This window comes from Pholis gunnellus (genome assembly GCF_910591455.1).
Source record: "Pholis gunnellus genome assembly, chromosome: 16".
Classification (NCBI taxonomy): Eukaryota; Metazoa; Chordata; class Actinopteri; order Perciformes; family Pholidae; genus Pholis; species Pholis gunnellus.
This window is the reverse complement of record NC_136543.1, coordinates 19,825,340-19,969,518: the sequence shown is the minus strand read 5'-3', so window position 1 is coordinate 19,969,518 and position 144,179 is coordinate 19,825,340. Positions and strand designations below refer to the sequence as shown.

The following is a 144,179-nucleotide window of genomic DNA, read 5'->3' as shown; positions in this document are numbered from 1 at the left end:
AGAGAAGAACCAAAGAATGATGGACACAGAGACAAGACGGGCTCAGACAGTTACCTCACCGCTGAGCCGGAGCAGCCAAATTCAGATGCACAGCATGCTGAGGTGGCGGATGGAGGCTGATGCAGAGCAGCTCAGAGTTTCCCACTGATTACATATTGTTGTTTTTTATTAATAATCAGCCCTGAGGCTACTGGGAAACACTGATGTAACACTAGTTGTGACCGGTGAATACAAAAAGGTTGAAATTATAAAACGTTTTTATTTTACCCTTTTATTCAAACAGGAAAGGTGACTTCACAGCTATTGGTCTACAAGAGCGTCTGAAAGTCGGGTGCTTTGTCCAAGGACAATTGGACATCAAGTGTTCTGGGAAAAAAGATAATTATTTATTAGCTTTCTCCTCCCAGCTCCCTCAGCCCATCAGGCAATGCATAAACCAGTGACCTTCTGGTGTGCTGACTCCTTATCAGCATTATATTAGTTTCCAATAAACGTAGGTGCTATAAAGAAATGTAGACATGTATCTTTTATAGAAAACAGCGGTACTAAAAACCACCTGAGCATCAGTCCCCAGTGCAGTTGTGAGCCCTAACCATACGATGGCACTCCCTGGCAGAGAGGCATTAAGGGAGGGAGGGGTGAAGGGCGTGATACTGAGCCGCTCCGATCCTTCCGGCATGCAGAGAGTCAGGAGCCGGAACCCTGAACTTGTGTGTCGCAGGGAGTTCTGATGGGATTAAAACAACTCAAAGGGCCAATAGGATTCATTAGAATGGATTACCTGTTGGGGACAAGGCACACTTCAGCTCAGGTTGATGTTTACATACTGAGAATATTCACCTTTCTTGTCACATCTTGTTATAGATGAACTGTATCAGATGGACAGTCAGAGCTCAGCACAGTTGAGGTTGGGCAGTGAGTTTTGCCGAAACTTTTTGCCGCGGCAACACAAGGATTTTTGTTCATACCCTTTCAAAACAGGCTAAAAGTTGCTAAGGTTTAGCCTAGCTCAAGACCGCTTACATTTCAGAGTTGTTAAGGGGATTCAAAGAAGTCTGCTGTTGTGTTCACTGTCAGCTGTTTATTCCATTTGGAGACCAAACAGCTTTGTTAGCAGGATTAAGGGGACGTTATACTCCTATACCTATATGTACCTAGCTAGTTCTATGAAAAAATAGCAACAGAAAAATATAAAGCATCTGTATATGCTTTCTGTAAGTTGGCTGATACACTTTTATATTATATTATACACACGATAAATGCGTGGTTTCGACTCAAGACACTACTACCTAGCTGCCAAAAATATCTGAGGGATGTCTGAGAGATAAATATCTGGCCATCTTGCAGTCAGAAAGTGGCTAATTGCTGTTGAACAACCTTTAGGAATTTATCATTTTGGAAGGCCCAAAGGGCATTTCAGTATTTCCATCGTCGCGCTAGGTATTGTTTATTGGATGTGTTTTGTTACAACATGTTTCGGTTTTACAGGATGGAAGACTTGAATGATGAGGACCAAGTGGTTGATTGTCTATCAGAAGTATTCTGGACTCCCACCCAAGCAGGATGAGAAAGTCCCAAACAGATTCGTAGTAGTTTTACAACCCACAAATGCAAAGAAATTGCATTAATTGCATCAGTATCTGTCGTCTTTCATTATGGTTTTAATGTATCTGTTTTTTTGCTTTTGCTTTTTTACTATAAATTATACATACAAATAGTACAATAATTCAAATATGATACTCACAGCTTTCATGGAAATGTTTGAGGGCGACAAAAGATCAGTTAGCTTGGTGTAAGTGGGATTGGTATATTTGATATATGTATTCATGTATTTCCGAAGAAGTTATATGATTGTGTTTCTACAATGAGAGCAGAGCTGTGTCAGCTACTTTCCTTGTGCCTTTCTGATTAAGTTAAGGCAGTAGCTGATGCAGAGAGAAAAGGAGATTGCCATCAAAGGGCAGAATTGGAGAAAAGCGGAAAGATATTAAAAAGTTTGGAAAGCAGAAAAGGAAAGCTTTTGAAGAAACAGACGGAGATGATGGCAGCCTGCTGGTGCGTCTAATCAAGCTCATCTCTTCTTCCGGATCCGTCTCTCTCATAATGTACAGACGTTGGCAGATGCACACAAACACAGAGACAAACCTTTTAGTTCTTTCTGTTGTTTCTTTGTTTTCTCTCCGACCCTGTTATTCATCCGCTCACTCCCTCCAACAGCAGCTCTCCTCTGTCTTTAGTTGTTGTTGCATGAAAGACCATTAGACATAATTATCCTCCTGCGTCAGCAATGACCTGCAGGTCGCGGTCCAAATAACCATATGTAAAAAGTGTTCCAGTGTATTCGTGATGTAGTTATTATGGCGGAATACAGCTCAGCCAAAGGGAGCATTCTTCTGAGAATGCAATTCAAAAATGTCTCTCTAAACACACAGTAGATATAAAGGTGTCAAATTGTAGAGCATCTTCAAATTAAGCTCCATTAGCCTCGTTGTGAATACCAGTACTTCAAAAGTCTTGAAATAAAATGCTTCTAAACCTTTGATTGGCCGTTATTTGGCACAAAAAAATCAAGTCATATTTTGAAAAGACTGAGAAGTAAGCTGGACAATACTAGTGGATCTAAAAGAACCAACTACTGAGGACATGATACATCAGCTTATGAGATACTTGAAGAATTATTCCTCAAGTCTTTTTAGCTTGACTGTAGCGCTGACGTAGATCCATTTGCACTGGTCTTTGCAAAACATATTTTATTTTATTTCTGGCAAAATATCGTGTCCTGACCTACAACATCCCATTCCAGTCTCACCAAATGGTGTATTAATGACACAACAATTTGGAAGTGATTCAGTGTGCACGAACAACGTGGTTTCCTTGTCATTTCATGGCATAAAAGGGAACAAACACAGGACATTCACCCAGTAGACCAGTGTTAGTGACCCACTGTGTTATTGAACTTTTTCAAAGTTACTTTAATGACGTTTGTTACGGGTTTTCCGTACCTACGTTGTTAACGTTTTACTTAGTTTTCATACTTTAAAAGCTTAAATTGTGTCAATGTGATAATGTCTTGTCGTGAATATCTTGCTATTTGTACTCTTTCCCATGAGATCAGGTTGATTATCCACTTGTAGTGACTACACTATTATTAAAGTTCTTATTGACACTTGCTTAAGGTTAGGGAAAGATCATTAAAGTCTGCATATTCCAGCGAGTATTTACTTTAATCACCACTTGAATTTGGGGAATTTAGTTATACTGTATATAAACACAATTTCTTGGAGTCAGGGTTGGTCTTTGCATGTCCATTTCCCAAGCTGAATATAATAAGTGGTAGGTTTTTGTTTTGTTAATGTTTTTATTTCGACATTGCGTAAGATATTTTAGGACACAATTAAATCGATTTAAATCAACATTAACGTCAGCATAAACCATTCAACCATCTGACCAGATGTAATCAGAATTTAATTGTCTATCTTTTTTTTTTAATGGGGACTTTGAAATGTCCACCTTGAAAAACATGATGGCAGCTAGTGATGTCATTTTATTACTAGTGACATCATTGTCCACCTGCTGGGCTATTTTAATTTTTGGTAGATTTAGTACAAGCTTTTCCACAACAGTCACAACTTCAGCCAGATTTTAAACTTTCATTTACCTGCTTTGTTTTCTCTGGAACACACTAGCTCTTCCCGTAATGTAGGATCAACACACTCCCTCTTGCCCTGCACCCATTACTGCCATTCCCGTCACCTGAATAAGCTCCTCCCACTTACTCAGCTGCTCCACATTTCCCTAATTAGTCAAGTAGAATAAATACCTGTTCATCTCCACTGTCCTATCCTAACCTGTCGGCTTCTGAGTCTTGTTTTGGGTTGAAATTAGTTTCCGAGCCGTTACAACCAAAACTACAATTCAAATATGTTGTTTGTGTTCTTTTTCTTTTCCTGCATTTTGTCAATAATAGAGAGCTATACCACTGATATTTGATATTTTGGTTTGCCACTAAATCATTATACAGCTGATTAAAAAGGTAGGTGATTCTTGCCTATTCCTGTCATTCACCAATATTTGACGGCTTCTATGACGTCAACCCGTGTTGTTGATTTGTGCAAATGCAAATTTGAAATGTCAATTTAAGAACAAAAAAAACGTTTTTGACAAGAAAAGTCCTCCCAACACACGACATTGATGCCTTTGGTTTGCGAGAAGCAACAGGAACGCAAAAACGGTTGCTTGGTTTTATGCAAATGTCTTGTTCATAAACATGTCCTGTTTGGGAATACAAAAAGGACATGTGTTTTTGTGCAAGGCTGAAAAAAAAATGTGAAGAGCAGAAACGAGATGCAAACCATTATTATGGTGACAGCTGGTTTTTAAAGGCAACAAAATATTTTTTTATTTCAAATCGCTTAAATCAGACATTTATACTCCAAAACTGAGTATCTCCCACTTAATTAAAGGCTGAACCTTTGCAGGTTACATGAGGCCATTTGTAATAGCGACGCACTTTGTGTGAGCTGTCAAACGTTTCTTCAAATAATAAAGTTTCCTATTCCACAGTTAACAGAAATGTTCAAATGTATTCATAGTTGCATTCCTGTGTGGTTGTGTTTAAAATGTGCTTATCTCGCTCTGGAAACTATAATGTGGATGTCAGTCTTGCACTGACTGAAATGCTTTTACCACATGAAGAGCTTTGTTTCGTTCTGGCATGAATACATTTGGGGATAAAGTAATTTCCTGACGTCTATCATTCAACAGCACTAGAAAAGAAGGGAGCTGGTCTGTAAAAATAGCTTCATTTTGCAAAGCAGGGACTCAAAAGTACCTGTTGTCTGTTGAGAGCCATTGTGATTATTAATGCTTAAGTCTCTACATGAGCAATCTACCACCCACAAGAATCATGTAATTTATACATGCGCATGAAAAGCAAGACTAGGATTGTTGAAAACTAGAATTGTATTGTATTTTTCCCTTGGTTCAGTTTAGAGTGTTAGAGCCACTAAATCAGGATTGGCTCCATATGTTAACTTCTTTTAAATGCAGCAGATTTTGGCCTGTACCTCTATCCAATGAGTAATGTTGTTACAGAACGATGATCATTGGTTTAAATTAAACAATAAAAAAATGGCAATGTAAGCAGAAGGGCTTTTTTTTCAGTAAAAACACACTTTTATTTTATTCCATTTTTTGTTTTTTTTGCAGTGACCCTACTGAAATATAAAATATGAAACTCATTCTCAGGTTCAACTCCATGACCGAGCCAGGACTCCTTCATCCTGATACATAAAGAAACGATACAATGTTGCCTCTTGCTGGAAGTGCATGAGCACTTTTACTGAAGTTGTTGGGGTTAATGACTTTAGGAGGTTACACTTTTACATTTGAACAAATTTTGTCCAACTAGTTATAGTGGACAGTCACTAACCTGTAGCATGACAAATTGATTGTCAATGGATTTTTGCCATCCCCCTCCCCTCGAACCCACCCTGAGTGGGTTATATTCTGTGTGTAATGCCACTGATGGGCTTATAAGGCAGGTACATGAAAGCCTGGTGCGTCACTATCTATCAGACACCGAGGGCCGTGACAAAGTGTTGGTATTTGACGCCCTGGGAATGAAAACAGGCTGAAATAAGGTATTATATGTTTGAATGTGTGGATGTACAGGGATACTCTACAACTCAAGGAATAAAAGTGAGATACTGAGTGGAGTGGAATCATTTTTCATGCTCAGTACGTAAGCCCACAAAAACACTCATATATATACTATTCGTCATTTGAGTAGAACATTTAAAAAATATATATTTTATATTATTATTAAGATTTTTACTTTTACTGTACAAGACAACTTTTTAAGTAGTTCCTTAATGCCTGTTTTATTCTTTAAATTTCTTGTTTTTAACGGTAACTTACACAGGTACGCCAGTAATTTACTGTGTTTTTACGGTGAACCAAACGTAATTTACTTTTACGGTATCTTGCCGTATACTGGATAGTTGTCAAATGTTATCTACTGAGTTGCTATAATACACAATACCAGGCAAAACTTAATGAACCTAGGTTTGCCTCTATTCATCATAAGACAACATGTATATTGTATTTGGATCTGGTGAGGCAACAGCTGGTTTTTAATAACCTGCCAAACAGTTAACACATAACCACTAACAATCCGTTTGTTTTTTTACTACCGTCTGGCGTATTTTTAGCATTTTTCTGTATGAAGAACAATCCATAGCAGACTTTACCGTGATGACCTCATCTGCAGGTTGCAATGAAAACAGTTAAGTGGCTGGCTGGCTGTCACTGTGCAGAACAACAGGGATCAGAGAGGAGGAAAGGAACTAGATTTAGCCTGCCCCGGGGTTAGCAGGCCAGCCTCAAACAGACTTATGAAACATGCTTAGGCACAGGAAAAGGTGGAGACCTGCATGTAAGCTGTGAAGTTTACTGGTCACCTCGACCGGACTCATGGATTACAATCACTAATTCACTAATAGATATCACCATGACACTTCCCCAATTGATTACCTTCATCAAGACAATTATTTCATTTTTTACAAGTTTTCTACAATGTTATGTTTAAATATGCAAATTCACTTATTAAACGTTTGCTAATTTGCATATATTTCCAGAACAGAAATCTTAACATTGGATAAACATTTGAATCACTTATAAAATATTTGCAAAGATAAACAGACGAGCAGGAGTTTACCTTCAAGTTTCAGGAGTGAAAAAAGAAAAGCCGTGTGAGTAATGTCTGTTCTCCCTGATCATCAGAAATTAATAAACATGCTGAATTAAAACTTAAAGGTTTTGTACATGTTATTGATGGATCTCTGCTTAAAGTCTGTTTAACTTTTAATATCTTCTAAAATGCTAATTTGTGTAATTAGTATTATAAATGGTCATGTCCAAGAGAAATAGAGCCTTTTTCAATTCATTTTTATTGGAGCTTAAAAGGGAAAGAACGTTATAATATCTACTGATGTGCATATCTGAGTACATTTAGAGCTTCATGGTGGTGCAAAGATGTTTCCAGTTATTTGAATGGAGTTTAATGTCAGTATTAAAACTCAATATTTTGTGTTTTTAAATCAAAAGCATAGTAAATGTCAAATAGGAAACAATGTCTTCGTCCTACAACCAATATAGATGTCCAGGGAGAAACGCAGAAAGATCTTTCTACTCCCACATGCAGTTGCAGAAAATAGAGCAGACTGCAATGCAGACACAAGACCAGTGTTTTGTGTAGTTCTCACTTTTTTTTTCTCGACTGAAACTGCCGTAACTTTCACACTCTCGTTCTTACTACCAACTACCACTCTCCACCTACATGTGAAACCCACAGCTGAATGTGACACATTTAAAGCCTGTCCTGTTACAAAGGAGTTAGTTAGTGCTTCAGAAGTGCAAAAGGCAGATACAGACGACCGTTAGTTCACACTATAGCTGCACAATATGACAAATTAATAAAGAATTAGCACTGAATCGCCCTTTTTGTGAGAGCCCGAGTCTGTTTCTGTCTTCCTCCATGGTGTTGGATTAGAGCTGAGCAGAGACGGTCCTCCCAAAATGGCACAAGCTTGTGTTTAAGTAATTATAACTGGAGCAAAGGATGAAGACAGGTGACGTTGTTATGGAGCCACAAAGTCAGTGTAAGAAGGAAATCGGGGTGGATGAATGTTTCGACAAAATATCAGACTTTAACCACGCCGTTTTTTTTTTTTTGCCCTTTACGACTGAAAGTCAACTGTTCTTATCTTATTTAATTCACACGGGTCTTCTGGTTTTTGTGTTCTCAAGTTTGAAAAGACATTGAAACTGTTTGTCATTCAGATCCAGAACCTGAGCAGTTCTGTCCCACCAGACCTCAGTTTCCAGGCCGTCCCCCTAAAACACATTCTCACTCCCAACTCGTCGAACGCCGACACTCAGTCAGAGGGACCACATACTCCAGCAAAAATACATATTTCAAATATTGGACTGAACTGTCCCTTTTTAATAAATATTCTTATACAATTACAACTGAACTGACAGAAACACCAACTGCTGCATAAGTTCACTTAAATCATGTGAACTGTGATGGCATCATTAGGAGTAGGTCTGTCAAAAGGCCAATTGGGTAAGTGGAACTTATCCAGTCCGGATCTAATGCCACGAACTGTAATTAAGTGGGCGTGGTTAAGAACCCTGTGGGCGTGGTCAAGGCTAGAGCCTCATTCTAATCTTTAATTAAAAGGACTACAGATGCCAAAGTGATTGGAGTGAATTCAAGAACAGTTTGAAGCAGCTCTGAGATCTCACTGCAAAATGTGAAATGTGTTTACAGAGTTACAACATGATTGTAAAAATATTAGATAGTATTTGACATTTGGTGATTTTCCAATCTTAAAACCTACTCTTGCTTCTTTTTGGTTTTGGTTTCCTTCTCATGAAACATATCAAAGTCATGGATGTAACACTTTTCTTCACAGAGTCTCTGAACGGGAGACACTACATGTGAATATGGCAACAAAACTAAAATATATATATATATATAATAATAGATATCGCCATCAACTTCCCCAGTTGATTACTTAAATTAAGACAACAATTGTATTCAAATGTTATGTTTGAATATGCAAATGACACAGCGTATTATTAAATATGTGCTAATTTGCATACATTTCCAGAACAGAAGTCTACAGATCAAACAGAAAAAGTAATAAAATAAACAACTAATCGTCTAATAGTCTGAAAGAAGACATGTTATGGAAGCAAGATAGTCCAAAATCTCAAAATTGACCAGTTCATGAAAAATGTCGTTTTGGTCTGTAGTGACTCATTTGTTGTATTAAGACATATTCACAACTCACACACAGAAGTGAAAAAACCTGACACAAAATGGCAGTTATGAGCTGTGGTCTGAGCAAACATACAGTAAAGAGGTGTGTGTGTGTGTGTGTGTGTGTGTGTGTGTGTGTGTGTGTGTGTGTGTGTGTGTGTGTGTGTGTGTGTGTGTGTGTGTGTGTCAGTGTGTGAGAGAGAGAGAGAGAGAGAGAGAGAATTATCCACCTAAAGCCAATCCTCCTCAAGCTGATCAGTGCGCTGAATGGACTAACCTGCTCGGGGACTTCTTCACACTTGCAGGCAGGTAAGAAACTTTAAGTTTCTTTTTCACAAAGTTATTTTTTATTTCCTTAAAAGCAAACCTCTCTTTAACCTTTTAAACATGTTAAACTGTAAATGCTCTTGTTTGAGCTGCGCCACACAAAGTATTGCTGGAACACAAAGTTAGCTGAACTCTTCAGGCAGTTTGTTTACAGTGATGTAAATAATTATTCTGCAGACCTCAGACTTCAAACCATCTGCACTTTTTAAACGTGTTTTTCTCTTATTCAATATTGTAAATATAAGATGTGATTGATTTAGTCATGTAATGCATGTAGGATGTTCTCAAGGGCACAGAATTGACAGTTGACCATAAGCTGTAAGCTTATGTGCTATATGTACATACTGCACATACAGCACAGCAGCAATGATCTCGTTATCTGCCAGAAATACATCTGAACCCACTCTGAAATATAAAACGGCCTTAAAATCAATGAATGAGGACAGAACAGATTGTAAGAAAAAGGTTATTTTGCTTGATTGCGTTGTATTTTTCCTCTATGATTCTCCATAAAAGTAATACAATTTGCATTTTAATCTTTAGATTTTACTTAAGCAATCAGTAAATTGTAGCAGATACAGAAGTGAGTATGATTTGTTCTAAGTGTGTTTAGTGTGTGTTTTGGTCCTCGGTGGACGACCCAAACGGGTGCAAACCTTTTCTCTTTTTTTTTCGTGTTGATATTTTCAAATGAACATGTCACCTCATCCCCCGTATCCCCACGCCACACTTTCAGTCTCGTCTTCTATTCGGTGGCGTTGTGATGAGCTTTACCTCACGTACGGCTGAGATCTTGAGGCGTTTGAAACCTCATCTTCAGCCTTCATGCAATTGCCTTACGCGTTTGATCAGCTGGAGTTCACGAGAACAAATACATCCCGTTAAATCATATTTAAATTGTATAAGCGAAGACACTCAGACAGTAATGTGGTAGCTGTATCTTATTTGGAAATGCTCTGCTATCATTCCATTAGCATTGGTTTTGTTCAGCATGTCACATTTGTCTCGTAATTAACATCTGTTTGACATTGGAACTGTTGAAATCAGCCATCATCAAACAAACATGTGATAGAGGGGCTTCTTTTGTTGTGGTGGCCTTTTGCTTCTCTTCCCGTGCATCCTGAGACCTTGGTCGGACTCGTCTTCACTAGACGCAGCGAGGCCAGAGACGGCTTGTAGGAGCCCAACACAATGTGAGGAGATCCATCACCGCTCAGATCACAAATCCACCTTATGACAGGCGTGACGCCGGCTCGCAATCAATCACAGACGGCCAGGAATTAAGATAAACGATGATATTGTCTCAAAGATTGAACAGGGACTCAAACCCTAGGGTGATAGGGAGATAGACAACCTTACGGTGGAAACATATTACCTTCAGTTCTTCATTCAGTGAGTCAGGAGATCCAGGCTGTAAGAGGGAGACGTTTGACTTTTAACTTTGCCATCAGTCATGAAATGATGCGGATAAACTTTCTAATTGTGAGTGTGCAGAGGAAACTGTGTTTCTATGTTTTAATGTCTATTGTATACATTAAGCCGCTTTTACACCCAAAATGTTATTTGTGGTTTGACGGACAAAAGAAAATCCAAACAGCACAGACTATATATAGGTCTCAATTTCACAGCAAAGTGCCAGTTGTGTTCGGTTGTGTTCTCGTCATCCAGACGAGTTAAAACGCTTTAAAGATTGAATTAAAACAGTTGGTTGATGGTTGTTCGGTTGTCAGAATCGATATTCCAACAGTGACTCGAGTTCTGCAGAATTCAGACCGGACCGTGTTTCAGTTATCCGAGTGACCGTGTTAACTGGTGACTTTCAGCCCAATGCGTACAGTACGTGGTTGCTCGTAATAATTTACGGAAAAATGTTTGGCATAGATAATGAACACAGGTGAGTAAGTATATCAAATCGAATGGAAGACGATTACGAGGACACCTCCATGTTCTGGTGGTGTTTTCAACAGCCGCTCTCACGATGAGCAACCAACCAGTTAGCCGAAACACCGGCAGCGTCTACGGCTGCGAGCTATTCAACGTGTTGACAACACACTGCTGGCCTGTTGTTGGATCATCCAGTGACTTAAAGTCTCATAATGTCTCGCTGATGAGACGTTCCCGCTAGGTTTCTCCCCCAATTTCATGTTTATATCCGTCCACTTAATATTGGGCCACTTGCTAATGAATTCTACACGCTACTGCTGCTTTTCTGTTGCCAAACTGCATGTGCACACGTCCGTACGTCATCATTGCTTACGAACTGTAAAAGGAATCTGTAGACAGTCCAGAGCTTTTGTTGAGAAACCTGAGCTCCCAGCCAGTATATTGTCCGTCACATTGGTAGGTTAATGTTTTCACTCTCACTTGAGCCGGAGAGCTTTTTTACAGCATCACAAGTATTCCCCGCTGACCTCTGACTCACCCAAAGGAGCAGCACGGGGCAGCCTAAGTTTCTTTCCCCTCTTAATGTTGTTGTGGGAAACATAAATTCGTCATGATTGCTTGACTGCAAAAAACATTGATCGCCCAACCTTGTGCTTCCAGAGTAGTTTTTTGAGTAACAGGTACTGTATTACCTTGAGGGTGGTCTGATTTGTGTTCTGTATACATGTGAAGATGCCAGAATATTACTAAGACACTTATTTCATACAGCATCTCTATATTTCTATTGGCCTTTTAGTACAATTTTGTGAAATTGGTTCAAACTCGATGAAGCAGAATCCCTATTGTGAACATGAATTACTGGACATTATCACATGAAATTGGTTGGTACAGTGGTAATGTTTGAGGTTAGACTTTGTTTCACTCTGTGCTCATTTCATGTAACGTCGGGATGTCATTTATAGATAGATGACCTTTGTCTAGTAGGACTATGGTAAAAAAAAAAAAAGCAAAAAGAGGAGATATTTGAGCATTTGCTCTCAGCGTTAGACACCAGCTCTCGTTGCTTTTGGAGACACAAGCTTTTCAGGGTAATGGATGCAGTTTGAAGTGAAGTGAAGTGAACGACTACGCTTTTGGGAAAAATATAAAAGACTAAACCACTGACATCAAAATGTGCTAAAAATTAAAAAGCACAAAGGTGCAGTGCAGCCACTCAGCACATTGGGCACTTAGCGGCTCAAGAGTAGAAGGCTGTTGACCCGGGCAGCTCGAAAGTGTAATTACTTTTAGCTGCGGGGTGCGAGGAATCAGTTACTCGTCTTTGGCCCTTTTCAGTTGATTTTAATTGAGCTGATTCCTGTTTTGCACTGACGGGAAGATATAATAGATGGATCTTTGTCTCGTATGAAGTGTTGGTGTGTGAGTGGCCATATCCGCACACAGGTTGTTGTTTAGAAGAAGCTGATAGTGTTTGTGTGTCTGTTAGCTGATCATAAACTCTTATCAGAGATAGCAGGGAAATGTAACAGTATGTTCACGAGGTCAAGAGGCCAGTTTAACTCTAACTTAGACTGATACAGTGATCTCTGGCAACAGGAATCATTTTGAAATATACTGAATTGTATTTGTTTAGGTGCCAAAACACTGTGAAAGAAACAAATAGTTGCAACAGTAGTAGTAGTTATATTGAGGTTAAATCAAGGTTTGTTCTGAAACATTATAGTTGTGTTTTTTCCACAGTAGGAGAAGGAGGACACCAATGTAAAGCAGAACTTTGACACCAAGTCATAAATGATCACGCTGCATTAAACTGGTGCATATGGACTTTTTAAATGAGGTCATATTTCATCAGCCTCCTCACTTTGATGGTGATTAGTGGTAATGACCTATGACAAGAGACAAGAGGAGACATTTGCAGGAGATTTTTTTAAGTTGATAAATGGCTGAACAATAATAAGACATTTCCAATGTAGTGTCCCATCAAAAAGTATAATTATCACAGAGAGAAGGATGACAGGGTGGCTTTGAGTGTTCTAACAACTAAAAGTGCTCACAACTAGAATTCATAACAGAAAGTCGGGACAACCAAATCCAAAACATTACAACTAAAAGTCCTCAGCATGAAAAAGCCTCCAGAAGAAAAGTCCTCACAGTTAAAAGTCATCACAACAAAATCCCTTCAAAACTCAAAGTTCTTACAACAAAAATCAAACAACTAAACACAACTGAAAGTACTCAGAACTAAAAGTACGCACATTTTAAAGTCCTCTCAAGTTTCTTCAAAGCAGAATATCTCACAAAAAGATGTCTGCATGAGTCTTTATATAAATATGTTAAACCATGATAAGTCTTCACAACTAAAAAGTGTGAGAAAACATTTCATGACAAAAATTCCTCAAAGTAAAAGTCCCAAAATGAATTTATAAATGATTCTCTCCAAGAGATATAATGTAAATGTGTGTAAGTATAGACATTACTGTGACTGCAGCTAGTTTATAATGCAGAGGTCTACAGACATGAGAGGATACGAGAGTGACCGTCACTGTATTTTAATGCCTCAGACGTTCCCATTAATACACTGTGATGCATTTCTTTTGCATAAATTACTGAGAAAGAAAGTTTTGACAATTAAACTCATCACAATATAAAAGAGCATGCTTTCAGTAATGGCTTTATGCTAATGGAGTCTCATATTGAACTAAAAGGATTCCAATTAAGATTAAGTTCAAGTTTGATTTAATGTACAGCAGATTTTAAACTAGAAAAGGCTTTTTACTGATAAAGATGTATGTAAATATGTAATGTAATGTGAATTAGAGTGGCGCTAAGAGTTTGCCAAAAATGAAGAACTTTTTCTTTTATGTGTTCTCTTGATGAATATTAAGCTTCTCTGGGAAAACTCTATTATTACTACTATTATTATGAAAGTCTAAATATTTTAAATTTCTCTTGAGGAGGAAATATGGATGGAGCAGCTGTTTCCAAATGATAAAGTTTACTTTCATACTAAGTTTTTATTGTTACACATTGTTTCATCACAGAAATCTGAGAACAAGCATTTTCTAACCGGTGCTTTATTAAGAAACATTTTAGTTGCTGATTTTATTTATCAGACAAATCTCAAAACGCGGTCAACAATTGCTACACAATGTCTCAAATGACTCCTGCGATTTGTTGCATCAAGTAAGGAGGTGACCTCAGGATGTGAACAGGAGGAGGAGGAGGAGGAGCGGCTTTAAGCTGCAGGGAGGGTAAGGCCAGGAGGTGGGACGTGTATCCAGTGAACCTGGGTGGCTGATCCGCACAAGGGGCCGGGATTGGCTTGAGAAGCTGAACGTGCACATGTCGGGAAACAAAGTGTTTATTGATACCGGGTATTTAAACATAATGAAGTAGTGAGGAAATACAGCAAACTTGTCACAGACATCTTCTTCTTCTGCAGTGACACGTGTGACAACAATGGCTTGACTTTGTGTGGTTTGGGGGGGGGGGGGAAATTGGACCCTGTAGCCAATCCCCTCGTTAAATAGCATTAAATAGCATTAAATCCAAGCAATCCTATTAGTCTGTCACTCTGGGGAGGAAGAGGTGGAGCAGGGAGACGTGTTCCTTGCAGTCTGCTCTGCCTCCGCTGAGGGAAACATAAGCAGATGGACCTGATGTACTGCTCCTCCAAGGGCCACTATACATACACTACACTGGTTATAGTGAAAATTACAGAAAAGAAACATTTACATTGTTTTATTGTCATCCAGAAAAGACAATTGGAGAAAATGAGAGAAAATAAATAAAAAACAAAAAGTGTAAAATATATCAATATAGTGTGATAGGCTATTATTTTAATTATATAGGCTGTTTATTAGTATTTTCCACACAGACACAAATGATATAACATATGGAATTTCAATGCAATACTAAGGATATGGTCATATTTTAGTATATCATTTTTTGCTATAGGTCTATATGTAGTAGCTACTGTAGCAACCAAAGGTGCACAACTGCTGAACCGTTTTATGGTTGTTTAAGCCACACAAGCGGTCATCATATTTCTCTCAAAAAAAGGGGGAAATAGCAATACTCAACGCCCTTGACGATGCTCTTTGGGCTCATGTGTGACGCCTCGTGCCTCAGTGAAGTATCATGGCACCTAAATCTCCACTAATGTTGTCTTTAAGTATCAGACAGCGGGGCTCACTGTCAGATTAAGGCCTTTATCTATTGGCTGCAGGCATCGCCTCATTAAACTGCACTCAGCGAGAAACACCTAAGAAATAGTCCGGCACAGAAGTGCCCATGAAATCACAGCTTGTTGTTTTTAAAAATGTTTGTACAGATCAAACAAACAACATCTAAGATTTGGATTGGTAACATTTAGCGGCGCTTGTAGTTGGATTTTGTTGCCTTTGTACAGAGTCGGACTAGCTACTTCCCCTTGAATCCAGTCTTCCTGCAGAGCTAAGCTAATGGGTCGCTGGCTGCAGCTTCATATTTTAGTTAACCATGCAATTAGAATAGATGTAGAATGGGTATTGAACTGTTTCCATTCGACTAGCACAGAAGAAAATCACGATTGCTGTTGTTAGGGTGACAACAGGCATCAGTGGGGTCGGACACAGCTGCGGAGATGGATGGATGGCTAGCTAGTTAGCTAGGTAGTGAGTCCTTCTCCCGAGTGGTGGGGAGCGAGGTAGAGGAACCATTAGACCCACCAGCCCCCTGTTCTGCTCATTTCCTGTAACCCCTAGCATTAAAGCATGGTGGAATTCTAGCTAGCTAGCTAACTAGCGGACAGCTGGCTAGGTGGCTATTCAGCCATTCTTTAATGCTCATCAGACTCATCAGGCGATAGTGATGTGCTTTCCTACGCTGTGACAAGAGTGTGTGGATGAAGCATTCATTTGTTATTCTAATTTACGCTTTGTAACATTACTACGTCGATGCTTGTTTCAGTCGTGCAAAACTTCATCTCAGTGAGTCCGCCACTTGCCATAAGTCGGTTTAGTTTATACAGAAGTTAGCCCTCTACAACGGTCACAATGGCAACGGTACACATCAAAATGGCTGCCGCTCTGACCATCCTGCTACTTGAAAGGGAATGTCTGTTCTACTCCTGTTGTATTTCTATGTGTTAAACATACAGAAGCGCAAGTGTTTTCAATCCTTCTACGTTACACTTATTTGGTTACTCCAAGAGTATTTCTCAAAATGTCAAACTATTGATTTAACTCTAAACATAAACATGTAGACTCATAGTTTACACATATAACCATCGTTGTCATTTTTCCAAGAAGAACGGTGTCACGGAGAGTGCAGTGCCTGAGACTCAGCAGTTTGAACTGGTGATGTAGATAAGGAGCTTAGAAGAAACAGTGTCTTGTGTGTTCCACTTGGCTTTTGCATCTTTCTCTCTGGCTGACCCAACAAGCATTTGGAAGACTCGCCACATGCTGCCACATCTGTTCCCCTCACAAATGTATGCAACAAGCAACAGCAAAAATGTAATACGTAGAATATGTTTCTACCAGTTTATGCTGCGTATATTCAGGAAACTTTCATCGATTAGGCAGAATTATGTGATTATGTTCGGAATAATAGGATTGTGAGAAATACACCTTGCAAGCAAGAATGTTTAAAATGAGGATGTGCAAATGGTCTTGGAAGCTGTTTTGAACTCACCTATGTACGACTTATAATCTTCCCTTAGCGCTGTCGACTTCCTGCTGCCGTCAGTGAACTTGTACCATAGTCTGCTGGCTCAGTGCTGGCAGGAAATGCTGACGGACTGAAGGAGCGATTTAATAATGAATTTGATGAATTTTTTATGATGCAGATCACATTTCACGAATGCATTTTCTTCCTGTTGGCTATCTAAACAATATTTAAAACTATTACATCTGTTGAATTCAGTCGTGACCCAGGTTGCCTTTGTTTGAATCGCATTCTGTCCCTTCACTCTTTGACATCTTTGCATTTATTCATCTAACTCGGACAATTTTTACTTTGTTGTTCTAATATTGCAATGTAAATTATTCATGCTTCAAACTGGAACATACACTCAATAAATTAATATTATTTATCTATTGGTTTATTTGGTAGGGACAGTGCACATTAATAAAACATTAATGTGCCAGAGTTAGCCAAGAGGCTATTTATCATCTGTTGTCCCAGGACTTTTTGAGATAAAGTCATTCAAAAGTTCCAGTTCAGTCATTTATTATCCAATCTATCTCCGTTTTTCTTGACTTCTTGATATCTTTGCTGCCCTACAGGTAAGAGCAGACTGGGATCAGATGAGTGGTTAGAAGCCAAAGTTGAAAGGATTACTCTTGGCTGTCGAACACAGGAGGTACTTGGAGCCAAAAGAGATCATTTGGCTGGCGGCAGCCCAACACCTCCTCCCAGAGACCGCATGACCTATCAAGCCCAGCTCTCACGGCTTGTTAACTAGCCATGGAGCCGAGAAATCGTGGGTGATACCGCACGGTTGTCTCGAAGGCAAACAGCTGAACAGCTGCCTTTGAGTTGGCGCCGCTAAAGGAATTAATGCTGTCTGGGAGATTTCATCTGTGATTTCGCTGTTGACATGTGTTGCACCACTACGTCTCAATCCAACGCGTATGACCTCCATTCATGGTGTTCGTCACAACAGAGCTAAGGCCCGGGAGGACGTTGGTCATTTGTCGAGGAATAACTTGGACTCAGGCCAAATATGGCCAGAGACGTCAGTCCTCTGTCTGCAAGACTCCAGCAATGGGATGGAGCCTCTCTGGGGTTTGTCCTCCCCTTCTTCCCCCCACGTTCTCTAATTCTCTACTACTTCCTGTCATGTGCAGCATCAGCAACAGGAAGTCTGCCAGGCATTGAATATGACTATGGCAGTAGCCCCAAATTTGTCTGCACCCCAATTCCCCCAGAAGCGGACCCCAGCTGCTACTCCCCGCCCAGTGTGCCCCATGGGCCGAGCAGCAACGGCCACACAAATGGTCCCAACGGCAGCAGCCGGCGAGGCGTGATGTCCGACGAGGCCAAAGCCACCATCTTGCACCTGCGCGAGAGCCTCGTGAGGCAAAAGGAGACCATCCTGGACCAGCGGGAGACCATCAGGGAGCTGACCGCCAAACTCACCTTGTGCGAGGGCTTCGGTGGTCACCATGGCACCGATCACCACAACAACCACCACGAAAACCATCCCGATACTCACCACGACACCCATCATGACAATCATCACGACGGGCACCCTGATGACCACCGCGGGCATCACGGTGGCCACCATACGCCATCGTCATCGCACCACGGGCCTTCGTCGCATCATGGCAGTGACCACCACTACTCCCATGGCGGACACAGGTCGGACTCACACCCAAGGAAGGGCTCGTCATATGGAAAACACAGCTCCTTCTCCCCCGAACAGACGGGGAAAACACTGCAGACACTGAAGGAAAGGCTGGAAAACTTGCAGGTGAGTGCACAAATCTGCAATGTATGTTGTTCCCAGTGGGGATTAACCGCCAAACAACCAAAATTACAAATTCTGACCAATGCCAGGAAAGATATGCACTGATAGATGAGCATTTGTTCAGAGCAGGGAAAACAATGAGGCTACCTGTGGGTTTTTTTAAGACTATAAACTCCAGTTTACATAATACACAAATAGAAGTCCTGCATTCAAAGCCTAACCTAAGTATCATCGAAATGTACATACAGTATAAAAAAGTATGCAGTAAATGGTTCCCTTTCAGTGTTTCTGGATCAATATTACCGCTGCATGGATTTGTATGTCGCATTTTACTGCTGTAGATGTTCTTAACTTCGTTATAAACTGTTATAAATCTGTTATAAATCTTCAGCAATGCATCATATTCTGTAAGATCATCATATTTGTGTAGTGACGCTGTCCTGTGAGAACCACGTATCTCTAAAAAAAAAAAACACAGCCCTGTCTTCACCTCTGTGACAATGCATTTTTCAGCTGATCCAAGAGGCTTTTTAAAGAGTTCATTTAGCTGAAGAAGTATAAGGATTTTCTAAACACATAAAGGAACACTTCAACATCAACACATCTGGATATATGTGTTTTTCCCTGGATAGTAAGGGGATGACAAACTGTGATCTGGAAAGTACAATATTTACCTATAAGATTTTGTGGAGTAGAAGTATAAAGCTGCATAAAACGGAAATATTCAAGTACTAATATCTAGAATTTGTCCTTAATTATAGCACTTGAGTACATGTATGTAGTTACATTCCACCATTACGAGCGTCTGCTTTATTATCCCTGATGACAACGTCTTTGAGTTGGAGCTCCACCTTAATGGTAGCTTGTACAGCTTGACCTGCAGGGTTGATTTTCTGGCTCGTAGCTTCAGCCACTAAAGGTGTACAAATGCAAAAACTCAAGTAATGGACCACAGAGAGAGTTGAAGCAGGTTGAAAGTTCAGAGAGTGCATAGGCCACGAGTAAACAACATTCGGTCTGCAGCTCCTACAGAAGCAGCAACATTTTCTAAAGAATTAAATCCAAGAGTTTCTTCTCTTAACTGTACAAAAAACTCTGCGGGGCAAACAATTCACTGCGCTGTCTCCTATCTAAATATATTCATGTGGCTGTAATTAAAGCTGTGAAGTTTCAGGTGAAAAGGGTAAACATTCCGTAAGAGCTCCTGAAGGAGGTGCTCTCTCCTCCTGCCCTACATAAACATGTTGAGGTGCTTAGTAATGCGTCTGCAAGGAGCAGCTGAACAGTCTGCGGAGGCGGAAGCCTATCAAGGGTTTGACTTAATTGGGGTTATATCCTGCGTCATTCAGGTTCACGAGCTCAGCCGCTGAATCCGCTGCCGGTGCTGTCCACTGCCAAAATACTGTAAGAAGGATGTGTTTCATTAAGACATTCAGACAGGTCACACTTAGATTACTGTTTGTGTTCACTGCACTAAAAGGGCGTTTTTTAAAAGGTACATTTTAGTGGAATATGTCGTTTTGAAATAAACGCATGCATTTTAAGTAGCATTCCAAAGTTGGAGCCTCCATCTCTCTGCTAGATATCAGTGTCTCAAACAGGAAGCTGCTCTACATTGTATCAGCCTTCATCCCTTTGTCCAACCTTCACATGTTGGAGTGAGACCAAGGAGGAAGAGGGGACGGTACTATAGCCTGAGAAATTGTTATCAGTACATTCATTTACTGTGTATTCTTCCTGGTTAATCGCATTGGGAATTAAGGATCTGTTTCTTCTGTTGAAACCAGGCCAAGTGGGTCAACTTTTTGTCCTTTTAAAAGGTTCAAAAAGGTTTTGAACCACTGATCCAGACGTTCAGAAACCTTTCACTTTTTAACTTACATTTATTTCAGTGTGAGCACAATAAAGCACTAAATCAGTGCTCACATGGGAATTTTAGTGGCTTCTGTCATTGCTCTCTCTGAATGTTGGTCTTTGTGTGAACATCGCACAGGAATACATTCTCTAAATTGTGTTCCAGCACCTGAAACAAGCCACACATGTGGTTCTGCTGTTCCACTTGTGTGACAGCATTTAATGATGCTGGTGTCACCTTGCGAGACTAAACCCTTCCGCCCGCCGGCCTGTGAAAGCCTTGTTATCAGCGCAGGTGGTCTCGGGTCTTGTTCTGGGAAAGTGTTGCCAGAAATCCCCTCCATCTCCCTCCTAGGTGTGAGACAAAACAGAAGCGCATAGCAGGTAGTTACCTTCCGTCACTGCATCCTCTAACAGGATATCTACACCACCAGCCTCTGGCCACGCACCGAAAGGCGCTAGCAAGCCTCACCTTCAATTAGCCTCATCCTCCCTGACGAGGCTATTAATCATAGCGTGCGCTGGCAGGGAACAAAGCCGGATTTGCTGGTGAGGAAGACGAGGATGAGCAAGGGAGAGGAGGGAGGGGTGGAAACTATTCCCTTGCAACTTTAAATGTAATTCCACAATTAGTTTATTCACTAATAAATTAAAAATATTGAATACACTGCAAAGAACTTCTGACTCTTTAGTGATTTTTAAATTAAGTAATTTCTTCTTTTGACACTTCTTGAAGCAAAGAAGTTAATTCTTGACCGCGGAAAGTTTAACAAAACTGTTAGAAAAATTCACGCAAGACCGACAACGTCTATACATCAACGTGCCAAGACTGCTCAGAGATCTGGCTCTGAGACACTGGTACATATAGCATTATGTCACAGGAGGTGACACCTACACAATACAATACATATGGCGTCAAAAGAACAAAGGGTTTGTAACTTCACTAGAGCATTTGGTCTTCAATGAAGGTCCACAGTTCTTTGTTATCTTTCTACTTTAGAAGATCCTGCTCTCAGCAGGCCTTGACACTTAAAAAGAATAGACAGTGGTCTTCCCGAGTGACAAAAGGAAGCCCGCTAAGTCTAGCAGGACGCCATATCAAGGGTCACTCATTAGATCAATGGTCACTTTGATTATCGGAAGATGCCATGAAGTATATCATTAGTCATTTAGATTTTCCCCAACAAAAACTATCCCATCTCACGGTGTTTTTTTCTGTTTCCCACATCTTCATCAGCAAATTGAGTTTGCTCACTTGTTTCAACTTCAAATTCAGTTTCAAATATTACTGTTAGTGTCATGTTAGCATACTGAAAACACTGTTTTACCTTTTGTAAAGCTGCACATTTTACATTTCTGAGAGAAAAAAACATCTTTTTAATTTATTTATTCATCAGTTTTGTAATAAATAACCCATCTGAAATTACATTATTAGTAAAAATGTCATTTCAATTCAAGTTAGGACAGTTATTACATTATTGGGTTTTATTACATGTCCGATGAGATTAAGTGCAAATTGTATTACATTTTCGGGAAATTATTACATTATTGTTGCCAAATAAAAATATGTGCTAAACAAATGGATGTGAATGAGTCTTTTCCTTGCTTGACCGGTAGATATCTGGACTTCTAAAGCCGTGTTTTATTTTGTCACATTCGAGTGTTAACGGAGCAGAGCTGACTGATGTGTTTGTGCTTCTTCAGGCCAGGAACTCGTCCAGCTCGTACTCCAGCTCTCTGAGAGAACTCCTCCAGCGGAAGATCACCGCCCTGGAGGAGCAGCTGCACAGCTATTACCAAGATCACCGTGACGATCACCACGACGACCACCACGGCAGCAGCAGCAGCAGCCGCCCCGACGACCATCACGACGATCACCATGACGACCACCCCGGCACCGGTCATCGCGACGACCACCACGACGACCACCACGGCACCGGTCACCGCGACGACCACCACGACGACCACCACGGCACCGGTCACCGCGACGACCACCACGGCACTGGTCATCGTGACGACCACCCCGACGACCACCACGGCACCGGTCACCGCGACGACCACCACGGCACCGGTCATCGTGACGGCCACTACGGCGACCACCGTGGTTCTGGTCGCCGTGACGACCATCACGACGACCACCGTGGCACCGGTCACCACGACGACCACCACGACAGCTATCACGCAAATCACTACGGCAGCCACAGGAACAACCATCGCAGCAGCGGTCACCGCAGTCGCTATCACGACCACCACTACGACTGGCACTACGGCCGACAGCTCGGTCACCACGGCAACCATCACAGCCCCCACCACGATGACCACGACGACCACCACGACGATCACCACGACGATCACCACGACGATCACCACGGACTTGGACACCACGACGACCACCACGACGATCACCACGGACCTGGAAACCACGACGACCATCACGACGACCATCACGACGATCACCACGGACCTGGACACCACGACGACCGTCACAACGATCGCCGCGACGATCACCACGGCATCGACCACCACGACAGCCGCCACGGAGACGATCACAGCCCGCGGCGGTCGCCTTTCGGCGGCAAAGAGACGAGTCTGCGAGGCGCCGCTCACGGCAAGCTGGAAACGGTGCTCGGCCAACTGCACCATGGCAACACTGACCTCGGTACGCACACACGTTCGAGTGACGTGAGGTTATGATTATGTCGGCGGTGTTAATTGGTGGCCAACTGGTTAATTGGTAACCCATTAACAGGCGTGCAGGCGAAACAAAACATTACAAATTTACTTCCAAGCAAATGTTGAGATGGGATGTCTCGCCTTGCTGTGAAGAGACTGCAGCCTGACAAACAACTGTTTTCTCCGTGACACAAACATATTTCCATAAACATTATAGAGAGGTGGTGTTGGGCTTAAAAAATGTACGAAAACTAAGTAAAACACAAGCAAGGCAATTGTATTAAAGGAGCACTATTCAGACACAGGGCAATTCACTGAGGTATGGAAATATGCTGTCATAAGACCTAAAAAATAAGACAATAAAACAGAAAGGCACAACAAGCAACGTAGCATTACAGAAAAGGATAGAAAACAAGTCACAAACATGTCTAACGTGACTTCGTGATAACTCAACACAGGTCTCGAGGATGAAAGTCCTGTATGTGTTCCTGTGTGTGTTTGACCCCTCCACCCACCATGGGGGTCTTTGTACTACGTCATCACACTGACTGAGCATTTTCTCTGATCATCTAACAATGACGTGGATGGGTTTACGTTGCAGTTACTTGAAAGCCCAGCGCGTCTCCTACGGACCCTAAAGGGTTGTGCATCGGAATCAGATGCCAAGGAACGTGAGAAAGAGTCAGTGTTTGACGCCCGGTGAATGAAAACGAGCTGGGCGTAGATATGAGAAATCTATCAATTAAACTGCTACAGAACTCTACCTGCAGTTGTTCAATTAAAACCAACCGCTGACGAAAGAACAGTACCAATGAATGACCTGAATCTAAATCCTTCACTCTCCGTCTCACCAGGGAAGAAGCTAAAGACTCCCAGCGCTTTCCTGCTCGACTTCCCCATGAAGACCAACTACATGTACGCCAGGATGAAGCGGTCGCCGCTCAACGAGATCTTCGCCCTGACCATCTGCCTGTGGCTGAAGGCTGGAGCAGGCCCTGGCCTCGGCACCCCCTTCTCCTACGCCGTACCCGGACAAGCCAATGAGCTGGTGCTCATCGAATGGGGCAGCAACCCTATGGAGCTGTTAATCAGCGACAAGGTAAGAGCAATGCAATAACTAAGTGTTGTACTATGTCGACAAACCCAGATTTGGACGTTAAATCTCTTCATTGTACCTTTTACAAATGAAATTCTTAATTTGGTCCCCGCTGATTCTCATTCAGGACAGACTGTTGCTACTGCATATTAAAAGATTACAGACTCAGAACCCTGTATGAAGTTCTTATAGAGGGATTTCTCTGTCAAGCTGCTTTAGGCAGAATCGGTAAGTAACACTGTTCTCACACGTCCATGCCCAAGAGTGTTGCTAATCTAGCCCACAGTGAGGTGTGATAGTCGCAGCTCAGGCTGACAGGAGAGCATCACCTCAAAAGTGGATGTCAGAGAAGGAGAGGACAGTGACTTCTTTTGAGAACATGGCTTCTTTTCAGGAGTAACAACACCCTTTTGCACCGACGCCGTATATCAAAGAGTTAGCTACGACATCGCAACAGAGCCTGTTGCATGTAGCTAGGTGCTACAGTAGCTAACGCAACAATTGGGCAGCTTGTGTTTTCTCCCAAAAGTATTCTGAAGATGATATTTGTGAAGACAACCAGTAAATCCGTATGATATCGTTTCGTGCATTCTCCTATAAATGTCCAGAAACACAAGCGATCCGTGCGCCTGCTGGAAACAAAACTACTTTGTTCGGTTTAGGAAAAGGATAACTTTGTTATGTTATGTTTTGTTAAGTGTGTTTGTTTTGCTACTTGGGCGAGTGGTTTTAGTTTAGTATGAAAGTTAAGTATAATAAGTAAATGAAAACATGTAAACACAGTTATTGTGGGGAATAACATTGACTCACAACACATTAGTCTAGTGTTTTATATTATATGTTATATTCTTATTTTATTTCGTAATTTCATGAAAATTGTGGACATCTCCATTTAAATAACACTTTCTGGTTTCATGACGTACCCTTCTAATCGTTCATTCTCTGAAAAGCTGATACCTTGCTTCCTTGCCCCGGTGCTGGGAGCAGGGAGCTTAACAAACAAATCAACGAAGCAATTAATCTGATTATCCTAATTGATTGGCCTAATTGTCTGTAGGAGTGACATTAAACACGAGAGATAAACTGCCATGTTTGCTTTCTTCTCGTCACCGTCACACTTGGCAGTCGTCAAACCGATCGATGACACAGAATGCAGATTAAACTCAGGCTGTGATTCATTTTAAGTGAGTGGAGTGGAGATTGTCATATTATCCACCTTCCCTACAGTTGTGAGCACATTCATGCTAAAGGCTGTTTAAATCCTTTATCCAAAAGAGTTTTATTTGGGGAATTTGTTTCCACGATGTTCCAGTGATGCTTGGTGAAGACTCCTCCAGAAGGAAGGCAAAGAACATTCCCTGTGTTCCTCCTTTTAATGGCATGTTCCTCTTTTCAGGCGGTCACATTGCCGATAACCATGACCGATGGGAAGTGGCATCACGTGTGCATGACGTGGACAACACGCGACGGTGTCTGGGAGGCCTACCAGGACGGGGTGAAGAAAAGCTCGGGGCAAAACCTGTCAGCGTGGCGCCCCATTAAACCAGGAGGGACCTTCATCCTGGGCCAGGAGCAGGTAAGACCTGCACAGATATTATATATATATATATATATATATATATATATATAACTCTGGTGTTCGATGTAAAAATCGTTGCCGTTTAGACTCCATCCATGATTCTTTATTGATTTTGACCTGTTCTCCGCTGGTCCTCACAGGACACGCTGGGAGGCCGCTTCGACGTCACCCAGTCCTTCATGGGAGAGTTGTCCGATCTCCAGTTCTGGTCCAGGGTCCTGACGGCCAACGAGATCTACAGCCAGGCGACCTGCGGAGGCCACCTCATCGGTGATGTCATGTCCTGGTCTGAGGAGTCAGTGGAGCTCCACGGGGGGCTGACGGAGGTCCCCTTTGACCCCTGCCACTAAGGACTAAGGACACTGGACCCCCAGCACCTAGAGCCGTAGCATCATCATGTCCACATTTTCAATGCCCCTGTCAGAAAACAGTTGGAGAGTGGGATATTGTGTCATGGATCAAAGATGAGGGGAATGATTTATTTCATCGCTTGCTCTGTTTGCAAGCTCGGCCATGCAGGCTGAGCAGGAGCAGTCATTTTGCTTTTTGCTACAATTCTTTTTCTTTCTGCCTTCTCCACCTTCTCCACTTTTCGCTCCGCCGCTCTCAGGGCGACTTTGAAGGCTCCAACGAGCACGGGGCTTTGGATTTACCGGCCGTGCGGTCATGGCTACCGGCCTGCTTCTGAGGGATCCAGCACACATAATAGGATTTCATTCCATCGTAACAGCTCCAAAGGTTACTTGTTGCCATCAGCTCGCCTGCACTCGCTTGCTTTTGTTTGGTCTGTGAGCAGCATTGACTTTACAGGAGGTGAAAGACTGGCTATAAAAGGCACGGGATACAAATGAAGCCACAGAGAGACCTGAACCGTGATGATCATACATGTTGGACTGACAATCTGCTCGTTGTCTTGTAGGAATAATGCTGTTGCAGGACCTTTTTTACAATTTAGGTAAAATGTGGCGCAATATACTGATGTTAATTTTGCACATTGAGATTTTGGCGGACTGTTTTCTACTAGTATTTCATATTGAAAACTCCTCTTTTTTTGTAGAAAGAAAACTGAATTTGCTTTTGTGGCACTCAGGAAAAAAAAAATCTGTGTGTTACATGTTCTTTATAACCGAAAAGTTGCATTTTTTTCAATGCAGGACTGAGTAAGATAAAAAAAAAGTAAAAAAAATCTGTTTCTCAGCTCAAAAGTTGGCTGTTACACAAGCTCAGTGTTGGACCTGACGCGTTACGCCTCCGGGCCACCTGACTGCATGGATACCGGGTCCATCATCTTGTCACCGCGGTAATGCTGATGTGTCCTTTGGCAACCTTTGGCTTACAGCAGGATTTACCTGTGGACTGCTGATCTGATCCTGCCTATTTCCAACCAGCTCAAACCACATTGCAGAGTCAGACACACACACTCACATACACACACACTCACACTCTCACATACACACACACACATGCACAGACGCTCAGAGAAGATGAAGAGGTGAACGGAGACATTGTTGATCTCTGCTTGTAGCTGCACCTTTACGTTTTTATAAAAATAAGAGGTTTTTGTACATGTACATTTTACCAGATAGTGTGCTTTTTCAAAATGAAAACATGTATTGTTACATTTGTAAATAAGTAAATAAGTACACAACCACAGGGTTAACGTTGCTGTTTGTAAAGCACAGTTTTGGGAGTTAACTGCTTATTATTATTTGCTCATTATTACCCTCTCTGAGTTAAACTCGGAGAGGACGAGCTCTCTTTATTGATTGTAAAACAAAAAACAAAAAAATAAGGGGTATCTGCTGTTGCCGTGGTAACAGAATCTCTCAGCATCAGGACCACATCATTGCACTACAGCTGTAACATGTTCCCTCGACTGCAATGCCAAGACGAGCAGCGCTTTTAAAAACCAAGCAGCTGTCTCTCCTCTCATGATGGTCGGCCAAATGCACATTTGTTTCTTTTTTTGTTCCTTCTGTCTTGTCGTTCCATAGACGTCGTGTTCGTACACCTCCTCCTCCTCCTCCTCCTCCTCCTCCTCCGACCGCACCGTGTAGCCTGTGAGCAGGATGTCGACGTGCGGCGTGTAAAAAATAAGATATACAACTACAAGACTTGCTTATTCTCGCCTTTGGTGTACACTTTGATGTCTAGGTTTGTTCTTCATTTCTTTGGCTGTAAATATTCAAAGTACTACCGTGTGTTCAGTCAACAGTCCCTCCCTCGTTGTTTATTAAGCCAAAACTATGAACTGAATTGTAAAACTTGAAAGAGGCAAAAAAATGCTCCGTAAACGCTGTCAAATATTTGTAAAGATGTCGGGATTTTGAATAAAACTATTGAAAGAATTTTATGATTTCGAACTCGACTACAAACTAATTTCTTTGAACATTTCGCATCGTGCAATATTTAATATGCATCAGTAGTATTGTCTCTATTACATTCATGAATTACATTTTAAAACATCTTTTACAGAAATGAAGAACAGGTTTCTACAACATGTGCATCCTCTGCTGAACTCTTCCGGCTTGTTATCAGACCAGCTGTGCTTTGCATACGGCTGCAGACGAGCCCGTATTTCCATATACAATCCCACATGAGGAACACCGGGCTGCTCTTTTGTTCCTGCTTTTTAGGAAAGACGGTTTTAGGTGTTAAAACAACACCAGAGAAGCAGCTGACACGGAGTAATTATGCATTAATGCGACTACTGAAACAGAAGCTTCATGCCTGCTGGGACTGTGCTGGATGAAGCCATGGGGGTGGAGAACGGGTCGGCGCTGCTGGAGGACGAACAACAGGAAACACACAAAAGTGATTCTCTTTTCTTTCTTTCTTTTATTTCACATGCATGTATTTAAACTTCAAAAGAAACCATTTTAACAAGTTGGTCTCCATAAAATCATGATCTAAAAAGGCTTTTTCACTTTACACACAGATTAAGTGCATCAAGTGGATTTTTGAAGCAATTTCCGTGTTTTATATTTTACGTTGTTTCACTTGAAAATCAATTACTTGCATCGACTGTGTCAAGTAGTATTTAGTAGAATGCTGTTCCTCATTATTACACGAGCTGATGAGTTCTTAATGAGCTGCTCTTTCTGCTTTGAAGATGCAATGATTAGTTTAAAGGCAGCGGTGGTCAAACGTTTTGGATCATATAGAATCCTTGTTTCTACACTATGAAGCCTCAATGTGCCGTAGAAAACAAATCACATCTAAACACATTTCTGCATCTGCTGCTATTAAACTTAAATTAAATTGTTAAATACATTCAAACTGATTCAGTGCCAACTTAAAATATTATGTTTAAATCTGTATGTGAGTGAAGCTAAAACATTGGTTTCTGTTCATGTCCAAAACGATTATTAATAATAAAGTTCAAAGCATTAAAATGACTCATAATAATTTAGTTTTTCTGCAATTCACACTTTAAATGATGAAGTCAGTCTCACATGACAAGGAAAACTTATTTTTTTTAATTATTTTTACAAAATGTAGCCAAACACTGACAAGAAGGAAGATCTCGAGTAGAACAAAAATAAAATAATTTCCTCTAAAAATAGTTTGAATTGAAATCAAACACTATTACTCAGTTTGTTTACAATATATTTAGGCTGATCCATAGAACCATAACATGCATCCCAGTGGTGATCTAGATGTATTGTTGTGCTGTTTGTTGCACATTGACATGAACAGTGTGTGTGAAGCTGAATTGTTGTCGTTGTGTCTCAGGCTGGCTGTGTCGGTACAGAGAGCTGGCTCATTACTTCTCTCTGCTCTGCTTTGTGCTCGTCATCGTCGCTCTGCTGCAGACTCTCTGCTGTGAGTATACGTCCTGATGCGTTTTACTCTTTTAATACTGACTATGATGTGGCGACACGTGCACGTTTTCATCGTGCATGGTCATCGTTTGATCGGCCCGTTTCATCCCAGGTGAACTCAATGAGCTGCACTTTAAAATGCATCACACCAACGAGTCAAACACACTCAGGAAATACAAGATGTTACATCGTTTACAGTCAATTATAAAGTTATGAAATGGATGCAGCAAACTTTACAAGTATTGATTTAGCAAAATGCTTCTATATTTTTCTAGTCAATAAATTCAACAAAATAAAAGAAACCAACAAAGTGTTAATAATCCGTCTCTCAGTATCTTTTGACTTCTTGTCTGCGGCTCTCAGCTCCGAGCCCACTGGTTCCTACTGAAGACTGTTTAAGTCTCAGTGATTTCCTAAAACAGCTGGTCACTGTAGTCACTATATGGTGACATTTTGTGTGTGTGTGTGTGTGTGTGTGTGTGTGTGTGTGTGTGTGTGTGTGTGTGTGTGTGTGTGTGTGTGTGTGTGTGTGTGTGTGTTTGATATCGCAGTGGTTCAGATCAGCTCGGTGTTCCAGTCACAGTCGAGCCTGCAGGAAACCAAACTGAGAGACGCGACACACAGACTGGAGAAGCTCAACCAGTCGTATCAGCTGCTGTTCTCCAAGTATCCAGCTCTGAACCAGCACTGCCCGGTGAGCAACACCACCACCGGGGGTAAGCGCTGTGTACGGGGGGGGGGACCCAGGATTTAGACATCAGGTGTGAGGAGGACGATGTCTGGAAGGTTTTGTCTGGTCCTCACTTCTTCAAAGGGAAGTGTGAGGGCTGAGACGTTTAGAGTTCAACTTACAGTTCCAGGTCTACGGAGTGTATTTATTACCTTGACTTCTTGGAGAAGACTTTGGTTTTCTCTCGTGGCTCCACGGTGAACGGAGAACCAAAGAACGGAGAAAGGTCATCTGTTTACGACATTACTCTCTCTTCACAAGTCTCATTTCACTTCCCAAACACGTGCATGTTCACAAAAACCACATTGTTTTAAACACTTTGAACGTGCGACTGGTCACACGGAAGTGTTTTAAACAGTCATGGGCAGTTTTAAAACGCAGCCCACATTTACTTCATTTCATCAAGACTTTGATCAGTTTTTGTATTTTGTAGTTCAAGGTAACACTGAGGGGAGGAACTCTGAGACAAATGATCATGTTGTTGGTGAAGGTAAAGGTTTGGAGGTTCGGCAGAGTACAAATGTGTTGATGTCTGTGTGTGTGATCCAGAATTCAGCTTTTATACTTGTAGACGAATGTTAAATAGCAGATATCAGCCTGTCGGCTTCAGACAACTACAGCAACAAGTTTGGTTTTTGTTCCCTTTTATATATTAATTTCATGACAAAGCAACCAAAGTAGCAGCTGCACAGGCTCTCAGTAAACTCCACTGAATGAATAGGTGTTTATATGAACTTTATATGATTAAAAGTCTTGCAAATTCAATGCAATTTTGGACAAAGATGTTAGTTTTGGTGTTTGGCGTTGTTGACTCACATTAACACTTTCTTGACAGCGGATCACATCTCTTTCATCTCATGAACTATTTGGTTTAGCTGTTATGTTTTACTGCATCAAAGAAACAAACAAAAAACACACATTTCTGTAAAAGTACAAAGATGGAACCACAACTGGAAAACGTTTTGGCATTTTGCATCTGTGTTGACTGTTGAATGATTAAACAAAAGGAATTATTTGCAGGAACCCGTTTGACCCGGCAGCTCTGATTTGCATAGAGATTTGCGAAAGTACACAAACCACAAACAGCTGCAGCGTGACCATGTCGGCTCGTCTCATTCTGGATTCAGATAACAGGAGTTCTGTCAGCTTGTGCCTCTGCAACTGAAACATGAACCGCCCGCTGTAGCGGACATTAAGGAACCATTGTCATGTAATAAACAAATAAACTTGTTCGAAACTAAATTCATTGGAAAACATTTGATTTTTAAATGATTTTGTAATTCTTGTGTGAAAGGGACATGGAACACAGCTGGAAAAATGTCCCATGTTTCAGCATTTCTGCTGTGAAAAGGTCACTTTCCGTTTGAAGCAGATTAAAACGTACTCTAAGAACGTCCTTCTTCTCCGCTTCTCACCCAGACAGAGTGTGCAGGCCGTGTCCAGACGGCTGGACGCCTCAGGGACACAAATGTTTCCTGTTCAGTGCGGACAGGGCGGACTGGATCAGCAGCCAGTACCGCTGCCTGGCACTGGGTGGCGCTGTGGCCACAGTGAGGACAGAGGAGGAGCAGGTGAACACACACACACACACACTTTGTTTCTGCTCTGTCCCGTAAATTTCTACTTTTTATTACATATATCATCCATTGAGTTCATTAAAAGTGTATGTTTGTGTCATATTACACACAACATCAGTTGAAGCTTCTTTTCTTGGTGTTTAAGTGTCTTACGGGGAACTTCCTTGATGATATATTCTGTTTCTGTCAGCTTGTAAACATTTGAGATGCTTTCCCTGAAATATCAGCTGTTAGGCAACGTGCACAACACACACACACACACACACACACACACACACACACACACACACACACACACACACACACACACTTTGTTTCTGCTCTGTCCCGTAAATTTCTACTTTTTATTACATATATCATCCATTGAGTTCATTAAAAGTGTATGTTTGTGTCATATTACACACAACATCAGTTGAAGCTTCTTTTCTTGGTGTTTAAGTGTCTTACGGGGAACTTCCTTGATGATATATTCTGTTTCTGTCAGCTTGTAAACATTTGAGATGCTTTCCCTGAAATATCAGCTGTTAGGCAACGTGCACAACACACACACACACACACACACACACACACACACACACACACACACACACACACTAGCAGAGAGGGAAGTTAAGAATAGATCTAAGATCTCTATGAAATATGGAGACATGCATGTCACAGCTCCAGGTCATCTCGGGTTTTGTCTTTGCCTGTTTTACTGCGACTGTATCACAGTTTATGTCCTCTGTGATGTTCCCACCGTGAGACGTCAGGGGGGAGGTGATTTCGGGAGAAGAGGGGGAGGAATTTAAACCTTGTCTTTGCGGGTGTCGCAGGAGTTTCTGTGCAATAAAGCCCAGAGTCTGAGCCAGGGAGACTCGTACTGGCTGGGCCTCAGGAGCAGCGGTGGTGACGGAGGCTGGCTGTGGAGCGACGGCTCCCCGCTGGAGGAGGGACTGGGGTGAGCTGATGACAGGCGGGGGGCGGGGGGCGAACGGGGGCTCCTGAGGTGACGAGCCACCGGGCGCTGATCTCTGGATCTCTATTCCTGTAGCTTGAGAGTTTGGTCACATGTGGCTGGAAACTTGAGATGAGAAGCGGTTCAAATGTTTATGATCCTCTGAAACATATTTAGAAACAAGCTCAGAGCAGGCCGTTCCTCAGAATTTAAATATTTAAAAAGAAAATCAATAAAAACTGGGAGAGGCAAAGTTTACAAGCAAAGTTTAGCTGACCTTGAAGGAAAGAATAACACAATAAAATAAATAAATGAGAAATAAGAAGCAAGAGCAAGAAAAATGTCTTGAAATAGGAAACAAATGCATACATTTGTTAAAAGAAAATGTATCAACACGTCTTTTATGTTTGTCTTTACCTGGTAAACCTGCTTTAATACAACGTGGCTTCAATGTGGCACGAACGTGTTCAAGAAATTAAAGTACACATTCATATTTACATGAATATTTACATAACTTTAACAGAATATTATGATTGTTGTATAATATATAGTGCGTGTGTGTGTGCGTGTGTGTGTGTGTGTGTGTGTGCGTGTGTGTGTGTGTGTGTGTGTGTGTGTGTGTGTGTAGGTCATTCTCTGTTTCCTTCTATTTTCATCTAGTTCATGATATCATCAGCATCCTCTCACTTTGCACATAATGTGATGACATTGTGCCTCTCTGAGGAGGGGATTGGGAGAAAGTGGGCGGCTGTTTTAATTTCATGATTTGCATCTTTCGTGTGGAGGAGTAGTGGTCGCCATGGTAACAGATTAAAGCCTGTGTTTTTGTGTTGTTGTTGTTGTTGTTGTTTGTTCCTCCCTGCAGGTTTTGGGAGCGTGAGCCCGATAAAACAGGCAGCGGGGAGCTGTGTGGTCGACTCACCCCAGGACGCGACTACAGGAGGAGCTGGCTCACCTACAGATGCTCCAACCTGCTGAGGAGGATCTGTGAGAGGAGGCAGGCTAGTCTGCACTGAGAGGAGAGAGGAGACGAGAGGAGAGGAGAGGAGAGGAGGAGAGGAGAGGAGAGTAGAGGAGAGGAGAGGGGGAGAGGAAAAGCAGATTAGGAAGATACAATTCAGAGTTGTGCAACTGATATAAACTCATATGTGCAGTTGATTTAAATAAATAAACTGTAAAATAATAACAATAAAATACTTAACTCAGTAAAATAATTCTATTTTATTTTACTTTTGTGTCTTCACTCTTTTGGTTTGTTCTGTTGTTGTTTTAGTTTTTTAGTTTTTAGTTTGTTTTGCAGGAATCAAACTATAATAATAATCATTTTGAATAAAAAAATAAATAATAATATTATCAGCGATACAGATAAGCTGCATACAAAGAAAGCTTTGAAGGAGAATGTATTGAAATATATTATTTAGGCAATAATATATGACACCATTTATCTTGATTACACAAGAACAAAGAATCATATAGAAGCAAATAAAAGAAGGTCCACTTACTAGCTTTTTCCAGAGCTTTCAACCTCATGTAATGGTCTTCAGTGGACCTTGCTTTGGGATTTTCTGTTACATTACTTTCAAGGTTGAGAACAAACTTTCACGCTGAATATTTAAGTAGATGAGGCGATTTATAACAAATTGTTAATGCTTCATTTGTATGTGGAATACAGGCATCTTTTGTTAGCATTAGAATACGTTCATCCTCACAATCATCATCATCTTCATCATCATCATCATTAGAAAGCTTGTCAATAGCTCGTCTGCATAATCCTTCGCTGCAGTTTCCTTCTGCAGTTGTACCTCCTCACGTTGTCCGCCAGGTGGCGGTGCTGCCTCTTCAAACGTTACTTGAAGCGATATTCCTTTTACCCAGCATGCACTGCGAGTGAGCAGCCGTTCAGATCACTAAGCGGTGAGATCACAGTGGAATTTCTCCGTGAAAGGTAAACAGTTATTTTAATATGAATAACATGGTTTATGCTTCTGCAGCACGTTGTGTATTTATTGCATTTAAATATATATTTATCTTAGTCTGTTACTGAATATTTACCATGGTTAACGTTAGCTAAACATGCACTATTATATGTTTTATATATATATATATAAAAGCTGCAAAAGCTCCGAGTTGTTTTATTTTGTATTTCTTTATTCCAAACACTTTTACTTCACATATTTTAACTTTACGTAGCACTGCCACTACATATTGCAATTGCACTTTTAAATTTAACTTTTATTTATGCAAATGGTTCAAATTTGCAAATGTGTCTCTAGTCAGTGTGGTCCTCTGTCTCTCTGCTGTGTCTCTATAGTCAGTGTGGTCCTCTGTCTCTCTGCTGTGTCTCTAGTCAGTGTGGTCCTCTGTCTCTCTGCTGTGTCTCTAGTCAGTGTGGTCCTCTGTCTCTCTGCTGTGTCTCTATAGTCAGTGTGGTCCTCTGTCTGTCTGCTGTGTCTCTATAGTCAGTGTGGTCCTCTGTCTCTCTGCTGTGTCTCTAGTCAGTGTGGTCCTCTGTCTCTCTGCTGTGTCTCTAGTCAGTGTGGTCCTCTGTCTCTCTGCTGTGTCTCTATAGTCAGTGTGGTCCTCTGTCTGTCTGCTGTGTCTCTATAGTCAGTGTGGTCCTCTGTCTCTCTGCTGTGTCTCTAGTCAGTGTGGTCCTCTGTCTCTCTGCTGTGTCTCTATAGTCAGTGTGGTCCTCTGTCTGTCTGCTGTGTCTCTATAGTCAGTGTGGTCCTCTGTCTCTCTGCTGTGTCTCTAGTCAGTGTGGTCCTCTGTCTGTCTGCTGTGTCTCTATAGTCAGTGTGGTCCTCTGTCTGTCTGCTGTGTCTCTATAGTCAGTGTGGTCCTCTGTCTGTCTGCTGTGTCTCTATAGTCAGTGTGGTCCTCTGTCTGTCTGCTGTGTCTCTAGTCAGTGTGGTCCTCTGTCTCTCTGCTGTGTCTCTAGTCAGTGTGGTCCTCTGTCTCTCTGCTCTGTCTCTAGTCAGTGTGGTCCTCTGTCTCTCTGCTGTGTCTCTATAGTCAGTGTGGTCCTCTGTTTCTCTGCTGTGTCTCTATAGTCAGTGTGGTCCTCTGTCTCTCTGCTGTGTCTCTAGTCAGTGTGGTCCCAGTTTCGAGTGTCTCACACTGTGTTGATCCTCTGCAGAAGTCCAGCAGCTTGAAGATGGAGGAGAAGATCAAGAACTACAGGACGGCTCCATTCGACTCTCGCTTCCCAAACACCAACCAGACCCGCAACTGTTTCCAGAACTATCTGGGTAAACAAACATTGGTCCATTTAGAGTCACACAGACCATAAAGCAGGGGATGCTTTAGGGCGGGGCTTAATGTGATTGACAGGTTGCTAACGCTGTAATCCAAGATGGCGTCCACTTCTCATATACAATCTGTGTTGCTGTTCCAGTGCTGATTCTTTGGACATTAAAAACTGTCCGTTTATTTCCTCCTCTGACTTCTCTTCTTCTTCTTCTTGCTCTGTTTTCTCTGCAGACTTCCACAGATGTAACAAAGCTCTGTCCTCCAAATACCAGGACACGGCTCCTTGCGAGTGGCACCAGAGGGTCTACAAGAGCCTCTGCCCCATGAGCTGGGTATGTTCTCATCCTCCAACAGCATGCTGTGATCAACCATAGCCACGAATGTCTCTTATTCTATTTCTAATTTCCCTGAAGCACAATGTCTTGGTCCTTGCTCTCTCCTGCAGGTTCAGAAATGGGACGAGCAGCTGGAGGCGGGAAATTTCCCCGGAAACATCTGAACGGACACATTCCTCCGTCTTCATCTTAGTATGTTGGTGTGAAGCCTCCGCTCTTTCTGTACAGAAGCGACTAAATACATTCTATATTGTTACTGTGAACCTTGTTTTGTATTTGATATTGATTCTCTTCTCAAACAGCGACATAAAATACCAAGAAAATGAGAAAATAAGAGCCTTGAGTTTGTGCATTCAAGCTGTTTTCTTTTCTGTTGAAAAGTGACAGCAGTGTAACATTTATTACGTCTCCACAGTTTAGTTAAATGGTCAGATATTAAATATTAATGTTGTCTTTAATACAAAGCTTGACAAGACACAAACAAACCCAATATAGATTTATGAGATCATATGAACACAAAGTTATTATTTAAAATATTAAGTAGTTATCTGCAAGACGAAGAAACATTTGTTTAATAGTTCTGTTTCTTTGACATTGATGTGAAAATCTATTAATTATTCAACTTTTATTTCTGACTCACGAGTCCATATAGCAACAAATACAACAACAATATATAAAATACAATACAATACGAGGACACCAAGAGGTATAATCATGCAGTTAAAAACTGTCAATTTGTCAAGAAAGCAAAGAAACTAAGGAAATAGATTTTAATTTATTTAGCTTAAAATCACAAAGTTGCATCACAGGGCTTCTTAATATTTACAGTACGCAAAAGCCTCCATCCTTTGAGCCATTTCCATAAATAAAAGTTACATTTAAAAGATTTTTTAAAAGTGCAATTGCAATATGTAATGGTACGTAAAGTTGAAATATATGAAGTAAAAGTGTTTGGAATAAAGAAATACAAAATAGAACAACTCGGAGCTTTTGCAGCTCAAAGTTTACCAGAAACCTTCAACACTTTGTGTCAAAACAGGACAAAACGTAAGATTAGATGAAACTCTATATTGTCACAGTACAGAGTTTAGTTAATGAGCCAATGAAACGCAGTTTAGTATCTAAAGAGTGGAGAAAAGAAAACAGTACATTTAAGGTTAAAAACACACAAATTCCATTCAGTAGCTGTTCTGGAGCTTTTGATCATATCACATGATCTTCATCCGCAGATTTAGTTTTGCACTCACAGGACTTCTCCATGTTGACTATAAAACCTTAAATTCAAATGTTCATTCTTGACCTTGAAACATACAAATAATCTCACCATGAGGTCCGTTTAGCAGCTCTTCTGGAGTGTTTGATCACTGAGAGAAGAAACTGATCAAATTGAGTTAAAGAGTTTTTCAAAACTCACTCTGGCACTGCTGAATTGTTGCATAATCTTTCTTCACAAACCGTCCATGATGCACCGTCACCTGACTTAAAGCCTCTGTGTCATGAGCAAATCACAAGACTGGAAGAACTGCAGTGTGAGCATTATTCGATATATATCCGTGTTTTATTTCACATTAATATGGACGGTGTCCTCGTGCTGTGGCTGTTTAAAACCCGTCTGCAAAATGCAAGGAGAAAAGAATATTAATGTTAGAAAAGCAATCAATTGTACAACTGGAGCATCATCATCTGAGCGTGTTGCATCAGCATCCACTGCATCAGCATCAACCCTGCAGCTTCTGTCAAGGTCGCCAGCGAGAGGCATCATGGGAAGACGAGGAGGACTCCGAGAGCGCGAGGGAGGGAGTGGGGTGATGGGGGGGTGTCACAAATCCCTCACGACCCTTTAGGACCCACCCTACCGCGCATGCGCCCCCCGCTTTCGTCATCTAAGCTGACCAAGTAACCCAATAAAGGTCCGCGTCCATAATAGGAGGTGGTCGCGCGCCTCGCCACCGCCTCACGGGATGCGGTGATGATGCACATGACTCACGGATTTCTGCACGTAGAAGCGGAGGGGCGGGGCCACGTCACGGCATCCCAGCATTCCAGTTTTTCATAGGATGATGGAGCAGACGGGAGCAGACGGGAGGGTGGAATGATAAAAACATTTACGTGCGGTTTACGTGCGTTTCTCCTCGCTGCTCCCGTGTGAGACGAATTCCGAGAGTAAAGGAGGGAGGGTGCTCTGCTGCAGCTCACCGACGGTTATCTTTATCACGACAGGTGAGTGCTGCTGCATTTGTCACGTTTCTGCTGCTTTTATGCGTAAAATAAATCTCCTTTCATGGCCCAGTTTCTGTCTCACAGAGACAGAAAGAGGTTAACGGAAGAATGAGTCATCTACTCTCACGTTATGTACTTTATAGCTTTAAATAGTGATCAATAAAAACTGCATGATATCGATGAGTAGTGAGGGGGTGAAGGACGGGAGAGCGGTCGTGTCCTGCCCGGCAGAGCCGGCTGGTACCACGGACAGCGCCTAATGTGGTGTGTTCCTTTTCCTGCAGCTGTGCGCGCAGGCGGGCGGGTCCTGCAAAGCTTTTTTCTCTCAATCGCCACCTGAAGATCTGCATCCTCATCAGTTGGAGTAAAAATTCCCGACTGAATACCAGAAGATGGAAGGAAAGGCAAGTGATTTCTGTCTTTCTTCATGTTCTATTGAGGTCAGGATGTGGTTTTGTTTCGAGGTGGATTATTGGTTGTTTTTTAAAATGAATGCATTTTGTCATTGTGACTCCAGTCTGTCTTTACCACTCTAGAGTTCACTGGAGTTGTGATGTGTGAATACTGCGTGTGTACGGAGTGTTTCTATATAACGTGAGAGGGCGTTGTGAGTCTGTATGTATTACAACTCTGTGAGTCACCCACTGCTGCAGATGTGAGACTCATCAGGTCTCGTATGTGTGTGTGACGTTCTCTTCGGTGTGCATGCCTTCATTTTGATATTGTGGACCAAAAACAAGAGACAGAGGAGAAAAATCATTTTAATAATTGATCAAGCAGGCAGCTTTGGATGCTCGACTTAGATTTAGGATTCAAGGTTATAAAGTGATGTTCAAACTTGCATTTCTTCTGCAAACACAGATTAAACAAACATATTCCTGCAATGCAAAGCAACAGAGTCAACTGTGAACATGATGATAAATGCTTTATTGAGAAGGCTTAGTATAGCAGAAAATAGACCAGAATGCAATGCAGCTACTAGACGCCTCTTCACAACTGAAAAATCCCACTTTGTCTCTCTTACTATGCCGACACTCTCTGCACGTACACATGTTGACCAGCCACAGACAGATGTTCACACCCTTCCTCTGGGGTTTGCTCAAGGGAGCGGTAGGACGTCAAATAAGTAGTGAATCTATTTCCTGATGTGATTTTTCTCTGCTGCTACAACGTCTGGCTGTGGTCGTTCTATGTAAAGGTGCTTTTGTTTGTCTGGTTATGTTTCTTCATTATTAATATTCTTCATTATTTGTTGTATATATTTGTCCTTCGTTTCTGTCTGGCTGTGTGTGTGTTTCTCTCTCTCCGCTGTAAAAGATATTTTGATCTCAATACTGTTGTGTGTTAAAATATATCAAGAAGCCGTAGATGATAGGAGCAGGACTCTGTGGTTGTTTTGTCTCTTTTTTAGTTATTTTGTGTCTCTTTGTGGTTATTTTGTATCTACGTTGATATATTTTCTCCATAGTTGTTTTGGACCTTTTTGCAGTCGTTTTCAGTGTCTTTGTAGTTATTTTGTGTCTCTTTTGTAGTTTAGTGTATCTTTGTAGTCATTTTGTGTCTCTTTTGTAGTTGCTCTCTTTTTGGCCATTCTGTGTGCCTTTGCCATTGGTTTGGTCTTTCTGTGGTCATTTCTGTCTGTAGTTGTTTTTGACCTTTGTGTTTGTTGTTTGTGTTGTCATTTTGAGTCTCTTTGTGGTCTCATTGTGTCTCCTTGCAGCTGTTTGGCTTCTCTTCAGAGTTGTTTTGGTCTTTTTGCATCTCTTTTAGTAGTTTATGATTGTGTGGGCATGTGGAGTCTCTTTCTGGTGACTACGTGTCTCTTTGACACGTTATAGGTGAAGCCCAGGGGACACTTGACACTTTGGGCCCCTGGGCCTGAGCCCGGTAGACGCCGTCAGGAATCCATCCATGCTCTGAATACAGTCGAGCAGTAAATGTAGTCATTGTATTGGTACGTTTGTATTCTGTACATACATCGTCCTGTCGTGCTCTTATGGCTCGTGCTGAATATTGAGGAGCTCATCATCACACGACCCTCCCGCTGAAGTCCAGCCTGAAACGTGATCGAATTCATCCCCCAAACAGCTCGATACATCTACCCTTCCTCCTGGTTTCACTCCAAAGTTGAGTTGATTGTCTCGCTGCTGGCCGGATGTAGGTCACATGTAGTTACTGACTGTGTGTGTGTGTGTGTCCACACCCACATGCACCATGTAAACTACAGTGTCACTTTAGTGTGTGAGACCCTGCTGCATGTGTGCGTGGGTGACGTGCCGTGGTTTCTTTTCAGCCTGTGTCAATAACAATCTCAGCTCCGGGCTGTTGCCACAGAGACGAAGGAAGGAAGCAAGGAGGGAGGGAGGGAGGGAGGGAGGGAGGGAGGGAGGGGGCGAGGGAGCAATATGGACACTCGTGGATGGATGGATGGAGGGGGCAACGTGAAAGGGAGACAGCTTTATTGAGGCGAGCAGAAAGATAATGACATCGCTTTCAGATAATAAATGAAGAGTGTGGAGTTAGTTCCATTGATTTTCAACGTGCAGACACCAGAAAAAAATAAATCCTATCGACTCTTTGTCAAATCTGAGTGTTCAAGCTCAAAGGCCACGCGCACGTATTAGGCTGGAATTGTGTCATCATGACACCGGTTACCATAGTAACGCAGCATCTGCTCGCCAAACGTGCGAGCTCGGCAGCAGGCGGCTAACGCAGAAGTTTGTCTGGAGCTTCAATCAATGCCTCCTGGAACATCGTCAGCTGGTATTCTTAGATTTCTGTCGTGTTCTTGCTCTTCACAGATGCCCAGTAAGATCTCAACAGAGATGTCAACGTGTCACTAAAAAGCAGCTGAATTGGTTATTTGGCCCGACACACACTGCTGTAATCGATCCTCATCTGCGACGTTTAGGGTGCCGTCATGTGACCAATCACTTCTACTGAGTCACTGTGACTTGACAAAAAAAACAAAACAGAGACGGACAGTCGATGAGGGAGACAGAGAGAAATGAGGAAGGTGAACTTATACAGTGTGTGTGTGTGTGCGGGTGGGTGCGTGCGTGCGTGTGTGTGTGTGTGTGTGTGTGTGTGTGTCTGTGTGTCACGGGGTTGACAGATAGCTGTTTGCAGTACTCTGAGGCCACAATCAGCAGCATTTGGGTCACGTGACGCGGCTCAGGGCTCTTTCCTTCTCTGTCTCATTTAATGAAGTGATGATGATGATTTTTAAAAAGGATGATGAAGTTCCAGCTAACGCTTTAATATTGACTGTAATTAGCAGCTAAAGGTGCAACCCGCTGATTTGACTGATTTCCTTCGACTTTATCTTGTTTCTTTGAGACATGCTTCAAACTCAGACGACAGGATTCATCCCTTTGTGACCGGACGTCTGTGGGTCGGTCGTCTATGTGCCGGATGAAGCATTCATATATTTGAATAATCAAAGCCCTTCTAGGCAGGTGACCCACCTACACATGCTCACATGATACACCTACAAAGACTGGGAACAAAGAGTCTATTTCATCATGACCCTTGTTTTTATCTCTATAAACAAAAGTTCACTTTTTAACCATGAACTGAGCTTGTTACACACGATGATATCATCTGTTTATTTAATCTCCTCTGTTGATGAGTGGACGTTCATTTTTGTCTTGTTTTGTTTTGACATTTCTCGACTTGCTGCCTTTTGGCCAGATCGCATTTTAAAAAGAGATTTCATCTGGTAGAGTAAAGGTTAAATAAAGAATTAAATATTAAAAACCGAGCATTAGGGCTGAGGCGATACGCAGAAATTCAAACTTTTTGACCAGATGCCTTGATATCGATATTGCGACGCCATTGTAGGTGAATAGAACAGCTGGATATATTCTGGTATGTTCAGAAAACTGCATCACTTTACTGTAAAGCAGCCTTTAAGATCAGGAAAAGACACTTATTACGATATCCAAAATCCATATTGATAAAAACATGTTTTATATGTTCTCCAGCCCGACCAAATGATGTCATCTGTTTTCCATATTAATCTGGTGAAGGTACAGTGAATCCGTTCTGAACCACTTTTATAGTCTTTTTAAAATGTCATTATAATTTATCTTTACTGAATTTGAAGAATTTATTGATGAGAAAAAATATAAATACAAGATTCTGAGATCCACATCAAGAGCAGACAGCAGTCCGTCTGCAGACAGACCCAGATAAATGTAGTTAGTCTGTGTCGTCTAACCGGATTATTGATCGCTCGTAATGTCACCTGAATCCTCAGGGAACGTATTCCGGGAACTTATGCAAATGAAGGGAGGCCGCAAAAACATCCAAAAGGCTTTTTGGCCAAAGAGAAGATTTCATTAACCTTGAGAGCTGGAAAACATCTCAGTCTTAAAAAGAGGTCGAAAGAACTGAGACGTTTACACGACAAAGACCCGAGAAGGTCTCGTGAACCGCAGACATCACTGTTTCCATAGAGATGTTATCCAGTGACTGACGTCCACCTGCTGTATAGCTTTGCTTCAGGCACAAACTAACATGTCATCAGGTGAGAAATGCTCCTCCTCCTCCGCCTCATTCGTTATGGTAACACATCGGGACGCCTCCTCGTGTGTATCACTTATTTAAAAGGCGTCATGACTCATCTCACGGCTCGCTGGTTCATTTCAGGGCTGAAACAAAGAGTTTCTGAGATGTTTGCAGAGAAAGTAAATGTGACATTTTTTACAACCCTCAATAAATAAAGTGCTTCCATTCCACCTCTATCTCCCTGCTTATATAGTTTTATTACCTTGTTTCTGGCCTTCAAATCCACTGCGTAACGTAAGATAAATCATGCTGAGTGTGTCCAATCGTTCGTTTGAATAATCCCTCTTTGCCCTTCAAATCATTCCCCATACGCGTTTCTCTCTCCCGTCCTCTGATTGGTCCTCTGTGGCCGACGCCCATCTGGCTACAGCGAACCCTGAGAAGTGCAGTCTACGCTAATATTACCTGACCTCGTGCCGGTGTTGTCGTACCAAGGGCAGCGGATCACCTGAGGCCTCTCCGGGCTTCCGTACTGTCTCGTATAACAGCTGCACATTCTGCCGCGTCAGCAGCGAGTCCGTTTTTAGTACCGACTCACAGACATCAGCAGAAACAAAGACACAGTGGCCTAATTCACGCTGCTGCGACCCGACTTGACCTGCCGGGATTTTAATATATATGAGATTAATCTAGACACTTTTAATGATCTTTGATCTTTGTTGACCTCCAGTAACTACACTGTAAAATGTAAATGAACATTCCTGATCATTCTGGAGAAACTAAACCACTTTCAAACACCAGCATCCGTCTGCTTTTTGAAAATGCCACAAGCTCATCGTTACTTCCTGTGAATGCATCTAACGGAGGCTCACAGCGGGTCAGACGTTAATGCAGCTCACCGTCATGACGCCAGCGGCTCCTTTGATACTGATCTCATTACTCAGAATCAGAATCAGGTGGATGTCTTCATTGTTGAATTTCATCTGCATTGAGCGGATTTATGTTTGAAAAACAAAAACACGTAAAAAAGAAACAGCAGTTGATCACAGAGATGGTTGATTGAATGGAAATATTACATTCTGTGGTTCATTTCTGTGTCTCAAGGTAAACAGGTTAAAACAAATAATAATACATGCTGTGAACGTTCGCCGGTCGATTACCTACATTAAGACAATCATTTTTTTGTATTACAATTGTTATGTTAAGATATGCAAATGAGGCATTATATAATTAAATACATTTTCAGAACATAATACTGAGCTTTGGATGAAGCCAGGTTTCCTTTTGTTTACATATCAGTCAAAGGTTTTTACAGAAGGAATTTTATTTACCTCATTCCATAAATAGGACAAATCACAAACAAATATTTTCTCCATGTTGTTATTAATAAATGTATAAATGAGTGTGTGAATAACATGTGAACTAACCCCTCTGTGTGAACCTTCAGCACATAGAGAGGAGTGAACGTGTAACGTTTGGTGTGTGTAAGAGCTGCTGAAGTGGAGATTTATCATCAGAGTCTGAGAACAAACTCATTGAGAGAAAACGTCCTTTAAAGAGACGTTTAGTTCATTACAGACGTTTAGAGACTCTACAGGTGAAGAGTTAACACATGAACTCATAGAGATCACCATGAAGCTTCACTTCATCACTCACACTAAGAGGAGGAGTTACTGTGTTACAAGCTTTATGAAATGTTATGTTTAAATATTCAAACGAGGCTTTATCTAATGTTAACTTTTGGTGATTTTAGGAGAAATCTACAGATCAAACAGATAAAGTAGTAAAATAAACAACTAAATGTGTATTTTGGATATTTTCTTTCCACTAAATAAACTGAAATCTCAAAATTGACCAGTACATGAGAAACAAGTGTTTTTGATCTCACCTTCATAGTTTTTATTCATCACAGATACTCTGATGTTTACATGAAAAACATTACGAGCCGATGTGTCACGAGGATTCCAGTATAAATGTGTGATATTATTGTTTATGCATCACTGACCTGTCTGCCGTCAGCGTCACCGTTTTATTGAATCTGTATTCCGGCCGCAATTACTGGAAATCTCATTATGAGCTCAGATTTCATGTCTCTCTCTCTCTCTCTTTGTCTCCTTCCTCCACCTTTACTTTTATCTCCACATCCGTCTCCATTTTGCTTTCTTCATGCTTCTTCTTTTCCTCTTCTTCCTGACATGTTCTCCTCCTTCTCTCTCGCTGCAGGAAAAGCAGGTGACGGGTTATCTCCTGTTCTCTCTCGGCACCGCCGTCATCGGCTCTCTGCAGTTTGGCTACAACACGGGAGTCATCAACGCTCCGGAGCAGGTTGGTGTTGTTTGTTGTCTAAATCTGAAGGCTCTCAGGCTGAACATGCACACAGTCTGAACCTCAGCTTCTCCAGATGTGAACAACTGCTATTTGTAAAGGTAAACATCTGCAAATCATGTGACGTGAAGTCAAAACGACCCAGCTGGTGATTGATGCCTGAAAAATGAAAACCAAAGAGATGAGAGAGGAGTGGTGCAGCTTTACATCGGATTATTGAGTACTACAGATTTAAAGCTTAAAGACTTTCCCTACTGCAATACGTCTGCTTCTACTCACAATAATACTTCTTCCACTGACGATACTAATGCTTCTCTACACAATAGTACTACTGTTGTTATACCACTTCCATTCAAGCTGCTAAAACTGCTGCAACTACTGGCAATACTACTACGTCTACGGCTTTTTACTGTTATCCATTCTGCCAGTACTGCTCCCACTACGACTACTATACAACTGTTACGAACACTGCTGAATGTTCGCTCTCTCCCTGCCACCAGAAACTGCGCTCTTTCTTCAACGATACCTGGGTGGAGCGTTATGGCGTGCCCATCACCCCGGGGGTCTGCACCATCGTCTGGAGCGTCTCCGTCGCCATCTTCAGCGTGGGCGGCATGGTGGGCTCCTTCAGCGTGGGCGTCATGGCAAACCGTTTTGGCAGGTAGGGAATGAAACGCACAGGTAGAAATGTCTGTTTTGCATCTTGGTTATCAGGGTTATTCGGGGACATATTCATTGTCATTACCCGGTATATTTGCTTTGGGAGTTTTGTTATTCCTTTCATGGCTTTGTGTGTTTCCTGTGTGGTTCAGCTGAGCAGTCACAAGCCATTAGTCCTAATGGAGCTCATGGAGCATGCCTGTCTTTAAGACCGCTGCTCGGCTCTAATGTTCCTCCATTTGCCTCTGAGTTTTGCCCTGAGCATCAAAACGCAATCAGTTTCTTTCTTTCTGTGGTGCGCCTGATGTTCTGACCGCTGCCATGAATGTGTTTTCCACGCAGAGTTCTAGTTTAAGACATTTGGGGTTCACAGTGGACACACATTTGGCTCTTTCCCACTCCTGTTTGCACACTAAAAATGAAAAGAACAACAAAGAGTTCAGATTTGGAAGGAATGCTTTAGCATTTGGGGAAAATACACTTCTCTACAATTAGCTTAGCTTAGCATAAAGACAGAAAGCGGAGGTAAACAACTTTGTGTCAAATTAAACAAACAAGATACAGTGTTTCTGCAGTCAGGCTAGCTGCTCCCCCCTGCTTCCAGCCTTTATGCTAAGCTAAGCTAATAACCATTCACTCTAGCTCCCTACTTAAAGGGCCAGTGTGTAACATTGAGGGTGATCTATTGGCAGAAATGGAATATAATATTAGTAAGTATGCTTTCTTTACTGTATAATCACCTGAAGATATGAGTAGTTGTGTTTTCATTGGCTTAGAAGGAGATGTTTATATCCACATACAGAGCCGGCCGCCATGTTTCTACAGTAGCCCAGAACGGACAAACCAAACACTGGCTCGAGGCGGGGCTATTTGTGTTTTCACGTGTTTGCTTGGCACATGGGAGAAGTTTCAGTTATAGTTGCAATCTGCAACCTCACCACTAGATGTGACTAAATCTCACAAACTAAACCTTACATTTAAAAAATGTAGATTTGTTTTGTTGTCTCATTCTCCGAAAGAGAGCGAGTAAGCCGAAAAATGTGTCTTTTAAATAGCTTTATAATAAAATCCAAGACTCAACTACGCACTAAAGACAAAAATACAGAAAACAACAAATAAAAGACAGATTTCCTGATATCCTTTATCTTGACACACGTGTTTGCCCTATAAAACTGGACTTTACCTGTCAATGAACTAATCAGATGGGAAAGCAGCTGACATTTACAAACACTGAGGTCAGGTCAATCAGTCCTGACACACATCGATGGTAATCCCTCAGTTAATCAATAAACTCGTCAATCTTCTTTAACCACAAACCTCAGCTTCTCTCCCACCTAGTGTCACAGTAGACCGTGAATTGTTCAAGAAATGCAATCTATTGGTTTCTGGTACAGGGACACAAATTGTATTTATAACTGTATGTAGTCCCGAAAAAAACAAGCATTTTGTGACTATTTCAAGAACTGCTTTGAGCCTGTATTGGCTCTCCCCAAAACTAAAACCATTTTATTCTCAGTAAAAGAAACTGATACTCTCCTCCTCCTCCTCCTCCTCCTCCTCTTCCTCCTCCTCCTCCTCAGGCGTCGCTCCATGTTCCTGGTGAACTGCCTGGCGGTGATCGGCGGCCTCCTCATGGGCTTCTCCACCATCTGCTCGTCCTACGAGATGGTGATCGCCGGTCGCCTGGTCATCGGCCTGTTCTGCGGCCTCTTCACCGGCCTGACCCCCATGTACGTGGGCGAGGTGTCCCCCACGCCCCTCCGCGGGGCCTTCGGCACTCTCCACCAGCTCGGTGTGGTGGTGGGCATCCTCATCGCTCAGGTCAGCATGAACCTCACATTTAACGACCCTACAGATGTGGATTTATACCATTTCTTACCATATAATCCAGTTAGCTACAGTGCAGAGTTTGACTTTAGATGGATTAATCAGCTTTGCTGTGACTCTGATCCAGCTGTTGTGGCTCTTGGTGTCTAGATCTTTGGTCTGGAGGCTCTGCTGGGCTCAGCCAAGCTGTGGCCCCTCCTGCTGGCCCTCACGGTGGCCCCGGCTGTGCTGCAGTGCATCCTGCTGCCCTTCTGTCCAGAGAGCCCTCGCTTCCTGCTCATCAACCTGAAACAGGAGGAGGAAGCACGCAAAGGTACGCACTGATACCGCGACGATACTTCTGCTTCTATATAAAATACTACTTCTTCCACAGACGATAATATTGCTTCTATTGACAATACTACTTCTTCTACTGACGATACTTCTGCTTCTACTTACAATAGTACTGTTACTGCTATTCCACTGCTTTCTAGGCTGCTATTACTACTGCAACTACTCCCATTTCTACAGTGCTACTAGAACATTGTGCTGCAGGCGTTGCTTTCACTGCCACCACTAAAACCAAGTACTACTTCTACCGCTACTGCTACAAGTACTAACACATCTACTTGTACTGCTGCTGCGATCACTTCTACCATCTGTACTACCACCACTGCTTATTCTACAGTAACCACTGCTTTTATCACTGCTACAAATCTACGAAGTAATGAAGGAAAAAGAGAAAGACAGACGTGTCCAGGGCAGAAAAAGAGCCGATGAAAAGTGCTAAAAACAGAAACGCTAACCCAGAGAGCCGAGAGACCGGGAGACATCGGTACTTAACATGTACACAGGGTTACATCAGGTGAGACGGGATCACTTTGCAGCTTCAAAGAGTCCTTGAACAGGCAGAAGGTTTTGGCATCTGTTCAACACGCTGCAGCGACTCTCAGGCACTGACCCGCTCCTCCTTCACACCGCTCATCTGACACAAACACAAGGCTAGTGAGGAGACTGTGTGGCGTTTGTGGTGTTGACAGCGAAATTTGTTTTTTCTGCTCTTTTCTTTGTGAAGATAAAGAATCTAATGTGCCTCTTGTTGACTAACAGGTCCCTGAACTGATTGTGTCACTGCAGAGTTTTATATATATGAGTCAGTGTACCGTACGAGTATTTGGCAACTTTAAAGCCGCCGTGTGAGGGATTTGTGTGTGATTAACGCACCTTTAAAATGAGTTTGTAGGAGATCAGACAGTCCTGCTGAAAAATGGCAATTCATGTCAGTGTCCTTGGGTCAGATTTGTGGGTTTTGAGGCGGTCTGTCTACCACATTGTCTTCTCTTGTACAACCAGTAGAGGTTGCCATAGTTTGGGATTTTCAAAAATCTAATAGTGGCGGGTTTTTTTAATAACTTTATTGGATATAATCCATTGGAGAGCTGCAAAGAAATGAGGGGAAAGAGAGGTGAGGGATGAACTCAAAACAGGGATATTGCAATCACGTGGTCATCATTTGTTTTTTGCGTTCTGTCGACAGCGCTGGTGCGCCTGCGCGTTAGCGAGGACGTGAGCAAAGACCTGCAGGAGATGAAGGAGGAGAGCGCCAAGATGGCCAAGGAGAAGAAGGTGACCATCCTCGAGCTCTTCCGCTCGCCGGCGTATCGACAGCCTCTCCTCATCGCCGTCATGCTGCAGCTCTCCCAGCAGCTGTCAGGGATCAACGCTGTGAGTCCACACACACACACACACACACACACACACGCACACACACACACACACACACACACACACATACAAATACACACTTATACACTCTGTCAACATCTACTCGTTTCTCTGGTCAACACATACGCATACATACAGTACACATTACAGTTAAAGCATTCATTTAAACAATGGTAGAAAGTAACTAAACATTTACTTAAGTGCTATACTTATATACTAATTTTGAGGTACTTACTTGAGTATTTCCATCTTTTGTTATACATCTACTCCACTATACGTATCTTGAGTAATTTAAATCAGCTTAACCTTTACCAGCTGCAACAGTAAAGTGCTGAACACATTAATGCATCAATAATTATAGTCCAATAATATTATATACAGTATTCTGAAATGAGCAATTCTGCATGATGAGGACCGTCACTTCCTTTACTTTTACTGCAGTCAGACTTTGAAGAGTCAGTTTCTTGTTTCTGGAGTCAGGGGTCGATTGTGTTTTGGTAGATTGAACATGTTTACATGATCGGACCTTCTTTAAGTTGGCTCTGAATAGGAATTACGATAAATACCTAAACATGTGAATAATAATTGTCTTTAGCGTGGCTTAGAATCTATGAAAAATCAGGTACATGAAAGCTGGAGAAAATAACACAAAACTCTAAAACGTGTATTTCCTCCATCCTCTCCTCAGGTGTTCTACTACTCGACGGGCATCTTTGAGTCAGCCGGCGTGAAGCAGCCCATCTACGCCACCATCGGAGCCGGCGTGGTCAACGTGGTCTTCACCGTGGTTTCTGTGAGTGACACCAGCGTGTTTGTCTTTCTCCCTGCTTGTGTTGTTTGTTTGTTTTTGCGCTTCGTTCAGCGGCTCACCCCCCCCCCCTCTTGTGTCTTGTCCTGCAGCTCTTCCTGGTGGAGAAGGCGGGACGAAGGACGCTGCACCTCGTGGGATTGGGTGGAATGTCGATCAGCGCTGTGCTCATGACCGTCTCCCTCCTGCTGGTGAGTTTTCAGTGCTGGAAGAGGGATCGGGTCGACAACGAGGCCCGTGTAGTTGACCATGGAGGAAGATTTAGAGAAAGTGTTATGAACAACCTTTAAATTCAGTAAGAACTGTGTCTTCACTAGATTTAAATATTTTCTTGTCTTCCTCTTCCTCTCTCTGTCTGAGCAGAAGGACATTCCCGTTATGAGCTACATGGCCATCGTCGCCGTCATGATGTTCGTGGCCATGTTTGAGATGGGCCCCGGTCCCATCCCGTGGTTCATTGTAGCCGAGCTGTTCTCCCAGGGGCCCCGCCCCGCCGCCATGGCTGTGGCCGGCTGCTGCAACTGGACGGCCAACTTCCTGGTTGGAATGAGCTTCCCCAAACTAGTGGTGAGTCCTGCTTTGGGTTCAGTTAGGACGTCTGTTCTTTCATCTGTCTTTGTCTTCTTCTGTTATGAAGGTTTTTGTTGTATTCTACTGTTGTTTTGGGTTGATTTTGTACCTTTTTTTGCTCTATAAAGTCTTTTAATTAGATCATCAGATTAGATTTATTTCCTTCTGTCTTTCCTTTGCTGTTGTCTTTGACTTTTTCCTTCTCTTTTATATTATATATACACAAGATAGATACACGGACAGACAGACAGACAGACAGACAGACAGACAGACAGACAGACACACGGATCATTTATTAAAGATCATATTTGATTGTGACGTCAGAAGTAAAATCAAGTGTTTCTGTAAATCTCTGACTCCTCTCTTCTCTCCTTCTTCTCTCAGGATTGGTTAGGGCCCTGGGTCTTCCTCATCTTCACGGCCTTCCTCATCCTCTTTTTCATCTTCACCTTCATCAAAGTCCCGGAGACGAGGGGCAAGACCTTCGACGAGATCGCCCGCAGCTTCGGCAGCCCGCCTCCCAACTCCTCGTCCGTGGAGGACCCTCCCGCCAGCGCCAGCACCGCCACAACGCTCCCCGCCTCTCCGGTGAAGGAGAAGGTCCCGTTGGTGGAGGCGGCGGCGGCGCCGGCAGCTCAGCCTCCCGCCTCTGAAAGCACGCCTCTTGAGGATAAAGCAAACTCAACGGCGCAGGAGAGTGTAGAGCAGCTGTAGATTGAGTTTTAATGGGTGGAGGGGGTTTTAACAGAAGGAGGAACCACAGAGATTTTAATACAAACTATACCGAGAACAACAGCATCATCAGCTTATAGGCTTTGACCTTTAAAACGTCATGCTTTCTGCTTTCGCGGTTCCTCTTTAGACTTTTTCCTCCTTCTTTTAAATCCTCCCTCCCGTCACTGCACACCACTACAGATTTAACCTACTGTACTTTCCTAGGAATTAAGCTACATTCATTCAAAGGGTGAGTCTTTTTCAAGACAGCTGTGTGTCTAGTCATGGCGACGCTTTTGTCCAACACAGGCTGTGTTAAAGGAGCACTGCTACTACCGGGTTCAGGTAAAAGCTCCATCGCTGCAGACTAGAGGCAGAGTGTGCTGACAAGGACGCACGCCTTTGTGCAGGTGTTTCCAGACACGGATTGGGACGTTGCAAATTCTCGTGTTCCTGTTGTTAAAGTTTAGACGGGCGTGTTAGTGAGTATTTTTAGTGCAATATAACTTTGTAGTTCCATCTAGTGATGTTTAACTATCATTCTTGGTGGTTTTTTTCGGAAAGTGTTCTCGAATCACAGGTCTAAGAAAAGGGATTCTTAAAATGTTCGCTCCGCCTTCAGCTGTACGAGCTTTTCTTTTTTTTAGCAATGCCAAAGTTCTGACCTCTCGGTGAACACAGGTCGCCTCTAATGTTTCCTCTGGTTGTTAAATTCAGGGCGAGAAGATGAGCAGCCGGAGTCTCGAGTTTCTTCTTCTGTTTCCTGCGTGTTGTTGGATTATCAGTTGATGAAGTCCAGTTCAACATTTATTCCATTATTTATGTTTAAATTGATGTTTATTAGAGAAGTTTGTTAAAAAAAAAAATCATGAACTCGTCATTGGTTGAATTTATATTCTGATTAATGAATGGGTAAATATATAGAGGCCAAAAGACGTTGTTGAACCTTAATATTGCTTTACTGTTTTGGAACAATGATGGAAAACGCATGACTGTGACGGTGACCTGTGGACAAACACATGTCTGAGTTGTTTTAATGTAGATTACAGTAGGGTAACGTGCAATATACATTTTATTTTGTTGATGAAAAGATAAGTATTTATTACCTTAGAAATGGATTTTTGTATAAAGTATATAATTATAATACACTAAAGCTAGTTAAGAAACATAACGCTTTCCAGTCCCGAGTGATGGAAAGAGTCTGCAGTGAGCTCTACCTGCTGTGGTGCTGCTCATGTCTCTCTATTTAGATGCACTTTGTTAACAAGCAGCAAAACGAGCATTCGAGCCACAATCACTAAACTGTATTTACCTGAGATACTGCGCGTACGTCTGGCCCGGCTGTTGTTAGAGTAGAGTCTTATAAAATGTGCAATCGATGAAGAAACTGCAGCCTGAACACTGTAGGAGCTGACGATGAAAAGAAGACGCTAAAGGGGAAGTGCTAATACTGTATACACAACACTTTAATGGAGGACCAACTTGAACAATTCCTGTCGTTTGATTAGAATAACTAATGTGGCTGATTTATATTTACGGGGAGAAATGGCCGACGTTGTGTTGACCTCATGATAATATGAGATAATCGTTTAGTTCGTTAAATCAAAACGCGTCATTCCAAAAGGAGAAATCCTCCTTTGAATGAAATGACTGGCAGCACAATATTACGTCACGGTAGCTTCATCAAATCAATCGGAGGCACCTTGAATTTAACAGATGGAAGTTTAGTTTAGCTTTTAAAATATTATTCAAAATCAGAGTTGATCTTTGGCAAGAATCACAATTCTGCCTTCAAGTCAAAATGATTAAATTTATTGTTCTTGAAACGGAAAAATGCATTTTGGTGTCAAACTCTCAGATGTGCTTAACTTGTTCCGTGTGTTTCTGAACGCTGACGTGACGTGTTGTTGTGATCCTACATGAAGAATTCAAACATTTAAAGCCCAAACGCACCGAACGCAACTATTTAAGTTTAATCTTTATAGTGAGTAACATATTATTAATCATACATCCCAACATGGAAATACATATTTACACATTAATCCTGTGAGGTATTGTGATGCTATCTACAAATAACGAGAATAATCAAAATATTGAGAATGTTTTTCACTATTTTAAGATACTACGTGATTATTATTATTCAGTCAAAACATGGAGAACATTTCTCATTATTTTGAGAAATGAGCTTCGTTAACTGTTTGTGAGTAAATCGGAGGCTTCCGGTGCGTTTCTGTCTTTACGTGTCGGTCCGGACGTTCTCTACGTCGTGACGCTTTCTCTCAACAGTCAGCCGCGTTGTCAACATTTACATACTCACGCGTCGCCAACATTGCGTTACGTACAGTGTGTTTGTTTGGTGTGTAAGTGTATGACACAAAGTATATTTTCTATATTCTGTAGTGACTGTAGCTGTGAAAATAGCTTTTTAAAACAACAGTAACTCATGCTGCACATGTTTATTTATTCACGCTTTATTTATTTTTTGGGAAGATATTTGTCAGAGCTCTGCCTCGTGGACAATATAAGATAAGATTTGTCAAAAACTTGCCCAGTAACGAGTGAATCAGAGATTACAAATGCATCTTACACACTTCAGACTTGTTTGGTTTGAGATCTGGTGACAATGATTGTCTTTGAACTGTAAACCTGTTTGGTGTGAACGCACGCTCAAAGACAAAGTGAATTCAGCGAATCACAAACGTACGTGAAAGCATTTGAACCTAACACACGTGGACCCACGCTGCTCCAAACCACAGCCGTCTACTTAATGCACACAAAGATATAGAAGAGTATTCATTTGTAAATATGTATTTATAAGAAAAAGATGACTATTTATATGTTGACCTGCATGGTCACACGTGTGTGTGTGTGTGTTCAGATTATTTTCCCTTTGGGGTGCATGTGTTTGTTGTGCAGACGGCGGGACATTTAGGGGAATATCTCTTTACATTTTTAGCTGTTTTTTTCTGTGTGAACAAGATCACTGACTGACACTTCTGTCTCCTCTCTTTTCATTTCCACGTCTTTCTCATCACTCACTCACAGCCGTGTACGTTTATCTGTGTGCCTGATGGGATTACACTCAGAGCTGGTGTCAGTAGTTGATTTATTTCAGGTTTTTAAACAGCGTGAAGAACCGAGGAGTGAACCCCGAAGTCGGCGTCTTTTCACTTCAAACCACTTCTTCTTTAGCCGAATGTGGCTGCTGATTAAATCTGAAACAAATACAAACTTCTGCATTCAAACCCGGCTCTGAAATGAACCGTTTAGTGTCAGGCTTGTCTCACAATCAACACGCTTTGGCTGATCGTTTTGTTTGTGTGTCATTGGTTTGCTCTCCTGATCCGTGTGGTGCAGTTGTGTGAATAAATGTTTGATTATCACGTACTGTAAGTCTGCTGTTTGTGCCTCTCTGCAGCTCACAGACTGTTATTCTGTGTGCCACTGGAGCGCTTTTACACTCAAACAACCGTCGTCTGTGCGCGTTGCTGTTTCAGTGGCAGCGGGTGCCTGAGATGAGACTGTTACCTTCAGGATGTGCTCACGCGACTCTGCTCGTGAGTTTTTGGGTGATTAACCGCAGCTTTGGTTTGTGTAATGTGATGAGCTGGTAACACTGTGGCTTCAGTGTGAATATGTCTCTCTGTGCCACGCTTCCCAACTGTTTCTGTTTCACCTGTGTTTGTATTGTACATAGCAGATATAATGTTGTTAAATAAAATAGTCATCATGTCACCACACATGGTGTGAATGTGTATGTGAAGATCTTTTTTTTCTCTCTTTCTGGGATTTCACGAGTGACTTTTGGGTTTATTTACGGTGAGTAAACACACTATGAGTGTCCTCGTCAGAACTAAACAGCCGGAGGAAGATTGTTTTATTAAGTAAAACCCAAATCATCACAACTCTAAGACGTTTAAGATGCTGAACTTTAAATCATAATATCTGTATCTTCTCCACTGCAGCATTGAATGTTATAATCTCACACAGATTGAGTGAAACTGCAGGAGTTCACCTTTACAAGCTGCAGTATTTCTGAGACATCGGAGGTCCTGTCGCCGCATAATGAAAATACACAAATCCACTCCAGGAATGTTTATTTAATTTTAAATCTCTGACAAAGTATGATGTGATATTGAGATGTTCTCAACCAAATACTTAAATACCGACAAATATGTGCGGTTTGAAACACATGTAAACATCCTTGTGCACACAGTAATACAAACAGTTAAACATACGGACCAAACAAAAACAGACCAAACAAACATTTTAACAGTAAATAAATACAACAACAAAGTAGCAAAGTTCATATTAACAAGAAAATACCGTAAGAACCATAAACGTTATGACAAATTAAGATTTAAGGGCAAATGTTGGCATTAAAACATATAATTGTTGTGGTGCTCTAAACTCAGGAAATGAATGGCTGTAAAACTAAATGATGGATGATTTCCAATGATTACACTTTATTATTATATTGTTGATATCAATCAACAGTATAGATGAGGTATTATTATAGTGTTTTGTAGATCTTTTTTTATTTAGTTGATTTAAATGTATATAAACGTATTTTATTGAATTAATATGTAATGTTAATATGTAATGTGTGTAGGCTCATCTTGGTCCATAACTACATCAAAATAAAAGTAAAAAAATAAATACAAATGTGCATATTAGGAGGAGAAGGGGCTCTGAAGTCCTGCACGGAGTCCCAGAAGGTCCCGGTCCCGGTCCCGGTCCTGGGTGGACCCCCTTCTCTCTCGGTTCCTGCTGCTCCGTCATCCCGTCGCGCCGGAAAAGGCAGAGCAGCGAAGAAGAAAAAAAAAAAGGAGGCGTTGCCCTCCAACAAACACCATCAGCTGCAAATTTATGCAAAACAGTAAAAGCCGTGCTGCTGCTGCTGCTGCTGCGGCCAAAGCAGAAGAAAAGACGCAACAAGCACGGAGCTCCGGAGCCCGTCGAGCCGCCCGGAGCCGTTCAGCAGCGGGCAGCCGGTGCAGGAGGAGGAGGCGGAGAAACCCCGGACCGGTGACGGTAAGCACGGAGCCGTTAAAGACACCAGACAGCAGCGGCAGGCTAACGGGATGCTAGGAGGAGTAGCCTCCGGTGAAACATGGAGGGTGATGGTCGCTACAGCTAACACCAGCTCTGTGTCCTCAGCTGATGCGTGCAGCTAAAAGAGGAAAAGAGGAAGCCTCTTTCTATTTATGCTGGGACTGTGTGTGTGTGTGTGTGTGTGTGTGTGTGTGTGTGTGTGTGTGTGTGTGTGTGTGTGTGTGTGTGTGTGTGTGTGTGTGTGTGTGTGTGTGTGTGTGCGTGCGCGTGCGTGCGCGTGCATGTGCATGTGTTGGCGTGTGTGTGTGTGTGTAGGAGGTGTATGGGTAATAAAGATGCTTCAGGGGTTAAATGGATACACCAAAAAGGCCCACAATACATCCAGATGTTCAACAAGGAAGAAGAAAACCAACAATAAATATATTTAAAAAATTAATAAATAAAAAGTTTATGAAAGATGAACAGAGCAAATATCAAATATGTATTTTTAGGCCAGTGCTGATTTTGTAAGGAACAATAAATTACAGGTCAAAGAGAATAAATATTGGGTAATAAATGTGCACATTTGTGTGTTTTTTAATGATATTTATATTTGCTCTACAGACTCGTGTTTTTAAATCGTGCTCTGATATCTGCTGTAGTGAGCTCGTGTGCAGTTTTAAAAACTACAGATTAAAAAATACATCAATGTTTATATCGGCTGTAAATAAATGTAAAATATGTGTCTGAGGTAGAAAAGGTGTCAGGTGTCTGCAGAGCACTGAGGTGTGTTCTACAGTGAAATGTTTATAAGTCACACATTTAAGAGATGTTTGTATTCTCCTGGGTCATCAGTGCATTTATTTATACGACAAACAAACAAATCTTCATCGAAAAAAACCATTTCATTCATTACTTAGTCAGTTATGCTGTTAACTGTTAACCGTGTTTTTATTAAGAATCAGGATTTACTGTGTTCAGTGTCCAGCCTCCATGTTTAGAAGAGAACACTGAATTATTGTGATGTGATGCAGAAACAATGGACTCATTTAAAGATGTTGGTCGTGTCAGAAGAACACATCAGTGAGAGCGTCAGTCAGTGAAATATCGAGTCGCTCTTACAGCGTCTCTCCTCACAGAGGAACGCCGCATGTCACCAAAAGTGACGGCTGGTTTTTCATCGTGTGTGTGTGTGTGTGTGTGTGTGTGTGTGTGTGTGTGTGTGTGTGTGTGTGTGTGTGTGTGTGTGTGTGTGTGTGTGTGTGTGTGTGTGTGTGTGTGTGTGTGTGTGTGTGTGTGTGTGTGTGTGTGTGTGTGAGACTGATGGATGCTTCTCTGTCTCCTCAGCAGCCATGGAGACGGATGGAGAGCAGAACCAGCAGGGGGCCTCGACCAATGGGAGCGCTGCTTCTGGAACGAGCTCCCGCCCCTCTCCAATGAACTCCATGTCTCTGTATGAAAGACAGGCGGTGCAGGTAGGTGTGTGTGTGTGTGTTGACAGTTTACAAGCTGTCACTCTGTCAACATTGATGCTTTTTTTTCTCTCGACAACAGACTTAAAAATGCATGTTTCAAAATCATCTGTTATGAATCCTTTTGAGTTTTGGCTGAAACAAATATTATTTATTAGGAACGCAGTTAGTGTTTCCTAAAAAAAAAAAAAGAAATGTATTCAATCCCAAAGTGCACAACATCAAATAATAAAAATATTTTTTAAATATTTTTTATATTGATATCTTTTTTTACTTTGTGTGATGTTGACAGCTTTAGAGTTATTCATCGGCAAAATAACCTCTAAGCAGACCTACAGATTAGTTTGCCCCTAGTGGTCATAATAATAATAATAATAATAATAATAATAATAATAATAATAAGCTTTATTTATGTAGCACCTTTCTTAACATGTCTGGAACTGTGAGGTGAAGAGAGAGGCCGAGTCGTGCTGTGGTTGACGGAGGCTCTGTGTTATTTCCCAGGCTTCTGTCGCCGTGCGCGGCCATCTGTCTCTGTCGCGCTGCACACACTAATCCAGCCGCTTTCATCTCTCAACTTATTACTGTACGAGCCTCTGCTCATACATCAGGCAGCTGGCAGGAGGCTCTACAGCATCCCTCTCCGCCTCCTCTGCCCTCGTTTCTCTTCTGTCTCTTTTTCTCCTGCTCCTCTTCCTCTTTCTCTGCCACATCTTCATCTGGTTGGGTCCCGACATCTTCTCCTCCATCTCCCGTTCTCTGTCATCATCCTTCAGCGCATCCTTCGTGCTTCCTCTCTGTCTCGTGTCCTGCCTTCTCCTTCTTCTCCTTCTTCTTTCTTCGTTGGCTTTGCCGCCCCGTGATTGTTGATTTGCGTCCTCTCTCCTCCGTCCAGGCGCTGCAGGCGTTACAGAGGCAGCCGAATGCAGCTCAGTACTTCCAGCAGCTGATGCTGCAGCAGCAGATCAGCAACGCGCAGTTTCAGAACCTGGCAGCCGTGCAACAGGTAAAGGTGTGTGTGCATGCTGGGTCATTTATCATTTCGTCCCAATAAATGTCACAGACTGGCGTTTTTATAAGACCAGAGATTCACAAATGATTCCAGAGAAAGTCCGAACGGATGAGAGAAGAACATAAGAAACGTAATGCAATAACTCGGGAATCGCAGGACAAAATAAAACGACAACATACTTGTAAATCCGGCCAACAGTATGCACAAAAAAGAGGTCTTGACAGCCTCTGCAAACTCTTCTTCTTCTTCTTCTTCTTCTTCCTGCCAGGCTACTCTGGCTGCCAGTCGTCAGTCAAGTCCGTCCAGCAGCGGCTCCTCTCAGACCACCAGCACCACGTCTGTACGTACTCGTGCACCAACATGGCCGCTCTCTGTCACTCACAAGCTAAGAAAACCTGTGTGTGTGTGTGTGTGTGTGCGTGGGGGGGGGGGACGTAGCTAAAAACTAGTATTTCACCGTGGACTTGCAGGACGTAACGGTGCACGTTAGATTGAGTGAGTGCAGTTCATTGAGCTACTTTATATGAGAACCTGCGTGCACCTTTGTGAGAATGCAGAACAAAAATGTATTATTTTTATTATATTTGGGGAAAAAGAAGTTGGACTGAGCGACAGTATGGCCTGGTGTTATTTCCTGGTGTTAGGCAAACGAGCTGAATAATCCACACAAACAGAGAAACGTCGATCGTCTTCTTTGTCAGCCTGTTTGGTTGGAAGATAATAAGTTGATTTCTAAATGTCAATATGTTTTAGTTATGAGTGTCATTGTGAGAACGTATCAGCCGTCTGGTAGAAGTCGCGGTTGCGGACGCTTCTACTTCTAAACATCTCGTGTATCTTCATGAATCTTTTTAAAATCATCTCCGTTTAACGTTACACTTGAGCGTGTGGTCTGCTGTAGAAAAAGGCAAAGATCAGGTTGATAAATAACTTTTTAGATGACGGTTTTGTTAGTTTATCCCCGAGAAATACGTTTTTGGTCTCAAGTTAAACCTGGTTTCACTGTAACATGTCGTCCTGATTGAACCTTTTTAAAGTAATGCATTAAATAAGTTACTCTTTATCGTTTGTCAGGCCAGCGTAACATCTGGATCTACGACCAGCAGCCGTCCTATGGGCGGCCCGGCAACCTCCACAATCAGCCAATCGGTGCTGCTGAGTGGGACGGCGGGGGGGCAGGGACAAATGTACCTGAGGGTGAGTCATGGATCACTTTTAACTGTATTTAGCACGACAGGATGTAGCAGCTTCATTAAGCAAGATTGATGATGCATCATTTTGTAGCAGTTTTGTGTAGATGCAGCCTCCGTTAGCGCTAGCTGTTAGCTCAGTTACTTAGCTTGACACCGGTTGTCCACCGGTGTCTTACTTCCTGTGTGTCTGACGGGACGTTCCCGTCGTCCTGCAGGTCAACCGCTCCCTGAGGGCCCCCATCTCCTCGCAGCTCATCTTCATGCCCGGCAACACGGCAGCTGCTGCCGTCGCAACCGTCACCCAGCAGCCGCAGGCTCAGCAACAGAAACAGGAAGTGACGCCAAATTCCTCCTCCAGCGGCCAATCGGATAACGACCAGGTTCGTGGAAGTATTGTGGTAACGATATGAGGAGAACATTTCTGTTTTCTCTCACTGGTTCTTATCCCCTTTTTATATTTGCTCTTTCCCTCCCAGGCGCAGAATCTAGCCATGCGAGGTGTGTCCAGCCTCAAAGGTGTTAAGACTGAAGCCCCAGAGAGGAGTGACTCCGGTAGGCTGGTGTTTGTTCAGCATATCAGCTCATAATGTCAATGTTGTGTTCTGTTGATGCAGGTTTTTTTTCTGTCTCCTCAGCTGCCTACTCCTTAGTCCCGCCCTCGCATCAATCAAACTCCCAGTTCCCCCTTAAGCCGAGCCAGCCTCAACACCAGCCGCCCCACATCAAAATCCCCACGTACCCTCAGCCCACCAACCTCAAAGCCCACCCTTCCTCCTCCTCCTCCTCCTCCTCCTCCACCTCCTCCATCCCTCTCTCCCAGCTCCTGCTTCACGGAACCCGGACCCTCACCGCAGGGACCACAGCGCCCACAGCAGCGCACACTCTGGTCCTGACGTCCAGCGCGGGCTCCCAGGCCCACGGGTATCCCATCAAACCGGGGGTGAGCGCCCAGACGCTGGTGGTGCAGCCCCTGCAGAAGACGTCGCTCGGCGCCGAGAAATCGGGCCACGGACCCGTCCCCATCCAACCCAAGACTCTGCAGGGGCTCCGCCTGCCGCTCCAGCTGCCCTCTAGGAACCCGCCTCCCATCCTGCCCGCCCCGCCGCCCGTCAGCAGCTCCGCCCAGCCGCCGCCGCCTCCGCCGCCGCACATCCCGGTCCAGATCGTGGGCGCGAGGCAGAGCACGCTGGGAAACACCCAGGCTCTGGCTCTGGCCCGGGGCAGCTGCTGCCACGACGGAGCCGCCGCCGCCGCCGCCGTCCTCGGCAGCTCGTCCAGCCTGCTCACCATGGTGGCGTCCATCGCTTCCAGGGAGGGCGGGGTCGTGGGCCGAGGGGCGGGGCTTAAGACGCTTCAGTCGCCACAGGAGGCCCAGGTCTCTCAGGTGCATCCGCAGGCCAATCAAAGCTCCGGACCGAGTCGCAACGGACCCCTGGCTTCGATCCCGGCCTCCCCCCAGGCCCCCGCGGTTTCCTCCCCTCCCTCCTCGATGTCTCGCTCCTCCCTCTCCCTCCCCCTGGTGACGGAGGAGCAGAGGGGAGCATCAGCTGCTGTGACCACCAACGGAGACTCGTCGGGAAGTCAGACAGCACAGGTCAGCAGATCAATAAGGCACGACAGCGTAGACTGTGTTGTTAGTGGGATTTAAATAACTCCACCATTGATATTTTGCCTCCATTGCTTCTGACTTGTGTAATTATCATATTTATAAATTTCTTTATTGTTTTTGTTTTTTAGGTAAAGCAGATGACGGGCTCACTAAAAAGAAAGTCCGACTCTACTTCAGCCAATGACGAGGATGGCCCCTCCCCCCCACGGCTCCATCCAGTCAGAGATCACGCTTCAGCGCTGCCGACCAATCCCAGCGAAGCAGGTGACGACACAGAAACGAGTAAATCTTGCAAGATTTATAAACGTGAATCTATAACGAAATATTCACTTACTCTACTGCTCCTCTATTTTCTCCCCCTTTTCCGCTCGCCAGGCTCTGGTGCTCCTCCCCCCGTCTCCTCCTCTCCCTCCCCCGTGCTGACAGTGTCCCGAGGGGTCTGCCAGGGGGAGAGAGCTCCTCCCCCTCAAGCTGTGGTGAAACCCAACGTCCTGACGCACCTCATAGAGGGCTTCGTCATCCAGGAGGGGCCAGAGCCTTTCCCTGTGAGTGCCTGGGATCTGTAGTTCATAATGCTCCTTTCAAGAAGGACCGCAGCTAGCAATTATTTTCATTATCGATTAATCTACTCTTCATGAGTGAATAATGTCCATCTCAGAGTCTGTGGTGATGTCTTTAAATGTCGTGTTTTGTCAGTTCAAACCCTAAAGATATTCAGTTTAATGTGCTATAAAACAGGAAATCTTCATATTTCAGAGCCTGAAAAATGATTTTATCGTCTGTCATTTATGCGTGAAAAACGACTTAAACGATGAATCGTTTGTCAAAATAGTTTCCAGACTCGTGAGTGACTCTGGTGTGCTGGTCACCGGCCTTCTGTCTTATTGCTCGGTGTTTGTTTGATTGACAGGTTTGTGGTTCAGTGAAGGACTCGACCGGTGAGGATTTAACCAACGACAGTCCGGACACGAACCAATCAGAGACGGTTACAACAGCGACAGGTAACAGACAAACCGCTCTTCTCACAATCATTAAAATACACTGATTATTTTGTAGTTTAAAGATACGGACATACGTTTTTAGGTTTTATGTTGGTGTTGACCTGGGGAAGGTTCACGGTGATATCTATTAGTTCACCTGTACTGCCTCCCCTTAACCTTTCAAAATAAAACACGGAGGACAGGATTTCACAGTGTGTGCAACAAAATGACCCTCGTTTGTCCGAGCTGGGTCACGGGAACGCACAAAGGTTTTAAATTACAACCTTCAAGCTCTGAGTTCCCACCTCTGAGTTTGACCTGAAGGCGGCACGGAAAACCACGACGACACTCTTAAACCCTGAAGCTGTTTAAATGCAGTTCTGTGTGTTTCTCTGTTTTCTGATGCAACGTTACCGCAGTGCTACATATTTACTCACATAAATGAAATGTTTGGATGTGACTTATTTACCATCTGCTCTGTTTTTATTCCCCCCTCAGTGCTGAAGTGTGAGTACTGTAAAAACTTTGCCCCCGCCAGCCAGTTCAGAGGCACCAAAAGGTTCTGCTCCATGTCTTGTGCCAAGAGGTACTTCAACATGCATGATATATGCAATATATGCAGTCGAAGCCATCTTAGAAAAAAGAAACGGATGCACGGTACTGCTGAGAGCTGCAGCCGCCGGAGCCTCGCCTCATTTAAAACAAGATTAAAAACTTCTGAACAAACTGAGGATTAAGAAACCGCTTTCTTTCTCAGGTGGCTCCAGCTGCATGTTACACAGCATGTATGTTCTCTGTTCTCATGTTTTATTCCTGTAAAACTGATGACTGAGTGCAGTCCCGTTCATCTGCTCTCCATATTAAAGTGTATGGATTATGTCGTGTATGTATCGCTGTGTAAACAATGCGCTGCCGGCGTTGTTTTGAACAGATTGCTGTCGGCGTATTATTTGACATTCTCTGCTTCTGCTTTTGCATTTGTCCCTTTGCCCCACTACACGAGTACGGATTAAATACCGCGTATTGGAGCAAAGGAGATACAAAACTGTATGTGTTGCTCGTCTTGGCTTCAGTACCGTATATGTCACTCTTTGTCTACGATACAGTATGTATTGGTTCCCCAGGTACAACGTCAGCTTCAGGCAGCACTTCTGCATGCGGCACGATGAAGATCAGGGTCAGCTCTCCAACTCGGACGAGGACGGAGGACTCACCAGGCGGAGGGTCCCCCGCAGGACCAGCTCCGAAATAGCCAGTGCCAAGATAGCAGGGAGACCCATACCTGTCAAGGTGAGAAGGAACCGCTAACGGTACATTCATTATTTAGTTTTTAACTTATTTAATAACTACACACTTTGCCCCACATGGTGCAACGTAAACGACAACAGAGAGCGTATTAACACATGAAAACAGCCACGGTCTGTGACCTCGACAGTGAGCTGGGGATGTTTTTAAGGTGGAAAGCCAGTTTATGGATCCATCGTTAGCTGTCAGGTGTTCGTGTTAAGCCTGTCTGCCCCCTAGTGGCTGCAAGTATATGCTGCAGTTATAGCAGCCAGGGTCATTGGGCCTCATGCATACGTTTTTGTATTCTTGTCTTGACGTTCTCTTCTTTTTTTGGGCTTGCATGAGTGTGTGCGCCACACCAGATCCGAACTTCAGATAGCTGTATAAATGACCAGCATCTGCATTTTCCTAGAATTGTAAATTAGCAAAAAGAATTCCCCAATAATGCCATATAAGGCGACGCCAAACCGGGTGCAACCACAGGCTGCCACTATCTTACCGCCTCTCCTCCCACACAGTGCCGTTCAGAGTCCAGCCATTCAGACGAGGAGTCCAGTGGAGAGGAGGACGAAGACGACCCCGTGTCCCTGTCGTCCGCCTCGTCCGCCTCCTGCCGCCCGCCGCCTCCTCCGCTCCCGACGGAGAGCTCCGTGCCCGGCTGCCTGTCTGCTGGCCCCGCCCAGTGGAGCGTGGAGGAAGTGTCGCAGTTCATTTCCTCGCTACAAGGTTGGAAGATTTTAAGTCAAATACTCATTGCGTTGTTTTTTGGGGCGGGGTTTCACACTCCCCCATTTGTTTCTTCCTCCTCCTCCTCCTCTTCGCCAGGCTGTGAGGAGCTCGCCTCCCAGTTCCTGTCGCAGGAGATTGACGGACAGGCCCTGCTGCTGCTGAAGGAGGAGCATCTAATGTCCACCATGAACATCAAGCTAGGTCCCGCCCTCAAGATCTGCGCCCACATTAACACCCTGAGAGACTGAGGTTGTTCTCGTAGATCCACCATGTTCAAAGTCAAGCCCCGGGCATTCACCCTAAAAACTCCTGATCCGCGCACCAGTTCCGGTATGAAACTGGTTCCAGGGCCGTCACAGTCCTGCAGGCGGATGTTTGAGGTACAGTTCATTTTCAAAACAAAGCCGCGGCTCTTGAGCTCTGAGTCGGGCTGCAGCGCTTGAATCTGTCGTTGATTTGTCCGCTCAGCAGCACATTTTCAAAGGTCGTGCTTGCACAGAGATATTGTTAATCTGTCATGTCTGTGAGTTGCAAAAATACATCAGATTACTCTATTTTGGTGAAGATTCATGTTCCCTAAAATGCTGTTTCTACGCAAAAACCAGTACTTGCGGTCATAAATAGTTCTTACCAAGTGGTTTCATTTAGCTTTTTAGTTGCACCATTTCACTCTGATACCTGCGTTGTGAAAATGCAGAAATGAAGGTTTTGAATGTATTTCGATGCAGAAGTCACTTCAGCATCGAGTAGACATGTTCTCTACATGTAGGGCTGCCCTTTACACAGACTGTGACCGAGGCTGTGCTCATCTTATTTCATTTTTTTGGTTGCATTTAACTTCTATTCATTCATTGTTTCATATTGTACAGGAAAAGTGTTTTTGACAGATTTGCCCACTTTCTTTGTCGTCAACATAAAGTCAGGATTAGTTTTTCTTGTCTTTTGAGAACGACGTTGGTTCTCATCTAGCCGAACACTCGCGGCGTTTCCCTGAAACGTGTTTCTGATTCCAACTCTTCTTCTTATTTAAGCCACAATCAGCACGGCATTCGGACAGAAACGCAGTCAAGAAACACGATATCTTTTAATTTAAATCTACCCAAAAGCTGTGGCTCAGTCCTTCTCAAAGATGACACTCGCTTTTGTTTTCAAGAACGTTTATAACTTTTGTTATTCATGTAAAAACTAGTACTTTACAAAAGTTATACTCCTTTTTGTAAGAATAGGCCTCATCATTTAGACATTTTATGTTGTATGCGGTCTATTCTTCAGTTTACAGGGTACAGTTACAGAACAGGGTCCTGGCTGCAGGAATGCTGCTCCACAGTCCAAATGAAACCCGAGTTTCACAGAGCAGTTCTTATTTCAAGTGAGGCAAAAGATACTAAAACACTGCTGTTGCATATAGTTCTCTCACATCGCTCCAGTGTTTTACAGACGGACATCAACACTTCTGCAAAAAGGCTCTTCCAAACCAGTGTTTTTCACTCCGTATCTCTCTTTTTAAGTTTGTAACCGGTCTAATTGTTGACTCTACTCTTCAAACTGTAATCTGTGACTACTTTATTCTGTCAGGCAATTTCAAGATTGTTTTTTTTTTTTTTTTTTTCAAACCAGCTGCTCCTGATTTATTTAAGTGTGAGTGAGTGAAGGGTAACGTCATGGGCTTGATTTTTGTGAAGTGACATTTTTTTTTTTGAACAGCTGAAGAATGTAAGCTGTTCATTTGAAGTATTGACATTCATGAACAAAGTCAGAAGGTTCATAAAGAAATGCAGCTCGTAGCCACACGTGGACCTACGTTTAGGATGGATGAAGAACAAACAAATCATACCCGAATGAATGAATGAATGAATGAATGAGGAAAAACTTAAGCTAAACTGTAATAAGTGTAAGATTTGCCTTCATATTTAAATGCACATTTGGTTTGCTGGACTGCCTTGTTTAAGCGTCTCACTAGGAGTTTTCTCATGTTATCTGTGAACCGTGTGGCCTTTCTCACTAGTCTCTTCAATAGGTTTAGATGAGGATTGTCTGTTTTTTAACTGCTTTTCATATCATTCCTTGTTTTATATTAGTGCTTACTTTTCTACGATTGTTAATTCAAGCAAATGACATCTGTTGCCTTTGAGTAGTAGCGACCTTGATCAAGGACACTTGCCGTCTTCCTCATAGCTTTGTCACGTAGCGTGTAACATCCAACAGTATTTACCTTCCTAGTCTTTGGCTTTATTGTTCGTGACTGTGGCTCTTAACAGTGTTTTCTTTCAAAGAGGAGGATAATAATCTCTGATAGCTGTGTTTTATATTCATAGTGCTCACCAGATTTTACAGTGTTTGAATCCGCAGCTCCTTTGCCATATTGTGAAGACCAAAAATAAAACGAGAAAAGAAGGGGCGCTTGTACTGCATTAGTACATTAAACATTAAACAGGTCTGTGATCGTCGGAGAAACACTTGTTAACAGACGACTGCGGCTTTGTCCATTCAATCATCGTTCTCCCAAAAAAGTAGCACTTTTCTCCCAAAATAACAGCGGACTCTGAAAAAGAACTTTTTGAAAAAACATTATTATTAAATAAAGAGGCTACTTCAGGATCAACATGTGTTTGCTCGCAATAATCTGAAAAAAAACTGCTAAATGTTGGAGGGACTGAGTTTGACGAGGAGACGCTAACAATGCTATCATGCAAATAAATAATCAAGGAACTGTTTTAAACCTGTGACGCCTGTGGTTTTATTTTGTTTGAGGTGGAACTGAACTGACCTACAAGGGATGCGTTCATGTTAACATGTGCATGGGTTGCTTTCAGTGTGTGCCTTTAGCTTCCTGCTCTGACGTATAAGAACGGATCATTACGGGCTTATGAGGCTTTTAGTAAACAGCAGGTTTCAGCATTGCGATGCTTAAAGTTGACTATTTTGCAATACTCTGCTGTCTTAATCACCGTCGCTGCAGGTTTTCAATCTTTGAATTTAGGGCCAGATGTCATAACTTCAGTCCTTTGTGAAGAAGCTGTTGGGCTGAGGCGTTCTGTAAGGGTGAGGGCTACGTTTGGCTCGATAATTCACATTATTTCCAGCACTTTGTCAACCTCTCGTTCCACCTGACATGTTGTGGCTGGCTAATCTGGCTAAATTGTTTAATTATAGCAAATAACCCTGCAAAAGGGTGTCGTTGTTTATTTCAATGTGTGGTATCGAGCTGTGTCGTAATGACGCAGCAAGCTGCGGTTAAAGCTTTGAGTTCTCAAAGGATAAGTCTGCATCCTCATCATGTGGTGGTCCACATAAAGACACGGAAACAAGGCAGCGGTGGTTCTACTGAGCAGTGTTCTGGTCCATTCACACTGTAAAGTGCTCCTCCTGTCCTCTGCTGTATTACATCTGGAAAGCTGTGTACATATATCACATAACACTTCCTTTACAGGTAAAAAAGTGCAGCTAACGTTCATTATAAGTCTTTTAGATGACCGTAGGTATACTGTAGTCTACAGAAAAATAAATATTTATAACCCATATATTACTTTCCAAACATACAGTATAAAGATTAAAGTGTTTCAACAGTACAAAGAAGTATAAAACTAAAGTTGTGTTTCATAAACGATGTGCATTTTTCTGATAAAGTTCCATTTCATTCGAGTTCTTCATTCTTGCAGCGGTCCTCAAATGTTTGCGACAGCACCAGAGCGGTCCTGACTGACGCCGGTCTCAGCCAATCAGAGCACAGCGTAGTTGTACGCCTCTCCATATCCCGCCTCCTTCATGTATTTCTCGATGTCCAGCGGTTCAGACACTCTGAGAACTTTCCTCCCGTCGGCTGATCGCTCCGCCTCCTGAAGTGTTCTAATGAGCTCCGACATGGAGACGCGTTGCTGCGGCCGCCAGTGGCAGCAGGCCCTGATGGTCGAGTACCTACAGAACAACGAGCAGTTAAATTATTAACATGAAAACTTAAACCCAGCAAAAACATTTTTACCTTAAAAATATATTTAGCAGCTTCTCTGCCGTTGGAACGAACGTCAACCGTGAACGTTACTTGCAATTTAATTTGGCTAATGTGACATAAGTTAAGTTTTACATTTGTATCACTTTTAATATATTATAATTTGCCAACTACGAAACAAAAGTCACCTTAACGCTAAATGTTAGTTAGGATAATGTAGCTAGCTAGCTAATGCTAAATTAATGTAATGTAACTCATTTTAATTTTAGTTGTGTTCTTGTCAAACTTTAACGTTATTAATGTTAAGTTAGCTGCTATAACTTAATTGCCAGTTTAACAGAAAAGTGAATATACCCGCTTTAGTTTAGGACGAGAACATGTGAAGAGATAACGGGGACCAGGATACTTGTGATATGGACTCAGATTGGTAGGTAACAATAGTACTCGCAACATTTACAAATGGTATATATATATATATCTATAGATATATATTGATATAGCAGCCTAGGGTGGGAGTGAGATATTCCTCCCATCTCCACTATATGAAACATGATTTCGTCCTAACGTTCTAGCTTGTGTTCCGGTGTGAGGCGTTGTTGCTGCTGCACGACATGATTTGCTGATGAAGACTCTTTCTGTACAGCGTTGTGAAGGCTGTGACGTGCTGCTTGTCTTACAGTGAGTTGGAGCAGCCGGTGGGCCGTTTGAGATGCTTTCCTCTTTGTAGATGCTGCAGAAGTTCAGTCGTGGAGATCTGTGCAAACGGTGGGTCGCCTGCATACGTGAGAGGATTACAATGAGATTAAAGTCTCTCTACGTGAATATTCATCGACATTTAGTTTGGCTGTATACTTTACTGTTGTGTTAAAGCGTGTTTATATTTGTTCTTTGCAGGTAATTGTAATCAATATCAAACGTTTTATTAAAACATGCAATCATGATTGCATATTTTAATAAAACTATGATTCACTATGATTCATTTCACTATGATGCAACTATGATTCATACAATAAACAACTTCTCTTGGAGGAGTATTTAAAATGTGGAAACACACCCAATGTGACCATTTCATAGAGCAGCAGACCAAAGGACCATCTGTCAGGAAGAGTTAGAGGAGCATTATGTCACGTAAAGGGATGGGATCTTGTACTCAGATTAAACTATATATATACACACATTGTTTAGGTGCAATTCACATATAAATGCATTGAGGGTAAAGACACTGGAATCAACATGTACATGCATTTCAAACACACAACTTGTTTTATCTTAATTGTGCACGGTGGTGAAACATGCTACACATTTCAAATAGATTAGTAATTCAACAACCTGATATCAAATGGGATAATAATAAACCTGCAATATGCAGCAATGAAAGCTTTATATTCAGCCGTCTTCATTGCATTGTTTGATATTCTTCAGGACCAGGACACTCACACGTCACTGCTCTGTATGATGCCTCCTCTGCTCAACACCTCCGGTGCCCGCCACTTCCTCGTCTCCTCGTCCTCCGCGTCCCCCGGTGAAGCGGCCCGTGTTCTCCTGCGGTAGGCGGAGCCTAAGCCCCACAGCTTCGCCGTCAGATCTCCACCAACCAGGACGCTGCGAGCTCCCACGTCGCCGTGGATGCAGCCCTGAGTGTGCAGGTACTCCTGGAAGATGTTTCAGATAAAGACGCAGCAGTAAGAGGGATGCTGTGGAATAGGACACTAAAAACATTCAAGATATGAACATCAACCAGACGTAACACTCACATTTAGAACGGTTAATGTATTCGTACATTTATTGAACTGAAGTGTGAAGATAGTATTCAGACCAAGTCATAACAAATGAGGATATGGACAGACTGGGAGATACGCAGGGAGACTCTATGCATGTGGTCTCTAACAAAGGATTCTAAAGAAATACAGTATTTTGGTACAAAGCAGTGAGACAGACAGACAGCAGTTTAACCAACCAGAGCAGAGGCCACTTGTCCTGCCATGGTGAAGATCCTCTTCTCTGTCATCTCACATGAAGACTCTACACTGGAGTTATCCTATAGTGAGAGAGGAGGAGGAGGAAGAGGAGGAAGAGGGAAAGGTATATGAACACACTGTAGAAACTATGGATACTGGTGTCTCTCCCTTTCAGTATCGGCAGGATATATATTGCCCCACGCTGCCTCACAAAGGCTGAGAGCAGTAATTACTTTAACTCCACTGTATGTTAAAAGTCACAGCCATGGACCAGGATTTAGAGTTAACCAGATAATGATCCTATTGTTTGAAATAACATGAAGAATATCATATTGTCCACTTCTGTCCCAGTGATATTTAGTTTTCCATGTATAAGGGACTCTTTGTTTTCCTCCCTATTAGATGTTCAAACCTTCATAGTGTCAGTTACAGATGTAAACCACAGTGTGGACCTGGCTCTGAATAATCTGTCGTCCTTGTTTTTGGTAATTAATAGAGAACTGTACCTGTCGACATCGCCACAGGTACCCCAGCAGGTCTCTGTGCTGCAGCTCCTCCACGACCATCATGAGGGGCGACTGCACCGACACCACCCCCAGCAGCTCAGGTAGGAAGGGGTGGGGCCCCAGCCCTGACACGAAGGAGGCGAACCCCAAAAAGTGCTGCTTCTCACTGCTGGTTGCCCTTTCTGAGAGAGAGAGAGAACATTTTTACCTCACATTTACACGGTAACTGTACTGCATTAGTTCACACTTTTTAAAGTGGATAGTCACTCCGTTTGATCGTCCTTGAGACTGGTGAAGCTCTGCGAGTCCCCGTTTCTCCCAGTTAATGAGAAGAGAGCAGAAGCAAACATCCCTCTGCTCTCAAGACCTCCTTTGAGGTTTTGTCTTTGCACATCTCACTTCACCTTTCAGCATCCTCAGGATGACGTCCCTGTTGTCCATGCGGCCTCGGTAGAGGCTGGCTGAGTCGTCTGGCTTCATGGAGAAGGACAGCGGCAGGGCAGTGACCTGGCTGAAGGCTCCGTGCTGCCTCTCTGTGGACACCTGAGGCGCTGCAGCCAGAATTGGCACCACAGTCTGCTGCACTTGTTGAACCGACATTGGCAGCTCTTCGTGTTCCAGCGGGTTTATCCCTGCGGGTGCTATTTAGAGAGCAGAGAGTAATACATCTGAGTGTAGTCCTTTGGCAAATCGAGTTAAAATGAGAACACAACAAGAGCAGGAATGACACGGGGACTTGCGCATGCTGGCTCACCATCAATCCCCTGTAAGTGAGATCTGTTGTTGTTCCTGTGTCTGTGTGATGAGCTGTGGTGGCGTTGAGGGGCTGTGACCTGCGTCCGCTTCCGTTCAGGATAAAACCTCAATATGCACAAGGCCAGTAGGGTGACCAGGGTCCCCAGGAGCAGCAGCGTGGGGACGATGATCACTCCTTGCAAATGAATTAATGCAACTACGAGAGAACGAAAGATGTTCATGTGTAAACGTCAGGTACAAGAGAAGAGCAATGCATTTTCTAAGACTTCAGGACAGCACACATGCATGCACGGCTGTTCATGAAACAAACACAAACAAATAACTCCGTGAGTTTGTTTAGGTTTGCTTTCAGTTTTCTGCTTGTGGTGCTTTGACAGCATGAATACGTTGGCTGTTGAAAGGTTGCAGCGCTCAAGTGTTGACAGGATGTTCTACCTCCACCAGTGTTGCTACACAGCTAGATGACGCTGCAGTTTAACAAAGCACATCAGTATTTGAGAGCAACTGTCTATACCTTCACTCTGTAGTCTTTAACATACGGTTATTTTAATGGTACAAGCTCGGCAACAATGAAAGTATAATTACTCATAAATGTCAGCAATTCAATAATTAGTTTCCAGTCAAAACCTAGAGAAGCTCAGGAACACGCTGTTCAGTTATAGCTGAACCATAATTTTGGACACACAGATAGTTCTTTAATACAGTTTTTCACAATTGAACAGTTGCCCTCCTGTTGTGTTGCTCTCGGCCTCTGCCTGACTCGGCTGCCAGTGAAACTGTAACACAGTTAGGCTGTAATTAGGCCGTGGAACTGGCTCTGAGAGGCAGGATGAGTCATTCATGGGACGATCAGAAAATCGGAGATCCAGACAGTGCTGAGTCATTGATCACAGCCACTCAACCTCTTCTTTTGGATAGCTGTGCCTAACAGGAAATACATAAATGCGTGCCGATCCTTCACGTTGACCCTTCACTGACAACCCTGTTAATACCAAACTCTGTGTGCCGGACCAACACCCACTTATACAACATTACGACAATGCACACGCTGTAGCAAGAGCCATGGAATCCATCACGTGAGTCCAATGTTGTGAGAAAGAAGAATCTGGAGCGTAAAGCCTCCGGTGCGTGTAAACACCGTGTCCCGGCTGTGATTCGTAGGTGTGGCGAGGTATTTGTCGAAGGCCATAAATCATTTCTTGTCATTCTCCTTAAAGGCTCTGTTTGAGCTTGACTTTTCAACACGTCTCCTGCACAAAGACTCGATCCAAGTCCAACATTTAGGCTAAACTCAACCACATGTGTGTTACCCTAAGACGTCCAGCATGCCCGTTATATTGATAGTTGATTCCTGTTCTAGGGCAGTAGGTAGTAAACTAAAAAAATTAAACGAATTTATAGAAAGTCAGTAAAAATGAATAAAAATAAACCTGAACTCGGGATATCATCAACTTTAAAAGGCAAGTGTTACAACTCAACACAGGACTCATCATTTCACGTATGATGTGTTGTAGTGAAGTTTGAACGTCACTGATACGGTCGTTGAAATGCTTCGTCGAGATAACACACTATTGACCCGTGTGATCACAAAGACTTCACAGACGTATCTCAGTCTGCAGATATTACGCCATCTGATTGTGTAATCACACATCTCTCGGAGAGCCAGTACGTCATGTGACCTTATCTGGGTTCTGGGTGTTGCAACGCAACAGTTTCATTCTTTAATGGCTTTGAACCAAGCATTACGTTTGCTGATTGGTTACCAGCATCATGTGGGTCACGTGACCTCGTCACGAGCTGATGTACGAGGTCTACAGCCAAAATAAAGAAAGCTGCTGCGTGTTTTATTTGAATGAAAATACACAGGGAGGCAGTGAACTGAAAATTCAATGTTTGAAAAAGATAAATAACCAAAGGTGAAATGCAAAAGCCAGGAAATCAAAGTGGGCGAGACGGTAAACGGAGAGATAAGACTGATGTGAGGAGAGGAATGATTGAGTACGACTGAGCAAAAGGCCACAGAAGAGGAAGGAATCTGTGGAAGTGAAGGAGTGAAGGGTGACAGTAGAGGAAGCAACAGATAAAAAAAAAGTAGAATATAAAGTATAGATGTGAAACATTAGCTTCCCCTTGTGCTCCTAAACACTTAGGATGGGTTAAAGACAGAGGTCGTGCATGTCCTTGCATTTGCATAAAAAGACACAGGAGACATGAGAGGAGACGGAGGGAGGAGGGAGGAGGGAGGAGGGAGGACGTGTAGATGAAGAGCAGCAGTGGTGTTCTTACTACAGAGGTGGTCGTCCGGTCCACACGGATCATCGGCCGTGGAGTTGGATGACATGCTGGAGAGGAAGAGAGGAGCACAGATCAGCGTTACCTCTGCTCAGCAGCCGCCCGAGATCCTCTGAGCTTAGATGGATGCCTCTAATAACTCCATATGTATATATATATACAGTAGTAGATTTTAACTGTGCTTTTAGAGCTATTGGTGACGTTCAGTAAACAGCAGAGCACATGTCCAGGAGGATATGTCAGAAAGATGTAAATATTTACAGTATCTGGACGCGCGCAGCAAATATAGGAAGCCGTGCTCGAGGACTTGATTTCTATGTGTGCAGTTAAACAGATATCAGTTACGCAGCGTTACCGTTGCTCGGCAGTCACCCAAAATCCATAAAAGCCTCGACAGGATAACCCGGCATTCAGCAGCCCATTAAACTTCTCAAGTCACACACATGATATACCGGATAGATATTTGGAAACTTAACGGTTTCCTAGAACTCTCGAGGTCTCACGTCAGTCGAGTTGTTTGTTCGTCAGTAAGTCGTTGTAAGTTGTGAGCTACAGACGGACTCTTAGCATCGTCGCTTCAATGTTTGGCCTGATCTCAAAAAGGCTAAATGTCATTCATCGAGACGGCTGACCGGTAACGACAGACGTATTCAGGTTCAATCTTGATAATGTGAATTCATCTAGTGTCACTGTGGAGCCTTCTAGTTACATACATCCCACGCAGGCTCTTGAAATAGCTTTAATGTGACGTGGTCAGGTTTTTAGAAACACACACTGTGCCGTGGTGTGTATTTTCACATCACTAATCTTTATAAAAGCAAATGTGAACTTGACTAACATTTGACTGTCAAAGTGAGACTGTCACTATAAATCAAACTCAGTGGCTGCTTACAGTAATACAAAGGGAAGTTGAATTACATTAAAGGGGTTGTATGAGTTACTTATCTGCAGTACTGACACGGAAACTAATTAAATGCACTATTGTAGAAGGGGAACAGCAGCAAAACGTATTGTAGCCAGCTAAAAACAATGTCATTTAAAGTGTACTTTGTATTGTTTTCGCTGCTCTCACCGTCAGGCAGACGGGGAACTGAAGCCGTTATCTTTGCTCTCTTCAAAGCCACCGGACTCCGTTGACAAAAACATCAACGTCACCTCGCAGAACTCAGGAGTTGCTGGTCTGCTGCTGCCTCTCGTTATATTGTTTGTCTTACTGTGTGACTGTAGTGTTTTAAAGGTTTAGTCCGGATTAACCTGTCTGACTGCAAAATATTAGTATTTTTTTTTTTAAGGTGGCTAAAATCCGTTTTGCTGCAATGTAAAGCTTTACATTGTTTTGCTCTGTTCCTCCAAACCGGGGGTCATGTCGACCGTCATTCATACACTGACTATAGATGAGTACCTCATACAACCTCACTTAAAAACACCCAAACTCTCCCTGTCAAACACAACTGATGGAGAACATGAAGTTCCAGCAGAGAGAGCGTGCTGAACGTGTCTTTGTGCTCGTATGCAAATTTCCCCCCTGAGCACATGTGATCCGGTATATTAAAGCTTGTGACCAAATTCTTTTTAAAACAAGCATATTTTACGCAAATGGTAAATATTCAAATAATGAGGTAAAAAAAAAACAAGAACACCGATTACAGATTGACAAGCTGCTGCTTCCGGGATGCCCTGGAAACTACTATGTCCGAGTCGAGCCATGTACGGTTGTCCTCCGGTCCGTCTGCTTTGTTTAACAAATGTAGTTAAGAAAATAAACAGTTTCACCACAGGCGAGAAAGACAAGTCAGTCAGCTCTCTTCTTTTGTTTTTAAATATTTTATGAACTCACTGTGTATTAAAAACACAGCTTTTTAATTTTTTAAAATATTTTTAATGTTTTTATGTGATTTCCTGATATGTTGTGTTACGTGGTCGCCTCAGACTGTCCTGTTTCTTGGTGGTGAAAAAGGGATTTATTGAAAACGTGCCTTCATCTACGAGCAGCTTATATGTTGTCATTTAAATAATGCTTGTTCACGACAAAATGTATGTTATGCTGTAGGTACACAGCGTGTTTGTGACTTGCTTCATAAGGTAACAATGCAGTCATCCACACCTCTCAGACCATGGAAACATTCTTATTATAGTGTACTCTCGCTGTGACACACACACACACACCTTACAGAGTCACACTGGCATGTAGTAAGCAATTTTTTAAAGACAAAACACACACACACACACACACACACAGAGAGAGATTGGCCTTTATACTTTGGAAAGAATGGATGTCACTGAACCCGTTTGTCTGCATTTTTCTCCCACATTCACATGCGGCGCTAACACTCCTCCATCAACACACACCTGAAAGCACAGCAGAAGACTGGCCATTACACACACACATACACACACACACACACACACACACACACACACACACACACACAGACTCAAGCACACGCCACAAGAACAGACACTAATAATATGCTGTTAAAGACACACAGACGTGTGTAAATACACACAAACAAAATCAAAAGACATTAAATGGGGAAGGGTGCACATGCCACAAACATTCAGGTTATACAGTGATACCTTCTACTCACACGTATAGTACTCTGTGTGGCTGTGCACACATTTTAAACATAATGCATCTGTACTAGCACAGTACTAACATATACGTTTGTAGGCATACAGAATAATATCACAGTAGACACAAACACTGAGAGATAAACTTTCATATTTAGTCCTGAGATAGATTTCAGCTGGAGCGTGTTGATCAATAACGGTGGAACATGAAGTCCATCTCAAAGGAAGCTGCAGAGGTTCAGTCACACGTCTATTTATTTTGTATTCTTCTCACCTGGCCGACTTTCTGGGACTGATCAGGTGTCAAACTCTGTTTGCTCCTCTCATCCAAAACAATGCAGTCCGATGTCCCAGCAAACCATAGAAGTGCGGAGTTGTAAGACGAGTTCAGGTCCAGCCTCTCAGTTTTCATGTTTTCATAGTCGGTCTGCAGTATACAGTGAAATCCAGAGGCAGACACGTTTCCAGTGAATCTCTGTTTCTATTTTGCTGTCACCAACATGGTGTGTTTTCTCTCTCTCTCTCTCTCTCTGTGTTAAGCCACACCCACCTCTCCAACACGGTTTCCGTCACGCTTATCACCTGCACACACACACACCTTGCACATGTTATATTTGCCATGTGCATGTATTTGTGTGTCACTGTTCAGGTTTTTTTGGTGTGTGTTTGTGTGGAGTTTCCAGGCAGCTGGCTGTATTTTTCCAACTTGACAGAGTAACTCGGGGTTCCTGCAGTAGGTGGAGGAACAACACGTTTTGATGCACGGCTCCAGACTAACTTTTTATAGTGGAGCACAGTATTAATTTGCACACAAAGTTTTTCACTGCGCCTTTTGGTGCCACAATAACACATTTTAAGTGCTACATTTTTTTTGGTCATCTTCCATTAGGGATGCTAATTAAACTCTCATTAATAGTGTTGAAATAAAGTTCTACTGGCGATCGTTATCCTGATTACATATTCAGTCAAATATGCGATTCAAAAGATTCAAAAGATTTAAAAGATGCATCAGGACATCGGTGTTTATGATTTGTAGTCGCTGATCTCTGATAATGTTACATTGTAAACAACCAGTCCGTGTTTGAACGGACAGGAAGGAGAGCTGGTAACAATTCAACTTTTCACAAATTTACCTCAGAGTGCTTTACAATCTGTCCCGGGACCCTCACATCGGTACGAAACAAGTATTGGGCGAAGGTAAATTAGACGTTTTCACAACATTAATAGATATTAGAGATGAATTATGAGCTGTTTACACTAAGCTCTAATCAGCATCATTAAAACTACTAATGACTCGATTTGTTTTAATCCGCTATAGCTGCTTTAATCAAACAACAAACTGATCTGTATCTGCCAATATGGATCATCAATGATCATCAATTAGTATCGGCGTCAAAAAAAATGTGATCAGGGATCTAAAAGTTAAACTGCTCGCAGTTATCGTTGAAAACGTGTTGTTGGGTCACGGTTGAACGGTTAATTATTAACATCAAATCATTTTTCATAAACAAATAAAGATGCAGATACATATTTGTTTTGTCAGATAAGGTAATCTCCACCTAAGATGTTGGGTCTAAAGGGCCCCTGGAGTAGGGGGCCGTTGGGCCCCTCGGTCCTCACAGTGTGGATGTGTTTAGAAGTCTTCAGTGTGTCCGAGGCCTTAAAGTCGACCTGCATCTACTTTAATCAAACAATTAGTTTGTTAAACATTAGCCTCATGTCCCTCACACAGGATTTGTAATGTATTAAACACTCAAGAAATTACCAAATGAAGGTTAAACGTTTCTGAATATACAGTTTCTAAATGAGCAGAGCACAGGTAGAGACCGTGTTGTGTAACAATGAGTCTGTCCTCGCCTCAAAGAGAGACTTTATCTTCTAAAGGTTATCGTCTTGATCCGCCAGATAAAAGCTACAAAGTATAAAGATGAATGAGTTTTTGAAGCTGCTATTGTATTGAAATGTTCAGACAGCTTTTATTTGTTCATGCTGGCAAGATATATATATATATATATATCTACAAATATATATATATAAAAAACAGACTCCAGTGGACTTCTCACTGTTATTGGAGCTGAAAGGCGTGACACTGGCTCTGGGGTGTGTGTGTGTGTGTGTGTGTGTGTGTGTGTGTGTGTGTGTGTGTGTGTGTGTGTGTGTGTGTGTGTGTGTGTGTGTGTGTGTGTGTGTGTGTGTGTGTGTGTGTGTGTGTGTGTGTGTGATCAGTATTGGTGTTGAATAATCATGACTTTTCACCTGCTGTGCTGACACACCCAGACACTGACAGCTCTTTGTTCAGGTTTCTGCACAGCCGCACACACATATTGATGTTCATGCATCTACAACTCAAAGGTTTCCTCTAAAGTTGAAGATTTACTCTTTCGTGCAGGTTTTATTGTGAAACGTCGTTGAGGTTAATTAGCTGTCCATCATACAAACACCACAGATGTCTTTGTTTGTTAGCAAGCTTTGTTTGAGTGAAAGTCTTTCTTCCTCTTCTTGAGAGATTTGGTGCGTAATGTTTGAGCTGATTTTGTGTTTTTGGTTGTTTTGTTTTGGTTCAGAGCTTTTTGCCTTTCCATGTTGTTTTATGTATTTCTTCGCCATGTTCGTCGTCGTTTGGGTTTTGAGAAAGAACGTTTATTGCTGCTGATGTTTCAGAGATGTTGGCTTGTCCTGTGTCTGACTTTGACTCTGATAGGACAGGTTTCTGTGTCTTTGTGTGGGTCTGAAGGCGGGGCACTCCTACACTTGACTGTCTTCACTGCGGATGAACACAAACCAGGCTTTTGGGATTTTTAGCATGACAGATTTACTGCATTCTTGATGTTTGGTAGAACCTAATTAGCACATCCAGGAATGTAGTACCATCTTTTCCCCACGACATAAAACAATCCTGGCCAAAAAAACAGTAATCTTGACCACTGAAAATCCTCTGAGTGACGTCACGGAGAATACTGTAAGGAAGCAAACACCCGAGGCGCGCTGCTGGATCCGTCTCTGTACGTCATTGCACCAGTTTTTCCGATATCAGGAATCAAACGCCGGCCACCCGGGTGAAAAGCAGGACTCACTGTGGGACGTAAGGGACTACGGAAAACTCTTCTGTCATTTAAACTATGAACCAACAACACGTACAGGAATAACATCCGTATCCATTGTAGGAATGGGAACATTTAAAGGTGTATAAGTGTTAATGGCTTTTTTATTGCCAATCTGTCAACAGATTGTAACGTAACTAAACAAGTGAGACCATCTCGGTTGGACTGGGAAAGGATGTGACGAACTTGTGTCCTCCAGAGGGCCTCTCTTCGGCTCCCCTGCAGCACCAACGTTGTGTTAGCTGACGTAACAAAAATACCGTCTTGAGTGGATAAAGTCAGCTAATCATCCAGACTCCCTGGGCTGATCTTTTTTGGAAAATTGGCTCGCTCGTCATTTGCAAATTACTTCATCAGCTAACGTTCCTTGTATGTGCAACAAACTTAAAATAAACTGATTCTGATCACGAGGAAACCAACGTCACGTCCAAGCAGTGTAGCTCAGGGAAATCTAGCAAAACTGTTTCTTGATTCCTTCACTCCCCCTCTTGCCTCCTTTGCACCTATTTCCTAGATGTTGAGCAGTCCTTTGAATCACTTTGAATGTTTTCTTGCTCACTGCAGTGAGGTTGGGGCAGAGGGGGGGAAACCCCAGCTGGAGCTGGTTTACACCATGTCAGAATATGTGTGTGTGTGTGTGTGTGTGTGTGAGAGGGAGGTCCATGCATGTGTGTGTGTGTGTGTGTGTGTGTGTGTGAGGGGGGTCCATGCATGTGTGTGTGTGAGGGAGGTCCATGCATGTGTGTGTGTTTGTGTGTGTGAGAGGGGGGTCCATGCATGTGTATGTCTTTCCCTGTGTGTGTGTGTGTGTAAGTGAGAGAGTGTGTGTGTGTGTGTGTGTGTGTGTGTGTGTGTGTGTGTGTGTGTGTGTGAGTGAGAGAGAGTGTGTGTGTCCTGGCTGGGTGTCCTGGTAATGCTGAGACAGACGGTGAGCTGGTGGGTTTATTTTTGGGTCAGTGACGGTGTGTCAATGGCCGCAGATGCATCGGAAAGGAAGGCTCTGAGATACAAGCAAACCCTGGTCAGTGTCGCTCTCTCGTTCCTCTTGTTCTTTCTCTCTGTTGCTCTTTTCTCTGTCCATCTGTTAATCTCTACGTCAGCCTCTCTCTGTCACGCGTATTGTGTTGCTCCACATTGTCATTCCCTGAATCACTCGTCATTGTCGCGTGACGCACCTGTATTGGCAATGCAAACTACATGTGCACGGATGGAGCCTGTCTGACTTGTTGTGTGTGTGAGCCTGTGAATGAACTGCATTCAGGTGTGTGTGTGCGTGTGTGTGTGTGTGTGTGAGTGAGTTCTAGACATTGTGAAGACCAATTAGTTTTATGTATAACAACAGGGTCACGCACGTGGTCACGCAACAGGTGCTTAGACACCGTGCACCACCTTCACCCCTGATCTTAATATGCACACACATGTGCACACACACACACACACACACACATACGCACATACACACTTTGTCGCTGTCTTGCTGTTTCCTCCTTTTCCAGGCCGACCACCTGTTTGCGACCCTTTCTGCGCCTTGTTTCTCAGGCCTTGGTCTTAACACAACTAAGAATTACTTTAGTCTATGTGTGGCGCAGTCTGAATGTTGTGTGTACGGTGCATGTGTACATCTGTGATTGTGTGTTCACCCGTGTGTGTTGGGTGCTCGCTCCATGTGTGTTGCATCAAAGTGAAACCCGATCGTGCATTTTGCAGGGGTGCTAATCTTCACTATTCATGTAGTTACATGTATGTTTTCGGACATGGCCGTGTGAAGGGTGTCTCAGGAAGGCGTCTCATCTGGAGGATTATCATCACGGATTTGGGATGTTCTGTTGAGGAACCCTTGTTTTAGGGATGTGCGTGCTAGTAGGTCGAAAGGCAATGCAATACAGCAGCCCTTCCTTGTTGTGGGTACGCAGTTTAGATTAAACGGGGTTCTCTGGTGCTGAGCACGGAATATACAAACAAATGCAAAACAGCAGCATGCTGCATCTCAGCCAGAGAGAAAAATACAAATCTGCTTCAGCTGGCAATTTGTATAGTTCACTTTCACGAGTGTTTGCTAATTATTCACACCAGGACTTTGTTTAATCTCAGATGCTAATTGATCTCTTTGTTTAGTTTTCCATATACTCTGAATCTGCACTTGAGGTTTTATTTGTTCACACGACTGAGATGGTAAAAGATATTACAACAGAGCTCAGGGAGGCCACGGTCCTCCTTAATACCACATTATGAATTCTATCAACATTACAGATTACTCTGAGCTCTTAAAACACATTTGAGACAGTTACATTTTTTGAAATAAATATATGTACATATGTGTGTGTATATATGTACATATATGTGTGTGTGTGTGTGTGTGTGTATCTATGTACATATATGTGTGTCTGTGTGTATATGTACATATATTTGAAGCCTCATTCAAGAAACATTCTGCATTTTAGCAATCTTGCAAAGTTCATTTTAGAAATACAGAAACTCTGCTTCCACCCTGAAACAGTTCATTTGTTGTTAATGATGTATTAACCGTATTCCAGGAAGTGCTGAGTCATTTAAGTGTGTGTGTGTGTGTGTGTGTGTGTGTGTATGTGTGTGTGTGTGTGTGTGTGTGCACGTTTGAAGGCCATGCGGGCTGAAGGAAGCCGTATGTTTACACTGTCACTCATCAGAGCTGAGCTATAAACATGAGTGTCGTGTCACTTATTTATTCATTTAATTGTGATTTTGAATGCATTGTGTGTGTGTGTTTGTCTCTGTGTATGTGCGTGTTTGTGTGTTCTTATAATTTGATATCACATTGATAATAAAATTTGAAGTACAAAGAAAACACAATAAATGAGGTATAATAATAATACAAATAGTTCAAAGTCACGTGATCATGTAGAGAATGTATGGAGTCTCTACTTTAGAAGACCTTCATATGATTAGCTTTGTCTTTAAATGACGGTTTATAGCGGCAGACCCTCACGTTTGGCTGCACTCATAGCTCTACTAAGATATTAAGGCGGTTTTAACTAACTTACTGCTGCTCTCCGCTCTCTGAGTCCTGTTAATCAGCACGAGTGAAAAAAGTGAGGAAACAGACGGAGTCGCAGAATGTGATGATGAAAATGGAATCAGCTGTAAAAAGCGCAATTTTTCGGAATTTGCCAAAATGTAGATTGAATTACTGAAAATCAGGGTTTTCCCTGCATGAGCGTTATAAACACTTTTCACTGCATCTAAGCTGAATGAACAGAAAGAAATGCCTCCATGTTTTAGTTTCATTTACGGAGACGCTGCTTCTGTCCTCTGTGTCGATGTTTCCCAGAGATCGAGGCTCAGATCCTCCTCAACACACACACACACACACACACACACACAGTCATGTCAAAGAGGCCCTCTGAGACGGCTAGCGCAATTCACGCTACTCAACTTTAGCCTTGATTTTCCACTCACCAATGATGTTTGGAGCTCCCCAACAAAGAGGCTCGAACCTGTGGGGAGATTTTGGAAAGAAATTATTCGCAATCTGCCCTATAAATGTAATTTGTGTTAGACATCTGCTCTTGAATGGTGCTTTATAAATGTAGTATTTTCATGTGGACATCAAAGGGACGACAACTGGAGTCAATTCTCGCAATGTGACATGTTTGAAAAAACCATCATCGCCATATCGTCATCACTGCATCATCAATGAATGTCTCAAAAGATAAGATACAAGACAATATAATAACAAGACAGGTCTCCATCCAAATGTAATGATGGGATTAAGTTTAAGTATCTTCTCTTGATGATTTACTGGACATTCGGTTAGATGATCTCGTTTACTTTTTCTTTGATCACAGAAGTTTAACATATTTTATTTGGGCCAAACTCTGGAAGGACTGCTTGGAATTTATTTGACAGCTTTGAAGACGTTTTGCTTTGGTTTGCTGTATTAAATTGGCTCGTGGAACTAGCTTCTAAAAATGTCAAACGATACCCAGCTCGGGTTTAGACTGCATAGGTTTCTAAGAGCGAGAAATGAATTCCTTCCATGAGGCGTAGCGCTGTACCTGACCCTCCACTAGCTACATCCACATATTAGCATATCTGCACTGTGTGATATTTAAATCAGAAACTAACTAAATTGTCAGAATATTGGGGAAACTCTGCTCTTTGCTGCGGTCTTTTCCGTTCACACTTCCTCTCTATAAGTCCTTAAGGGACTAAAAGACAGCTGGAAGGACGGAGAGTGAGAGAAATAGGAGAAACTAAAGGAATATGATGAGGCATTGAAAGGTCCACTGATGGTGAGCGAGGCAGAGAGGTGTGGGAACTGTAATGAGGAATATTGGATCACACCGCTACTAAATTTAGCCCTGAGTAGTGTTTCACCGACAGAGAGTAGGGGGCAACGGAGGAAGGAGCTAAGTCATCAGTGCCGAGTAGAGTTTCACCGTTCGAGAGGGAAAACGGGAAGGTGAGGGGGAACGAGGTAAAGCAGCGGGACCGTGGTCGGGATGGATGTCTGACAACATAACATGCTCTGTGGTGGAGCATGCTGGAGCTGCATAGCAGTGAACAGCTGATTGCACTTCCAAACATGCAGCTTTGGTGTCTCAACTAAATCAAATAAGAGACGTTCAATATATGTGCATTTGGAGAAATTATTATGTTTTCACTTTCTTCATAATGTGAAGTTAATAATAGTAATATATGGTCAGCTGACATGCCTCATTACTGAGGCACATTTTACATGATTCATTTTGATGAATATGGATTAAAAAACCACAAATAGTCTTAATAGTTTTCAATGGAATAACAATCATTGCTTATGTGTGTGCATCTCTAAGGCTCTTTCTGTGACGCTGCTTTAGTGGCGTAACGACTGTTACACATGTGATCCACGGATCAATTACACAGTTTAACATACGATCATAATAAGCAAATATTTAGTAAAATATGCGATCAGGACATCGGCATTCATGCTTTTTGTTCGCCGATCTCTGATAATGTTACTTTGTAAACAATCAATCCGTGTTTAAATCAACTGGAGGAGCGCTAGTAACGTTAGCAGCACCGCTAACGGCTAACGAATGAAGGTTATGTTACATTACGATGCCTTCAGGCTCTGCTCAGTGAACATTAGTATTGGGGAGAAGGTAAATCATTACGTTATTATGATGTGTTCACATGTAATCTCGTAAAATATAATGTTGGTGAGAAACTTCAATAAATCCAGTAGTTTGAAGGAACATAAAAAGATATTAGAGATGAATTATGAGCTGTTTACACCAACTCTAGAAATACATCATTAAAACTACTAAACACAAGATTTGTTTTAATCAATACAAATACAATCTTTTATTTCCTTATCATATGAATTGTGTGTTTTTGTGAAGAAACTAAATGACTATAACAAAGTAAAATCATTTATATTTTCTCTCATTTTTCTTTTGTGCTGATCCGATCCGTGAGTTTTATGATCCGTTTCATGACTTCTGCTTTATAACTAGTTGCTTTGCCATTCTAGCCTGTTGGCTAGTTAATAAAGCTGTGAACATGACAAACGTGACAATAATAACTGAAACTGCATGTCGTATGATGTCATTACAGGTCATTTATGACTAATAGATTTGTTCTCCAGATTCAAACTGTGGTGTAGTAAATCTGACAGACATGTTACTCGAGGTGTGATGTTGACAGTGTATCGTGTATCTGCTTTGGGTTTTGGTGAAGGGATAGTTGGCCCCTTTCAATATGTTTGTGTGCACTCTTTGTGTGTAGTGGCCTTGCAGACATGAACCTTAAGGGCAGGTCAGGATAGTCCATGATGAGAAAAATGTGTTTATGTGACGTCGTAGTAAATTAAATGTCAAGTGTATTCACAGATATACCCGACAGTTTGACACAAATCGAGCTCGACGATCTTGGCTGCCCCGAACTAAGCCGACTAGTTGTGACAACTGGTGCGCGGCCAAACACTTTCTGGGTTAAACCGAGTCCACGCTCCAGATTGTCTTTCTACACTGGACATTAACACCGAACTGAATGTCCTGTACCGAACGGATCGGGAAGAACACACTTACTGATCTTTCCCTTGACATGATATGAAGATAGATACGATCGCCGACCCAATCAAAACATCCGCGGCCTCTATTGTTTGAGTCTCTGTTGTGTATCGGCATTCAGTTACAGCGTATTGTGTATTATGCTGCTCAAGTTTCACTGTGCGTTGACTGGCATGTCTTCTCACACAGCATGGCCAGAACTGTATGTAGTGTGTGTGTGCGTGTGTGTGTGTGTGTGTGTGTGTTAATCCATCCATCAATCTGTCCGTCCGTGAACCTGCTAAATTAGAAGCTGTTGAAAGGCGACTGCACGGACATCCAACGTGTCAGCACCAGATGTGACTTATCAGCTTGTCAGTTGTATTCCTGGAGTTCTATTGTCTGCTGTTGATGTACCACGAATATATATATATATATATATATGAAGTATAATATTTAGGGTAGACTACTGAACTATTAGACCCTGCTTCAGTGGTGTAGATATAGAAATACTTTGTGATGAATTGTGGTTGTGAGAAGAGGGAATACGAAAATGATTTTAGGTTCTGCGTTGACAAAAAGTATAGCCGTCGCACAGTTAGAATCTTTATATTTGTATTTATGTGTATAAAATGTATCAACATGAAATTTGAAGTATACTCTTTAACGCTTAGATTTGAACCTTTATGTCTCTATTGACCACTGGTGTCTTGACATCATAATGTTTCATGTTGCTGTAGGTGTCAAGAGGACTTTACACTTCATATAATTTCCATAAGATTACCCAAACACCTGTGTTCCCAGTAGAAGCGCTAGGCAGGTTGTAGGTGTGAATATACAACAGTAAGAAGTGTGTGTGTGTGTGTGTGTGTGTGATATCTTATGATTAAATAAAAGGATGAGACAATTGCAAGAGGGCCTCTCCCACTGAAAGAGATGTTTGTGCCAGAGAGCGAGAGAGAGAGATGAGAATTGATCTCTTCCCCAGATGTCCCTGGCAGTTTTCATGGCGTCTGTCCAGAGGTGATAAATCCTGAGGCAGAGCCCATTAGAGCTGTTTGGGTCAACACGTGGTCACGTCTATTTTTAAAAAGGGACCCTTCTCTGCCAGGCGCTATCACAATCTACATTCTCTCCTTCTCAGGATCTACCTGAACATGTTTATGTCTCAGGAATTAAAAGCCAGATATTTGTTGGATTTCTTCTCTTCTGTACTGATGGATTAATTGGTTCACTGATTGATTTATTGATTGATTGATTGATTGATTGATTGATTGATTGACAGCTCTATGGGGAGTACCAAGAGAACCAAGGAGGCTCCGGCAGACGGGAGGCCACGCGCCTGCTGACGGAGAGACAGATCAAGAAACATGGCAACCATCACCGCAGCCATGGCAGGGGACGCCACGGCCGGCGTGGCCCCGGTCAGAACGGATGCCACAGCCGACACCAGTACGGCGGCTTCCACAGCAGGCAGAGGAACAGGCGCCAGTCCAACATGGAGGCGGAGGGCGACGAGCAAGATGAGCAAGACGAGCAATCGGCTAAACCCGACCTCACGTCGTCTATGAAGAAGAGACGGTCCTACTCCAAATGTAGAGGTGAGCAAGAGATGGGATTAAAAAGAATAAAAAAAGGTAAGTACATGGATGGATTCCTTATTATTCCTTTGTTGTTTTGTGGTGTTTTGGTTTTGTCAGACTGCATCGCACGGGTGCAGAGATTCCTTGTGACCCGGTTGGGAGAAGACTGGATCTTCCTCGTTCTGCTGGGCATCACAATGGCGCTGGTCAGCTGGACAATGGACTACGCCAGCGCAAAGAGCCTGCAAGGTAGGGACTACAGGGCCCATAATGCATTGCAGAATCTGTGAAAGTAAAGCAAAGGCTGGTGCAATATAGATCAGATATTTGCATCTTCCGCTCTGAATTTTCTCTTCTTTTCAATCCATCGTTGTTTTGATCTTCCTTTCCTCTTGTCTCTTCCTCCCTTTCTCCCTCCCTCCTTTCCTCCTTCAGCCTATAAATGGATCTATGGGGAGCTGAGGTGGAACATCCCTCTGCAGTATCTGGCCTGGGTTACATATCCCCTGATCTTCATCCTGTTCTCCTCCCTCTTCTGTCACCTGGTCGCGCCTCAAGCCATCGGTCGGTTTCCTCGTGGCTTCGTTCACTCAGAATGTCTCTTTGAGATGTAATCCGCTGCATATTAGACAATATATACATTTAAATTCTGTCTGCAACATCACATACTGGATGAAAAGTCCTCTCGGCTCATCAGTGAAGTCGGATCCTGTAACGTTTGATTGGGGACCCTGTGGAGTCCCTTTAGGGTGCATGATTACCTCGCTCATCTTTCCACATTGTCTCATTCCTTTTGTCACGTGAGGAAATTACTCATCATTTTTCTCTGCAAAGCAAGAAGAAATGTTTTGGAAATGACACTATCCAGAGTAGAAAAACATCAACAAACAAGCAAGGTGTGGCTTCACTAAGCTAGACTTTTATGGTTATGGAAGTGCTTTGAATGGCTGCTAATTTACAGCCGCTCCGGAGTCAATTGGACGTTTTTCGATTAAAACCATGATGTACTAATGTGAGACACATTTCTTCTTCTTTAATTCAAACCTCTTTGTCCCCGTCCCTCCTAAACGACCTCTGTTCCACCTTATATCTCTCTCAGGTTCTGGCATCCCAGAGCTGAAGACCATCCTGAGAGGTGTGGTGCTCAAGGAATATTTAACTCTCAGGGCCTTTGTCGCTAAAGTCATCGGTCTGACTGCTGCCCTGGGCAGCGGGATGCCCGTGGGCAAAGAGGTGGGCGATCCAGATATTAACTCCGATCACCAGCACCTGTGGTTTTGCGGTTTCTCGTGCTCTACACACAACCGCTGCCTGATTTTAATCTTCCTGTTTTGTGCTCGTCTCCGTCTCTCAGGGTCCATTCGTTCACATCGCTAGCATCTGTGCTGCAGTTCTCAGCAGGTTCATGTCCTTCCTTTCAGGAGCTTATCAGGTAAGCTGATGTCAGGAAAGATTCTCATGTACGTGACGCTTTTTATTGTGATTGTAAAAAATAAAAGAATGTCTCTGAGATATTCCTCATCTATACGTCGTCTCTCTTTTGTCTCAACCCTTCCGCTCTGGATCAGTAGAATCCGTACTGCTATACGGACATCCTGACAGTGGGCTGTGCTGTCGGGGTCGGCTGCTGCTTTGGTACTCCACTTGGAGGTACACAGTCTTTCCTCTTTGTCTCTCTCATTTAACGTATACTGTGTGGACTCAGGAGACTGAAATTTGGGCTTTAGGGAACTTAAATTATCCACAAATGTTGCCATTTTACAGGAAACACAAGATTGTTATCTGTGGCTTTGTGCATATTGTTTTAGTCTCTGTTTCCTTTTCTCTGTTTTCATTCTCTACCAGGTGTGCTCTTCAGTATCGAGGTAACGTCCACGTACTTCGCTGTGAGAAACTACTGGAGAGGATACTTTGCTGCTACATTCAGTGCCTTCATATTCAGAGTCTTATCCGTGTTCAACAAAGACGCAGGTACCGATAGGAGAAAACATATTTATTAAGATATTGACTGTCTTTCAAATTGTGCAAGTTGTGTTGGTGTGTGAGATGCTGCACAATATTACGTCACGTTCTCTTCATCAAACATGCACTAGAGGGCACCCTCACTGCAATAATTAACGCCAAGCCGACGCTTCTTTTAAGTGACACTGACTTGCTTTTCCGCTAGTTGGTGTTCTCCACCATGTGGCAGCAGGACATTTTAATTCCTCAATCAGGGGACTTAAGTGTCTCATAAGAATATAAATTATAATACTTGATTCTCAATCTGTGTGTGCGTCTTACTGCTTACTAAATTAAATATGTCATTATCAGCAGACTGTTCACACTGCAGTAAACATCACATGACTGTATGGTTCAAGTGTAAATCAACTTTCCCTCTTCCACTCAAATTTATATTTTCCTTTATTATTTTAAGGCAAATTAAGATTATTAAATTTTTCTGTGTTAAATACGTTTTCTTCAGAATATTATACACACGAGCTCCCACGCTTTTCCTCTGAACTCTACCTTTAATGTCACTCGCCATCATTCATCATCAATTAATCCAAACAGTTAATTACTTTAAATGCCTGCGGTGCGGACAGTCTGAAGAGCCGCAATGCATTGTGGGTCGGTTGAGTTTGTCCAGTGAGCTCACGTCTCATTCTCAGAAATTGTTGCTAATCTCGTAAACATCCTGGCATTTCTCACATACACACACATGTGTGAATGTCACCTGTGCCTTCTCTTTGTCTTCCAGTAACCATCACTGCTCTGTTCAGGACAAACTTCCGCATGGACTTCCCGTTTGACCTGCAGGAGCTGCCGGCCTTCGCCATCATTGGGTGAGCGACTGTAAAAACTGAGACAAAGATGTGTGTGTGTGAGTGTGTGAGTGTGTGTGTGTGTGTGTGTGTCTCCAAACTTCCCAGTGGACAAGATATAAAATGTTAATAAGTCAAACTTTATGCAAATGTAGCATTTAAAACACGGAGAATCCAATTATTAGTTCAGCATTCACCTCGGGGGAGGAGAGAGAGAGAGAGAGAGAGAGAGAGAGAGAGAGAGAGAGAACACACAGGTGTGACAAATGAACTTAACTCGGCTAATGTGAAGTTCTTTGTTTGTGCAGGATCTCCTGTGGGTTCTTGGGGGCCTTCTTCGTCTATCTCAACAGACAGGTGGTGTTGTTCATGAGACGACCCAACGCCATGACCCGCTTCCTCACCAAACAGTGAGTCTCTGAGTGTAATCTCAAAGGTTTGAGGATGCTACGGTGTGGAATCTACATACAGAATGAATATGTTTAAAAGGGGCTATTGATCGAATGCGTCTGTTAGACTCTCCGCTCTCCCCTTCCACTGCATTCAGGTCATAACATGGTTGAGTGGAGTGAGACTAAATATTATCTATATATCTCGGTGACTTTTTGCAGATGTTGTATTAAAATTCATGTTATCTGTGGTAATCTAGTTTTAGGTAGATGTTAGAAGCGCCAACCAAACGTCAGATATCTGCCACAAAGATTAAAAAAAGCATTCACTTCAGACACGTCAACACATTTAAAATGATTAATTCACAATCATAATAATTAGGGATGCGTTGACACCAGTACCGGGTCCGATACTGTGCACAAGATATTGCGATGCTGCGCTTTATCGATTGTTTTTCCCAACCCGAGTAAGTATCGACCTGCTATTCCCAGATCGTAGGTTTACATGTTGTCGTATGTAGAAGTAAGTGCATTTGTTCATTATGTTTTTGTGCTTTCTGTGGTTTTATTTACAGATGATTACTAAAGTTTGTTTCATTAACGAACCTTTTTTTCCGCCCAGCCGGCTGATTTTTCCTGCTGTGGTAACGCTCGTCATCTCCACGCTGACCTTCCCGCCCGGCTTCGGACAGTTCATGGCAGGAGAGGTCAGAGCTCATATCTTGTTCTCCCGCCTTTCACTCATGTAAACAAGACGGAGTACACGGCGCGTACATCTGTCTGTACCTGCAGGCAATGCTGACAGCAGACAAACAGCTGAAACAAACAAAGCCAGCAGGAAATGAAGGGCAACCCCACGAAAGAGCAGCGGTAGCTCGTTTACATGTTTAAAACACTACTAACAGATATTTATGGACCTGCTTCAAAACAATGAAGAACAAATCCATCTACAGGCCATGATGTTCATAACCACAAAGCTAAATCCAACAATCCTTTAGATCTTTCGTCTCTTTGGATTCCACAACGTATCATTGGGACCAGCAGATTTAATCAATACAATATAATATATATAATATAAGCCTGGTGCGTCCCCTTTGTGCAGATTGAAATTCAACATTTTCAAACTGTGACCTCTTGGTGCCACAGACATGAATGCTGTTCAAATCTGCATATCTATTTCTGAGTATTTGGCAAAGCGTGACAGCAGGTTAGATGAAGGGCGACACCCTAATGTTTTTAATAATTGTAATTATGCCCGAGTTATTAAGATATATCACGGTATTTACAAACCCTGATGGTATCATTTTTAATACATTAAGTCATAATGAGATACTGTTTCAGGGTTTCCTCAAATGTTTAGCCCAGCAAAAAATATATATTTTAATGTATTCTGAAGATGTTTTTTGAGACTAATACGTGTTATATAAATAGGAAACTCCTTTGAAGAGTAACTCAGTGTGTAGGTAGTGTAAGTAACGTGAGAGAGAGACTAGACGAGCATATCCTCCGACTTTCCTTTTTAATACGCAAGTAAAGACAATATACCGTAAACCCCGGTGAAATGTCAGGAAGGTTTAAAAAAAGAAATACCAGCCAAAACCTAATTGGGATTAACATTGTAGATGTGAGCCGTGACCTCTGTTGAACCAAACGTAGATCTGTGCCTGTGTATTCTGAACACCGTCAGCTGATGAACGTGCCCACGTGGCCTCACTGTGACGTCAGATGTCCGTGTTTCTACGTGAAGCTCCGCGCTTCTGTGCTGCGTCTGCAAACAGTTCAAGGTGAAAGCTCAGACGGCCACGTTCAGTATCAACAGCTAGCTGAGAGCTAATCATGTGTTTCACAGGCGCTCAGAATAGACCACTTAGTGTGAACCAGGTGTGTGTGTGTGTGTGTGTTATATGCTGTTTTAAGAGCACACGTATCTGTGTGCATATGTCAGTCAGCAACGCCTGAACATGTTCTTTCACACCCGCATTGTATAAATGTCTCGCACCTTTTCTAACAAACTAACAGCGTCGTTTCAACACAGCAGGGCATTGAAGTGATATCTAAATTTAAAAAAAAAAAGTCACTTAAGAAAATAAATCAGTTTGACAGACAGCCCCCCCCCCCCCCCCCCCCCCCCCCCCCCCACACACACCTCTCCTTGAAAGCGTATATATAGCTTTTAGGGAATGAAATCCTTCCAGAGGCAGCGGCACAATGAGAGGAGATTAAAAAGCTCGATGGGTTGTGAACCAGACGTGAACCCACAACTTCAAAAAAAAAGCCTCTTATTACCTCCTGCTCCGCGGGAGCCGATCCTCCACATCCACACTCGCGCTGAACGATGAAGTTCGGAGGCCTCGATTGAACCCCCGAGTTCGAGCAGCGGGAGAAAAATCGGAGTGACGTCGGTGTTGTTTCCCCCCCCCGCGGCGGCGTTCTGCAGATGCAGGGTTTTTGTGCTGCAATTTGTTCCCGTGAGCAAAAATTCCGAGGCGTCTATGCAAATGTGGTGCAAAAAGGGTTGAAGTGAATTAGTCATTCATGAGTCATCTAAAGAGAGCTCGTCATTGGACGAGGCCGCCCGTACCCGTCCGCTTCCTGGATGACTTCCTGCCTGCTTGTCCCACTTGACTTTCTTCCTCCCTTCACTTTTTTTTGCCTTTGCTCTCTTTCCTTTTCTCGTTCATTCTCCTCTTTCATCCGTTTCCTCCTTGTCTCTTTCCTCTTTTTTGTTAAACTTCATCCCTCCTTCCACCCATTATCTCCTTTTTATCATGCCCTGCTTCCTTTCCTTATTCTCTCTATCTGTCCTTCTCTCTTCTTCTTCTCCCCCACCCGTCATTATCCTACACTTCCTCCCTTCAATCCATCTTTCTCCCCGTCTCTCTGTTCACCTTCTTCCCTTTTTTATCCCTCTCCCATCCTTCTTTCTCTTTCCATGCTCCCCCTTTTTTGGTCTTCAGTTTCCTTTATGCATCCTCATCTTTATCCTCTTTCCCTCCTCTCTCTGTATTTCCCTTCTAATTCCCTCTTTACCTCCACCCTTTCTCCCATTTGACCTTCTTTTTGCTACTTCTCTTACCATTCTTGTTTTCTCCCCCCCTTCTTTTGCCCTGTCTGTCCATATCTCTTCAATTTATCCCACTCCCTCCTCCACACTCACAACCTTCCCTCCATACTCTCTGCCCTCATGCCTTCTTCCCTCTTCTTTTACTTCCTTTCCGCCCCTCTCCTCCTCCCCCTCTCCAGCTGATGCCAAGGGAGTGCATCAACTCCCTGTTCGACAACTTTACGTGGACAAAGATTTCGGAATCTCCTCCTCCGGTCGGTCTGGGTCTTTCTGCCGCCTGGCTGCACCCTGATGTCAGTGTCTTCCTCACCCTGCTGCTCTTCTTATTCATGAAGGTCTGTGGCTGCTGGAAAATGTGTGTGTGTGTGTGTGTGTCATTGTTTCTTTATTTAGATAATGCATGAGTGTGTATGGCTGTGTGTGTGTGTGTGTGTGTGTGTGTGTGTGTGTGTGTGTGTGTGTGTGTGTGTGTGTGTGTGTGTGTGGGGCTGGCTCCACCTGACGTCAGCATTTTCGTCATCATCCTCTTCTTCATTAGGGACATTTGTTGCGGGCCGCTCATGTTGTGTGTTGGTGACAGGGACATCTGTGTGTGTAGGTGTGTGTGTGTGTGTGTGTGTGTGTGTGTGTGTGTGTGTGTGTGTGTGTGTGTGTGTGTGTCCTTCCTCCTTTTCCTCCTGTCCAAGGTCAACAGTGCTGGCAAGCTGCCAGCAGCTCTAGCATTCTTATGTTTTCTTGAAAGCAGCTGCACACACACACACACACACACACACACACCCTGGAGAGTTACATTTCTTTCTATCTCGGTTGTAATTTGCATCGACATGAACACCGATCTGGTGTTGACTGTGGAGCTGCAGAAAGTTGATGCAACTGTCTGTAAAAAAACATCCCACAGTGTGCAAATAATCACTCGCACACCGCGACCAAACCCAAACAATCACAGCAGCATCAGGCGACTAATGGGTTCAAATATAGCGAAGCGGCGTGATGTCGCTTGTAGCGTCAGTTACAAAAAACTGATATGATGATGCACAACCCGTCAGCTAGTCTAGCAGGACTCGTATGGTCGGCGTGACGTCCGCTCCCAACAGCAGGAACGGCCTCCGCCCATACAAATGAACAGGCGGTGTCATTAACATTCAGACAGTGTCGGAGGAGAGGACCTCATCCAAAAGCAGCCTGATGATGACCCGATCGGAATATAGCTGAGGATTATTACACCTCATCCAAAGACTCAAACAGAGAAAGAGCAGCGACATTAACAGCAGCACGCTTCACCGTCAATTAATGAGCAGCCGCGTTCAACAATATGCAGCAGTGAGTTGTTTCTGGTCTCTGCCTGCATAAAATAAAGTCCTGTGATGATTACGACACACGAGTTTGCTCGGGTCCTCTCAAGTATAAGACGTGTTGACAAACGGACTCAAGACTCATGGGGACGAAGTGGGACCCGAACACACCCAATGAAACTGAATATAAGTTGGTCTTTAATATTAGTAACTAAGTAAACCTGTGGAGGTCCCCCTGGCAGTTTGAAAGTAAAGCGGTTAAGTTGTCATCAGGGAAATTACTAGTAAATAATTTCCCTGATATTTAAACTGATCATTGATTCATAGCATGCTATGCTGCTGGCTTTAGTCTGTAGCATACGTGCTGGTTAGCTAGATAGCTAGTAAGGAAGCATCAGTGTGCTGCTGGCCAATCAGGAGAGAACCAGACTGACGAACGAGCCTGCGTGCACCCAAACCAAAGCTATCCGTTTAACTTGACTTGCAATCAAAACAGAAAACGCGTCTCCAAAAATGAAAGCTGTTTTGAAGGCAGAGGGCAGCCCTCCTCCCGTTTAGCCTCTTGATATCTGCACCGCTTTGCCTTCTGGGCAATCTGTCCACCCCCCCCCCCCCCAGTAATGATCTTCCTCCGTGACCAGAGCCTCCCGAGTTACAGACAGTCTGGTCTCTAAATACTCTGCGTCCTGACCCGCCTACAGTCTGTTGGCTGCTGCAGAGAAACCGCACCAAGCTGTTGCCGCCTCCTGTTTGATGAAAACACGCAGCTTCAGTGAGGAAGTTTGAAACTGGACAAAGCAGATTACGTTTCCCAGCAAATACAACAGCAAACTTTTCAGTTCAGAAGCCACATTACACAATGTTCTGTTCACACTAGTATTTTCATGGCGGTCTTTCTCAATATCTGACCAACATCATCGGTCAGCGCCGTCGGGTTCCTTCTGCTGAGTAAAACCACTAAGACGTCTGGATTGAACTGGTCTTTCTTGGGATTCACAACTGGAGACAAACCGGTAAAGCTCAGATTCTCCCAGCACCAGTAACAGCTGTCACATAGTTTTGACCAGAGCAATGAACATTTAATAGAATGATCATGTTTAAGCATTCAAAATGGTCCTCGATCCACTCTCTGTTATAAGATTTCCAAAATTACGCAGAAGAACATTTGCCTCTTTAGAGTTAACCTCAGTCTGCTTTTTTTCCTGTATTGTCTAAAGTCAGATTAGGCAGAAATGCCATATTACCTCATCCTATCAACAGATTTATTGGTTTAGTCGTGGTGTTTCTCAGTTGAGCAGAGCGGCTCCCTGCAGTGAAAACTTAATTCTACCAAAACTGAGAGCAGCTGGCTCGTAGAAGTCTCACAAACAAACACTCTGAGTTCTTCTGCTTTCCCGGCGCCTTCTGCTGCTGTCAGCATCTTTCTCATAGTCATAGTCGAGCTCACAGTCTGGAGCGTTCCCCGTCTCCCTTTGTCCCACACATGATTTCTCTTATTTACATGGTGAATATTAGGGCATGTTTTACATTGGAAGGACCAGACTGGCTGAAAAAATGAGGTAAAATTAGCTCATTCTCCAGGTCGTGGTGCAGGCTAAGAATCCCGAACGGAATCCACCGGAACAAGGTGTTGTGGGACCAGTTCTAGTCGAATGCTATTGTGTATCAGAATGTACCGTAATCTAAACTCCAACAGGAAGGAGAGGTTGTTTCATAGGATAGCAGGACAGCGTCAGAGGGGCGCTCATCTTCATACTGTGGTGGAACAGGAAGTTTATTCTATGTGGATAAATATCTGTGGAGGATAAAAGACTATTATTAGTCTGGAGTTTGCCTCCAACTCCAACAGCTCAAACTCGGGTTCGGACAAACAAACCCACTGGGTGAGAGATGTGCTGTGCCTTACAAATGTTTTCACACAGCTTGGCGTTTTTTTTCCTATGAGGACATTAGAGGCAACGAAGAGACCAAAGATAACCCTGAAAAGGAGCTCAACAGCAGAGATAGGAGCACTTTAAGCCGTACACTCCACAGAGCGGGGCTTCATGGAAGAGTGACCAGAAAAAAGACTTTCCTTCAAGAAAGTTTGGAGTTTCCCACGTGTCTCCTTCCAGCTCCTTCAGGGTTATCGTTGGTCTCTTCGTGGCCTCTCTGACACATGTCCTCTTTAACCCGTCAGTGGGTGTCGGTCCTCTCTTGGTAGGTTTGTTGTGGTGTTGAATTGTTCCTTTTTGTAATCATGGATTAAATGTTCCTCCATTGGATCATGTGACACAGGTGGACTTTTTACTCTTAAGTAAGTGACTTCAGAAGATAATTGGTAGCACCGGATCATTTTGTGTCGGTCCATTACATGAAATAGAAATACATTTCCGGTAAGAAAAAAAACTGTTTTTGAACGTTTGCCGAGTGAAATGATAAAATAATCATCAAAGATGAGCATGAAAATTATTAGTTCGTATTAGATTGTTTTGTCAAACAACAGAGAAAGAGATTTTCCCGTCTACATGTATGTGTTTTGTTATTTTTTTATATATTTTTTATGTTTATTCATCTTTTGAACAAATCTCACAAGCAGCTTCTTTATGAGGACGTTGTATCCGCTCTTATCGATCTCTTTCCTTCAGATTAAAACTGTTTTTACTTCCGTCTTCCGTCTCTCTGTGTCACATACAAACAGACACCCACGTCTCCTGTCTTTTCTTTTCACTCCCTCTCCACATTGTTCTCCATCAAACAGTGAAGCTCACCCTGCCTCAGTGTTTCTCCTCCCCATCTATCTCCGGATTGTGTCACACTGATGAAAGTGTGAGCTGAATGTGTGTGTGTGTGTGTGTGTGTGTTTGACTGTCTGGATTAAAACGAGAGGAGACTGTGAGCTCAGTCCACCCTGTGAGAGACGTGCTAATGAGTTTTTATCTCGTACCACAGTCACTAAGTCCTCAAACTATGATGACAACCGATGTGTCGAATGGTAATCTGGACGGCTGAAACGGTAATGTCGTGTTACTCGGCCCAATCCCTTCAAATCAGAAGTGAGAACGCCCAGTATGTGGTGCTGGTGAAACACACACACACACACACACACAAACAACAAAGCCAGAGCTTGAGTAAAGCTAATCATTATCGCTGATGAGCAGCCAAGAACAGAGTGTATTTTTATTTAGAAGTTCCATTCTGAGGAATAAAGAAATTGTTTGCAGACATTTGAAGGTTTAGCTCTTTTTCCGCCCACTCGGTCCTCAGTCACACAGACACACATGCACCACCCTCTGCAGCTTCACTGGAGCAGCTGCTGATTAAGTGCCTTGCTCAAGGACACCCAAGGGTGATTGGGTCCCCTCCCCCACCACACACACACACACACACACACACACACACACAGATCCTCCTGATTCTCCATTTCTGTAACTCGTCATGTTGTGACCAAATTTTAGTTTTTCTCCCACTCAAATGCAAACGGAGACAACGAGAGCGTTTAAATGGCGTCTCTCCTTCTGCAGTGAAACACAAGCAGTCTGATGAGCATTGAGCGGGTGACCTGCATATCATCCAGAATGATGAAAACAGAGAAGAGAGAGATATCTGTTGTCCTGTTTGCTCTCGAAAGAGAACGGCGGGACCGAGACTTGTTTTTCTCCCCGACCGTTGAGCGGCTGGACAGCTTGTCGAGCTGAGAATAGTGTCAACACGTGTCACGTCCAGAAGGCCGGTCACACAGCTCGGTCACATGCTTGGTGACCGAATCCTCACACCTGGTTTTTGCCGGCCTGTATTTGTGATGCGGTCCAAAGGTGGTTTCTGAAAGATTTAAGAGGACTGCGCTTTACTTTGCTGTTAATGGTTCTGAGTTGCCTTTTGTCTGAACAGAGTTGCACGTTTGTTGTCTTACAGTTCTGGATGTCCGCTGTGGCCACCACCATGCCCATTCCATCTGGGGCCTTCATGCCCGTCTTCATACTGGGTGAGCAGCAACACTGTGGCTGGATTTGCATGAGGATGGTGAAAATGAGGATTATTTTGGTGTAGAGCAGGTGTTTTTTTGTCCCATCGTCAGTGTTCGTTTTGACTATTCTGAAATCTTGAAACAGGCTGCGAACAATGAATTATGTCGCCAGTTAGTTATATCTACACAGACCGGTCTTATGTTCCCAAGGCTATTGTTTCATTAACTGTCATAGGAGCGATCAGTTTTTATCTTATTATTCAGATCGACATTTTAGGAATCAGTGTTTATCTGCAGTAGTTTGCAGTTCATCTGTTGTTTTTGTCGTGTGAAATACTTTGGAGTGTGACCTTTACCAGTGCTTCACTTTAAAATATTCATCATTACCAGCCGCAGCTTCGAATGAATAAACTCAGCTCTAGATGTGGTGGGTCATGTTATGTATGTGTGTGTGTGTGTGTGTGTGTTAAAATGTGGCCTTTAGCACCATCACGCAGTGCAAAACAACATTTGTCAAACTTAAATGCGTGTTAGAGGAACTTCATGCTGTTACAGGCTTTTCCCTCTGACTCTACTGATGTTTTGAACATAATCATGTTGGAAGTGACTCCTTTCATGAGCCTCTCCACCATCTGCTGCCGCTAGAAACACAGACGACTGGAGTTCTGGAGTGATTTAATGTGAAAAAACTATTTAATAGTAATAGAATGTAAATCTGTCAAGTTGTTGTCAATGACTCTGCTGCAGTCTAAAATGCTGGATTGGGTATCGACAAGTAAGCGAGTCCACGCACCGATCCAATATCATGTAGTTTATCCACGCACCGATCCAATATCATGTAGTTTATCCACGCACTGATCCAATATCATGTTGTTTATCCATGCACCGATCCAATATCATGTAGTTTATCCATGCACCGATCCAATATCATGTAGTTTATCCACGCACCGATCCAATATCATGTAGTTTATCCACGCACCGATCCAATATCATGTTGTTTATCCACGCACCGATCCAATATCATGTAGTTTATCCATGCACCGATCCAATATCATATAGTTTATCCACGCACCGATCCAATATCATGTAGTTTATCCACGCACCGATCCAATATCATGTAGTTTATCCACGCACCGATCCAATATCATGTTGTTTATCCATGCACCGATCCAATATCATGTAGTTTATCCATGCACCGATCCAATATCATGTAGTTTATCCACGCACCGATCCAATATCATGTAGTTTATCCACGCACCGATCCAATATCATGTAGTTTATCCATGCACCGATCCAATATCATGTAGTTTATCCATGCACTGATCCAATATCATGTAGTTTATCCATGCACCGATCCAATATCATGTAGTTTATCCACGCACTGATCCAATATCATGTAGTTTATCCATGCACCGATCCAATATCATGTAGTTTATCCACGCACCGATCCAATATCATGTAGTTTATCCACGCACCGATCCAATATCATGTAGTTTATCTATGCACCGATCCAATATCATGTAGTTTATCTATGCACCGATCCAATATCATATAGTTTATCCACGCACCGATCCAATATCATGTAGTTTATCCACGCACCGATCCAATATCATGTAGTTTATCCACGCACCGATCCAATATCATGTTGTTTATCCATGCACCGATCCAATATCATGTAGTTTATCCATGCACCGATCCAATATCATGTAGTTTATCCACGCACCGATCCAATATCATGTAGTTTATCCATGCACCGATCCAATATCATATAGTTTATCCACGCACCGATCCAATATCATGTAGTTTATCCACGCACCGATCCAATATCATGTAGTTTATCCACGCACCGATCCAATATCATGTAGTTTATCTATGCACCGATCCAATATCATGTAGTTTATCAGCTCATTTACGCAAAATGGCATTTTTTTGGGGCAATATTTGACCCTGGAAAATCCCACTCGTGAAACGGTGACATGTTTTTAACACACTGGTATCAGACGATGCACATGTTCAGGTATCCTGGAGAAAAAAAACAATTTGTATCAGAAAATCTCTACTTTCAAAAACCATCTTTTAGCAGTTTGAAAGTTCATTCCTTTGACTTTTCTTTGCCCTCGTAGGAGCTGCGTTCGGCAGGCTGGTAGGGGAGCTCATGGCCACCCTGTTTCCTCATGGGATCATGTTCGACGGCATCCTCTACCGCATCATCCCTGGAGGCTACGCAGTCATTGGTCAGTCTCCCTTTTTCCACCTCTTGTGCAATCCTCCTCTCATTGGCTCCATCCCGTTGTCTTTGAATGTTGACAGCTGAAACGTTCAGTTTCTTATGTGGCAAAACTAACACGTCATGGGCAACGACAGGGAAACCAGCATTCAGACCTCACAGTGCCTTACAGGCACCTTCTCTGTGATTGCTGTCCACCTCCCCTGTGCCTCCTCCCTGTGCCTCCTCTTCCTCCTCCTCTCCTGTCACCTCTCTCATCTTCCTCCTCCTCCAGCTCCCCCCCATCCTCTTCTTCCTCATCCTCCTCTCCCTCCTTTCCATCAGAGCATGTGGCCACTTTGCTGTGACAGTTAAATGTCACAGTGGGTTCCCTCTGCCGTCCTCACCTCAGCCAGCGACCCAGAAACGTGGCCTTCCTTCAATCCCCCTCCTGTTCCCTTACAAAGTCCCATCGCTCCTCTTTCTCCCTTGATCCCTCCTTACTTCCTTGGTGTTACCTACTGATGTTTCCTTCATTTTTACCCTTCTATCCTGTTCTCCTCCTCTCTTCAATATGTGTTACCCTTCTGTTTGCTTCCTGTTTCCTCTCATGTACCTTCTTGTTAATCTATTTTTTTTCTTCTGAACCCTTTCACGGTCTTTCCTCTTTTCCACTCGGCACTTTTGTCGTGTCTGATTATCTTTTTTCTTTTTGATGTGAGTCTGACTGACTCTCCAGTTCCTCCTTCATTTCACCTGCACCCTCTGTCTTTTCGTCTTTGCCTTGATCTTTTCTTCCTGCCTAAATTATCTTTTTCTCAACACGTCTACATCTTGTTTATTCCCTCTGTCTCTCTCTCTCTTTACTCCATCCTCCCGTGTCTTCTTACTTCTACTACTCCACACTTCCTCCCCCTTTTTCTTTTTCATCCTTTCCTCCTTTTTCCTCACCTTCTCTCCCTCTCTATCTACCCTTCAACCCCCCCCCCCCTCCCCTCCCCTCCCCCCATCCGACTTCTCTGACAGGAGCGGCAGCTTTGACCGGGGCCGTGACTCACACGGTGTCCACGGCGGTTATCTGCTTTGAGCTGACGGGTCAGATCTCCCACATCCTGCCCATGATGGTGGCAGTAATCCTGGCCAACATGGTGGCCCAGGGCCTGCAGCCCTCCCTGTACGACTCCATCATCCAGGTCAAGAAGCTCCCGTACCTGCCGGAGCTCGGCTTCGGGCACGTGAGGTTCGTGCGGGTTTCACACGGCAGACCGTAAATGGTCAACACTCATTGGCTTTTTTTTCGGAGAGAGTTCTTTGCTGCAGTGTTTTTGTATCTTCTCAACCTTCAAACCGACGTCCCGCCTGTACGCAACAAGCAAACACTTTTAACTCCTGGAATGTAGAATAAAATGACACGTAGAATAAAATGACTTTTTGATAGTCAAGTCTAGATGTAAGGGAGAGGATTTCCATCTTACAATTTCAGATCAGGGAACTTTCCAGTTATATAGGATCTTCAAGACCCAGAGGTGCAGTTTTAAAGTTATAGTGTGCAGGATTTAGGGTCTATCAGCAGAAAAGGAATAGAATAGTCATTACGATGTTTTCATTAGTGTATAATCACCTGAATCTAAGAATCGTGAAGGCCACCGTAGTTCCCCAACACGAGGAAGTGGCGAGTGAAGGGCTATTCGGTTGGTTGCAATCTGCAACCTCACCACTAGATGTCACTAAATCCTAAACACTGTAGCTTTAAAATCTCAAAGATCTAACATGTTCTTCCAGTTAATGAAGAAGAGTGATTTACTTGTGCAGTGCTCTTTGAGGGTGCATTTATTTATTCATGTGACGTTGGTTAAACGTAGGTGTGGACTAGTTGTTTCAGTGCATCTGTGTTTTCTGTCCTGCAGCCAGTACAACATCGTGGTAGAAGACATCATGGTGAGAGAGGTGAAGTTCATATCGTCTCAGTCCACATACAGAGAAGTCAAACTCCTGCTGGACTCCTCCGCCCTCAATTCAATCCCCCTGGTCGACTCCAAAGGTAAACACGTGTTTACTACAGCTGCCATAAAACAAAATGTACTAAATCAATCATGAACATTATCACAGTAGTTCAGCCACTGTTGAAGTCTGTGTGGGGATAACTCTTCCTCTTCCTCTTCCTCTCAGATTCTATGATCCTATTGGGCAGCATTGACAGGTTGGAGCTTCTGGCTCTCTGTGATTGGTGGTTGTCACCAGAGAGGAGGCACCTGATGCAGGTGAGGACGTCAGAGACCACAGTTCAGTGTCATCAGAACTTTGCATGAACACACTACATCCTGTGGATTACTGAATTTGATACGTTTGGGGTTAGGGGTATGCAGATACGATAGTAAGTGTTAACCCTATAATTGGCTATTTCTTCTACCTAAATAACAAACGGGGTCTGTTTATGTTTGATGATGATGATGTCGGTGAATCAGGCTGCTTGGGGCCTCTTGGTTGGAAGCTGTTTTCGTCAGTAGTTTGAGGATCCAGAGACGAGTGATTCGTATGAAGAAAGATTCCATGAAAGGAAACTCCTCTCCACGAAACTCAAAGATGATGAATAATTCTAAAATGTTTGATAAGATGCAGAAAGACTACAAGTCTAAGCAAATGCTTTCTGGTGCGTTTGCACCACAAAGAGGACAGAGACGCGCAGACTGTAGCTGAAAGTAGAAACGTGAACATGACAGAAAAGCTGCTGCTTGTGTTTTGTGTTCCACTCAGGAAAGTCAAACAGTCGTGTACTGTTTTTGTTGATTTTGGAAGAAACCTCAAATCTCAACGAGTAGAACTTCAAGTCATGCTTTTTGTGGTTCTTAAAATGATTTTTTTTTTATTTTAGTAGGATTTAATTGGATTTAATTTTAGTTTAATTTAGTTTTAGTTCATTTTCAGAGTGCCTTTGCCCGTTTTAGTTTCAGTTTTTAGTCTGTAGCTTCATATATATATATATATATATATATATATATATATATATATATATATATATATATATGCATATATGTTCAATATCACAAAGGTTGACAGAAGTTCATGGCGTCTCTTTTTTTCTGTAGTGATATATTATATAATAATTGATCATTTTAATTTAATTTCAATTCATATTTTTCATGTTTATTTTAATTTTCTTTTAATTTAAGATAATAACTCTGCTTCAGATAAAGAATAGGTGTTGAACATGGTCTAATAATTCATTGCAATTCTGATGTTGGTCTGCTTACGTGGTTTTGGATTCAGGGTCAGAGCCTACAGGAGCAGAACCAGTCCCAGAAACACAGCTGGGAGTCCTTCGCCTTCGTGGACGAGGAGGAAGAGGAGGACGGAGAGAAGGTGGAGCTCTGATTCGTTACAATTGTCTGGAAAGATGAATGTTTTATTATATTTATTCATTTTCTATTCTCGTTATTCATCCGCTTTTCCTCTTTTATTAGCTGACAGCACTCATCTTTTCAGTTCAAACCATCTCATCTTGAAATAAGACGTCATTTTGTTTTACCATTTGTTGTGAAAGCTTCTTTATTATTAATATCTACCGTCTGCAGGGCAGCCCGGTGCAGGAGGAGAGGAACGGCCCTCTGCCTCCTCCGAAGCCTCAGGAGTCCTCCTCCAACCACACTGCTCCTGTTCCTGGTGAGCCGACAAGACCTCATATTCCTGATATATATATATACATGTATATATATATATATCAGTGGAGGCGTAATAGTTATACATTATCTCTGCACTAGCTGCTTCTGAGAGAAAGACTAAATGGAATCACAACAGTCTTAATAGCATTTGATGAACATAGGGCCACTTTCTCCAGGTTAGCAAAGGACAAAGACCGTTGTACCAACTTATATTAGCACACAAATCAAGTTTCTGCTGAAGTTAAAGCTCGTTAAAGCTTCCTCTTAACTTCTCAACGGCCAAAAAATACGTCGCAGGACTGTCTTCGTGTATTCTGCCCGTGCACTCATGTCACGTAAACAGAGTCTTCCACGAGCTGCTAGCTTCACAGCTGTGAGTATAACAGTAACAGTAGCCACGTTCGTTGTTTACGTTCATATACGGACGATTTTCTCGCTAGATTTAGTGTCTTTTGTAGCTCGTGCTGCTTTTGTTGGATACTTCCAGCTTCATAGTGCCACTCCAACGTCCAGATTCATGAAGGAACAAATCAAACTTCGGAGGACATTCGCTGCTTCCTGATCTCCCTTCCTTGGCTCTGTTACACTTGTTTGACGCGGAGTCGCGGCTCGGGCAATAAAGAGCCTTATGGGGGCTCGTCATTGTAATATTGATTCCTTCAGACAAGTTTTGCCTACCAGGGTGATGTAATGAGATTTGTTCTTTGCGCTGTCTCTCCCGCTTTTCCTCAGAAAAAAAAAAATACGTCAACTGATATGACTCAGCTTTTTAGTCAGAGCCCAGATGGTCTGTGAAGCTCACCGGGTTCTCGTACGTGTTGAGTACATCAGCGCCCAGAGGACACAAACACGTCTTGTTGGTGTTATTTTATAGAATCTGTAGAACAGCAGCCGTGTAATGACGCTGTTATTACCCTGTGGGGTTGTTGACTGTTGGTGTTGTTGAGCAATGTTTTGATGAGCTGGTCATCGTTTTGTTGAATCCTAATACTCTTCTGGGGACACTTACAGAAAATAACCGAGGAATGCTAATAGACAGTCAGCCGGCAGCATATGTCCCTCCACAACTATTCATCTTATTAATTGGTCAGCGTTACACACGGTTTGTGTGTCTCTGCCCTCAACAGATGACAAACAAATGGAATTATTAACTTTCCAACCGTAACAGCAATTACAGAAGATTTGGCTGCAAGTAACCAGATGGTGTGTGTGTGTGTGTGTGTGTGTGTGTGTGTGTGTGTGGCTCAGTAAACTGAAAGTGGCCGATCACACACAACAGACAGTCTCTGTGTGAAATGGTATCCAGGCAACAACAATAAAGAGTAGCGGGTTGTAGTGTTGTTCTCTCAGATCCTCCATTTGCACTTTGGTTATTTTCTCCAACAGATTTAAGTCTTTGAGAAACGACATCTGTATAATTTATTCACCCACTGCATCTCTCTCTCTCTTTCTCTCTCTCTCTCTCCCCCTCCCTCCCTCTCTCCCTCCCTCCCCAGAGAGAGGTCCTCTTCAGTCGGTGCAGAAAGCCTTCAGGAGTCTCTTCGCCTCTAAGAGCAGACAGACAGAAGGACAGTCACAGGTGTGTGAATGCTCAAAACGTCCTGATTCCTCAGTGGCAGACTAACTCACGAACTAACTTAAACTAACTCAACGTGTTGACACAGACGGTGATCTGGGTGAAAGTCCTGTGTTTGTTTCACCCTAAACCTTTGACTCTCGTCATTCTACGTCATAACGTCGGCCGCTAGAGGTTAATGTAAATATGGATCGTAATAAGCTGCTTACGCAATCAACCTATTCAGCCTTTTTCTTCCTGGTGAGGACGGTCTGTTAACAATAGATGCACGAACAGTCTCATGTTGGTCATACTTTGTATGTTTCTACATGTCTGTGTAAAAACCTTTGTGCTCTTTTCTCTGTTCAGCCAACGATTTAAAGAAATGTTCCCTCGTGTTCTGAACCATTCAAATGCAAATGACCAGCCATCCTTTCAGCAGAGCCATCCCAAAACCACACAGGCCCCGATATGATATAAATATTTATCCGTTATTCTTCTGCAGGCCGAATGTTTCATTACGAGCTGTGCGTTCTATTCAGGCAGGTACTCTCTTATCTGATTGACAGACACGCATGAACACACAAGAACTGCCTCCTCATCCTCAGACAAAAGTCCCCGAAGTTGAGCGTCGAGTTCTTTTCAACCTTCTCATATGGAAATGAGGACGTCGGATACGGGAGGTAGAGTTATTATTCGCACAGGAGAAGTAATACATGTCGTCTGTTTACACGAGCAGCAATGAAAAACACACATTGGAAAGAAGCATTTGCTTGCAGGATTAGAATTAGATTTGTGTTGTGCCCACCGCTGCGCTGTGTGTTATTACCAGTCTGCTTTTCTATTATGTCTTTTGGATTCAATCCTATTCCTGCATGGGGGTCGTTTCTACAGCAGGGAGCCACAACTCTATCAAATAAGACACGCAATACGACATTTCCAGCAAGCAATCGAAGCCAAACCGCGGCTGAGTTCTGGCTGTGAATCAGGCATTTGTCTACTTTAGCAGCCGCTGATAGCAGGTGACCACACGCTGAGCTTTCAGAATATTACCTGGCTGGTGCAACAGTGTCGGCGTCTTGTTAATTCTCGCATTTCCGCGGTTACAGCGATAAACAAAAAGAAAGGGGAACGCAGGCGAGCAATTACCGATTCAGATTAAAAAGTAACGAGGGACCTTGTAAAAATGTTTTTTCATTCACTTGTGTGTAAATGTTCAGGAGGTCCACGCTGACGTAGAAACCTCACTCCTGTTCACTGGATGAGCTGCTGGAGCGAAGATCTGAATGAAAGCAACTTCATTACAATCAAATGTGTTTTGTCACAGCTGCTGTGAAAGAGACAGAAATCCAGTTCAAGATATTTCTAGATGACACATTGTATGTTTTAAAGAGGAGTTACTATCTCTGTAGACGGTTTAAAATACAGATGAAATGCTGAGTCATCAGATTGTATAGCTTGTGCTTTGAGTCGCTTTCCCTTCGCTCCCCTCGTGTGAGATTCAGACGAGCTTTTCTTTATTTAGAGGTGACGTACAGCCGGGGTCAGAGGGACGGAAGGTGTTTTTATAAAATCACTCACAAACATGTCTCATCGGTCTCTTCCTTCTTCTTCTTCTTTGTCTCCAGGTGCCGTGTCCTCCTCCCCCGTCAGACACAATGACACCAGAGGAGGTATGTCTGTGTTGAGTCACCAAACCTAATTAATCTGATGATGTAATCCTGATTACATGTCTTCAGTTACTACCCAACCTGTGCACATGCAGAGTGACAATGACAAAACGTCCAGCTGTTTCTTTTATGACGTGAGCTTTTTCAGTTTTGTTTAATCGCTGCGTCTCTGCCGACATTCATCAAATGAACTCGTTCGCCTTGCTTCTGTGTTTTTTTGTTTTTTCTCCGTTTCTAGACTGTTCACTGCCAAGTGAAACGTATTTAAAATCAATAAAGAACAGAATCTAACGACTGCTCCGAGGTTTACTTATTATGAAGTCAAGGCTGGCAGATCTCAGCATTCAAATCCACGTCACATGTAGGTCACCGGCGCTACAGATCCGCGTCACCTTTGAGGAGACGACTCACAGTTTTAACTGCAGTGTGAACACAGACAGAATTTAAAATGAGACTTCTTTTCTTTTCTTTTTGTCGTCGGAGAGCACCCCGAAACAATGTTGTGCCCTCCAGTCTTGTTCTGTCTGTCTGCTGCTCTCCCTTTACGCTTCCTGGCACCTCTCCAAAAGAAACGCTCCGCAGCATCAGCCCTGTCACAGCAGGCGGAGGCTTGTAGGTAAAAATCCATAGAGAGGCTAAAAGGTGTCAGACATCCTGAGTCTCAGAGGGGGAGGCCGGCGACACGCAAGGACGCAACACGAGGTTTCAAGGTTTTTCACAGCTGCAGAAGCTCTCCTCAGTGGTCACACACACACCTTCACTGGAACACCAGCAGACAGCTCGGTATTCAGAAGATCAACGGCTAATATTGCTGCCTTATATATATGACTGTTGTATAAATACATCCTGATGTTTCCCCTCAGGCGGAACTCGCTCATTTGAATAGAAGGGGACATTATTTCCACCTCCGTGACCCTTGTTTTTTTTTTTACTCGCTGCCGCAGATCAAAGCGTGGGAAGAGGCGGAGACGGACGAGCCGATGGAAATCGATGAGATACGAGTCGACCCCTCCCCGTTCCAGCTGGTCGAGAGAACATCATTACACAAGGTTGGTGTGGACAGACACAGATAACCAGCGGTCACGGAGGTCAGGAGATGTTAAAATCCTGGTTCAACAGCTGTTTGAGAGCATTTAGATTCTGTGAAAACAGGATGTAAGGTCGGGACTCTGTAAGACAAAGACATTTCATGTGACGGGGTTCTTCGTGTTCGATGTTTTTATCTGCAGGAATTTAAAGGTACGATGTTGAACTTTTGTTTACATCGTTTGTAAAGTTTGTAAAAGTGGCCTCGCTCTTAAAAACACCGCTGAGTCACACTAGAAGTGGTCAAAAACTCCACATAATTAAATTATATGAATGTAGAAATGATTTAAAAAAAAATCTAATTCATAGGTATATTAATTCAATGTTGAATTTCCCCTTAATTTAGCTCAAGGCATGCTCAGCCCCACTCGCTCTGCAGACATCAGTGACGATGGGCCCTCGTGCACGCAGGTGTTCATGGGAAACACTTGTCACTTGATCGTAAATATTCAACACTTGTTTGAGGCCTTTTTTCGTTGGGCTTGATGCCAAAACATGCTCCGCTCTCAGCTGCCTTTGTGCTCAATTGTGGTTTATTGCTCGGATCTGAATAAATATTAAAAAATAACAATAACAAAGACGTCACAGGCGGCACGCATTCAAGTGGCCTCAAAGAAAAGATCACATTCTGTGTGATTTCTCCTGTTTACACTGTCAAACGTCTTCCTACGTTACATCACAGTGACTTGGATGGTTAGCCTGCAGCCGGTTTTTATTGCAAAGCGTGAATTCGCCGTGGACCAGAGTTTTGTCTTTTTTTTGGGGCGTCATCGATGCTTCCTCGCTCTCTGCTCCTGAAGTTGTTTACTTCTGTAACATCTCACTCAGCTGAGGGTGACGATAACCTTGAACCATGAAAAACACTCTGAGAAGACTCGGATGTGTTCTCACGGTGCCGACGCAGCAACATTTCATGTTCTTTGACTGGGAGCGTCGTCTCGTTTACTGTAGTCGGGTTGTTACATAAACACTCGATCGCTCACGTGTGGGCGTCGAGCCTGTTGGTTCTAGATGATGACGAGTTTTTAACAAAAGAAGCACCGACGGGTTGAACTTCACAAGTCACTTACTTCCTGATCAGCACAGACAGAAAAGCTCCGCTGGAACAGATGAAGGATAGTCCGGGTTTTGCCCAAATGACAGCTCAGCAATATTTGTTATTATAGATATATATATATATATTTATATATATATATATATATATATATTTTCTTTCATGTTCACTGTGCGGGCCGACAGTCAGGATGTCTCTGTTGGTTGAGCTGTATTTTCTAGAAGCAGGTTGTGATATTGAGGGTTTTTGATGTTCTTACATCGTGGGTGGATTCACTTAAACATCTCAAAGGATGTCTCAACTCCATAAATGCATCTCGAGGAGAAGAGGAGCTGTGAACAAGGACGCACAGATGTGTTCTTTGTGTCACACCTTTTTTATTCGCGCTGCTTTAAAATGACAGCTCCGAAGCACGGATGTCTTCTTTTTAGTTCAAATGCCCCACTGCCTCAACTCCTCTCTCCTCGGGACTCTTCCTCGCCTCCTCCGCTCTCATCTCAGGCGGGAAGGGACTAAGACCCAAGGGTATCAGGCGAGGAAAGGAATCAAGGACGTACAAACTGAGAAATGATAGGAGCCCGCTGAAATCCACTGTTTGTTTGGAGACAAAGAAATGATTGATTTGATTATTCAGTGAATAGTTGCTGTTTTTCTCAGTCGTCTATAATAAACCTCTGGCTCTTTGACTGTTGGTATATATATTCACGTATATATATATACTATATATATATTAGCCGTAAAATGAACAGAAAACTTTGAGCGTGGAAACTTTTCCTTCTTTCTTTCTTCACTGGGATCCGGCTGGCTTTCATCTCTCCGTCTCTGTGACGTGGCGTCTACACTGAGACGCTCACAGCCCGTAAACCGTCCGGAGTCTGAGCGGTAGAAGCTCGTCCTGATCTGACGCGTGACCGTTTGTGTCTCTTGTCTCCACAGACTCACACCTTATTCTCACTGCTGGGACTCAGCCACGCTTATGTGACCAGCATCGGCAAACTGGTGGGAGTGGTGGCCCTGAAAGAGGTGAGAGACTCCTGTGTGCTTTCTCTTGACTGATGAACCAGAGCAGTCAGAACATGTGATTAACTTCATTGATTTAAGTCCTAAAAAGCCCTCTTTCTTTTTTACTTTTTTACTTTGGAGGAAAAACAGTTTCTATCAGTTTTTTGCTCATAAAGCTTTTTTAATATAAAAGTGTTTTATTAGCATAATCAGTATTCCTTATGTATGTTTCAGGCTTTCCTTGATTCACTTCATTCCTTCTGACTTCCCCCATGTCTCCGTCTCCACCTCTTGTGTCACTCCTCCGTCCCTAAACCTCATTTTATGTAGTTTTTCTTCCTCCCTTCTTCCCATGACTCCCTTTTCTTGCTAGCTACCTTCTTCTCTCCGCTCACACTTTTGTTGTTTTTTGCTTTGTTCCCTTCTGCCTCCCTTTCCTTACACTTCACCTGTCTTCTTCTTCTTCCCCCTCCATCTTTTTCCCCTCACTCCTTTTATCTCCTCGTCCTCCTTCAGCTCCAGAAGGCCATCGAGGGCTCCACCCACTCCGGCGTCCGCCTCCACCCGCCCCTCGCCAGCTTTCGCGCCCGTAACTCCGTTGCCAAACCTCCGCCTTCCTCTCCCGCTGCTCCTTCCTCTCCGACCTCCACCTCCTCCTCTCCCTCAGCTCCTGCTGCTCCCCAGCTCCCACCCCCGTCTCCCCCTCACCACCACCCCCACCATCATTTAAACGAGAACGAAACAGAGGTGTGCATCGAGGGCGGGACCGCGGAGGTGAGGGAGAGCAGCAGCAGCAGCTCGGCCAGCAGGAGCAGCTGCTGCAACAGCAACCTCACCCTCCCTTCTTCCTCCACTCCTCCTCCTCCTCCTCCTCCTCCTCCTCCTTCTCCTTCTCCTTCCTCCTCCATCCCTCCCGCCACCCTGAGACCCTTACTGAGACTGTTTGAGGAAGATGAAGAGAGCGATGATGAGCCAATGGTGTAGATTAGTCAAGAGTGATGGTTATTGTTTTTTTTATAATGGAAAACTTTTTTTTTTAAAGGTGTGAGTTGTTTTTCTTCCTGTTTCTTAATTTGTTGCTCGGGTCTTTGGACACGCATTTACCTCTTCCTGTCATCACTTAGGTAGAGCGAAGACTTTAAACAGTCTGTTCGCTTTGAAGCTCCTCTTCTGTTGAAGTTTATCCGACTCTTACCGAGTCCGGCTGCTCATTTTTCACAGATCTTAATAATAAATCCCTGAAATGTATTATTAGTATTATAATTATCATTATATCATTAGTGGCACCTCAAGGCAAGATAACCTACCTTATGTGTGTGTGTATATATACAGTATGAGTATGTATACATGTATATACATACACACATATTTACTTACTCAAACATGAATGCAGAGTTAAGTTACTGCTATAGTACAATGATGATTGATTAGACGTGTCTCTCTGTCACAGTGCTTTTCAGCACGACATAATGTTTTATTAACATAATGAGTTGAACACAGTGAAGCTCTGCACATCAGTTATACGTTACCTGATCGTTCGTGTCTTTAAAATCAAGAGGAGAGCAGGAGCTGTCTATTTTTTTTTGGTCTGGACAGCAGCGGACTGATGCAGCTGCTCAGTCTGCTGCGGAAGATCGTCCGACGCCCCAAAAACGACCACCGAATTGTGTGCTGACCTTGTGAACGCAGCCTCAGAGCGCATCTCTTCACGGTTAAGTTGATAGATGGTGCAGCCAAAGGCTCCAGAGCTCCCACTGATTTTCACTCGCAAGGATGCCCTCCACTCACGTGACTACTTTAGATTATAATTATATTATAAATAATGTTGCACAAAGAAATGCGTTTTCATTGACGTCCTTTATGCTCCAGAAACAGTGACGGTAACAAAGTGATTCATTCATTCATTCATTCATGACGGTGAATGACAGCTGGCGTTTTGTCACATAACATCTATATGTGAAATGAAGATGAAGACCGATGTTGACATGGAGATATTTTCCACTTAATGCATTAATCGACCTAATAAATCACCTCATTAGAAAGCTATTGGCTATAGATGGACCTGTCGTGATGATTATTGAAGCTGCTCATGTGAGACTTCCTTCTCTCAGCGGCTACAAAGTGTCGGTTCTTATTCGAGTTCTTAAAACCAACGGAAACATGAAAAGCTTTTTATGAGGTAGCGCACAAATCTAAAGTGACTTCAGAGTGAAATAACAGCAGCTACCCTCTTGTCTCTCAGTGGATGTCTGATTGATGAGCTCTTGTTTCTCTTAAATACACAAAATGTTATTTTGTGCCGCTGGGTGTGTCTCAAACAGAACGGATCGTGGGAGTTGTTGTCTTGTTTGTAGTCAGCTTCCATTAGTCAGTGTTCATCGTCTCCTCCGCTCCAACACAAACAGACCCGGTTTATTAAAACTGGTTTCTCTGGTCATTTAAGATCCTGATCCGTTTCTCAGGTGAAGCCTTAAAAGTGTTTAAACCTTCAGATTTACTAAAAGCCTTTTCTTTATCTTTGTGTGATTTGAAACGTGTGTGTCCATTTCTTAAGAGGGCTCCGTACCGGTCTGAGTTCATGTCTTTTGTCCGTCTGTGGTTGTGGTTCATGTACGTAGTTATTTATCTTTTAGTGGAGTCAAACGTTATCTCAAAATGTATATAACTTTGAAAGATGTAGCGAAATAAAGTTTTACAAAGTGCAAAGCTCCTGTGTTTGCCCGTTATTCATCCAGCTCAGGTGTGTTGTACAGACCAGGACTGAGGAAAGGAAACACGTTTAATCTTCTTCACTCAGTCACCTGGAACCAGAACTCAGCTCAGTCAATAGGGCAGAAATAGAGATTTCTTTCTTAAGAAATCTCATAAAACGATTGAAAATCTTTCACTTTTTTTCAATACAATCAATACAAAAGACACAAAAATGTCATTTTTTAGTTACTGGTGTTTCAAAGCTGCTGAGATTACATAATTATCCAAAACAATTTGGATACTTGTGTAAAGTATCCCCATTCTCTTTCACTCTTACCACTGAATACACTTTTAAATTGGCATTATAACGCATCAAAAGCACATTTGATCGACTGTCATATTCAACTTTATTCGGACAGGATGACAGGATTTTCATATATCAATGTGTTTTTATTTTTTTACCTTTTTAAAGAGAGAGTTTTAAGGTGTGATTGTACGAGGGAACTAATAATAGTCGGTGTATGAGCTGCAGTAGACGAAGTACCAGCACGGGAGCAAAGCAACACACTGCTGTGGACCTAAAGGAAGGTCCACCTGAAGGAAAACCATCCGTTGAAGTGTTCACTATACGTAGAACATTTTCACCGCTTTACCTCCGTCAGACAGAGCTGCATGCTACTGACAAAGAATGTGTTTTCTGCCCAGCAACCGTTTAACTTGCTCTTGCAAGTCCTTCAGATATCATTCAAACATTATGCCTTGAAATGTCTTTGGGTCTATTGGTCCATGCTCTCTATTATAAATACCTCCCTGTGGTCCGGTTGTGTCCCAGCTCATTTTAAACATGCAGTAGTTCAGCCTCTCCTGAGGAGAACAAAAAACTAACCTTGATCCATTGCTTCTCAAAAATATAAGCCTATATCTGAGCTGCCTTTTATCTCCAACATTTGATAGAAGTAGTCCGTTGACACAGCTCCTCTCAGAGTCTCCGATGACATCACGTCATCCTCTGTTGCAGGTGAATGCTTTTGTTCTGGTGCAGCTGGATCTTAGCGTCATTGACTGGACTGGTTCTCCTGCTGTATCTTTTCTGTGTTGCTTGTTCCTTACGTGTCTGAAACGGCGGCTCTTTGCTGTGGTTCCTCAGGGTTCTGTCTTGGGTTTCTATATTATTTGCTTTGTAAATGTTTCCTTTAGGTCGTATTATTAGCACATTTCATCTGTTACCAATGTTATGTCGATGATTAAGGACTGGATGGCGAACAACTTTGTGCAGCTTAACACAGATAAGACTGAGGTTTCTATTGCCTCCAATGTGAGTCAATGTATTGGGTCTCTTTCTTCTGCTGTACAGGCAAATCACAGAAATATATAATGTATGTTTGACCAGTGTTTTCAGCATATCACATCATTTTACATCCCTAAACTCAGGTCTTTAGTATCACACCCTGAGCTAGAGATAAGTCGCGTCTTTATATCGTCCCGGCTGGACTACAAATGTACCAGAACGCTGCTGTGAAGCTGTTGACTATGTCCAGTAGGATGACTCACCTCACACCCATCTTATCCTCTTTACGTTGGCTTCCCGTCAAGTTTAGGTTTGACTTCAAGGTTTAACTTTTCACCCACAGAGCCCTGCTGACCAGGAACCTCTGTGCATATCGGACCTGCTCCATCCTTATATCCCCAAAAGGTCTGTTAGGCCTTTATAGCCATTAGATCCACAGTCTCTGTTGCCTACTGCAGCTAACTCACTGACTTAATACACCGCCTATGGATGAGTACCTCATACAACCCCACTTCTAAATCCTTCATTACTTTTTATCTCGTTATTCTGTTGGAGTCGGTGTCACTTCTTTTGAAAGGACTGTCATTTTTAGGCATTTAGTTAGTGCTCCTCCTCCGCAGACTATTTACAGGATTTAAAATGACGCCGATCTCATTTTTGCAAGAAAACTTCTCTCTCACCTGTTTTGCATGAACTCTACAGAAGTAATTAAAGTGATTGAACACCAGCGTGATTATACAGCACGACTGACATCTCAGTTATTTCGATCGGACAAAAACAAATCCCATTATAAGCTTCACTTCTGATCGTTTCCTGCGGTCAGCTTCCTTTTTTGTCGTAACTCTAGAACAGAAAGTGTGCCTCGTGTGCTCGGACGCTAAACGGTTTACAGGATCTCTCGAGCAACAAGAGGACAAACGGAGGACGGATGATCGTCACAGGTCTGGATCGCTGCATTGTGACAATGAATTGTCCTCTCCAGCACAATCCTTTAGAAGAGATTGTGGACAAAATGATGTCACAGTGATGCTCGGTTCCTTTTTTTATGTGTCTGCAGGCACAAACCATTCTGTGCCTCTCAGGGTGTTTTTTTGTTTGACTTAGTTGTGACAGATATCGTTATACTTCTGTCTCAACTACACACAACTCCGCTTTACACATCCGTATGAAGTCACTAAAGCGTGTTGCTTTCAAGAACTGCTTCTACTATGCAGCATTTATTCATCATCTGTATTTTGATGTCTTTGAAATGTCACTTACAAAAAAAAACGCACCACTTGCCACTGACTTTATGAAACGAAGGCATAAAAGGCAAAGACACACAGAAATCCTCCCAAAAGGCAGCGTCACTTCTCCGCCTCCAGACGAGGAAGAAGTCTACACGGTTTCATGAATGAGGCTGTAAACTGGTGATAAGAACAGTTCAAGTTTTAGTTTTACTACCACAGCTCTGTAAAGAAAACCTCCGACCTTCACCCTGCAGCACGCGTTCCAAGAGGAAGCTAAGAAAATGGCGGACACAGCGGTTTAAAAATGCTTTTCTGCTTGTGAGGGGCCAATATGTGACCTTCTGGCACTAGTCATGTTAATCACAAGACTAGTACACATCTGTGTGCATCTGTGTGTTTTTGTTTCCACTTTTGCAACACATTGTTTGAACAGAACAGCACCAAGAAGAATCTGTTTCCCAGAATATATATATTTTACACACGAACAAAGCTTCATACATACTATACATACGTACAGTCTTACATTCATACAAATACATATCGGTTTATTGGCTTTTTTTATTTTATTAAAAAAAGCAATTTGATATATTATGACTTTGTATACTGTGTTATACTGTTTAGGGCTAGGTCACTGTTAAAAAGCATGCACTTTCTTTTGGTTGTGTTCAGATCGAGTGCTTGCAAATGAGTCCAAGTGTCGACGCCTCGGGTAACTCTGAGTGTCTCATTTGAATCAGCTGTCAATCACATCAAACAGTTCTCTGTGACCACGTAACGTTCACGTTCCTGCAGGATGTTGTGTGTGTGACACGCTACACCCGAACCAAACCGCCCAGAATTATTTGCAAACACTGTTTGACCTTGTTGTGTCCATATTTGTTGTATTGCACTGCTACTGATTTTTAACAAGGCCCTTTCATTCCTCTTCTTGTCCCTCCTTTTTCTTCTTTTTTTCTGTTTTGTTTTGAGGAATCCACATTTCCCGGAGTAGCTTAGGGGGGCTTCTTGGCATTTAGTTTGTGTTCGTTACATCCCACGTTTTTCGCTTGAAAAAGTCTCGCGTTTCCTCTGACTCAAAGTGGGTATATAGTCCGAAGGAGGTTGGGGGTCGTGGGATAGAATAGCTTGATTGATTATTGATGTATTTATTTCCAGGTTGTTGTCAGGCCAAATGGTTCAGTTTGTTGCAACATTAACAACCGAGCCCCTCCTCCTCCTCCGCCTCTTCGTCCTACTCTTCTAGTGATTGGACGATGCAGGGCGTGACTTGAAAGGGCATCCTCCTGCCGACCGACTCGGCCATCTGTGCTGGCGGTCCTGGGCTCGAGCCTCTGGTCGAGGGGACCTCCTCCCTCAGCGGGGACGGAGTCAAAGAGCACGGCTCCGGCTCCAAGGTTAATGTTACCTCGTCTACCTGTGAAGACAGGAAATGGAGAATTTTAAAAGAAACGTTTGGGAGGCTGCAGTTCAGCTGTGCCAGGAGAAAAATAAGGCTCTTTTTATTGGACAAGTGTTTGCATGTTTCCTCACTTATATTATTTATATATATATATATATATTTATAGATATGGATGGACGTAGATGGACTGGTAAATCGAGAGCTTTGCCTTCCGACTCAGCTCCCTCTTCACTACGACGTAAAATGTCCCAGGATGCTTGAACTCCTCGCTTGGGGCAGTGACTCTCATCCTCTGTCTTCATTTTAATCTAACCTCATTGGATCATCAGTTTTTTGTAGGACTCTGGGACTGCGGCAGAAGCCAAAATCCAGGGATTGTGGCCGTTCATGTTGAAAGAACTCACCTTCGTTAGCTCCTCGTCTTCCTCTTCGTGCCGTTCAGGGAAGCCTTCGTACTCGAGCTCCGGCTCCTCTCCGACCGTCTCCACCACGCCTCCGACCATGTCAGCCAGCTGCCCATTCATCTGCCCGACAATGTCCACCTGCAACCAGTTAAGTTTACTGATTCAGTTGCTTGCTTGTTTTTGTTGCACCCACTTTACACTGTAAGAAGATGCAACAGGTTACTGGCGTTTTTAACACACATTAGTTCACAGACTGACAATAAATCCTTCAGGTTTACAGTCACAGAAAGAAAGAAACAGAGACAGAAGTCAGGAGGGAAGGAGATTGGAAAAGCAGAGTATGAGCTCCTATGTCCTGACCCCAACGCAGGACATCGGAGAGACGAGACAAATACGTAGGAAGGTACAACAGACACAGATGCTGAATCCAAATGCTTAGAGTTGTAAACTTGCGGACTTAACAGCATGCTTCTTTGAAGACCAGGCATTGTTTAAGGGTGTCCTTTGTCAAAAATCCATCGGGTCTGCTAGAGGCTGTCATGCAGACTTTTGGCAGTGCTCCATGCAGACATTCAGCCTGTTTCCTACCTTGCTGACTTCCCTGGCAGTCTCTCCCATCATTCATTGCACTACAGATGTGTGCTAAATATGCCTGCTGATATAAACAAATCCAGATCCAGAAAACAAAAAAAAACAAATTAGCAAAGAAGAGTGTCAAACATGATGAACAAACGGACTAAAAGGGCTATTCCTGTGCAGAACATTAACATCTATGAGTGCACTCCTTCCACCTTTTTGAAGACAGGTGCCTGAGGAACGACATCAAAGAAGCTAAAACCTCGGCTTCCTACAATAACAACAGTGTTAAATGCATACCAAGACATGCCGTGATTAGTTATGTAACTGTTGGCCCGCTTCATTCTGCAACAATGACTGAATGGAGATGCCTGTCCCGCTTGCCTACGACTGCACATACAGTCTCACACGCCCCCCCCCCCCCCGATGCCCTTTGCGAACTTCGACCGAATATATTAAACCACCATCTAGTCCGCGGAGTCTGTAATCCGACCATTTGGATTCAGCAGGGGGGGGTGCCTACGTGGTGCGGCTCGACCTGCGCGGCTCCCCACAGGTCAGCCAGCCGAGGGTGGGTGGGAGGGCCGAGGCTGTGGATGGTGCTGTTGGGAGTGGCTTGGAGGGAATGGGAGGCGCTATGTAGCCTGTGCTCCATAGACTGTAGTCAAGAGATAGGAAAGGAAGAAAAGACAATTAATGAGTTTTTTTACTGTAAAATAAGCTTTAGTTTGTCTTTTGGAATGAAGATATGGCCGACCACTAGAGATTTAAAACACGCCAACGCCACGCAGCTACTGACACTTTCAGCTTCTTCAGAAATAGACAACAATGCTACATGACTGCATAACAACACATTTCAGCTAGAAAGGTTAGTTAGCCTCGTCTTTGCAGAGACTTGTTGAGGATACTCTTGTAAGTTTTGTTTACTTCCGTCTAGTCACTAATAACCGTATCTACTTGTGATACCCTTTAAACGAGGATTCAGGGATGGTGCTTCTGGGAAAGTGGGGAGATGTCTCAGGCTCTTATGCTCACAAAATTGACTGGCTGATTGAAACGCTTTATTATATTGTAATGTAATATATTCAATGGTCTCCTTGTGAAGAGAACCCATAATAGTACACACAGCAAAGCTAATGAGCTCATTTCTATTGTGGTCTCGGATCAGTAGGCTACACCTTTTCTAAGACGCGCTCCCTGACCTTTTCAAGTTGTTATTTCATAGCCCTCGGTCTCTTAATGAGCTCTGAGATGTACCAATGCTCGAGCAGTCGGCGAAGCAGAAAGCGTCTTTGGGTGTCGCAGTACATCGTGACTCACTACGTTTGCAGAAAACCCCCCAAAAAAAGCCACAAAGCCGGGACAACCAACCAGTTTACAGGAGCCGAAGTAAAGAAGCTCGTTCTTTAATTGTATTGTTTACTCAAGAAGCAGCCAAATACATTGTGTGTATACAGCATGTTAAGCTGTGTTACCAACAACCGAGACACGAGACACCAGCAACCCTGTGTCCGACAAATTACTTTTTACTCTGAAAAACTGATTTAAAAGAGCTGTGCTTAAGATCTAGCGGCTAGTTCTAGCGATACGGTTACGGATACCCCTCCGCTCACCACTCCAACTACGGTGGCCTTCAGGTAAAGTAAAAATGTCAAAGGCCCTCTCTAGTGCCAGCGTTTGGTTTGTCCGTTCTGGGCTACTGTAGAAACACGGCAAAGCAACATGTCGTAATCCACGAAGAGGACCCGCTCTAAGATTAGCTAAAGTTAGCTTAGAACGGCTCATTCTAAGCTAACAAAAAAAACACAACAATACTTGGTTTCAGATGATTATACATAGAAATAGAATATGAGTAGAACTGACATTTAGCTGTTTTCTCGCTAACTACCTAGTAAGCTGTTCGCTAGCTGTTCACTATATGTAATTAGCTAGCTTGCTAATCTGCTATCTGTTGATAGCGACGTGCTTTTCTTTGCAAATTGTACTCATTTACTGTCTATCTGCGCTTCGCAACGCTACTACTCCACTGCTGGTTTTAGTGTACGTTCTACTCCCATTCTATGAATCTATGAATTATACATTAATGAATACATAGTTATGAATCCTGTAGTCCTTATTCTGCCAATAGATCCCCAGAAGTCCGACACGCAGCTCTGTAAAGTTGGCCAATACATTTCGAAGGAAAGCTGATTCTGATTTGAACTTTTCCAGTAGAACAAGATGTTTCCCCCTAACCTCCCCTAGCTTTGAGTTTCCTAAATACAACCATAAAAAAGAAATGTCGCTTCTCTGAGCAGAAGAGACATTTCCCCACTGCTCCCTGCGACACCGTCCCCGACTCCTCATTTACAGGATTTATTACAACAAGAAGAACATTATTAGTGTCTAGAAGGAAGTAAAAAAACTGGCAAGAAATATCCTTCTGCACAAGTCTCTGGCAGAAGGCTGCTAAATTGCTCAATGCTGGTAGAATATAACTGCTTTGTTATTTGCGTTGGAATGACGATTCCTATCTGGAATGTGTTGTGACGCAGTAGATCACTTTAGCATTGTTGTCCCTAACTAAGGAAGCTGAAAAAGCACAGCAATGCTTTCAGCCAAATGCTAACATGATGTTGACTATGTCCACCATCTTAGTTTAGCATGTTAGCATTATTAGCAGTACAAGTCAGCTTGATTGCCATTAGTTTTAAAGGTATTTGGTCATAAACTGACAAAATGTTGACCAAATGTTACCAAAGTTAATGGCAATTGCTGTTGAAGCATTTAATTAATAGCTGCAAATGTCATTCTCGTGGTGATGAAAGGTTCATCAAAGTCAAATTAGAGTCTCAGAACCATGCATATCTGTGCAAAATTCCACGAGGATGTTGACATATTACACGAGATAATCCAAACCCAGGATATCTGTACAACATGTCAATCCATCTAAAGGTTGTTGTGATACTTAAATCTGGAATTAAGTGGTTCAAACAATAAATACATGAGCCATGCGGCATTTATTTTGTGATGTATTCGCTGATGCAAGTTGGGGCTGAGTAGCAGTACTACTAAACTTTTACTTAAGTTAATGTTTGTTCTCTTACTATATGTATGCAGTGCTAGTATTCTAGTACTAGTGACATGTGGTCAGCTGTTGTTGCTGGTAGACCTGATGCTTCATCGGTGGACCGTTTTAGCACTACTCACCTGTTGTTGTTGGAACTGCAGCAGCTGTTGCTGGTACTGGTGAATATGTTGGAGCTGATGGAGTTGGCTCTGCTGCTGCAGGGTGAAATGAGCGTGGTGCTGCTGAAGGTAACCGCCTACCGTCCCCTCGAACCCCTCACCAGGTGTACCCGGCGCTCCGCTGCCACCTGTAACACCCAGAAGAAAACACTTAGTGCTCAGAGACGCAGTCTGGCGTTCGGAGACGGTCTTTTAGAGAGAAGGTTAAATTCTCACCTGCAGCCATGATGTAGGAGCTCGCAGCAGGCGAGGCCACGCCCGACGGCTGGCTGGTGATCGGCTCCCAGGCGTCGGATGACGACAGGCAGTACAGGCCCTGTGAGACGTAGGTGTGAGGCCAGACGTCCGCCGAGGAGTGGTGGAGCACCTGGTCTGTACGGGGAGAACGCAGACAGGTGGGGGTGAGTGAGACAAAGGAGAACAGCTACACAGGGAAAGAAAACCAAGGATGAAGAAAGCGAAGCGGGACGGATTCCCACAAACAAGCAAATTACTTTGCTCACTTTTAATGTAATGTGCTTCCTGTTGAGTTAAAGTTATGGTTCAAGGATTCAAAATTGGTCTTTTTTTTATTACTTTAGATAAAATAATTAGAGCCGTCGGGCCATTACAGAAGTGAAAAGATTTGAGCAAATTAAGAAAATTTGGAAAAGACATAAAATATACTGTTATAGAGCTTTGGGCAGGTTTGGGATAAAAGCATTAGCTCGTATAAAGAAGAGACTTAAATCCAACTTCTGACCCTGAGTTGTTGATTCAGTCCTCAGCAACATATATCAGATGCTCTCATGAAGCCAAACACATGGATAAACCTGCCCTCATGAACAAGCAAGATACTTTAATAACTCCTATAGAAGTATGATTAGCTCATATGCAAGCAGTGTTGTTATCATGGAGCACAGCCATGCAGGCCGAACACTCCCATAGAGAAGAGACGTTCCCTCAGTCCTAATGCTGCTGTTTTAATCGCCACTGTGTGTGTGTGTGTGTTTGTGTTTGTGAACTGTACATGTGTGCTGCAAGCTAGATAAAGCACAGTACAGAGCCCATATGGTGCTGTTAATGAGAGCAGGGCTAAGTCCTTGTGCTAACCTACAGGGTCACTCAGGGTTTGGACGGCGCTTTGCTTTGCTTAACACCAGCAAGAGCTAAAAAAAAACAGTTAGCAGCGGTGTTACCGAGTGTACAAGTGAAAGCGCCAGGAATCAAATGCACTTCGTCATATGTTCGAACAGCCAGAAAGACGGAATAGTTTGTTTTGTTTCGGTCTTTCTGAAGTTATCCGGCCTTTCCCGTGAGGTCGGATGAGGTTTCCTAACCAGTAAACTGCTCTCTTCCCTTCCTTTCTCTCCATTTATATCATCCCATGTGCGGCTAAACTGAGCTGACATCTTACCACCTGAGGCTCAAACCACAATTTAGGATATGATTTTGTTTCCCCAAACTCTTTGTTTTGTTCATCCAAGCGTGTCGCACAAATCTTGATAACGCAGTTCATTTCCTGATTTGAATACGACTCGTCTTTTGGGATTTTTTTGAATTCTCCCACTCTCGCCTCGTGACTCTCCATCAGAATGTGTTCGGATGTTTCAGAAACGACAGGCTGTCGTCTGGATTTGTCATTCGGAACGTTTTTTTTGAGTAAGTGCCCGATAGCAGTGAAAGGCAGAGATGTGCAGCTGTGTGGCTGCCCTCCAAAAGTCCTTTACAGCTGGTTCGGCAGAATAACTGACATGGCTGTTTTTAGTTTCCAGCAGGGCTCTTAATTGTTCCCAAACTGTGCATCTCTGCACGATAGAAAACGTAATACTTTACCGTGTGGTCCAAATACATGTGATTGAGTGTGAGGAGTGTTTTAGAGCTATGCCACTTTAAGTCAAATACCGTATCTGTCGTATGTGCAGTCCAACTGCACAAATCACAGTATTAGATCCTCGCGATGGTTCCGCACTATGTGCCAACAAGCTAGAAGCACTCAGAGCCTGACTCTCGTAGTCGTGCCCAGTAGCCATTTTGCAGAAAGGTTTAAGCTGCGGTACCTCTGCTGGTGATGCTCTCCTGGTTGACCTCGCTGAGGTGAGCGACGCTGCCCTGGTTGGAGCCGGCTCCCATACTCTCCCCGTCCATCGAGGTCCAGCCAAACAGAGTCGCCTCAGAGATGGCAAACTGCTGCATGATGCCTAATGAGGGAGGAGAGCAGGAACAATAGGGAGAGCTTTTAAACTCACTGAAACACAATTAGAGATACAGTTCCTCAAACAAATCCCCAATCCCAGCTTTGCTAACACACACACACAAGTTAATTAGGAGCGGAGGAGAAAATACAGAAGTGTTTAGTCCAAGCAGGGATTCTGTAAATGTTGCAGACAAATGTATGTGTAGAAACAACAAATCACAAATTATTAATTCAACTTTGCTAGATGAACCAGATGGGCCAGAACCAATTAGATTTTCCAGAATTCAGTGAAGAAGAAGAAGCAAAAATGAATATTCAGGAAAATAAAATGCCGGGGGTGAAACCTGCGATGAATCTTTCTGGGTTTGTCCGCTTTGCAGCCCAGTCGCCAGGAAAATAATGTTGTGATTGTACGTTTGATACGTTGAATGTCGTAGTACAACAAGCACCAGTTGTCGGAAGTTATGTGGTTTAATAAGATTGTGTCTAGAAGCCACTTCCGTAACGTTCTTACGTTACTTAACGTAAAGTCCCTAGGTGGGGTTGTTATTCATTTACGTAAGTTACGTTGTTACGTTACATTGTTACGTTACATTGTTACGTTACATTGTTACGTTACATTGTTACGTTACATCGTTACGTTACATTGTTACGTTACATCGTTACGTGACGTCGTTACGTTACGTCGTTACGTTACGTCGCTACGTTACATCGTTACGTTACGTCAGTACGTTACGTCGTTACGTCGCTACGTTACGTCGTTACGTTACGTCGTTACGTTACGTCGTTACGTTACGTCGTTACGTTACGTCGCTCCGTTACGTCGTTATGTTACGTCGTTATGTTACGTCGTTATGTTACGTCGTTACGTTACGTCGTTACGTTATCATTTTGACACAAACCATGCTGTTTATTCCAACCTTAACCACGTAGTTTTGTTGGCTACACGTTAACCACGTGACATGTTTCTGCAGGCTGATATGAAACGTATTCATGAAACATTTTGGTTGAGAAACGTCAACAATCGACGTATCAAGTGGTTGGCAGAACAAAAGTTGTCTTTTTCACAATTAATGTAGTATTTTAACTTTTGTTTTTATTTTTTTAACAATCTGAAATGTCACAGACGCTTTCAAACCACGCAGATAAACTCAACAGGACTTGTTTTTCTTCTGGTTCTACATGTTGTATTTATACCTTTCTGACAGCGCATCGCGAGCCTCACCTGCAGCAAAGCGAGCCTCCTTCTCGCCGTCGCTCAGGTCGCTGTAAGCGTCGTTCTCCATCCTCCTCTCCTTTTCCCTCTGCAGGTTGTTCAGTCCCGCGCTCCCCGGCGGCCCCGCAGTTGGTTTGCCCCAGCTCTGCCACTCGATCATGTGGGCAACGCGACCCTGGGCCATGGCGGTGGGCTTGGTCACTTTGTCCTTCATGGAACGAGACACACCTACAACAGGTATGGGGGCGGAGCAGGAGGGCCACATTCACACACACACACACACGCACACACACACATACACCAGACACACACACAACAATGTCAGAACTACTTCTGGCCTCTGTGGTTGATGACGCCTCCAAACTGAGGCTCAGGGGGGGAAGTAGAATGATGATGAGAAACTGTGTAATGTTGTCGGGAAACTGTTTGATACATGAGACTATAATAAATAATGGCAGTGGGGGTAAGAGAGTGACTCGGCATGAGATCAAGTCCTTGCAGCTAGTTTGCATTAATATTATTTTAAGATACATTTTGTAGTCTGTAAGAATTGTAAAAATGAATTTGCACATTTTATACATTTTTGTTTGTCTTTATGTAAGTTTGTTGAGCACAGTTTGTCTATTTTTTTTAGCAACGATGTGCTTCATTCTCACACTTTCACATCTGCTCCGTACAACCTCTGTCTGGCTTAATGAGGCCTCTCCAGCTGGAGTAGTCGGGGGTTCAAACGCGTAATGCCTCGAGAACACAATCGTGGTGTGAATATGTATCTGTTTGGAACAAATCGGCCTCCGCCCTTTAAACCGCTGCTGCTTTCAAACGTCCGTCAGTGGAGCTGAGCCCCCGAACATCTACACAGCCACATGCTCATCAACCTCAGTAAAACGCTTTTAAATGTTATTACATCCTAATAATCAACATGAGTCTGACAGTCACCTCTCACCAGCTATTCATGCCATTTTAAATGATAATGATGCACGTGACTAATAGGGATGAGTTCATGGAACTCAACAGATTTACTGTGAAAGTGAACAATTACAAGAATTGTCTGCCGGCCACTCGGCATTCAAGCAAAGATGTCTTTTTGAGTTCAACGTGTGAACCTCGCTGGGATTGAATTAACTGAAAGTGTAAAATATTCTGATTACTATATGACTGAAGATCCGATGAGTAATTCTTGAATAATCAAATAAATTACCGGAGGAATCTGCTCTATAATAATGCAGACCTTTTGCCGAACAGGTCAGAGGTCAGGAGACTCGAGCTCACCATAGTGACAAATTGGACAGGGCTGCCTGTGTGCTCGTTAGAGTTTGTTGAATTGAACAGCGAGGGACAAGGATGACTGCTGAAACGCTGAAGAGACCCATATTAATTATTAAAGCCATTACTCATCTCTTGGTAAACAGAATAAATGAGATTCATTAGACTTTCTGTAATTAAAACGTGTTGCAGCGACCGAGAGAGGCGGAGGAAAGTAATCCTTGGGTGTACACGGAACGTTGAGACGGGTCCACCGGCAAATCTCAGCCCAATTAAGATGCAAATACAGGATTCAAACCGGGGACATGTACCCTGAGTCAAACGCTTACAGAGAGGCTGATCGATAAAAAAATTAAATTAAAATCAAACAGGCATGAATTAACAGAGACAGAGCTTCGGCAAATTGCTCCCCCGGTCCAGGGGGGCAACTTACAGGCCGAGTTATAAAAAGAAAGAGTTTTTCCCCCGAGACAAAGAGAGACAATCTCATTTGAAAATCAAACACTCCCTGCAGAGACTAATTGTGGATGGAAATAGGAATGGAGAGAATGGGGATGAGGGAGGGTGTTGGGGCCTCGGCTATTCACAAAAAAAGAATGTTAAATTATACCAACAGATTTATTTAAAGTGCACCAGACACAAGACAAAACAAACACTCTTTACACAGACACACTTGAGGTGCTACACTTAAAACACTACAAAGCACAGAGCACCACAGTTTGAAGCACAAAGCACACAAAGAGGCACCGGCCACTCAAAGTCACTCACAAAGTCACTTCTTCACAAATATACCGCGCCACATATACCACCACCACCACCACCACGGTACAAATACACTACACCCAACACACCTGTGGAGATGCTTCAGTAGGTAATTAAAGTAAGTAATCTCACTTACTTTAGTTTCTTTGAAATCAAAGATCTGATTGGATTTCCATCAATGACTCCGCAAAATGTGTCATTGACGTCTGCTGTTGATATCAATGGAAGAGAAGGGAAAGTAGGAAGTGATATAGGAAGGGGGCACCCACAGGGGTGACCATGTTGGCTCCAAGCTCCTCCTCCTCCTCCTCCTCCTCCTCCTCCTGCTGCTCTAGAGTGAAGTTGTCTGTTGAGGCAAGGTTTGATTTACAAAATCCGCCGTTTATGGCAAAGGTGTCAAGATCATTCCTGTTTTTTTTCCCCAAATGTGTCAGATGATTTTTTGGGCCTGGTGAAAGGAGAGGACGGGCAGGATGGAGTGTTTTTATCGTACAAACAAATCTCAAAGCAAGAGCTGCTCTGGCTGCAAAACAAAAGATTAAATATAAAAGTGGCAGTTTTGGCATCCCAGCATAGAAGTTTAGTCATAAAATGCAAACATCGCTGGTTTTAGTCTCTCTCCCCACGTTTCCTGTTCGATGTCTCATAAAGGGATGAAATATCCCCAAAAATACACCAAATCCTGACTAATCCCAGCTAGATAAAGACTTCCTATTCAATTGTGATCCAGGCTTTCATGATGTTGTAATATGTTTGGATAGCTGTTCTATTTGAAGTATGGACGGTAACTGACTCAGCTCATTTTTATTGCTAGGTTGCTTTTTGGGGGGTTTTAGCAAGAACAGTAGGTTCCATAATATCCTCGCTTTACTTCTAATGTGTTACTTTGTTTATCAGGCTACTCTACACGACACTAATAAACACAAGCCTGTCTGATGGTGTGGGCATGTTGCTTCCTAGCCTGAACCGTGTTTACGTTTTCTTTGTTAATACATTCCTCATCAAAGGATATCGGGATGTATCGGTCAAACAAACACAGGACTTTCACCCAGGAGACTGCTGTCCGTGTCCCGTGTGAAACCACTTTAGTATGAGTCACAAACTTAACTTGTAACTTAACTTAAATAACAAACTTACTTATTTTTCGCTCAATGGGAACGTCATTTTTAGGAAACAGGGTCGTGCTTTTGTTACCCGGTGGCTCAATTGAATACAGTCCAGGATGGTCTGTTTGTGTAATAAATCAATTAGTTGTCATGCTAATAAGAAAGGACAACACTGCACGATGCACGGCACACACTGTGTGTCTGGAGAGTGATCTACCTGCTGTGTGCCCATGTTTAAAGGCCAGCACAGTGTGTTGCTGGATGAATACTGCGGCACAATTGATCCAGATTAAAACTCTTTTAACTCCATTTTGCAAAGTGGAATGAACGGTTTGGTCATACAGACTTTGACCCAGCTAAGCTAATGCTAAATGACAATTTCAAACATGATCAATACTAATTAGTTGAACTTGGTTTATACGCCCCATTTACTCTCGTCGGGAGTAAATGAACCCGAACCACACATTGATCATTCGGCCGCTGCACGACTCTGGCGCCAAATAACCGTCTGAATGAGAAAGAAGAAAACAGGAATGATCTTTTACACAACAAGGGGAAAGTTTGACCCCCCCGTCACCTCTCAACAACAACTTCACCCTGGATCCTCCGTGGAGCACGTGGAGGCAACATGGGGGCTGTTTTACCACCTAGCAGCACAGACACACACCTGACACACCTGTCAGAGAGGACTTAGCCAGGGCACCGATCCCATAGGCCTGGGGGGGCTTCCTCTTGAGGCGAGGCAGAATGGAAGTAGTGTCCTCCATGGACGACTGAAGAGAAAGAGAGAGAGAGAGAGGGAGGGAGGGAGGGGAGGTGTGGAGCAGAGCAGAGAGGATGGACAGGATAATAAAAGAGACAAAAAAAAGAATGAAAGAGAAGGAAAGATGTAGATGAAAGGAAATAAAGATGCAATGTGACAGGAAAAGTGACAAAATAAGTTTAGATGAGAGAGAAAGATGAATGCAGGAACGATAAATAGAATGAAAGAAATGGAGGTGAAGAGAGCAGACGATTGAAGATTCAGAAGATGGTTTAGAGGGAGATGGAAGAAGAGAAGGGATGTTGGGTAATAGAGGGAATAAGAAAGGGTTAATTATTCAAACACCTTGTGAATGCCTTACAGGGATAATTGCTTGAAAAGAACAGAATCATATATATGTATATATATATATATATATATATATATATATATATATACATATATATATATATATGTGTGTGTCAAAGAAAAACGGATGCTTAAGTGGTGATTCAAAAGCAATTTAAACGGACAACAGAGAGTCTTTGTGAGCGCAGCAGCTTATAATCGGTCGGTTGATGATATGGAACAGATACTGATGGATATACAGTCGTACTTTAACCGGCAGGATTTAAATACGTGCGGCACAAAGATTAGATAAACGGTGGAAAAGATGTATTTATTCAGACAGGAATGTCGGAGCAAGAATTTGATCGGATAATTTGAGCTTGTGTTCGAAGGCTTCCGCCCGTGTTCTCTAGTTCAACACGGGTCCTGCCTCCTGTGGCTCTGGAGCCATTTTTGAAGCCAGACAAAAAAGGAGAATCAGACTCACACAGACACTTAAGACCGCGTGAGCTGCTCCGTGTGCAGCAGACCAATCTGGAATCGCTCGTCCTCGTGTGATTTCTGCCGTACTTCGTGGCGCCAGTGCTCACGGCAAACCAACAAGCAAACTAATGAACACATAGCCCGGCTCCTAATGAGGTCCTCCCAGCAGCTAATTACACTGGGAAATGGTAGGAAAAAACACACTGTGTGGTAGATGTGACGTGCTTCTGCATTACTGCATGATATTATCTGGTCCCTCTGTGCTGTACAGCCACCCATACGTTATTCTATCTGCTCTAAACACATTGCATGTACCAGTAACATCATACGGTGTGTTAATACAGCAGCCTGTTATTATAGAAATCCATGATCAAGCATTTCCTCTCCATTAGTCTCGTGTCCACTACGAGCTCGTTCGTCCTCAAACAACATCTGGAGACGATGTAAACGATTAGTGCAGCGGCATCGTGGGCTCTCATCATAACTCAAATCAGTTACATGTAAGCAGCTGTTTTCATAACACGGTGTCACTTCCAACAGTGGCCCTTAGCTTCAAACTATCTTTTTGTTTTTTAATTTATCTTTTATATAAAAAATAGCATTTATCCAGGAGAATCCCTTCGAAGTGTTTCCTGGATAAGATGAGAGCGTAACGCAGATAACAGACTTAAAAACAAAACGGTAATAGTTAACAACAACATAAAAACATAAAACACAAAGAAAATCACCTAAAAGACACGACAGACTTAAAACAAACCACTTGTTCTGTGCATAAACCTAGTTTTTAGGTTAACTTGGTAATGACATCATAAGCTCTTGGTTTGGGTCACGATAAGAACGTTTAAGTAAGCTGCTTACGTAACCTCCAGACGAACGTTCACAAGGTAAGTAAGAAAAGTAAGGAAAAGTCGGTCCACTTTGTCTCGGTTTTGGACACTAACAGCGGTCTCCTGGGTGAAAGTCCCTGTTTGTTTGACCTCACCGTCCACCCCGACGTCCTCCTAAGTGGAGTTTTAACAATCTATTGACTGTAACTGTATTACAGGAGGAAGCCTTGGTTCAAGGGAGGATATACGTCTCTGTGTTTATATCTTCGTGTCTATTTCATCCAGAGTGTTGAAGTATAGATCGGGATAAACACTCCTCAGGCATTTCAATGAAACTAACAATGTAGACTTGGTTCACCTGGTGAGAAAAACAAATGCTCCCTTTGGGTCAGCGAAGGCCTTTATGTACAAGAAACACTTTCTGCGTGAGTTTATTTACTTCTGGGCATATTTTGAGTCAACAAAAAATGAACATTGTGCAGATGAATTGTGCTGACGGTGCAGAAACAGTCGAGTGGGGATGCACTTCATCGAGTGGGGATGCACTTCATCGTGCGGCGCTTTCAGTAAAAACTGGGACTTGAATGAAGGCTTCAGCTGTGGATAAGATAAGCTTATTACAGCCTGTTATCTGTCTCTCTGTGTATATGTATACGAGGCTTGCAGTACAGTAGATTAGCAGAGGGCCAAGAGAGGAGACGCATGGGAGGGGAAAAACTGTGGGATAAGAGAGAGGGAGTGGGGGGGAGAGATAAGAGAGAGACGGAGAGTGGCAGGAAGTGGTGGGAGGATAAACCAGTAGGGTGTCAACTTGCGTACTCAAAAGACTGAACTCAGGTAGTGGGTGAGTGATGGACGGGGAGAAGGAGATTGAAACAAGGAGACTTACGTTGATTCCTTCCCAGGAAACCTCGGTACGGTCATGCTATAGGGGAGGGAGGAGAGGGGGAGGACGGAGAGGGAGGAGGGGAGGAGGAGAGTGCAGGTATAGCAAAGGCGGGGAGAGAAGAGGGAGGTTTACAATAGAGAAGAGGAGAAACTGGTCTGAAGGCTTCGTCCTGAATGTTTAGTCCTGAACATCAGGGCGTCAGCGGTACAGTTGAGTTTAAAATGTCACATTCATTTTTAAAGGTCATAAAACTTTTTTTACTTTCCAGTTTAGAACTTGAGCTACTTTATATTTTAGGACAATGTGGCGCCCTGCATGTAATCGTGATTGACCCAGTTTTCATTCTAAGGACTTAATAATTCATGGGACAGTGTTTTATACATGTTGAGTCTACATTAGTGTTTGTGTATCAGAAAGTCTTAAAATCAACAAAGATTTTGTGCTGAACGACTTATTTCAAACACATCTCTGAACATAATATCTAAACGGGTGCTTTTGTGTGTTTCTTTGTGGAGAAACTCACCAGTCGACTCGCATTAGAGCCGTTAGATTAAAGCCAAACATTAACGAGAATCACACCAAACACACCGCGGCTTACTGTGACCTCACAATAAGGAAATAATGGTGATATTTAACCCAGAAGCACCACATAGTTAAAAAGCACTTTTTTACACATTTCAGAAGAAAACAACAAACACGTTTGAGTTTTTCCTTCTTTAAAGTCGTCAAAGTGTAGAAAGAGAGACCGAAGACGCAGGAAGACATTTTTGGAATCAGAGGTGAAATACAGACAATACGTAGCTGTGTGTGTAGCTGTGTGTGTAGCTGTGTGTGTGTAGCTGTGTGTGTAGCTGTGTGTGTAGCTGTGTGTGTGTAGCTGTGTGTGTAGCTGTGTGTGTAGCTGTGTGTGTAGCTGTGTGTGTGTAGCTGTGTGTGTAGCTGTGTGTGTAGCTGTGTGTGTTAGTGTGTGTTAGTGTGTGTATCCCTCTCTGTCCATCCACACGGCCCAGAATGTTTAGGTAACCAATGGATACCAACCCTGTTGCCAGGGGCAACAGCAAATCTGATGGGTGACCAAACCTGGACACCATTTATTGTGTGTCCTCATATGCACACACACACACACACACACACACACACACACACACAACCATGCATATTCATCATACTGTATAATAGGCACAAAGGCAGCGGGGAACATTTCTGAATCTGCGGTCGCTCCAGAGAATTTGAATACACGCCGCTGTCAAAAGAGGATCTTTTTGTTTTAGTATTTTTTTGGGTTCTGGTTTTTTGAACATCAGGCCTTTTTGTCGCAGCGCCCCCAAAAGAGTTTCTCCACCGGCACTCGGAGCTCGTGATCGTAGTTGTACCGTTCAAAGCCACAGATCGCAGACGGCAGGAGAGGCGACACGGAACACAAACGCCCCGAAACATGGTGTCAAAGCGAATGCCAGACCGTGTCCTCACGAGGCTGCTGCTGCCGGGGTGGTTAGAAAACATTCATGTGACCTGAAGGATCCTAAAGCTTTAAAAATGTAAGAAAATGCTAAAATACAGAAGCCGTAACGATGTTAGGAAGCATTAGTGAACGTAAAGAGGAGACCAGAATCTGAACACTTGAGTCAGACTTTACTTTAGTGCTTCGCTTTTATTTGTTTATGGGAAACGCACAAATTATTATAATTAATTTTGGACCTTTTAGTCTCTCAATCTACTCTATTTAATATCCAACTGTAAAGCGAGGAGTCTCTTGTCTGTCGCTGTTTTCTTTGCGTATCTCAACAACAGTTCAGCCGTTCTTCTTCACACTTGGCGCGTGTTTTGCTGCGGACTCACGGGAGTGCTTTGTCGAATTCTGTTCAATTTGGACGCACGACACGATCGGTGATACAGTTTGAATAAACAAGTGAATGGCGCTCCGTGCCGCAGTGGGGGCGGGGCTTCAGGACTGAAGTCGAGCAGACTGGTTGGATGCTGGATATGCTAACGTTAGAACCAAACTCCTCTTCGCTTCCCCGGAGTCGACGAGCAACTATAGCGGATCTCGACAATGTTGCAAGCAGCACTTCCTTTGGGGCCAAACGATTGGCTATAGAGCCGCGCCACAAACATTCACTGGTAACAGAAAGTGCTTCTGTTGTCCCCGACACCCACTAATGGGTTTAAAACCTTCGTCTGTGGGAAGATTGTGGCATAAAAATCCAATTTCAGGCACTCAAGTGGATGGCTAAGAATAAAAAGCCTTTAAAAACACGGGCTTTTAAACCAATAAAACCGTACTGGCACACTCGTCTTTCTCTACTTTGTTTTGAAGTTGCTTTGAAGAAACTTCACAAGGCGGCCACTTTGCTCGTTGATCGATTTATTGTAAATAACTGAACATTAAAAAGTTCTGCAATGGATACGAGTGAGCTGCTAGCAGCACATTTAACCAAACTAACTGGTCTGTGATACCAAAGCTATACGAAGGATCTCTGGCCACAGCCAACAGTAATAACACGTTCATAACACAGATATATGGCGTCAACAGTGGGGGGGAAAGTGTTCTGCTTGTATTGCACTCTCTATTGTGTGATTTCAGATGAATTTTTACATAAAAATCCAATCTTGTGCAGTTTTAATGGAGTATTGTTCATTCCCATTAGATCATCTAAAATAATAATAAGAATGCTAATGCTACAGCGATAACGCGGCTGGTGGAAGATGGACAACCGCGTTTTGAAAGTGGCAATAAAAGACATGAGTGCAGAGAGCAAGCGGCGTGCCGGTGGTGGTAGAGCATTAAGATGGAGCCTGGCCTCTTGTCTTTGTATGTATTCATGCTTTATTCAGCAGCTGCTGGGCTCCGGGACTCCATGAATGAATATGAATTTAGGTCTGACTTGGTTTAGGGCCTTATTGCCCTGATTAACATTTTTCCTCTGGTGTCAAATGCAAAGAACGGTCGGCAAATTGAAAACCATCGCCGAGCTGAAACTGGAACCCGGAATTAATTCCGACTTCCTGCAGCCCCCCCCCCCCCCCCTCTTCACCCTCTGGGAAGCGTCAATGTAATATTCATGTCAGAGATGTTTATTTTCATGGCAAGTGAATGAGGAATAAGAATAATCCTCTGATTACGGCAAAGGGATTTAGCGAAGCCCTGCACAAGTCACCGGTCGCCTTGTTGTTGTTGTTTTTTTGGCGTCGGATCCACATTAACAAGAGCAGCGGAACATCTGGGGAATCACTCACACACAGGCAGCGACAAGCAACAGCTGGATCACAGCTAGACCTGAGCTATACTGTTAAAATATACAGTCGGTGACATTTTCTGAACTGAACAAACACGATGCTAATCAACCAACACTCACCGTGTGGAACTCTCACAGCAGACGGACTCGACTGAACTAATTGAATAATGGTTAATTTAATCTCAAAAGCTACGAACACGCTCAGCGGCGTCTGAGGCCGATGTAAATGAAGTCTTTTAACAACTAGAATGAATCACTCGCAGATCTGAGGTGTTATAGGATTATTACGCATTAAGAGACAGCGATATATTATTTAACGCTTATGAATGTTGTGTAAAATGTTAATGTTCTCAGTGCACACAGTCAAACAACTCACTAATATTATAATAATCTCCATTTAGCATGGAAGCTCTTCTACTCTGTTATAATATGAAACTATAAGAAAAATAAAGATATTGGTATAACAATAGGTCACCCATTATATAGGGTTTAAAAGGTGAAACTAATGGCTTTATTGGTGGTTAATACAGCATTTATTAATGCTTTATAGAAATATGCCATTAATAAGAAGGTTTGGGTTGCCAGGTTGTGAAGAATGTCTTTAGCTGTCTTATATTCCCTTTCAGAATGATGCCTGCTTTATATTTTTAGCTCCTAAATCCATCAAAGGAGCCTTTAATGGAGAGTTTTAATATCGTTACTTATTATCATCTTCAACTGCAGAACCCCAACAATGAACCACCGTGTGCAGGCGTAATATAAATGTCGATAAACTGATTTTAGTTCAGTTAACTGTCCACTGGAGCAAAGACGGGCAAAGCAAGTGTCCTTCTGGAGGACGATTAACCAGAGTTCATGGCAATCCATCCAACAGTTTTTGAGATACACGTATTTCTGTGTGGATTTGGACTGAGCGACCAAAGTTATCATCCCTAGACTCACACGCTAGCATAAGAACAAAAAAATAAATGATCTTCTGTTAAAATGAGTCTTTAGATGTAAACACAGTGAGTGTTGAAATATCAGCAGCTCATCAGTCGGTCTTCAGACGTGATCAATGACTTAAATCATTAAGAAAAAGCACGTAAATAATGAAAAACTGTGTGTGTAGGAGGTTTCAAACATGATTTATAATGGCCTAACGTGTGACGAGATAATAGTGATGTCATCTCTGTCCTTGAAATCCGTGTGTGTGTGTGTGTGTGTGTGTGTGTGTGTGTGTGTGTGTGTGTGTGTGTGTGTGTGTGTCTCCATAAAGTATATAACAGCTGAGCTCGTCAGCAGTGTATTTCTCCTGAATGGCAGTGAGACGCGGCGGCATTGTGCGAGCCGAAACTCAAATCCATTCAGCCGCGATAACGTTGACGGTCTCTCACTTAACTCACGTTCTCTGCTCAACATTTAACTCTCCGCCGAGCTGGTTTAATCATCTCTTTGTGCCGCTGGAAGTCACGCCGTAAAGCAGACAGTTTACACAATAATAACTATTTTCTATTCCTGTTTTTAACCTGCGCAGGGTACATAACTACTTTCTGTTGTGGTTATTTTCTTCTTTCTTATGCATTGCACAGTCACAGCAGGAGCGTGCTACAAATCATTTCACTATACAAACTGAAAAAACTCTCCAAAAAATGTATGAGAAACGTTAGAAAAATCTGTTAATTGTGTATGTGACAAATGAATGAATCTCTTCTGGGAAGCACAGATAAAAAAATATATTTTTAATGGTTTAAATTTCTCTCTAAAGAGTGCAAGATGAATTCTGGGGTTTAGGAAGTCTTTCTCTCTGTGTGTATCAGTGGCTCAGTGGGACAATAAGGCACATAAAGAACAAAATAGTGCATCATAGAAACCGGTGATAGGATTTTGTACTACATGCCGTGAAATAATTAGCAGCGGCTTTCAAGAAAAACGTCTTTGCGGCATTATTGTTCAGAAACTCATCTGAAGTCTAAAACCCGAGGAAAAACCTCCAATGGAGATAAATGAAGTCTTGAGTTCAGCCGAAGCTCAATTTCAGTGAGATCTGTTTGTGTTTTCCCTCCTTTTAGTCGGACTGGAAGGTGGATATACTCAGAGGAGATCTGATAGGAGCACTCAGTATCGATCGGACCTTCAGTGGAACCACAAACAGGCTGATGTTTCAGCTAATGTGCCTTCCACTGAGCCCTAATGCTGCCGGGACGTGTCCCTGCTTAAGTTGACAGCGTTTAATGTGTGAACGTGAGTCCAGCCGTCTCTGTCCGTGATGAGCTCATACCTTTTGATTCCCGCGTTCATTAGTAAAACATGAGCTCGTCGTTTTTTTGTGTCTGGGACGTTTTTAAGGCGCTAACTTGTTTGGTGCTGTATAGTTTAGCCACACTGTCCGGCTGTCTACCACTTTGGTCCACACGGAAATATCTCAGCTAGTTTAGTTTATATGCACAATTTGAAAAACACACAAACATAACGGAGATAATTAACATCACAGCGGAGGAAGAGGCAGGAAACCCACTGGGCTTATATAAAGCCACCAGCTAAATAATGTTAACATTTCACAATATTAAGGAGAACACAAAAGTAATAAACATAAGATATGACATATTATTGACATATGATTACAACTAACAATACTTTTTGTTCAACAAATATTGGATGGATTTTCATGGAATGTGGTACCCACATGCATGGTTCCCAGAGGATGCATCCTGCTGACTTTTTTGGGGGGTTTTAGGTTAAATGTCTCAAACAACTGTTAGATTGATTGCGGTGAAATTTACTTCACACATTCATGTTCCCCTCAAGATGAAATGTAATTGGCCAAACCTGCGAAACTAACAGCCTCTGCTGTGCTAATTAGCTAATATTAGCACGCTAACACGCTAAACTGAGATGATGAACATTGGTCAGGTTGTTGGTGCACCCATGAAAAGCAACGGACAGTTGTTCGTACATAAACCCACGTAGTCTTGAGGCGGGATGTGCAGGGATTCCTCTGACAAAGTCCGGTGACGTAAAGAGCGAAGTCAGAAGTCCTGAGGAGGTCGGGGTGGACGAACGGATCAAACAAACGCAGGACTTTCACCCCGGAGACCGCTGTTGTGAAACCAAGTCAATGTTGACGTATTTAAATTCTTTTGTTTGTACTTAATTAACACCACGCGTGTACGTTACGTAACAATCTTTCTTGTTTCAACCCATTAAACCGTCAGCTTTTCCTAAACCTAAACAAATAGTTTCACTCGTGTAGCTGGACATCCGTAAGAGAGCTCACAAAGATGTAATCATACGAGTGGTTGTGTGAGAAAACCTTATGGCACAAGGTAAACATTAAACAACCTGTAAACAACCTGCTAAAGATCAGCATGGTACCTTTGTCAATGTGAGAATGTTGGCATGCCCATCCCATGTAGCATTTAGCTTGCTAGCACGGCTGAAGACATTTAACCTTGTTTCTTCATCTCGTGTCTGAAGTTTAGATTTCTTAAACTGTGCTGTTCCGTTAACTCTTCATTTGTTGCGTTACGTTAAGATCTCTCTGTGTAATCTTACAGATTTCATCTCTGATTTCCAGCCTGCACTTTTGTCCTTCAGCTTCCACAGCGGTGTGTTTGCGTTTCTGACTCCCGACTGTATCGTGTTTATTTTGTCTGTAGTGCTTTGTTTGTCGCACTTGGTCCAAAAGGCCCGTCTTTCTGAGCTCGAATCATCTCTCTGAGCTCCGGTGTTATACTCTTTTCAAATCCCTCTCCACCTGCTGGCCTCCGTCTGTGCGGGTCTATAAATTACACAGAGGAGTCATGTTTGTGGAAGTAAACAACCCTCGAGTTGCCCTGGGATCAGTGCTCGACAGGAGCAACGCTTAATCAAAAATGAATTCCGCTACTGATTCCATGGCCGTAAAATGTCAAGGCTGAGCCAAAAACATGTGCAATATTTCAAAAAGTTTTACAGAAATCACTTCTGACGAGGCAGGCGAACAGAAAGTAAGAGGAAATAAGCTACAGGTTATTTATATTTCCATTACAGCTGTAATTAACGTAGAAGTAATTTTGACAAATATATATTTAACGTGTAACAAAACGTCTGATGCATGTCGACCTTCCAACAAAAAAAATGAGAACACTGAAGAAATGGAAGCAGCAGCCAGTGATTGAAAAAGAATAAGATGGATGTCTACGTTTTTGTGTTTCTCTCTCTCTCTCTCTCTCTCTCTCTCTCTCCAACCCTTCATACTTCTCTCTCTCCCCAGGGTCCACAGCTGAGAAGTGATACATGGCTCAGTAATAGTCTGAGCTCCGGGGGAGAGCGTCTCCGTGTCCTCGGTGAGAGACCAACAACACACAACTTCACACCCAGCCACGCACAGACAGTCACGAGGGTGCAGGCAAACACACACGGGAGTACACACAGATTTGACTAATATCAGCTTCTGGAGGCCGATATGTCCTCGTTTCTTTCAATTTTTTTTATTTTCTCGCCAGATATTGAGACATATTCAGCAACTTCAGTCATTAATATTCTTCGTCTGGTTCGAAAAAGCCTCCGAAAAAGCATTTAGGTCGCCAGACTTTTGAATGAAACAAATACTAGTAGACTAGAGGAGGATTCAGTTTCGTCACAAAGCATTTGTTGTATTTCTCTGTACTGCAGCACATTTACTGTAATATGAAACAATGAGGGTAAAGTGCTGGTTTTCGGACGTCCTTCCATCCACTATCTTTACCGGCTTCTTGTGCTGGACGGCCTTCACCGTTAACCTCTCATCGGGTGAGAAACAGGCTGAAGCCTGGACAGACTGGCGAGCTATCACGGGGCTGACACATGCAGACAGACCAACATTCACACTAATTTAGAGCCTCTAATTAATTAACTCCCAACAGAAACTCCAGCTGATTCAATCCAACGTCGGGCTTGCTGTGAGGCGGCAGAGCGAGGCGCTTAACTTAACTCTCTGGGACAAACTAAGATCAAATTTCTCTTTGTATAACGTGGTTTTTTTGAATATTTTATGGAAATGATTGGCTTTATTGGGCAGTTGGAAGTATACAGACAGATAGAGGCATAACCACTCAGTTGCCACAGACATCTGTTGTGATGATCTGCCAGAGAAGAAGAACATCCCACTGTTTGGCCGTAAACACTTTGGCTTCCTTGTGTTTTGTTAGAAAAAGATTGTCCGGGTGCATTGTCTTAGAATTGAGCGTCCTGAACACCCTGAAATTTGAGTTGAAAGGGAGCACTTTAACCGACTACTCCACTGGTTTAGCATCGCACTGATCTAATATTCTTACTTTTCCTACATTACCCACAATGCCGATAGTTCAATCAGAGATTCAGATGTGTTATGCTAGTAGCGGCTAACGTAGCATCGAGCCCGTGGAGGTAATCTATAATACAAACGGAGCGTCCGCTCAGCCCTGCGTTCCTATTTGTCCTAGTGGCCACTGGTGGTATTGCAGCTACAAATCCACAAGGGCATTTTCCCCCATAGACCCCAATGATGACTCTTTCTATCACAGCTTTTTGATTTCAGGAGGTTTTATGTTTGTAAGACTTTCCTTCAGAGAAGCGATGTTAAACTCTGTGACCTAACCGCGGAAGCTAGAACACTTTTTTTGGCGATAGGTGCCATCTTGTGGTCTGATAAACTCACCTCTTACAGGCTTCACACAGCTCCCTCCTCAAAGACTGGAGGCCTTATACTACTTGTTTCACATGCAGCGGTACTTTGATGTGTAAAACTGGTGGAGTTCCCCTTTAATTCACCTAAATTCCAATGTGCTGGAGTACAGAGACACAACAAAACATGTAGCGCTGTCCTAATGCTTTCTGACTGTAGTGTAGACAAAAGACAAAACACACACACATACATAGTGAATCATTTATCCCTTTCCAGAGTTTAGATCTGGTTCGACCTCTCTACGGACCGATGCCTGGCCGTCTGACAGCAGGAGGCAGTTCTGGGTGAGTAACAGCGCTTCTTTTTTCTCACCTCTAAAAGATTTTGAGGAGACAAGAGGCGACACTCTCACGCACCGTCATTTCTGTCTGGACTCTGTTCAGATGTAAGAGGAGAAGCCGAGGACACCGGCACTGCCTTTTGTATTCTGTCACAGTGGCTTTCGGCAAAATGGAAAAATAGATTGAGGTGTTGCAGAAACGATAGAGGCATTAAAAAAAAAAAAAGAAAAGATAATGGCATTTTTACCTGATCCCCATCTTTCTGTACCGGCACAGCATCCACTGCTGGAGAGACAAAGAGAGGAAGAAACAGAGAGAGAGAGATATGAATTAAAGATAATCTCATTATCACAGGTGCTTCAGTATAGCTACAGGTATCAGACCACGGCAGGGAAACACAGACGCAATACACAATACACAATCGCTTTGTCTCAGCTATTCATGAGGGGGGAGGACGAGGGAGGGACGGAGATACAGGAAGGTGTGAGTGAGGGATGCTGACAGAGAGAGAGAGGGGAGGGGGGGGGGGGGGAGATAACAGTATGTCAAACTGATGCAGCCTTCAACATGCTCGCTGGGGGAAATTGACAACGCTGTCCACTACTTCTCTCCCTCGCTTCACAAACACGCCGGGGCTAAAATTAGATTCATTATCCACGCCAAGCTTTGGCACACAGAGGGCACAACCGGCATGAGTCACGAAGGCCACAGATGATTCTGAAATATTTGAGGGTGATGAAAAGGGTAAGCTATTCTGTTGGTTATTATCATAAGTAATGCAGCGCTGTTTTAATAATTTAGAGGCAATAGAATGGAAGACGTGCGGTTGACCAGCCAGAGCCTGAAGATTTTAACCTCTGCTTCCCATTGCGTGATGATCTTGAGTCTGACCTTAACGTTAAATGAATCCAGTGCAAACACACACACGTGGAAGGCATCAATGCATCACTGCTACGTCATTATCTGCGTCCATGTTAACGAGGTTCAGTGACAGTATTCCAGCCCGGGTAATCAGATGCATTCCTCTGACATCGTCTTCGTGTTGGTCAGCAATCGAGAGACGTATCCGTCTTCGCCGACTTCATTGTCAGTCGACGCAGACGCCGTTCGCAGGAGCGGTTGCCAGAAAACACTTAATTTAACGTTTGTCATGTCGGTCGAAGATTTATTTCTCTGCGAGTCGACTCGCATCGACCCCGTGTGTGTCGCTCTCATCCGAGCTTGTCTCAGGGTTTTCTTTTTTGCCATTTTCTCGCCATTGACTCGTAATAAATGATTTGTGCATTGTTTTACTGAATTGTTCTCTTATTGCAGCAGTAGGAGCTGAAGTTACAGGTTGTTAGACGTGTTTTACTGCAGAGATATTCCCTCCAGGTCTCTCTCTCTGATACAGTTTTAAAGCCATCTTGGATGTGGTTTCAGTTCCTTGTTTACTCTTTGCTTTCTAGTTTGGCTGCTGGTGCACGTATGCTGATGCGTAAAGCAGCGCAAAGTAAACAGTAAAAATTACAAACGTAATAAATGTAATACCAAGCGGCACCCTTTGGTGCTGAGAAAGGAAGCCAATGCAGAAGTGCTAAAAACTACAGTTCCTCAAATGTTCACTTGAGGTTCCACAGTCTCCATAGACCTCCGTGTTGAAACTTAAAAGCTGAAATAAACATGTTTACAGCCTGGTTCCAATAAATGTTTGGTCTCTATAGCTAATATCCTCGTTCATGACAACTGTACAGAGTGTTTAAATTATACTTGGGCTGTAATTAAGGGCGTGGCTGATTTGGGATCCACCTCATTGCCCATTTTTACAGCTAGGCTGTTGGTCGCTGCCAAGATGGCGACAGCCGGAACCTGAGCTTCACAACGTCTCCTCAGAATCCTGGGTGACGTCACGGAGACTACGTCCATGTTCCATAGAGTCCTTGGACTTTATCTTTGACATCCTTCACATGTATTTTATGGGATAACAGATATTTTTGTTCTGTTCTAGATGAAAAGTTTTCATCCCTGAAACCAGGCCACGTACTTTTAAGTATACGCCTTTTGTCAAATGTGAAAATCTTGTTTTGCTTTTTCTGTCACAAAGCTCACAATGACTTTTATTATAGATGGCGTCGACAGATGGGCAATTCTACTCAGTCTGGGGGAAGATGACATCAGGATTAGAGTGGTGTGTTAGCGGCGGAGAGATAATGAGTCGGCATCAGTGCCGGCTCAGACGGTGGAGCGGTTTGGGGTTCTGATAGTTGGATTCTCAAACCGAGCAGGAAAAGTCTGAGGAAACGTGAAGTAGAAGCAACCAAAAGATCACTTAGTGAACCCGCACACAGTCTAGAGGTGGAAGAACAATTAACAATACAGGAGGTTAGATTATTAAAGAATGAGTTTGTTTATGTGCACACTAGTAATCCGTTTAAAGGAGCATTCAGAGCATGAATATAGCTGCAAACAGCTATTGTCTATGTAAAGACGTGGTGGAGTAATGTCTCTGTTAGCGCTGTTAGCATCGTAAGCTTCAAGCCACCGACTGTAAAAAGCCATTGAGAGGCCGTCGGCATGTTCCCAGTCTCGTATCAAACACCTTTAAGGAGAATCCTGTTTGTGTTCACACATATACTGCAATCGAGTCACACAACAAATATTAACCTTATGATATATAAACATGGTCCGAAGTGAAGAAGTGTCTTTCCTCTCAACAGCTCGGCTCGACCAAGAGAATATCTAATATACCAGCAGATGAGCAGCCTGCGAGAACGGCAACCACTGAGCAGAAACTCACTTTAAAATCATGTAATCAGGTATATATATAGAGTTATATATATATATATATATATATATATATATATATATATATATATATATATATGTGAGTCTCTCCCACTCTGTCTGTGGAGATATCCTCGTTGCTC

At 43.0% G+C, this 144,179-nt stretch overlaps 7 protein-coding genes across 8 annotated transcripts; 5 read left to right on the top strand and 2 right to left on the bottom strand.

The window, feature by feature from the left end:
- The first annotated feature begins 28,364 nt into the window (after nt 1-28,364).
- Nucleotides 28,365-33,857, top strand: LOC306708280 (C-type lectin domain family 4 member C-like). Its single transcript, XM_079176081.1, has 6 exons — nt 28,365-28,513; nt 29,435-29,524; nt 30,075-30,239; nt 31,673-31,824; nt 32,646-32,770; nt 33,633-33,857. The coding sequence occupies exons 1-6, from the start codon at nt 28,426-28,428 to the stop codon at nt 33,781-33,783; spliced, it is 771 nt and encodes a 256-aa protein (XP_079032207.1). The 5' UTR covers nt 28,365-28,425; the 3' UTR covers nt 33,784-33,857.
- Nucleotides 33,858-34,668: 811 nt separating this feature from the next.
- On the top strand, nt 34,669-36,652 carry LOC306708282 (cytochrome c oxidase subunit 6B1-like). The gene is made up of 4 exons (XM_079176084.1): nt 34,669-34,712; nt 35,907-36,018; nt 36,251-36,351; nt 36,465-36,652. Exons 2-4 carry the CDS (start codon nt 35,925-35,927, stop codon nt 36,516-36,518), a joined length of 249 nt encoding a protein of 82 aa, XP_079032210.1. The 5' UTR covers nt 34,669-34,712; nt 35,907-35,924; the 3' UTR covers nt 36,519-36,652.
- Nucleotides 36,653-39,624: 2,972 nt separating this feature from the next.
- LOC306708482 (solute carrier family 2, facilitated glucose transporter member 1-like) lies at nt 39,625-51,694 on the top strand (the record flags this gene model as incomplete). The annotated part of the gene is made up of 10 exons (XM_079176325.1): nt 39,625-39,684; nt 45,310-45,411; nt 45,912-46,072; nt 47,652-47,892; nt 48,049-48,211; nt 49,415-49,602; nt 50,291-50,395; nt 50,503-50,601; nt 50,774-50,977; nt 51,365-51,694. 10 exons carry the CDS (start codon nt 39,625-39,627, stop codon nt 51,692-51,694), a joined length of 1,653 nt encoding a protein of 550 aa, XP_079032451.1.
- Nucleotides 51,695-58,080: 6,386 nt separating this feature from the next.
- Nucleotides 58,081-66,527, top strand: LOC306708276 (polyhomeotic-like protein 1; the record flags this gene model as incomplete). Its single annotated transcript, XM_079176076.1, has 14 exons — nt 58,081-58,203; nt 59,096-59,206; nt 59,481-59,552; nt 60,287-60,409; nt 60,621-60,785; nt 60,882-60,957; nt 61,041-61,999; nt 62,143-62,278; nt 62,390-62,559; nt 62,925-63,015; nt 63,493-63,580; nt 64,101-64,284; nt 64,800-65,007; nt 65,107-66,527. The coding sequence occupies 14 exons, from the start codon at nt 58,081-58,083 to the stop codon at nt 65,256-65,258; spliced, it is 2,658 nt and encodes an 885-aa protein (XP_079032202.1). The 3' UTR covers nt 65,259-66,527.
- A 1,034-nt stretch (nt 66,528-67,561) lies between these two features.
- Nucleotides 67,562-77,516, bottom strand: styk1a (serine/threonine/tyrosine kinase 1a). Its single transcript, XM_079176077.1, has 10 exons — nt 77,314-77,516; nt 74,463-74,518; nt 72,175-72,372; nt 71,825-72,061; nt 71,421-71,602; nt 70,914-70,994; nt 70,394-70,608; nt 70,011-70,051; nt 69,634-69,730; nt 67,562-68,925 (listed from the first exon to the last, which is right to left on the bottom strand). The coding sequence occupies exons 2-10, from the start codon at nt 74,515-74,517 to the stop codon at nt 68,730-68,732; spliced, it is 1,302 nt and encodes a 433-aa protein (XP_079032203.1). The 5' UTR covers nt 74,518; nt 77,314-77,516; the 3' UTR covers nt 67,562-68,729.
- Nucleotides 77,517-81,028: 3,512 nt separating this feature from the next.
- LOC306708275 (chloride channel protein-like) lies at nt 81,029-114,158 on the top strand. Of its 2 annotated transcripts, XM_079176074.1 has the most exons (24): nt 81,029-81,161; nt 87,437-87,752; nt 87,852-87,983; nt 88,170-88,298; nt 88,834-88,967; nt 89,089-89,166; nt 89,306-89,384; nt 89,580-89,705; nt 90,475-90,559; nt 90,847-90,948; nt 91,550-91,634; nt 94,171-94,326; nt 99,178-99,247; nt 101,353-101,463; nt 102,462-102,675; nt 103,343-103,476; nt 103,605-103,696; nt 104,703-104,795; nt 105,008-105,095; nt 106,591-106,673; nt 108,278-108,322; nt 109,264-109,368; nt 111,396-111,482; nt 111,978-114,158. In XM_079176074.1, the coding sequence occupies exons 1-24, from the start codon at nt 81,054-81,056 to the stop codon at nt 112,443-112,445; spliced, it is 3,120 nt and encodes a 1,039-aa protein (XP_079032200.1). In that variant the 5' UTR covers nt 81,029-81,053; the 3' UTR covers nt 112,446-114,158. The 2 variants fall into 2 exon arrangements, with proteins under 2 accessions (XP_079032200.1, XP_079032201.1); XM_079176075.1 differs by lacking the exon at nt 94,171-94,326.
- Nucleotides 114,159-117,900: 3,742 nt separating this feature from the next.
- LOC306708481 (uncharacterized protein) lies at nt 117,901-129,575 on the bottom strand (the record flags this gene model as incomplete). The annotated part of the gene is made up of 8 exons (XM_079176324.1): nt 129,470-129,575; nt 125,678-125,896; nt 124,316-124,456; nt 122,493-122,648; nt 122,238-122,404; nt 119,587-119,706; nt 118,473-118,610; nt 117,901-118,083 (listed from the first exon to the last, which is right to left on the bottom strand). The coding sequence occupies exons 1-8, from the start codon at nt 129,567-129,569 to the stop codon at nt 117,901-117,903; spliced, it is 1,224 nt and encodes a 407-aa protein (XP_079032450.1). The 5' UTR covers nt 129,570-129,575.
- Nucleotides 129,576-144,179: the final 14,604 nt, after the last annotated feature.

Excerpts from the sequence above, each read along its gene's own strand:
- LOC306708282 (XM_079176084.1), top strand. The coding sequence starts at position 35,925 with ATGGAGGAGAAGATCAAGAACTACAGGACGGCTCCATTCGACTCTCGC. Across the intron at positions 36,019-36,250 it reads CTGTTTCCAGAACTATCTGG|ACTTCCACAGATGTAACAAA; the intron begins GTAAACAAACAT and ends TTTTCTCTGCAG. Across the intron at positions 36,352-36,464 it reads GCCTCTGCCCCATGAGCTGG|GTTCAGAAATGGGACGAGCA; the intron begins GTATGTTCTCAT and ends TCTCTCCTGCAG.
- LOC306708280 (XM_079176081.1), top strand. The coding sequence starts at position 28,426 with ATGCCTGCTGGGACTGTGCTGGATGAAGCCATGGGGGTGGAGAACGGG. Across the intron at positions 28,514-29,434 it reads ACAACAGGAAACACACAAAA|GCTGGCTGTGTCGGTACAGA; the intron begins GTGATTCTCTTT and ends GTTGTGTCTCAG. Across the intron at positions 30,240-31,672 it reads GAGCAACACCACCACCGGGG|ACAGAGTGTGCAGGCCGTGT; the intron begins GTAAGCGCTGTG and ends CTTCTCACCCAG.
- styk1a (XM_079176077.1), bottom strand. The coding sequence starts at position 74,517 with ATGTCATCCAACTCCACGGCCGATGATCCGTGTGGACCGGACGACCAC. Across the intron at positions 72,373-74,462 it reads ACCGGACGACCACCTCTGTA|TTGCATTAATTCATTTGCAA; the intron begins GTAAGAACACCA and ends GTTCTCTCGTAG. Across the intron at positions 68,926-69,633 it reads ACCGGCTGCTCCAACTCACT|GTACTCGACCATCAGGGCCT; the intron begins GTAAGACAAGCA and ends GTTGTTCTGTAG.
- LOC306708275 (XM_079176074.1), top strand. The coding sequence starts at position 81,054 with ATGCTGAGACAGACGGTGAGCTGGTGGGTTTATTTTTGGGTCAGTGAC. Across the intron at positions 87,753-87,851 it reads GTCCTACTCCAAATGTAGAG|ACTGCATCGCACGGGTGCAG; the intron begins GTGAGCAAGAGA and ends TGGTTTTGTCAG. Across the intron at positions 101,464-102,461 it reads TGGAGGCTACGCAGTCATTG|GAGCGGCAGCTTTGACCGGG; the intron begins GTCAGTCTCCCT and ends CTTCTCTGACAG.